Source organism: Lepisosteus platostomus, chromosome 11, assembly GCF_059453375.1.
Source record: "Lepisosteus platostomus isolate fLepPlt1 chromosome 11, fLepPlt1.hap1, whole genome shotgun sequence".
In the NCBI taxonomy this organism is placed as follows: Eukaryota; Metazoa; Chordata; class Actinopteri; order Semionotiformes; family Lepisosteidae; genus Lepisosteus; species Lepisosteus platostomus.
Window position 1 is genome coordinate 26,473,655 of NC_142621.1, and position 120,668 is coordinate 26,594,322.

At 39.3% G+C, this 120,668-nt stretch overlaps 3 protein-coding genes and 6 long non-coding RNA genes across 11 annotated transcripts; 4 read left to right on the forward strand and 5 right to left on the reverse strand.

The window, feature by feature from the left end:
* Positions 1–3,714: 3,714 nt before the first annotated feature.
* LOC148652291 (uncharacterized) lies at positions 3,715–5,186 on the forward strand. The gene is made up of 2 exons (XR_015925273.1): positions 3,715–3,791; positions 4,235–5,186. It is a non-coding gene; the product is annotated as an uncharacterized LOC148652291 (long non-coding RNA).
* Positions 5,187–18,994: 13,808 nt separating this feature from the next.
* On the forward strand, positions 18,995–23,329 carry LOC148652292 (fibrous sheath-interacting protein 2-like). Its single transcript, XM_088598942.1, has 6 exons — positions 18,995–19,108; positions 19,704–19,865; positions 20,223–20,312; positions 21,759–21,898; positions 22,236–22,323; positions 23,201–23,329. The coding sequence occupies exons 1-6, from the start codon at positions 18,995–18,997 to the stop codon at positions 23,321–23,323; spliced, it is 717 nt and encodes a 238-aa protein (XP_088455068.1). The 3' UTR covers positions 23,324–23,329.
* Positions 23,330–27,520: 4,191 nt separating this feature from the next.
* On the forward strand, positions 27,521–103,881 carry LOC148652293 (uncharacterized). Of its 3 annotated transcripts, none has more exons than XR_015925280.1 (4): positions 27,521–28,781; positions 31,772–31,937; positions 32,026–32,191; positions 102,929–103,881. It is a non-coding gene; the product is annotated as an uncharacterized LOC148652293 (long non-coding RNA). The 3 variants fall into 3 exon arrangements; XR_015925281.1 differs by lacking the exon at positions 102,929–103,881 and adding an exon at positions 32,812–33,971; XR_015925279.1 differs by lacking the exon at positions 102,929–103,881 and having other exon boundaries at positions 27,527–28,781; positions 32,026–32,655.
* On the reverse strand, positions 43,279–44,878 carry LOC148652294 (uncharacterized). Its single transcript, XR_015925284.1, has 2 exons — positions 44,780–44,878; positions 43,279–43,512 (listed from the first exon to the last, which is right to left on the reverse strand). It is a non-coding gene; the product is annotated as an uncharacterized LOC148652294 (long non-coding RNA).
* LOC148652295 (uncharacterized) lies at positions 58,026–59,894 on the reverse strand. The gene is made up of 3 exons (XR_015925283.1): positions 59,467–59,894; positions 59,104–59,170; positions 58,026–58,111 (listed from the first exon to the last, which is right to left on the reverse strand). It is a non-coding gene; the product is annotated as an uncharacterized LOC148652295 (long non-coding RNA).
* Positions 75,461–85,072, reverse strand: LOC148652296 (fibrous sheath-interacting protein 2-like). The gene is made up of 6 exons (XM_088597593.1): positions 84,959–85,072; positions 84,202–84,363; positions 83,755–83,844; positions 76,888–77,027; positions 76,463–76,550; positions 75,461–75,583 (listed from the first exon to the last, which is right to left on the reverse strand). The coding sequence occupies exons 1-6, from the start codon at positions 85,070–85,072 to the stop codon at positions 75,461–75,463; spliced, it is 717 nt and encodes a 238-aa protein (XP_088453719.1).
* LOC148652297 (uncharacterized) lies at positions 92,237–94,827 on the forward strand. The gene is made up of 4 exons (XR_015925278.1): positions 92,237–92,435; positions 92,682–92,777; positions 93,533–93,705; positions 94,432–94,827. It is a non-coding gene; the product is annotated as an uncharacterized LOC148652297 (long non-coding RNA).
* Positions 97,495–100,056, reverse strand: LOC148652298 (uncharacterized). The gene is made up of 2 exons (XR_015925285.1): positions 99,975–100,056; positions 97,495–99,632 (listed from the first exon to the last, which is right to left on the reverse strand). It is a non-coding gene; the product is annotated as an uncharacterized LOC148652298 (long non-coding RNA).
* Positions 103,882–111,016: 7,135 nt separating the features above from the next.
* Positions 111,017–116,141, reverse strand: LOC148652299 (uncharacterized). The gene is made up of 4 exons (XM_088598945.1): positions 113,619–116,141; positions 112,577–113,008; positions 112,209–112,275; positions 111,017–111,229 (listed from the first exon to the last, which is right to left on the reverse strand). The coding sequence occupies exons 1-4, from the start codon at positions 116,022–116,024 to the stop codon at positions 111,138–111,140; spliced, it is 2,997 nt and encodes a 998-aa protein (XP_088455071.1). The 5' UTR covers positions 116,025–116,141; the 3' UTR covers positions 111,017–111,137.
* Between the last annotated feature and the right edge of the window lie 4,527 nt (positions 116,142–120,668).

Below are 120,668 nucleotides of genomic sequence, written 5' to 3' on the forward strand. Positions count from 1 at the left end.
ATATAGGGATCTATCCTCTTTCTCTATCACAAGTGTGTGTGCAGCCTGGGCATTTTTGTTCCTTTCCATTCCCTAGTCCTTGTTGATGCAGATCCTTAATTCTTTAAGCAGTGAGTTAAAGAGTTAATCACTGGTCAGCTAAGTAAATCAAACAGGATGCAGTTGTTCATCCTTGCTATAGGAAGGAGGGGCACAATAGCTGCAAACCACAGTGATGCTGATAAGTCTTTAACACCTAGTCTTATTGTTAATGAGACCAAAATACCTGTAAATGTAACAAGAACCCACAAAAGAATGCATTAAACAGAAAGGTCTCCAGTTAAAAATGATTTTGCATCAGGTGGTTTCACCCTCAAATGACAGCTTGGAATCACTGGGCTTTGGAGGATCCCTTGGTGGTCTGTGATTAAAACAAAACACAACCACCCAAAACAACAGTCACAAGTGTGCTCTTTACATACCAAACTGCCCCCTGCATGGGCTGATGGGATTTCATGGCTCATCAGCCCTCCTGTCAGAGAGAGATCCTTTGTGGTGAAGCTCCCTCCCACCCTCTGGGAACCCCTGACCACCTGCAAACACAGCCCACTCCCCTGACACCAGGCTGCCTCCTGACTCCCTTTGCCACTGAACGCAATTAACACTCTCCTAATCTCCTGCCTGCTGTATGATTGTGCCTGTCGAACACAATTAGCATCTACAGGTCTTTGTCCTGACCAGAGCTATAAGGCTGGGGGCTTGCTGACAGAGTGTTGTGCTGTCAGGTCGCAGGGACGGTACACATTTCCTCCCCAGCAGATCAGAACCTGGCCGTTTTTCTTCTTGACCTGTTAACAGATTGACGTTATCTGTAGAGGCCCAAACAGAGGAAAAGGTGTAAATGCATTGTGCAGGTTCAGTAATTCACCTGTTAAATCTCAACGAAGTTCACCTTGGCGGATTTATTGTGGTTTTTGCACTTGCACTTTGGTTTTAAATCGTTTTGCTTCTGTTTCCTGTGGTTCTGACAAGGTTTCACAGTGCTTTATTATATTGGTCCATGGTATTACTACAGAGCACATTCCTTAAAAAAGTATACTGTAGCATGGTATTCCCATAGTTCTGTGTAGGAAAGCACCATTCCGCATATTAAAACTACTCCAAAACTATAGTGAAGCCATTATTCTATTACAGCCTCTCTCATTTAATGCTAACCCTCCACATTATGTCTGAACAATATTTCTTAAAATCAAAGTTTTAGTGAGAACTAATTAACCTTGTTTAATGGCTGCTTTTCTCAGCACTAGGCTCACACAGAAGTCAGGAATATTCCTGACAGGAATACACTATTAGGCATAAAATGTATATTGATGGAGTTGTGTTGACGTTGACAGAGCTATGAAAATTAGTGTCCACATGTTGCATCACATATTGTTTAATCCACTATGCAGTATAGATATAAAAACATGAATGGAAACAGATACCATTGTGAAATAACTTATGTTTATGTAACATTGTTTATTATACTTTATAAATTAGAGAATAACATTGCTGGAGGTGGAAGGGAACGATGATAATGTGAATGACGGTGACCGGGTGTCTATCTTTCTCTGGCATATAGATGACAGTTGCTAGGGGAAAATTGTATTTGTTTAAAAGTTAGCTGTGTTAAGCCTAGGACACAACCTGTTATTTTCTGTACCGTCGTGCTGGCACAAAAAAATGGATGCAGTCTCTTTCTCTGTCTGAGGATGCATACTCGAAGTTATTTATCAAGAAGTCCCAATAACGATGTCTCTGAAGTGCTGACTTGTAGAGTAGAAGCAGGGTAGTTCAGATTTTGATCCAGAGGAAGATGAGGGAACATCAGTAAGCCGTGAAGTTAAAACCTTTTCTGGATTCTCCCTTTGCTTGAGGGGTAACCCCCACATTTGTAAATGGTAATATATGAATCTGTGGTGCCCAAAATGTGGGTCGGTCCTTGGTTTAAAGTCTCATCCAAAATACGGCTTCTTCTGCAGCGTTGTACCTTGTAAATCTGTGAAGAAAAGGGTTTGGAATTTCTGAACCAGAAGAGTGCATCACACCATCAGCAGTGGTGGATCGATCCCAGTATTGTCTAGTTGGATCCTTGCTTGCTTTAAGAGATCTGAGGATATCTGGCTCTATAACAGAATAAGCTGATGACTACTGTAGTTGTGTGTGATGTCTCCAGGTACACGCATGGTAGAAACATGCCACTGAAACCCCCTCTGTGTGCGATTATGAAGGTTTTGAGGAAGTGCTTTGAGTCTCCTTCTTTCAGTTGTGTTGAGCAACTGCCTTGTTGTCATGCATGCTTGGGCTTGCTTTCATTTAGAGCTTTGCTTTGAAATCATTTATCCGGTAAATAATTCACCATTATTATAACAGCTTCTCACCTGAGACTGGCGATACAGTAACAGCTGACAATTATACAGTTACAGGAAAGGAGCAGAGGCTCAGAAAATAAAGAATGACGCTTTGCTTCTCGTTTTCCATTCCAGCCGCCAGAGTGGGTGCTTTTGTGAACAGTGGGCCACAGACACAATAGACTGAATTTCACTGCCATTGTGCTTGTGTTGTGTTTCTTTGGTGTTATTGAGGTGTAAAGTTGTAAATGGGTATTTTTGGAATGCCACATGAGGGATATGGAAATAGGGTCTGAAAACAAAGATCTAATTTCAGATCGCTGACTGCTATAGCAATGGATTTGTTTGGATTTTTGCCCCAGAAAAGTAGAGGGGAATTTTCCCCTAGAAAGATACAGTTCCAGGCTCAACTTTATAAGATCACAGTGTCCTTACCACCACATCATGTCGTCCATTTTTGTCTTTTAACAGTTTTTCAGTTATGCCTTTGTGCTATGTTCAGTGAACTGAATTTGAGATAATGATGTCAATATAAATATACTCAACATAATGAATGCATAATGTTATTTTAATTTGTTAATTTAAAAAAAGGTGTATTGAAACACCTCTTATTCATATTCATTAATGAAACCCTATACTGACTTTAGAAGACCTTGCCACTCATTTCAGGATATTGTTAAGAAATGCATTTATTTGCATCCCAGCCTGAAGTGGTGAATGGACATTGATGTAAAGCATTTAGACATAATGCCAAAAACAATTGAAGACTTAAGTACTGTATCTAAGTCCTACTGTCATCTGAACTGTGCCATGCTTCTAAGCCTGCAAAACTTTTCATGGGTATGGTAGTTCAGGCTTTGACTCTGTCTGCATTACCTTTGGAATACATCATTCCTGTGAATTTCAATTTCTATGCTGCCCAAGAATGCATTGATCTAATTTGGTGCATTATATTATGCATTATATGCACCAAATAATGATACATGTTCTTCCAACAGTCCTGTTTGTTGTGGTAATTTACAGGCAATGATTGGCAATCCACCCTGAAGCTTTTTCTATGTATTATTTCGCTTATATATTAGATATAAGCAGTTAGTCCGTTACAGTCAGTGCTAATTAGTGCTTATTTTCACAGATAGAAGCATAAACATCTGAAGTTGTAAACTAGGGCTCAGATTAAGTGAAAGCATTATGTTTGAGACTTGGTGGTCCTAAATTTGTTGTAATCTGCACTCAGTGGTGCACAAAATCACTAGACGTAGTTTTAACTAACATTTAAAATTGACATCCCTTAATGTGACCTTTACCGTTGCTGGCGCAACGTTTTATTTCCACTTCTACCAACAGGTGGCAGTAGCCATAACAGACAGGAGTGAGATCTGCAGATACCAACTGCAAGGATTCATTGTACCAAGGCAACAGGTATTTCTTTTTTCTGTGTTGTTGTTGTTGTGTGTTCCTTGTGGATACCTATATTTTTGCTCCTTTATCTACATTTATAGTGATGCTATCCTTTTTGTAATTGTGAGTAGCTATCGGAGTAATTCTGCAATTATGACGAGCTGACTTTTTTGTCCGTAGTTGCATTGTTTACACGTTTAGGAGTCCCAAAAAAGGAATTATTAGTCTTTGGGCATAATGTAAACGTTCTTCCCTTGTGCTGACCTCAAACTGCGCCTCTTCAGACGTTTTATCTGTACAGCTGATGATTTCCTGCGGTCTCTGTACCGTCCATCTCTATTTTTGGAATACGTGTGTGTGGTATTAGTTGAAATGTACAGCTCCAGCATTCAGGTCTAAGCACTAGTGTTAAAAGTCCCTAGAAATAGGGTTTCATTCTTCCTTTTCTTTTCTCCTTTCTTCAGCCTGGACAACGGCTTCCACGTTTTCTCGCAGAGCTGCACACTATGGAACATCCTGTGGTCTACATCGTCGTTGGGAAACACAATTCCGGGATGTTTTAGGACGTTTATGCACTGGTCACACCTGCACTTTACATGAAATCTGTGTTTTTATTTATGTTTTGCATGTATTGCTGCTCGATTTCGTTACGTTTTCTGTGACAATGGAATCTATTTGCACACTTCTGTGTTAATTGTTCTTTCACAAATGACGGACTGATGACTTTGCAAGCTTTTCATTTTGCTTGCCTTTTGGAAGTTTCTATCTGTGATACATCGAGAAAGACCTTTATTTTTTAACATAAACCAGGAATCTTGTATGCCTACTAAATTCTGTCTCTAATAATTTCTTCCAACGACAGATTCGTTTACAGTGGTTTTCAGGTTTACTGTGTGCAGATAGGTAATGCTCTCCGCCTTCTTTCAGCGTTTATTAAACTTGTCATGTTCATGTACTGTAACATTGTGTTTTACTCACAAGGCGTTGAAAGGCCTTTAATTCATTGTCATACCTTTGTTTTATTTTTCTTCAGACAATATGAGTTTATGCAGGATACAGGAGCATTACCCTTCGTGATGTGAATAATGTTGGTGTGCGTGGAACCTGTTAACCATGCCTGTTGCAATTCTAAATCCTCTAAAGCTCAGAAAAATTAAGACTGCCCAAAAAGATATGCTCCTTTTCATTTGTTTTGTATGTTATGACAGTTTATTAATGCCACTAACCTGCAGGTTTGCAGGAATCCTTTATTTTGTATTTAGTTTCAGTATAATTTAGTTTCAGGCTTTATCCTTTGTGGTGTGTTTAATTTTCTCCTCTGGCTCCTCTTCTTCTTGCCATATTTTACCTATGTAATTTTACTGACCTTGCCTCTGCTAATTAAATGGCAACCATCTTCAGCATTCTCTCATACAACTGTTGGTCAGGCTTGTATTTTAGAGGTGCTGACATTCAAATTCAAAGTAACAGGGAAATGTTAATTCCATCAAGAAAGGTAAAGAAAAGAAACACAAGGTTTCAGCTGTGGAGCCTTCTTAAGATGTGAGGGAGAGAGGGAAAGTAGCAGATAAATGAGGCGCAGGAGAAAACAAGACAGAGTAGGCACAAAGGGGTAGACAGCTGAGGGAAAATGAGCACAAAGCAGGTGAAAAACAGTGTCCAAACTCAGGTATAACAAGAGGAGATGTGTGGAAAGCCAAAATCTGCAAATTAATAATTTTGGTTTTGGGTATCTTTCTGCAATAGAAGTTCTAAAACATAAAACTGAAAGATTGTGTCTTTGCTACTCACAGCTCTGACATGTTCCTTAAATGTATTAAAATTCAGACTCTTATTGAAATAACCTATGGATTACAGTATTGCCAAAGCATTAATATTTAACTAAACATCGACAAATCTAGTACAATAAATCTACTAAACTAAACTATTTGGAGGTTTATTCCCCAGTAGGATTGATAGCTGTTCTGATTTTGGGGAAGTACTGTAAGTTTCTCTCCATCTCTGCTTCTCTCTGCCAGCAGTGGGAGCACTAAACATCTTCTTGCACTACGGCTACAATTAACCATTTTATTGCATCTCAATACACAATACAAGAAAAGTCAACCATGCAGGACTCAGACAGGGTGCATGGCTCCATTTAGCATGTTGTGGAAGGAATATTACTGAATGAAAATCCATTGTTTTGCCTCATAATTCATTCATAATATAGACAAAAGCAGGCTATTTCTGGTTAACCTTACCAGATTTTACAGTACAATAAGGGTTTTTCCTTTGTAAATGCATAATTATCTCATCTGATTGGTACTGTACACGTGTACAAATTATTTATTTTATTAGCCTATTTAAAGTAAAAAAAAAGTTATGAAACTATTTTTTACAGAGAATGATGACAATGTTATGTAATGTATTTTTATTTAATCTTTTATATCAAGCCACAAAAATGTCGTTTGTTTTAAGGCAATAAATGCCTTAGAAAGACAGTTATATGTTTTTAAATGTTTTTTTTCCTGTTAACTGATTACAAATTCTTTGCACAGTATGTAAAATAAACTTTCAGATGATACTTCAAAGTTGTTCTTTTCTATTTCTCTGTGCATATCCTGCTTCTATATGTGATTATATCTAATTTCTTTGTAGCCTGAGGGATGTTACATTTACCAAAAGGATTTTTGACACTTAATAAAAATGTAAACATATTATATACACCATATTGATCTAAATTTTTGAAAACCTACACCTATATTGAGCAGTAGTGCTTCATAAAATATTGAGTTCCAACATTTTAACATTGGACTCCTTTAAGCGATACACGTAAAAATGAAATATTCCAAAAAGCTGAAAGGTTTAACTACTAAAATAGAATTGTCCAATATGCACATCATAGTATTAATATTCAAATATTTTTTCCACGCTGAAAACATCCAGCATCTACACTCATTTTTTGTATCAAGACTGATTTTGCTGGACATTGCAGTTAAATACAAGCAAAGTTAATATTGTGTGAAATCTAAGGTATAGTAACATAATGTTACTTTTTACTCCACTGTGTAATTTGAGCTTTAGAATTCTGAATCCTGCAGTTTTTAGATATTCTAAGTATTGCAGTATGGTTTTAGCTTCACGTGAATTTAATAGTACTGTACTATTTATTATGAATAGTTATGCATTAAGCCTAATTAATACAGCTTCTAAACAGCTTAAACAGCTTCCTTATTGGGTATTAATAGTTGAAAGCAAATTTAAAAATATGACACAAAAAAAATAGAATTCAGCAGAACTCAGCTAACCTGTGATTAAGACCTTGGGTTCTTCCAGGACAAGGGAAGACAACCACTCTATTTAGTCAGCTATTGCTGTGCTTTTATATTTGCTGAATATCAGTAGAAGGAAAGAACTCTTGTACTATTTGGATTATGTTCTGGGAAAAGCAGCAGTTTGAGACTCTAGGAAAACCAATCCAACGCTGTGAAAAGCCACAACCTTTTTAATCAAACACAGTACCAGTGTAATTAAAAGCAGCACCAAATTGCCTCTTTCAAACTGCTTAATCCATCTAATTAAAATCTGCTTTGAATTTCTCTTGCTTTTAGTCTGCCATGTCTTATATTTTGTATACCTGTAATTACTGTTTTCATTATAGTAGGGATTAACACTCTCCATAAAGAGGCAGCAGGTTGCAGTTGTTGATGTGGACTAAAGGAGTGCCGGTCAGATTGAGAGAACCTTCCTCGCTCACAGACATCACTCTTCATCTGTTCATCAAGGCAGTGTTCTTGCACAGACCTGAAGCTATGCGGGGTGGTGCCACTACTCCACTGAGCCCATCACAGTATCCATTCTGGTAGTGATGAGCCCAACTAAGCTTGTGAGAGTCCTGTAGCTACTATATATTCGGCCCAATTACAGAAATATGAACACTTTTAAAAGGTTGAGGTGCACAACTCTAGTCATTAGGAACCACAATGCAACACATTTTCCAGGCATTCTTAAATCAACAGCTGGAGACCTTGCTGGAGCAGTTATTATCCGAATGTTGAATCCTGCATCATATTTTGAGATGTCTAAAGTCAGAGCATGTTTTGAAGTTGAGAAGGGAAGGGAGTTACACAGTACTAAGATGAAATAATACATCTTGCATACATTAAAATAATCCACTTTATTGAACTTTACCTCTTTTAGAACTGTGTCCATGACAGTATCTTCTTGAAGGTTAAAAGAAAAACAAGGCAGTGAAACAGTGTAATAACCACAGTACGTAACGGAAAGGAAAATAAAAACATTTGAGCTTACGATATTTTACACGCTAGTAATATCTTTCAAGGAATCATTCAAATATATTGAGCACACAAAAATATACCATTTCAAAGAATTTCACATCTGATGTTCTATTATTTGGTACATTAGCATGTTCTTGCGAATATCCTTACTGAAAAAGGCCACTTAGAAAAATGCACGTCTTTCAAGTTGAGGCCACAAAACTCATTTCATATTCTGAGGCCCTCTAATAAATATAACAGTTCAAAAAAGGCATATTCACACCAGGTCATTATCTTGTCACTACTATGCCCTAGTTTGAACAGCATATTTTTTGGTCCTGTGCACTTTGTCTTGAGCTTCACAGTTGCATGATGCTGCACAACGCCTAGCTCTATGTTCAGATAAAGGTTCTTGAGACACAAACTACATGAGCCCCCAGCAATCCCCACCCTCTTGGTGGGCAGAAGCTTACTTGCAACTGAAACTGTGAAAATGGGAAGGTAGTCAGAAACTGAGACAGCACTGCATGCTGCAACTGCTTGATATGAACAGAAAAATGAAGATGTGTAGAACAAGCGAAGTTCCAAGTCCTTTTCACTTTTCAATGATAACAAAGCCGCAAAAGAATGAACTGTTCTTGACCCACTGCATGTTGCTTTTGCACCCAAGAGCATCTATTAAGGCCTTGTCATGTACAAGCTTAAGAGGCCACACCACTTTTTCTGTACATCATTCTGACTTTTAATAAAGTCTGTCTTGGGTCAAAAGAGGAAAAGAGGTAAAGCTCTTAATGGGCTGAGTGTTCTCTAGTGAACCGATTGCACTTCAACCCATATTATCACACCTCTTCAAAGCAGGATGACTGACAAACACACTGTGTTCAGTAACATTCCAGTTCTACAAGGCACAAGTCCCTGGGTAAGCCATGCCGATGTAGAATTTATGACAAAAATGTATAAAAAATCCTCTCTAACTATATTGAATTCAATAAATAGAGCTATTGCAATAGTGCCTTTGGACAATTTTTAAATATATTACAAAATGGTACTCTTAACACTCGTGTTGAATTTCCATTACCTGGCATCTCCATAAATAAATAAAAAATGGCAGAATGATGTATCTAGAAACCGCCTGAGAAGCAACAGCGGTCATACGTTGCTGTCTTGTAAGAGTGGCTCCTTGGCCTCCCCAGGTGCCTGGGGGCTGTGGGGGTGGCTGTGGGCTGACAGATGCTTCTTCCAGGTGCTGCTCCGCGGGGCCATGTTAGTGTGCTCAGGGATGAACAGCGCCACCAGCAGGGCGAGCAGCACAGCACATGCCCCAAACAGGAACGGAGGACCAGGGATTATTGAACTCTGCGTGGACAGAAATAAATCACAAAGGGACGGTAATTAAAAAGTGCAGAATGAAGCCCGCCAAACCCAGGATTTTTAGGGGTATTATATATCTTAATCTTGAGACATTCAATGTGCTATGTGAAATGAAATATCCCCTGAAGACGTCTCAGCAGCTGAAATGTTGGATTTACCCCTATTTTTCAGGCTGGGATTAACCAATACATGTCTCCTTGCAGCTAACACATACCAACGCAGCTACTCACTTGACCACAGTTTAGGTAAGACTGCACAGGGGGACCATGAGAGTGTGACCTGTACCCATACACTCCACAGACATCACATTTATAACTCCTGATACCAGCTATTAGTTGGCCAACATCAACTGCAAAAAAATGTTAGTGCCTCACTAAAAGTATCTGAAGATCAACAGCAAAATCTGCATCCAAGTGTGTTAACCTAACCATTCTTACAATGTACTGCAAGTCATGAAAGACTCCTCTGGGATATTGGCATGACAGGTAACATGTCCTGCGAAGAATGATATTCCCTTTTATAAGATAGAGACAAGTTCTATGGTTACATAGAAACTGAACATCAAAATCCTACCTGTCTGGTTTCATATTTGTTTCACCATCTCATACCATTTTGACTACATTTCACATTCCAGAGCATAATTCTGAGAGACTGACACCCAAACCTAAAGATGACGAGTTTCAATGACAATTCCATGAAGCTGGACACTGTACGTTACCTGATGATTGTGTTGAGAGTGATGTGATGATTCAGACTCAGCTCCCAGGCCACTGTTACTCACTGGGAGTTCATTAAGCTCCACATGGAATATGTAGAAAATTAACCCGTACAGCGCCGGTCCCAGGCCATTACACAGCCCTCGAATCCCAGTGATCATCCCCTGAACCACACCTATAAGAGAACGAGACCGTCAGCCTTCCACACACCATTCACAAGAAGACTTAGGTAAGCAGAAATCTAGCAGGATCACATGAAGATACGTACAGGACAAACATGTAGGGTACATTTTAGTTTATTTTAAAAAGTCTTAACCCCCAATGCTGGCATTTAGCACAGGACAAGACATGGAACAGCCCCCTGACTAAAACTGCACCCAACCTCACTGACTGACTGCAAACATGTTGTGCTTCTCTTCACTGTCTCACCAGTTCTAATGAGCAGGGAGAGCTAAGAACGCACAAGCACAGCACAAACATTAGATTAGCTAGTGCAACGATCAAGACAAGATCTTCTGCTCCAGCTCTCAAGGCCAAAAAGATTTCTGGGTTTTAGATCCCTAAAACTCCTAGTTACTGTACTTAACAACTAATTACTAGCTTAAACTAATTTAATTAGTTTCACAGGCCAATCTTATGACAATCAAGAACCATACTGGATGCCCTCTAATCTAGCCATTACACTTAAGACTACTGAGCTCTCTCTTAGTGGATGGAGCATTGGATATTTATGAGCTTTTCAAACAGAACTGTCAAACCAAATGGGTGAAAGAATAGATCTGTCTGACTTCACGACACAGCTTTGTGGCATAACAGAGAAGTTGCAAGATTACAAGTACAAGAAATACATAGTGCTTTCATTTTCAGATGGATGACAGAAACCAACAGCTGAGTTTCTGTACAAAGCGACTTTTTTCTTGCCCTGGGTACCTTGCTGGTCTGCTTCAGCTGTCCTGGATACAAGAGCACTGACTGCTGGGAAGGTATAGCTGCATAGCTGCAACTGCACCAGCAGCCCACATCATCCTGGGGAGAAACCAAGAAGGAAAACTAGTATCAAACTAGAAATATGCATAAAACAGCGACTGTATTTCAGGTTTATAAGATTAAATGTTTGGCTTAATAGTGACAGTACCTGCTTAATAATTTTAAATAACTCAGAATAGGACTGATATTAAAGGTTCACAAATTATGCTTGATGATCTGTGACCTACAGTGTCTGTTAGGAAAAGCTCCTGGGTTTTCTACTCCTACAGAATACAAGGCACATACCAGGGTTCTGATCCAAAGCTGTACCAAGCAAGTTGCAGAATCTGGAAGCCCAGGCCAAGTAAAATAGTGTTCTTGTTCCCAATGGACCGCATCAGTAAACTCAAGACTACAGTCTGTGAAGATAAAGAGGCAAGAAATCAATACTTTTTTACCTTGTTGAGCCACATGTTTGCAGAGAAAACCTCATGTTTTACCTGTGTTTCAGTGTTACTGCTCTGTGAGGAATGCTAAACTGAAGCCATGATTTCATTAAAGGGAACCTCTTATTGCATCCACCCCTGAGAGGGGGGAGAAATACACATTCACTTGTTCTCAGTTTCAGTTTGACGTTTTGGTAGCTACTGTAGTGCACTTACTGTTTTTGGTTGGGTAGAAAGTGTGCCTGGGACAGATTCTAACATAGAACCTGTGACACTGTTCCATTTCAGATCTCTACTCAGGTTTGCTGGTTAACTATTTAGGAGACGACTTCTTTGCCAAAAGCTGGGGGAAGCTTCATCAGCCTCTGCCGTCAAATTGCTCTGTGGCGCACAAGGTGTACAACGTGAAGACTATGCAGCTGCCAGAAGCCAGGCCTTTCAGCATCATGGTGGAGCACTCCAAGTGGTGTGTGACGAAGGGTGGGGGTCAGCACTGGACCTGCATCGCGGACACGAACCGAGAGATCGGTCAAACGAGAAGAGGAGGCGGGGCTGTGTGCACAAGCAGGCCTGGAGTGTGGAAGGCCTTCCTCACAGTAGTTGACACATTTGAGGACTGCCAGTAACACGTGGCTGGCACAAATAGACAAAGGGCTGTTTTTCAAAAGATACTGCATAGTTTTTCCAAGTCAAAGCAAATGGTGGTAAGTAATATGTAAGAAAACTCTGCAGTAGCTCAAGTAGGTAGTGCGTCAACACGCATAGGCTGCAAAGGAACAAGTAAAGGTTTATTCCATGCTGAAAAGAGAAGAAAAGAAACTCAATGTTTCAGCTGTAGAGTCTTCTTCAGGTGTCAGTTCTTGTTTCTTTTCTTCTCTTTTCAGCATGGAATAAACCTTTACTTGTTCTTAAACTATTCAGTACTGACCTTAATAGCAAAAGTGAAATGTATTTAGAAAGGATATTTATCATGAGAAAGTCATGCATCTAAAAAAACATTTTTTAAATGAAGTACTGAATATATGACCCTCACTGTTGCTTAAGATCCAAAAGTCAGGAAACAACTTTGAACCTATACAGTCAAAGCCTAAAGTGGAGGGGGGGAAAAAAGTCAAATTATTTTTGCTGAGGCGATATACAATTATTTCAAATCATAAAAGTACATTCTGTTTGTGTTTCTTTAAAGGCTTGTTTGTAATAAAAGTGCTGGATCTGACCTGCCTTCAATTATTCCTGTGGCCCCATTAGGCAGTTCGTATCAAGCACATTATATTGATACTAGTATTCCTGTTCGGCACATATCTGCGACTTCTGTTTCTGTGGATGCGGCTAAAGGGTTTGTTTATCAGGAGTACTGACATCGCGCAGTTTAATAATGGAATGGTTATGCTGTATTTTGATTTTATGACTCAAATCCGACTCCTTGGAGTTAACAGTATACACCCATGGATAGGTATATCCAACTACACGTGTGTATTAGCTTTCAACGCTACACTTTTCTCAAAATATGGCAAATCCAAGTGATCTCCAGTGTCTTTTAAACATAATCATTCAGTTTGTTTTCACAGCAGTTTTGTAATAAATTAATAGTGTAATGCTGACAGCACTTTACACAGAAACCACACAATGGATGAATATTAAATATATATTTTTACTAGCTAAATCAATAACACCACAGACTACGTATTCCAAAACACAAGACAACCTATGCTTTTCAGAACAGGTGGTTAAGGTTAAATAAAAACAATCACCACATCTTCATATACAGTACAGTTACTACATTATTGATCAACTTGAAGCATTGGATTTTATGACTGTTTACTCTGTGGAGCTGTCCACTTTGACTGGCTTTGTAATAGGCCTGTACAGTTTAAAAGAGAGAGTTTATGGTCACATTTCTATAAAGAATAAGGTTACAGTGCCATGCTGGTGTTTCGATCTGGTAAGAATATCTTAATTCTATTAAACCTTCCAGCATTCCTTAACGATTTACTGATTTTTAAGTCAAAGGCCATACGCCTAGCTGAAGTTAAAAAATATCTGAGGAACTTAAACCATTATCAAGATGGCACTTGAAAAAATAGGAATGTCTCTAATGTTGGGTAGTATTGAGTTTCCCCTTGAAGTCTTGATTTTCTGACCTGCTCAATGCCTATGACCTCACAGTGATGTCACTCACAGTCGTGTTCTTCTCCAGTGGGTTATCTCTCTTTTATAAGCTCAAAGCATGTCAAGAGGGGAAAGACTCTCTCTCATGAGCATGTCAGAGGAGTTTGTGCACATTTCCTCACCCTGTTTCAATTGTGTCATTTTAACCTTTGCTAATCCGATAGGTAAATATTAACGCACATATAAGCCGTGCCCGGGAATGTAGACAGTGGAAACTGAAAAATGAACTTTTCATGGCACAATTTACCAATTTAGACTATTTTAGACAATAGTCTAGTTTTTATATAAATAAAGGTAAATGTAAAGGTGCTTTTTTTTCCTGCACGAAACTGTCTTTCATAATGTAATATTATGCTGTGGATTAAAAACAAAAGATTCTTTAAGTATAAGTTGTTATAATTAAATGCCATTGTATGCTATATTCGTTTATAGCAGTGCAGATGGGTAGCTGTGTCAGCATGCGTAGTCTGTAAAGGAACAATAGGTTTATCCCATGCTGAAAAGAGAACCGAGAAAACACAAAGTTTCGGCTGTGAAGCCTTCTTCAGGTGTGTCTCACAGACCTTAAGAAGGCTTCACAGTCGAAACATCATATTAGTTTATAGCTGTATATTTAATTTGTAAAAAGACGTTTTTGAGCAAAAAATATGTATTTCTAATATCACACTTAAAGAGGGAGTAGAAACTCCATTGAAACAGATGCCCACAGCCACAATTTAACGGCAGCTGATTGTCAGAGCCACCTGAGAAGTGACTTAGAAAAGCCTAATTTCGCAGGGAAATGGTTGTTCTCTTTGAAAGATTCAATTGAATATATGGAATTAATATTCTGTTTGAATGTATCTCATGAATGCTGTTAAATGATAGTACCTACACAGTACTAACTACATGCTTCAAGACTAACATTGAGCAAATTAAATTCTAGAGGCTAAATACTGTATGCAGTACAGTGGGAAATATTGAATTGTTTTGGGAAATAAAAGACAAATTATATTTACAGTGACTACTGTTCAGGGGATAAAGTGAGCTCCTGAAGTGATTATCCAGAAATAACTAATTTATATACCATAAATATAGTGTTGCCAAAGCAGGACAGTTTAGTCCAAAAACCTACTGTTCCCCCTAGTGGAAATATAATGTTTGTACCGCTTCCCTTGTGCTACAAGAATATTTGCCAGTATTAAATGATCATAATGTATCTCTTCCAGGCTAAAATAAGGTCACTAGTCACTAGTCAGCTAGTAATAATAATAATTAATAATTGCTTACACTTATATAGTGCTTTTCTGGACACTCCACTCAAAGCACTTTAAAGGTAATAGGGACTCCCTTTCACCACCACCAATGTGCAGTATACACCTGGATGATGCGACAGCAGCCATAGTGCGCCAAAACGCTCACCACACATCAGCGGGGAGGAGAGCAGAGTAATGAAGCCATTTCATAGATGGGGATTATTAGGAGGCCATGATTGGTAAGGGCCAATGGGAACTTTGGCCAGGACGCCAGGGTTACACCCCTACTCTTTTCGAGAAACGCCCTGGGATTTTTAATGACCAGAGAGAGTCAGGACCTCGGTTTTATGTCTCATCCGAAGGACGGCGCCTGTTTACAGTATAGTGTCCCTGCTTAGCTTCAGTGGGTTGCCAGTTGTGAGTTGCAGAGTGATAAAATGGATTGTATGCTCTTTATTTACTAGGGATGTGAATTTGAAGGACTGTATCCACATCTTATTGCACCCAGCCTGACCGTGTGGCTCTGCAGATCAATCAGTGAACACACATTTAGTTAGCAAATTTGATCCCTCTGTCATCCACTGAGTCTTTTTCAGACGTTCCAATCTTTGGCATTTGTATGATGTAATCTTGGTCACAAATCCGAATGCAGATTATGTCCAAAAGAAAGGATAATCCTCTTGCAACTAAACAGATAAGCAGTATAATTGTTGATGACTGTAATTTTCTTTGCTCTCACACTGCAACAGAAATGAAGAAACTGACCTCTGGTAATTGCAGAGCCCTTCTCCACAGCATTGAATTGGATCAAGTGATTAGACAATGGATGGATAATATTCCATGTGGCATGCTGCTGTGACTGAGAATATTGAGGACAACACCTGTATAACTATAAATGGCTACAATACCATAATTTACCATGATTAAAATTGCATTTCTACACTTCTTTTCCATCCCAAAGGATCCCAAAGTCTGTCACGCATTGTTCACCATTATACCAGCAGATCCTCGGAGCTACAGATGAAAAGTGGTTGAAAAGTGAGAAATTTCTTTACCAATTATTTTAAGGAAAAATTTAAGGTAGGCCAGATTAAGAATTCCTGAGTGAAATCTAGCCAGAATATAGAGGGGTTAACACACCTATTCATATAAACGAGGATCTTAAATAACCAAGTATGAAATTTAAAGCACGGCATTGCTACCGTACAAATACCTTCAGCCAAACCGAAAACAACCAGAACACATCTCGAGACTGAGGAATTAAGAACCTCGTGAAATGGCCGTTCCGCTGTGACGTCATCCTACCGTCGCACCCAAAATGATGTCTGTACGTTTTCAATCCCTTTCGGCAGCTACCCAGCTACAGATACCATCTTTCCAATTTAACAGCTTCTTCCTGCATATTAGGTGTCGTTTTAGACATATCTAGAAAAGACACATACAGACACATCAACCGCCAAAAAGCAAGACTGGGCAGAGAGAGGGTGTTTTCATCCTTATTTCACCGGTGAAGCCCAACTGAAAGGAACTAGGAGACAGCAGAGTGCAAGAGTAGCATTATAAAACGCTTTAAAAAAAGGGTTTATAAGACTATAAAACCTACTGTATATACAATATACTTCTATAGGAAATTAAGTCTGAAGGTGAACCGGACCCCTCGTCACATTACGAACACTACAAAAAGTAGTTATTTTTAGGATATTTTCTTCAGCAGCTCCACTTGCTTTCTATAACAAAGTTAGGAAATGGAAGGGCACATCGCAGTAGTCACTGAAAACTAGGTCTTGATATACAGAAAAAATATATAGTTTTTAAATATAGTACAGTTGGAGATTTCCGTATGTACTGTGGCCACTGTCTTGTTATGTTGCTCTGTACAAATGACTAATCAGTCCGCGCTTTTAAAACAAGTGTTTATTACTTTGTATTATTATTATTATTATTATTATTATTATTATTGTTATTATTATTATTATAGGTGTAAATTATTAAAAGGCAAACCGTGTGTTATATTTTGGGGTCTCTAGGCTCCACTGGCAGAGCCAGACTGTTTGGGACGTGTGACCACACAGGTTTGATACCGTGAAGGCTTTGAGTTAGAATGGCGACATTCAAATTAAACATTAAATCGGACATCGCCTTTTTGTCTGGATTTTCTAATTAAAACCTAATTATAAATATATATAAAAAAACAAGTCCGTCCTGGGACGAATACTGTAGCTTCCCTGCTGCAGCTTTTAATGACGTCTTTACTTAACTTGTACACGCTGGATACGTCAGATAAGGCAACTGCTTTGCAGATCTGACGTTATAATAGACAACATTTTGGTTATACAGTGGTTTATGCTCAAGTCCGAATAATACAAAATAAAGTCTAAACGCTCACGAACACGACGGAATTGTTTTCTCAAAATAGATTAATTGATTAATGGATAAATGGAACGAGATCAGGGTTAAAATGGAGAGAAAGAAACCGGGATCTGGAGCTGTGAGTGTATTATCCATACTTTTAAATATTTGAACTTTTAGGTAGTGAATCGTAAAAAAATCAGCATTAGTTTAGCTTTAAAATGTAAGGTTTAGTAAAACAGTTAAAACATACACCTCGTAGTAATATTTCTAATACTGTTTTAAATGCTCTAGAAGGTAAAATAAATGGAATGTGATTTTAAAAATTCCAGCTATGTGTTCTGTATTTTATGGGAATATACGTACTGTACTTTTCTTTTGTTGTCTTAAAATGTCTCGGGTGAGAATATGCCTTCCCAATCTAAAACTCTAAACAGACTTAGAGAATCAACTCGTTTGTGCAGAAGAAAAAAAAAAGAATGTTATGAACTGATTTAGCCCTCTGAACACCCTAGGGTAACTCTTCTTACCTATCTATAAAAAGATATGTCAGGAACCGTGGCCCTTAAATGCAGGGACTGCTTTTAAAAGTTAGTTTTGTAGCTGATTATGCCACCTAGCAATTCTAAAGACCTTTTCCCCCAGCAACAAGTTCTTTTTATCTTCCAGAACCACTAGTGCATCCACAGACCAGAGAACACAGTCATCCTACATCATTTCCATTTTTATTACAGTACTTTGCAATTCCAGTATCTATTATAGCCTAATCCACAGAACACAGATTACAACTTATCCACTAGAGGTACTTACATACTCACAGAACACATTGCAGACCAGCTCAAGAGCCCCATTTGACCCCAGTTACCAAAACCAGAGTTCCAAAGGAAAAGTCCAGCTGCAAATATTCTCCCAAACCCAGCCCCAGTTGGAGACCTGGTGTGCCTGCTTCTGTCATAGCAAAGAAACTCTGTGTAGTCTTAGGGATCCTCCTCAGTCCTGGCTGAGTCTGTTTTTTAATATGCCCCCCCCATTTGTCTCTGAGTCAATTTTTTGAGTAGAGAGGGGGGGAAGACAATGCTAAAGCCTTCCTCCCTTGCTCACTGTAGAGAGTCCCTGGTGTCCAAACCCTCTCCTGGGTGCTGTGGTACAAATTGGTTATTCCTTTTTCTTCTGTTTCTGTGTGCTCTGGCTCTGTCACTGGGGTTATTAAAGCCCCCCTACCTTTCTTTGGGGGGGGGGTTGATAGTTTTGGGTGTAAGCAGAGCTAACTTCTTGGGGCTCATTGATCAAATGGCTATATACAGATGGCCAGGTGTAAGATTGCTCTAGAACATTCTAGATTTTCTAGAATTGTTATGTTCTAGATCCACCTCCTCAGTCTGAGGCTCGGCTAGGCCAGTTTTGACATGCCATGTGTCTTCTCTGAACTGTGTGGTAATTAACAATGTTTGCAATAGCATCTTTATCAGTAGGAAGCCCCAGAACAAAGAAAGACACATATTACCACCCTCATTGAAGTCACTGGTCATTCTATACAAACTTCTATGCAAAGTCAACATTGTCCTTGATACCTGCTGTTGCCCCCACACCCATTTTATTTCACTCTGTGACAGATGAAATCATTTCTGCCATCAGCTCTGCTTGTTTTTTCTGGCGTTTTGGCTGTGGTTCTGTGAGGTACGATAGCTATGTTCTGTGTTTCAGGGCTGCTATACCATGCTGTATGCACTGCAGGGAGAGCAGCAGCTGTTGGAGAGACCCATCGGCACTAAACTGCCGTTAATCCCAGGGTCTAAACCTCAATTTTGCAGGACTGCTCTTTCGGAGAAAGTAAGTGTAACCTAAAATGAAAAGCATGAATACATTTATTCTTATTTAAATCCAAACATTTAAATTGTAAAAAATGACATGTTTATTCATGGTTTTCTTTCTTTTTAAGGGTAAACCAACATGTAAAATTGTATAATATGAAATGATACCTGGGACACATTAACACATTTCTGTGTGTGTTAGTATAATGTGGTTGCTGTAATGATAAAACTGTAAGCAAACTGTCTTCCCTTGACATCTTTGTGCATATAACATCAGGAGTAAGGTTATATATTTTTCTAGACGCAGTATATTGATCACATTATTGAAATTCAGCTGTACTGTATGCCTTAAAGCTTATTGTGCTTACTGTCTTTTTGCAATGTAGTCATTTTTAGTTGGCTACAATGACTGAGAAATTGGAATTTGATTTTCAAGAACATAGAAAAAAATGATAACAGCGATTCTGGAGTAGTCTTCCAAGAAACTGGCGACAGCCTTCGGAGGGGGGAGAAAAAAAACATTCTCATTTTTATGTTCAGAAACATAGGGGGATACATATCTGTGTTTACCTGTACATATCATGTTTTAATAAAATACTTACCTTCTATTTCAGCTGCACCAGCCATCTCCTGACTTCACTCTGACTGATCCCCACGGTTTCCTTTTGGATTCGAAGTACAACAGCCTCCATGACCCCCACCTGCGCACCTATTACCATCGCAAGGGCATGCAGGAGTCTCTGCAGAACAGAGGCTTAATCAATGAGCAGGAGAAAGTAAGGCTGTTTGGAGTTTGTGCAAAGAATGAGGCTTTTTTGGTATGGTGAAGGAGTGAGGTGTTGTAAAAAAAAATAGACCAGGTTCTAGCTCATTTAGCTGTAATAGTTTCCAGTAGCGTGATTTAACTCATGTCTGCACTCCAGCATAGATGTATTCGGTGGGCAGGCCTTTGGTTGTAATCAAAGCATGTAATAGTAGATGTAATCAAAGCAGGCCTATGGTTTGTGCTAAAGTCCTTATGCTCAATAAATATTCAAACACAGAGTACTTGACTGTGCTCTAGATTTGTAAAATAAAAATAAAAACATTTAACCTCCTAGACAGTACTTGAAACATGTTTTGTCTGTTTTCAGGTCCTCTGCTCTTTGAAAGAATACAATCAATATCATAACTACCTTAGCAATGTGAAGTTGCAGTATGACAAAAATTATGTGACTAAACAGGTAAGTGTGATGTTTTTAAACAACCGTCCATCTGATTCTGACTCTTCATCATAGACTTCTGCCTTTATCCAGCCCGCAATCAGTAACGTTTCTAGATGAAGGCTTCCATAAGATCTCTCCATTATGCACTTTTGAATATACTGCTGTCATCATGTCATCTTCAAGGAAGTCTCTACCTTGACTGTGTTTGTATTCTAAGGATCAATTTCAATGTTTTCTTTCAGTTTCTTCTCTAATTGCTATGAAGCTCATTTCTGTTTTAGTGTTTTGACGCTGATGATGTTGTTGCTTATGTTTGTCACTGCTCTAGCCTATTTTAGCTTCTTCTTGTTAGTTCAGCCATACTGTACATCTTTTCATGATACTTTGTGTTGTTTATAGCCCATATAGTCCTTTCAGCATGCAGGATATGGGTTTCATATCATAAGAAAAGTTACGAATGAGAGGAAGCTCTTAAGCCTGTTTGGTAATTACTTGTTAATTGGTCTGTGAGTCTCATCCAGCTGTTTCTTGAAAGAAGTCAGCGTTCAACAAGCAGACTTGACTGTGAGGATTTTGAATATTTGAAACAGGTCGCCTTGTAGTCTTCTCTGTTCACGATAACAGAGTTAAAAAAAGATAGTTTTTTTTATTCATTGAGGCTGGGCAATATATCTGGATGTTTTTCTTTGTGGTAAACCACTAATTGTACCACCCGAATCGGAGCATTCACTGCTTATCTGTACTGCGCTGTAGACTTTAATCCATTTTCAGTGCAAACAAATGTATTTTTCCAAACACATGTTAATACAGGCAGCTTTTGTGTGTAGTCCAAAACAGAATTTATAAGTCTTCTTTGCCAGACAAGGCTGAAAAACGACTTGAACTTCCATCCATCCCTTTCCATCCACGTCATCTAATCTAACCGCATAATCTAAGGGCTGCAGGGAGCAGGGGCCTATCCCAGAAAGCAACGGGCTTAAGGCGATATACACCCTTGACCAGAATTAAGTCCATTGCAAGACACACACAGACACAAATTCACTCTAGAACCAATTAGACACCTTTTTTTCTACCAGTATAGTATGGCTTTGGACTGTGGGAGCAAACCAGAGCAAACCGTGAAAAACCCATGTGAATATGGGGAGACCATACAAACTCCACACAGACAAATCACCTCAGGCTCAGAATAGAGCCCCTGGCCCCAGTGTTGCGAGATAACAAGGTTAACCACTGTATCCAAGATATACATCTTAAATTGAAATGTTTAGATCAACAAACTACAGTAGCTCAGCCTTCACTCTTATACATTTGCAAACACATTCTATCGGTGTGAGTTCAAATTAAAAATCTAATGGAAAAAGTCAGTGTTGGTTTTGAAGTGCACACTCGGCTATAATAGTGCTTAGGAGAACCTTGCAATGAAGGGAGTGTGGCACTCTAGTAAAAGGCTGTGCTGGCTTTCAGAAAACAATAGTGAAGAAGTTCTTGGAGCTCCAGGAGCAGAACGAGATTCCCAGGGATATCAGCTTCACCGATGTGAGGGAATGGCTCCTTGAGGAAGGATCCAAGAATATTTCAGACCAGTTTATGGCTAACAGAGACAGGTAATAACATATGGAAGCTCCTCACTCTTTAACAGCAAGTTCCTGCCTTTTGGATTCCTGATTTGTTGTATTTGTATCACATTTTTTTTTTGTTTCGCTGTAAATATGTGTAAATATTTTACTGTTATGCTTAAACATTAGATGTCAAGAATACAACTGTAAGTAAAGGTTTGCCTTAAGTTAATTAATTGTGCAAGCAAGTGGAAGTCTTGACTGAGTCAAAGTTTTCCAAAAGATGAACATTTGCTCTACGGAAATACCACATTCACAAATTCCTCTGCTGCTGTCTGACATTGCCTTGTGGATTAAGCTTTCTTTTCTGTTGTTGTTTATGAAGGCACCAGGCAGGAGCTCCGAAAACAGAGGAGATATGCAGTGGTGAAATACAGCATATGAGAGGTCTGCAGTACAGCAGACAGGATGAGGTATGAGAATACAGTTTGATTTATTTTGACCCAGGGCTGCTCCCGGTCATCACCTGGATGACAGATCTTTAATAGCTGGTTTCCTTCTGCATCTTAAACTGATTAGAGACATTTATATCAACTCTGGCAAGTGACCTTGTGACACCTCTGTAAATACAGCATGATTGGGGAGCAAGCAAAAGATAACAGGATCTCTAGCATAACTGTTTTAAAAGATGTTCTCTTTCTGACAAGTAATTAAGCATTTTATGTTGCAAAATGCGAATTAAAAAAATTCTCTCACCTTATACTTTATACGCCTCTTCCAGCCGAACAGATTTCTGCAGAGTGGATACCCTTAGTGAATCATGTTACTGTATCGTCACACTTAGACTTCAGACACTTTTTATATGCTTTTATGAATCTTACATTCCACACTGTAGCTTAACTCACTTTTAAAACACATAGTTTATTCACCCCTTTCATTGATTTATCAGCTTTCAAATCACCAGCATTATCAATATATAGTATTTAGCCTCATCGGTTTTCTACATCAGTTTAATCATGTTTCTTGTTTTTTTTCACATTTTCACTGTACATTGCTGTATGGTATGTTATTTTCCCAGTTATTTTGTCTTTGGGCTTCCCAGACCACATTCAGCTGCTGAATGCTCCTAATATGCTGAAAAATGCCCAAAGGCCTCAATTGCTAGATTGTAAAAAGGGGAGAGATTCAGCTCCACATGATCTAACAGAATCCTCAATAATTAATGTACCACCTATAAGCAGGTGACATATATAAATATAAATGTCTAGTAGCGTAGCTGTTTTGTGCTCAACACAATCTAGCTTTCTGCTGTTTCTCATCTGCTTTGCCTTTTCACTGACGGCTCTACAGATGTGGAAAATCAGAGAAAGGGCTTTACAGATGAGGATAGAGGAAGATGCCCGGAGGGAGGTGCGACAGGCCCAGCTGAAGAAACAGACCAGAGCTAGAAGGCACAAAAAGGTACTGGAGTAATGGATGTTTGGATTCATCCTCTTAAGGTGAACTTTTCTTCATGCAAATTCCGGACTTGACACTGACCTTGCAGGTATATTTTGTTGTATTTCCAAGATGACCACCTATAGGTTTAAATTAATAACCTAAACGAATACTTTTTGGATCCTCAGTGACCACAATGAGCATGGTATGTTGGCACCTCATTCAATTCATGGTTATAGCACTGCATCTCCAAAGCCCATGGTTTATCTCCAGCCTTGGGCACCTGCCTGTGGGGCATTTATTCTGCGTGTTGTGGATTTTAATTCCATGTAACATCCCAGAGACATGCTGCTTTGCATAATTGGCTGTTCTAAAGTATCCCTCAGGGGTATCTCCCCAAGAGGATCCAAGAGGGTGGTTGATGATCTCTCCTCTTCATTACCTAAGCATTAGAGGAGAGACATTGCTGCTTCAATCTCTTATACCCAGCCTGCAAGGTTCTGAACTACACACAGAGTCTTTCATCCAAGTAATGTTGGACCCAGCCTTTCTTCTTCTGAGCTCTGACCAGACCCAGCTTCCCAGCTTCAAGGTGCTGTAGATTGAGATGAGATTGGAGTCTCCTGTAGTTTTTACTTGAGCTGGAATTTCAGTGGTGCCCAACAGCTTCTGTCTGATACTAAATTAAAATGTGACCTTATGGACGGGAAGTTTTCTACTAGCAACATGTTGGGTTGCAAGCTAGTTCATTTGTCATTAAATACTAGAGTAATGGAAAAACATGTGCTTTTTAATACAAGATGTTCAACAATGAGATGGACCTTTTCATCTTTTGTTGAGAGGCTTTCCTTTTTCTTTAAAGAATAGCCACTTGTGAAAGGTTTTCTGTCATTCTCAGGCATTTGAATTATATGAAAGGAAGGTTGCTCTCCTGCAGCAAAAGCTAAATGAGAGTTTACAGGAAAGGAAGGATTTTGAGAGAGAAATGCAAGACAGTATTAAAAGGCAATATTTTAAAGAAGTACTTCAGTCTGGAAAATAGGGTAAGCTTCTAGATCCAATATTTTGCAGTGGTACAACTGAGATTTAGTTCACAATTTAATGTGTTTTAGTTTGTTGGCCAGAGGGAATGATGCAGGTTGACAACATATTGATCTAAACTATCTGAAAGGACTATTCAACTAAAAGGATGTTTTCTCTGTGGCACAGCTTCTACTGAGATCGTTAGCACGGAGAAAAGAGATGTTACCGTTGCTAATGAGAAGAGTTCTAAAATCACCAAAGGTCAGTATTTTAATTTGTTTCTAGAAAAAATAAAGGTTTTGAAAAACGTTATGTTTTGACAAATTTTCCAATGCAGCTGCAGAGAAATTAAGTGGGTGCTGATATTGGGTGAAAGATATTGTGAAAGACAATGGAACATATAATCCAAAAAATCAGTTTAATTAAATTCAGTTTTATTTGTATAGCTTACTCAGATAAAAACATGTCAATTGTTTTGTGTCATTTAATCAATATTAAATGATTAATGCACAAGTGTTGGGTTTTGAAAGCTTGGTAACATCTACTGTTAAGGTTGAGGAAGGTTCCAATTAAGTCTGGGGATCTCTGGGCAGCCATTGTGCCACAGTCTGGTGCAGTAAAATTGTTGTGAGCTAAGGTGTGAAAATTAGTTAAATTATATGGGTAAACAGATAAATAAATCCTAATCAGCATCCTAATTTTATCTATGAATAAATACATGTTTTCTGCCTTTTTTGGATGTTAATTGGATTGATCACTTTTTTATGCATGCCATGAGAATTCTAATGCGGCAATAATTCTTTTCTCTTGGGTCAGTTCATATTTCACCTGACTCCACTGAAGAGGTGACTACTGATTCCAACTGGTTTCATGAAGTCCCTCTGATCAGTCAGCTGTCTGATGGGTAAGTCCTACATGCTGCAGTTGTGGTATGTTAAGCATCAGTGCGTACAGAAAGTTTTTATTTTAATCATTTTAGTATGGTGATGTTTAAATGTTTAAAGAGGAACTGTTTTCTATTTTTAACTCACTTCCCCAGCTGCGTTCGTTAAATTGCTTTTTCTCTCTTTGCAAATGCATGAATCAGTCTGTTAACAGTACAGTACATGTGCACATTTTCGTGTTAGCTCATGTGCATTTTTCCAAATCCTAGATATAGTTTACCATAGACTGGCTTTGTTGTAATGACTAGAACATTGACTTTGAATATTGATATTGACAATGACTAGAGCAGCAGTCAAAATACACTAACTGAACCTTCGCAAAAATAAACTGTTGTATTGTACTTATGTATAACTCTGATCATACTGCATTACAACAATAATATATTAGTCATATTAAAACACATTTCTATCATAATAACTAACAATATGTTGTGGCACCAGTATAAAATGTGAAATTTAGCTGAAGTATTGACAGTGGGAGAAATGTCTGGTCGTGTTTGAATGGATGTTATGTTTCAATCAACAACCACCAGAGGGCAGTAACAACTAAGTAACACTTAGTCATCAAATGTGTTGAAAACGCATTTTGGGCTTTGTCCTGAATGATGCAGCAGCAACATACAGTTGTATGCAAAAGTTTGGGCACCTCTGGTCAAAGTGCATGTTTCACAGAATCTTTAAATTCTCTAAGGTCTAATTTCTATGAAGTTAACAGGGTACAAACATAAACATGACATATTTCTGCACATTTCAATGAAGAATTACTATTTATTTTCTGAATTTAACTGTATTTGTTATGTGTCAATTATGCAGTACCCAGTATGAAACTGGTTAGATACATTGCGCCTGACCAAGTAGTTGTTGTTGAAAACACAATGATGTAAAATACCAGTGATCTTGCTTCACATAGGAACACAATTGTACCATACTCGCTAAAGTGTTATGGAACAGTTGCAGATTGAAGTTTAAGATTTATAATTTCCAATGTGCTATTTTGTTGCGGTGATTTTTATTTTATAAGCCTCTCATATTAAAGTTAAAAACCTAAGCAAGTTTTAGACATTCAGTAGGTAAATTGAAAAAGTACGAACACAATCGTGGTTAGGAGGCCATCTTTTTTACACAGGAATATGCTTTAAAATAGATTAATTGTTCTGCCACTAGAAAAGATGCCTATATATTTTTAATTAGTCACCATTTTTTAATATTGCAAAATAAAGTTAGTATTTTGTCCATGTAGTAGCAATGTCACACTAATTATTTTTTATCATAATGTTTTTTAATTAAAAATTTACAATAACAATAACAATAACAATTTATATGGACAGGTAAGGTACACTGCTTGTAATGTCTGAATGTAATGGATGCATTTTATTTTTCCAGATAGCTTCTTGAGGTTAAAATGCACAGTGTCATAACTAAAGAACAAATGTAAAGAAATATGTTAATTTGTTCCTTCAGTACAGTAAATCCTGAATTTTAGTCCTAGCTGTTGCTTAGTGGTTCCTTCCCTGACATGTTCAGATCAGCTCCCACTAGGTTTTGATTGAGAGAATATTAAGCTGTCCAGGTTCCAAGGGGGTGACTTCACTTTCTACCATAGACTCGATGCCAAAAGAACCCTTTGACACTGCCTCCTCTGGAATGAAACAGGGGTCTGCACACATAATTATTTATAAATTAAGGGATCCACTTAAAATATGCAATACTGACCATTCTATTTCTTTGGTTAGACTGGTATTCTGTTGTTCTTGCTTCATTTATATATTAGAAATACTGTACTGTATATATTTTTCTATACATACAACCTATATCTATAATAGATTTTTACTATACTGTATAGACAACAGTATATTTGTATTAGTTGCATCTGTGCTGGCATTCAAAATTTGGTTGCAAATTTCTAAATGTTAACATGGGAAACAACGAACCCTGACAAGTAAGTAAAAATAGGTCTTATATTGATAGGTGATAAATGTTTTGTTTGCACTGAATTGTATTGAAACAAATAAATATCTGCAAGAATCCAATAAAAATGTTGCTGCTGCTCCTCAAACTTCTAGAGGCAGCACAGAAACAGGATCCATTGATCGTACTTTTGACTTGAGTTCAGTTGCAAAAGGCATTGTAAGGACTTTATTTGGAAAGCTCAAATCTTTACTCACCCAGACTGAAGAAGATGTATCTTGTTCCAGTTCTCCTGCTCAAAGCAATGCAAAGAGCTCAAGTGTCAGCTCTTCACCAACAAATTCAGTGTTTTCTGATTCTGTGTCAGATATTTCAGATTTGTGCACCTATACAGTAGAAACTGCTGGAGCCATTTGTGAAGCAATGAAAAAAGAGTTAGACCAGGAGGTTTATTGCACAACAGTGGCAAAGAAGGCTTCAGATGAAAGCCTTCTGGCTAGAGAGGTTGTTACTTCAGTTTTGGAGTACCTTGAAGAGCAATATATTTTAGACACCATTATAAGCCCTTCACCATATCCTGAAGACTGGGAGAGATAGCTTTCACTGCATCTGTTCGACCAATAACAGGTGAAGGTTCTAACTGGTCCATTTTGGTGCACATGAGCTGCTCGGTGCTCCGGGTTTCCATATCATTGTCAGCTTGAGGAGCATCTGAAGACTCAATATCTGAATGTTGGAACTTCATAATTTCTCTCCCAAGAGAATTAACTATCTTTTTGGCCAGGTTCTCACTCTTGGCTGCTACTGCTTGCTGTAAGTTGTCTTTGGAACCAGCACTCTGCAGCAGTTCTCTGTAAATACAGCTGGCCACTTGTTTGACAGAAACCAGCTCACATTGGATATTGCTTCCCATTGTTGGATTACATTCTGAGGTATCTGGGGCTGTAAATAGTTTCTTCAGCACATTGTCAATAATGCCCACAGCAAATTCACTAAGCTCCCAACAAGATAAACTTTCCATAATCTGTTCTTGTTTCTCCTCCCCCCTTTGGAGAAATAGGATGAATTCTTAAGAGCAGCTTAGTTAAAATTTGTTTCACAATATCTGAATATGGTAGCTGAGTATAGTGAGTAGACATCGCGAGACAACGGAACGGGAGAGTAGAAGGCGGGAATATATGGTGTAAGGGAGTGATCTGTGTAGTTAATAAAATAGTTAAAATAATATAAGAACGACTCTTTATTAAGATACACAACATTTATTGCGACGAGAGATGAGTGCTTGGCGAACTCAAAGCGAGCAGAACACTGCAGATTTTAGTTCTCGTGCTGGTTGAAACGAACTTTTGAATTTTCGGACTGTTCGTTAAGCTTGCGCCATGGAAGATACGGCCGCCGCGCCGAGAAGTTTTGCTTATGCCCAGCTTTCTCCACCGCTTCCACTGAACCTCGGAGCTCCGGATTTGTATACGGAATACAAGACATGGATGAAGTCGTACAGATGTTTTGAAATAGCCAGTGGATCTACAGAAGCTCCGGATGCCTGAGACGGGCTGCATTACTGCACTGCATCGGGGCGCCCCTGCAGCGGATTTTCGCCAACCTCGCTGGAGAAAAAGGTACATATGAACAGACTAGCTGCCTTAGACGCTTACTTTACACCGCGGAGAAATGTGGTTTTGGTACGGCATAAATGTAGGAATTCGTCTCAGGACGAATCTGTTGATGCTTTTGTGAATTCACTAAGAGAACTGGCTAAATCGTGTGACTTGGGAGTATTGGAAGCTGACATGTTAAGAGATCAACTTGTGGGAAAATGTGCACATAAGAGACTGCGTGATAAATTGTTGTAGGAGGGCTGACTTTAGAAAGAGCTCTTACAGTCGCTTACAATTCATGAAGCTGCTCAAGCAGAATCAAGAAATGCTTTCTGACCACAGTGACAAAGCCAGAGAGAGTCATGTTTACTTCACAAGAAACAGTGAACGGGGCGCTCGTTCAAACTTTACAAACAAAAGCCGAGCAGCCGGACGCAGTCAAGCTAGAGATATAGAAGAACAGGGGACGGCTGACATATAATCATATAATCTCCAGGCTTCTCTCGGGTCCCAGAAGCTAACAAGGTGTCACACCAACAGCTGATGAGCAGGGCTTATCCATAGTGTCTTCTGGCTGGAAACTGTTTTCAAAACCACTTGGGAGTGTTGGAGAAAAGCCTTTTGGAGACTTTGTCATAGAAGACTGTCGTTTTTTTACTTCTGACTGTTCGACCAATAACAGGTGAAGGTTCTAACTGGTTCATGTTGGTGCACATGAGCTGCTCAGTGCTCCGGGTTTCCATATCAATGGCAGCTTGAGGAGTACTGGGCTCAGGGCTGGAACAGTTTAGCTGGATGTTCTTTAGCAGATTATCTGTGACTCCATGTACTATTTCAGAAGAAACAAGAGAAACTTCAGAAGACAGAGCACTGGGTGTTGCCTCTTTGCTGTGCTCACTAGTTATTTTAATATCACCCATCACCTCATCAATGATCTCACTTGCTTCTCTGCTAATACTGGTCTCTGGTGAAAGGGATGAACATCGGGAAGCTGAATGTGTCAGCTTGGAAATGTTGGTCACCATAGAACTGATTATGGTTTTGACCACTGTCTCATTTCTGGTGGCTACAACTTTCTGTAGAACCTGTTGGGATCCAGTTTGACACAGCAATTCATTGTGAACAGAGCTGGCAACCTGCTGAATCTTGTGTGGTTCATGAAACACATCATTATCCTGTTTCACAACTGTTATCTCCTGGTTTTCGGACGAGTCCTGCAACACACTGTCAAAGAGGTCCACAGCTATCTGACTCAACAAAGACACTCCTCCTCTTTTATCAAAGTCGGGTATATCTGCAGTAGCAGGGTTTGGTTTTGCATAAGGGGCTATGCTAATTGGAGGAATTTGAGAGAGTTTTTGGGTTGTATTACAAATACTTCGTACAAGATATTGAGATTTGTTGTTTTGTTGAGATTTAACTCCACAAGTCTGAGTTCTTGTGTCCGTCCTATCCGAGCCCGAAAGTATTACAATATGTATCTTTATAGCAGGTGGTGTACAGCTTTTTAGTATAGATTACACTTTTCTAAAAAGTATTTAAAAAATAAATGCGATTACAATCTAATCTTTCCACGTTTGATCCCAAGAAAAATAAATCTAAACGGGGAGAAAGCTATGCTGAAAGTTTATTAAGATACTTAGTTGACAAAGATATCAATTTATGTTGCATTTGTCTGATTGTGAATAAAAAAAACACATATATTTAAACCCGCGTTTGCGATTTAAATCAATATAAATGTTTATATTGTAACGCATAGGTGACTATTCATTGTTATTAAAATTACTTAAATTCGATCAGAGTGGGAGTCAGGAACCTAACCCACAGCGCCACCGGCAAGGTCATATGCAGAGTGCTGAAAAAGCACTACAGAAACATTATCAACAGACAATGTACAGCGTGTACTATTCTTGTGTTGCGGTACATGAATATAATGATATCGTTATTAATTTCTTTAGATACGCAATTCCATATTATATTCCCTTTTAATCAAATTCTAAAAGTATGCTTGTTGACTCCGGTATCACGTTAGTTAAAGACTTCGAAGCTTAAAATGTTTAGGGAGAAATAAAATACTGGTGTGTATTTTTTAGTACCGAGACCAGCCATATACTGTATGTTTATGTTCCAAAATTAATATCATTTATGGCCTTCACACATGTTACAGTATGCTTCTATTCTTTTTATGCTCAGCTACTAAGATTTCCCTTCAGTGGTAAAATTCCATATAAATATTCAATACTTAAACGGGCACAGTAAAGACATTTAAATCTTTCTACGACCGATCAACGCACCACGATTGCCCCTGTCGGTCAACCAATCACGCACCGCGGTATTTTGCATCATCTCGCGTCACGATGCGTGATGACGTAGCCAATTACCCCCGGTACGTGCCTGTGCCGCGCACTTTGAATGGCTGCATCTGTAAATCCAGGGTACAGTGTCTATGATTTTTTTTTGTCATAAAGAAATTACTATTGGATTTAAAAGTTTTTTTTCCTTTCAATAGTTCGTTTTGAAACGATTCACCAGAATGTATTCTTGAGGAGAGTAATGTTTGTGAGATGCTTGCCTTGCCTCGCTTCTTTTAGTCAACTGTTGACTTTTTGTCAACTGCTGCAGTTCAGTTCTACAGAGCTCTGCTGGTTTAAAATGCAGAAAATGAGCTCTAATCGCATAAGATTATTCCAGTTTTGCCACAATGCTCATGTCAAACATGGGCGACCCCTAAAAACAAGAGCTATTTTTGCTTTGTAGGCCACTACATCACCTAGAAATGATCAAGGCTGCTTGACCCTTCTTCTCTTGCCACAGGTTCTGTTCATCTCCCAGAAGCACCAGTGCACCCACAGACTGGCAACAGACACTAGTATTGTTTAAGTGCCCTTTTTATTTTCTAGTGATCTCAACAGTTAACACTGTCCAACACCCAGGACACATTGTACAGTGTCACAGTTCTAGAGCAGTATACAGGATGTGATACTCTTTTATGTGTTTTTGGAATCATACAGGTTTATTCTGTATAAGCTGCCAGACCACGATGAAGGAAGAGGTCTGCGATACCTCTACATGGATGACCATACCAATGGCTGGGTATATGGGAAGAAATTGGTGAATGACTCCAAGAGTGCAGTGGGGCAGACTTTGCAGCCTTTTTTGTCCTACATTCATTAAAAGGTAAGAAACCTTTATTTATTATTTGTGTCATCTCCCAGAAAGTGAGGTCAGGATATACATTGTCTTTTCGATTTGTTTATTTTCACAGGTTTCTCTTATAATTCAAAAGCCTTTTGTGCAATACAAATACAAACTTTGTTTTGGGATTTTTTATATTCCTTCCTAAAAGACTGTGGACATTGGGTATCTTCTATACAACGATCAACCTCCAAAGTCATTTAAACCTGCTCCTTCATCTTTTGGACACAGCAAAGGTAAGTAACATTTTATAATGTACAAGACAGAAGGACACAGAAAATGGGGGGGAAAAAAACATCATAGACAACACAACAAACAATAGAATTGTATCTGCAAAGGAACAAGTAATAGGTTTATTCCATGCTGAAAAAAAGAAGAAAGAGAACACAACGTTTCGGCCGTGGAGCCTTCTTCAGGTGTGACACGGATGCTAAAACGGGCACAGTAAAGACATTTACTGTAAATCTTTCTACGACCGACCAATGGACCACGAGTGCCCCTTTCGGTCAACCATTCAAGTACCGATGATGTTTTTTTGCGTCATCGATGCGCGACACCGTAGCCAATTACCTCCGGTACGTGTCTGTGCCGCGCACTTTGAATGGCTGCATCTGTATGGCTACTGAATATATGGCTTTATTCACTCATTCTCTCATTCATAGTCATGGCCTACACTATCTTGGTCTACATACATCAAAAACTTTTTAAAGATACAACAGATAGAAAATCAAGGTACTGTATATTTATATACAGTCACTACATTTTTTAACTTGTACTTCATAGCAACTAAAATGTTTATAGACTATTAAATGATTTGATTTGATTTCCTTCATAACTTGATTTTCACTGTCTTCAGGCTTCGTTGATAAATCACACGCAGCAGACAAAACATCCATGACAGACTTTACAAGCAAGCTGGAAAGCTGATTAATTGCATCATGGTACATCTGTGAACTGGGCACTGATGGTTCAGTACTTTTCTGTGGTCTGTGATCCTTGGCAGTCAGAGACATTTTCTCTGAAATCTTTTGGGAGACTTCAATTCCGTATTTGTATCACAGTCTTGAAAAAGTGAAACATCCTTCTCATTTGTGTCAAACATTGGAGAATCGGGAAAACTGAGGCACTGCTTCAACAGCCTTTTCACTGATTTCTCAGTAAATGAATACAACAACTGCATAGAAAGCTCTGAGGACTTTGGATGGGATAAATCCTGAACTACTAGACAGCTCTTTAAAGTTGGATCTGAATTAGATTTGTGAGCTGTGCCCAATTGTACTGTAATTCCTGATTTCAAAATTAAATGGAAAACATTTTTGACAAGTTCTTCTGAAAATACACGCAGAGATCCACTCGAGACAAGTTGTTCCACTTTCCTTTCAATAGGACTCATTGTAGAACTTTCTGTGGAGGTCATGACTTGGTCCTTAGGCTCTTCTGAAACCCTTGTCTGCAGTGGGGAGAGATTATGCTTTGCTGTGGCTCCTTGTACTTGAGATGCACAGGGCGCCTCTTCAGCTGAAAGGTTTTCAATGTTCAAATTAACATTATTGGAATGGGTTTGAAATGCTATATTCTCATTGACGAGACCAGCAGCACACCAAACATGGGACCGGGGAACTTAATTGCTTTTACATGTCAATTGATTTTCTTGTTCTGCTGTAGTGTAGGTTGATCCTGAAGCTTTGATGAAGCATCAGTCAGGACTCTATAGGGAGCGTCCCGACTCATGACTTCTGTGTCATCTGTATAAGAATCAATCAACATCCCAGGCACATTTGAACAGAATATTCTTTACGGTTACTTTTAGTGTACTCTTTATGGACAGTGTCTTCTCCACTAGACATCCTGTCTTTCCCATATTGTTCACCAGAGAGGTGCATTGTTTCATAATCTGGCGAGTTTGTTACTGACATGCTTTTCTTAGTCAAGTGTGGTTCACTAAAGCTCAGGTGTGAAACCTGGACTGAAGGAGGAAACATCTCAAGTGAATCTGCTGATCTCTGCTCTTTAGCAGATAAAACTTTCCTTGCTTTGAGCAAAGACAGGCTCTTCTGATTCCAAAAGTGTTTCAGTTTGTTCTTCACAGTTTTGAAGAGTTCCTCAGTCATTGTCCTAAGGTGCTCAGCTGTTCTAGTATCAGTTTTAATTTCTGATGTTCCTGGTAACAGGGCTGTATCACAACTTTCTCATTTAACTTTGTAGTCTGTTGAGAAAGAAATCTTCAAAATGCATGTAGCGTAATGTAGTCTTTCTTAAACATCAACAACAATATCTGAAGCCAGTTCAGTGGTTTGCACATGAGAAGAAGAGTCTGAGGACATTGCTTCTTGATCATGTTTTGTTGCATCCGGTGTTTTACATACATCATCAGCTGTACTGTTTGGTTGCTCTGGGAGATGGGCAAGTCCAGAAGATATACATTTTGCAGCTGCTTTTTCAATCATTTCACTTATTATCCTTGTTGCTGTACTATGGAATACAGAGCTGGAGGTCCTCAGCATCTTCTCTGACCCTTCACTTTCTGCATCTGATATGATGCTCTGTCCAGAAGAGGAAACACTTAAATTGTCCTCAACCAAGTTCATGTCCATTTTCCCAATTTGCTGTTTTGAAGAAATGTTTTCAGATAACACCACCTTTGGAGGATATCTACAAATCTCCATTGTAATTTGATTAGGGACTTGTCCTGTTGCCTTATCAATATCAGATAATATGATTTCTTCAACAGGAGATATCTGGGATTTTGATTGATCTGGAATATTCTCCTCTCTTATAAATGTAGAAGCATCTCTCTCCCAGTCTTTAGGATATGGTGAAGGGCTTTTAATGGTGTCTAAAATATATTGCTCTTCAAGGTACTCCAAAACTGAAGTAACAACCTCTCTAGCCAGAAGGCTTTCATCTGAAGCCTTCTTTGCCACTGTTGTGCAATAAATCTCCTGGTCTAACTCTTTTTTCATTGCTTCACAAATGGCCCCAGCAGTTTCTACTGTATAGGTGCACAAATCTGAAATATCTGACACAGAATCAGAAAACACTGAATTTGTTGGTGAAGAGCTGACACTTGAGCTCTTTGCATTGCTTTGAGCAGGAGAACTGGAACTAGATACATCTTCTTTAGTCTGGGTGAGTAAAGATTTGAGCTTTCCAAATATAGTCCTTACGATGCCTTTTGCAACTGAACTAAAGTCAAAGGTATGATCAATGGATCCTGTTTCTGTGCTGCCTCTAGAAGTTTGAGGAGCAGCAGCAACATTTTTTTTTATTATTTTATTTTTAGAGAACAAAACCAAACCATTTTATATATGAACATCCATTATTCAGCCTTACATTGCAGGCACAAATTCCTGTTTGTTCCCCTAATTTTTACAGTTACATAACTTTTTAACAAAACTATATACATTCAAAAGAAGGAAGATGTATACATTTATGAATATGAAAAGGAAGTAGACTATATAAATGTATCTTATTACATTTCAGTTATTCTGTATCTCAACAAAATCTGACCTTAAAGGTTTAATGTGCTGAACCCATCTAAACCAATATTTGACCATTTTTTTCATTTGTAATTTTAGAGAAAATGTTATTTTTTCCATTAGATATATTTCTTTTATTAATTCAATCCAATCATTCATTGTTGGTAGAGCTGTGAGAAGCCACTTTCTTGTTATAGCTTTCTTCCCTGCTGATATAAGGACTCCAAACAAATATTCATCTGTTCCCCTCCAATCAAAATCCAGTTTACCAAAATATAAAGCCTCAAATGTAAAGGGTACATTCCTTTCAAATATAGTTTCCAGGGCCTCATGTAATTCATTCCAGAAAAGCCTTATTTTAGGGCAGTTCCAGAATATATGCCAATGATTACCTTGGTTTCCGCACTGTCTCCAACACTTAGCGTTTTCCTCAGTATGGTGCGCCTTCTGACCCGGAGTAATGAAAAATTGAACAATGTTTTCCCAGCAAAACTCTCTCCATAAATGCGAGTTAGTACATCTCCATTGAAATTCACAAATTTTAAGCCACTCTTCATTCGAAATTCTAACTTCACTTTCTTTCACCCATTTATCTTTTATATTCTCTGTAGAATATGATTTCTTTTCCATAAAACTTTTATATAATCTAGATTTAATACCTTTGCCTAATTCTGATTTGTAGGCTTCTATAACTATTTTCACTACTCCATCATTAACAATATCTAAATCTCCCCTTATAATCTCCTTATTAAAATAATGGCTACAAACTGAAAACTTTGTAGCTGATTCTTATCCATTATATTACAAAATGCAGTTATTCCTTTTGTAATCCATAATTTAAATCTATTATCCAATTTATTTGGTTTAAACTCTGTATCATAGGCGCACCATCTGAGTATCTTTATTGCCTCACCTAAATTATACTCTTTTGTGATCATATTCCATGTCCTTAATTGAAACTTTATCCATGGATTGAATATTTTTTCAGTAATTTTGTCTAAATTTCTATTACCTAATAGTGTCTGAATTGGGGGGCTATTTACAAGGGACAATTCAATATCTTTCCATCTGTCTTGATATTCTGGATTACAGGAATTAATGAGAGGTTTAACCTGAGATGCATAATAATAATCTTTTAAATTTGGTAAAGCCATACCCCCTTTATCTTTTGAAAGTTGCAATGTTTTGAAACTAATTCTAGATTTTCTCCCCTCCCAAATAAACCTAGAAATCATCTTATCCCATTCCGAAAATTGTTTTGTAGAGAGTTTTACAGGGAGAGCTTGAAATAGAAAGAGTAACCGAGGCAGCAGATTCATTTTTACAGATTCAATTATAATACCGAAATATCTTTTGGTAAATAGACTCCTAAATATCTCATTGAACTTTGGGTCCCACTTAAGGTGGTATTTGCCTTTTAAAAAATCAGGAGGGTTGTAATTAAAAGTTAGAATTTGTGTTTTTTGAACATTTAACTTATAGCCTGCCAGCAAGCCAAAGCTATCTAAGAGTTTCATTACTTCTAGAAATGAACTAGTGGGATCTTCCAGATATAATAAAACGTCATCTGCCTACGGTGCTATCTTTTGCTCATTACCTTGTATAGAAATACCTTTTATTTTGTTATTTTGTCGTATCCACTGGGCTTGTGGCTCTATATATAGAGCAAAAAGGAATGGAGATAAAGGGCAGCCTTGTTTAGTCCCTCTTTCTAAAGTTATTCTATCGGATAAATAACCATTTATTTTAATTTGTGCTGTTGGCTATCATATAAAGTTTGAATACCTTTAATAATATTTTCACAAAACCCAAACCTACCTAAAACCCTATAAAGGTATTTCCAACTAACAGAGTCAAAAGCTTTCTCAGCATCTAGGCTCATCAAAGAAGCTTCTAAATTATGTTGCTGAATATGGTTCATGATATGCAATGTGCGTCGAATGTTATCATGGGTTTGTCTATTTTGAATATACCCTGTTTGATCATAGTGTATCAAATGAGGGAGAGTCTTTTCAATTCTTTTAGCCAGTATTGCTGTATACATTTTATAATCCACATTAAGGACTGAGATTGGTCTGAACGATCCACAATCCAATCTATCTTTCCCCTCCTTAGGGATAACTGAGATGATAGCCTCTCTCCATGATGGGGGCATTTTCCCATCAATTAATACCGAATTACAAGCAGAAAGAAGATTTGATATCAATTCAGCTCTGAAGGTTTTATACCATTCTGAATTAAAACCATGAGTTCCAGGTGATTTATTAGCTCTGAGGCTCGTAATCACTGAATTCAGTTCTTCTCGTGTTATAGTCGTTTTTAATATATTATTTGGATCTTCCGTAAGAGTTGGTAAACTGAGAGATTCCAGAAAAGTATCCATCTTTTCTTCACTTTCTGAATGGGGTTGTGTATATAATTTTCTGTAAAAATGTGTTAAAGTGTTTTGAATTTCTTCCCATTTATATAATACACCATTACAGTTCTGGTCCCTTATTTTATATATTGTATTATCGGTCTGTTGTTTTTTTAATTTTTTTTCCAACAGCTTTAGGGATTTTGACCCTGATTCATAACATTTTTGTCTAGTAAATATATATTTTTTTCAATTTCCTGTGTATGTAAGACATCTATTTTGTTTCTAAGCTTCTTTATTTCTTTCATGATTTGTGAATCCTGTTTTTCTTGATGTTTTTTCTCCAACTCTTTTAACTTTATAGTCAGATGATATAATTGTAGTTGCTTTACCTTCTTCTTATGACTGCTCAGAGCAATAATTTTCCCCCTTATAACTGCCTTTAATGTATCCCATATCATCTCTGGTCTCACTTCCCCATTATCATTCTCCTCCAAAAATCGTTTTATTTCTTGTTTTATCTGTTCTTTACATTGTGGATTGTTCAACAGACTTGAGTTCATCCTCCATGTTGTATTTTCCCAATTATTACTTAATCGTATGGACAATGACATAGGAGCATGGTCTGAAAAATTACTTCTACCAATATCACAATCTTGGATCCTATGTCTATCTCTCTTGTGTATAAAAAAATAATCAATCCTTGAATATTCCAAATGAGGGAAGGAATAGTGAGTGTAATCCCACCCACTTGGATAGAAATCTCTCCAAAGATGTATTATTCCCATTTCCCCCATCAGTACATTAATCTTTTTATACAGTGACTAATCTCTCTGAGAAGATATATTTGTAGAATCAAGCCTGGGGTTAAGACGCACATTCCAATCACCCCCACAAATCAGTATTCCTTGTGCATTAACCATCAAATCGACCATTTTTTAATAAAAATTAAAATCACTACCAGGTGGAGCATATACATTAAGTAATGTTAGTAATTCCCCTTCAATTTTTCCCAATACTAATACATATCTCCCCTCCTTATCTTTAACGTCTGTAAGCAACTCAAATTGAACCTTTTGAGATATCAGTATAGCCACTCCTCTCCTATGGCCAGATTTATATGAGGAGAAATAGATTTTTGAGAAACCCATTCTCCTTAATTTCTCATGTTCCAATACACTCAAATGTGTTTCTTGTAAAAAAGCAATATGAGCCCCTTCTTTCTTCATTTTAGACAAAATTTTACTCCTCTTAAGAGGGTTAAGTACTCCATTAACATTAAATGTAACTATTATAAGGTCTTGCTTGGACATATTTTATGTAAATGGTAAAACTTTCGAAATCTCTCCCATACAACATATGTTTCATATTGTTAAACATCCTCTTCCTATCATTTTTTTCTAATAATGCACCACAATCAAAAAACACAATAGACAAAGACATTAACCAAACAATCTTAAACAAAACTGTATCCATCTCCATCTCTTTCAGAGTACTTTCTTCCAACTGTGCGGTTCTTTTCAAACGAACCCTATGTGGGCTTCTCTCCTTTTTTTTCTTAAAAAAAAAAGGGGGAAGTCGATTAGGGAAATCCTCCTTCTCCTCTGGAGGAGGGCCTTTAAGTAGGGGGCAGTGGCAAATCCGAACTTATATTATAAAGAGAAAAAAAAAGGTGTGTAACCAGAAAAATAAAAAGTCACTCTGGTCGTAATCACCAAGTATCTGTCCCGACATGTACAAATTCTCTTAAAACATCGCAGGAAACTTATTTAAAAAATAAAAACCATTAACTATTAAATCACGACCAACTCACTGTATCAAATTTCATCAATCTTGCGAGGGGGGTCTTCTCCTGAAATTCTGTAATTTCTCCTGATATTGCTGTTTTGAGGATTGGTCTTTCCCAGGACTAATCCGTCTTCCAGCCTTCTGCCAAGTAAACAGTCGCTTGATGCTGCTGAATGGTATAGGCAGGTGCCGTCTTCGTAAAACACCCTCAACCTCGCTGGAAATGGAGTCTGAAATTTTATTTTCGGCGATTTCAGCTCCTTTTTTACTTCAGAATATTCCATACGTTTTTTTAGTACTGTTGGGGGGTAATCATTATTACCATAAAAGCGTTTGTTATTGTGGAATAGTTCTTTCTTTTGCCAAGCTTTACGCAACACTTCCTCTTTTATCTTGTAGCTTAAAAACGTGGCGACAATGGAGCGCGGTTTGGCGTCAGGGCCTTTAGGTCTCGGCGCTAACTGTCTATGCGGCCTTTCAATTCCCAGTTCCACGTCCTTCGGTAAATCAAGTTCCCCCCTTAGCAGATTTTCAAAGAAGGTGACAATGCAGCGACCCTCCGATTCTTCGGGGATTCCGTAAATCCGAATGTTTTCTCTGCGCGATCTTCCTTGCTGGTCTGTTAATTTAGTTTCTAAAGTAATTTGTCGTTGCAAGAGTTTCTTTATCGCAGTTTCTGTTGTTAAGACCCTTGTTTCCACTTCTTCGATCCGTCCCTCTGCTTTATCCAGTCTCTTATTAACCTTGCTCAGCTCCTGTTTAATATCCATAAGCTGCTCTTTATTATCCCATCTGAAGTCTCTAAGTTCGTATAATATTTTCTGAAGACTGGCGTCTGCGCCATCTTGTTCAGAGTCCGTTGAGCTACTTCGATTATGGTCCGAAATTGCAATTTCGACATTTTCCACGGTCGTTAGTTTTCTCCTGCTTCTCCTGACAGCCCCTTCAGCCATAGTTATTATTTTTTCAAACGTAACGTAGAAAAAACCCTTTTTCAAAAAACACTTTTTCAGGGCTTTTTTACAATGTTGCCGGGCGATCCGTATTTATGCTGCCTTTCCCGTCCGCATTCTAACCGGAAGTCAGCAGCAACATTTTTATTGGATTCTTGCAGATATTTATTTGTTTCAATACAATTCAGTGCAAACAAAACATTTTCAAAAACAGAATTTACAATGTCCTTGGCAATAACAGTGACCCTATTGTTGGGAATCTGAGATTTTGGACTTCTTTTTTCCAAAATGGAGATTTCTGCAGCTTCTGGGAGCAATAATGACTCTTTTGAGTTACTCTCATGTAAATTGTTACCCACAGGGGTGAAATCCCACTTTGTTTTTTCAATGATCTGAGATACTATCTGCTCAGCAATTTCAATGATTTTGGCTTTAGAGATCCCAAAAGCAATATCACTGTTTGCTCTTTCCATTCCCACACTTGATTCCGAGGAGTGAGACTTTAATTTGAAAGATGGGGGGCTACTGCCATTTGTTCTTTTCTTAGTCACTTTTGCCTCATCTCTCTCATTCTGCAGGGCATCAGGACTCTGAAGAAGGTAGTTCTCCTCCACAGATAAGCTGGAGGAGGGTGAAATCGTTTCTAAATTTTTCAGAATTGCTGACACAAAGTCACTCATTGACTGGTTATCCCCTGAAGGTGTTTCCTTCATGTCACTCATCTTATTTTCAGTATTTGCTTTGCAGAATTCACTCTTGACTTCTTGTAAGACAGTACTGATTATTTCTGTTGCCGTGACAGCTAACTCCGCCTCATCATATTGTTCTGAGTGGAGTCTCTGGGATTGTCCTATTACATGTAGGCCACCACCATGGCCACCCAGGAGTCTACAGGTTGACCCTGACTCAACAGCGCTTGTGAAAAAAGGCTGGAGTCTTCCAGAGACAACTTGTATAATCTCACTGGCAACCTCTGAGGCTACAGAGTCTGTCTGTGCTTCTAGATTAACACGCACAGTCTTTGGGGTGGGAATTCTTTGCTTATTTTCTGACAAAGCAGAGTTGACACGTTCAAGAACACCATCCACAAGTTCAGTGGCAAGGTTATTCGATCTGCAGCGGTAATCAAGACACCTAACGCAGAACACTGGGGTTCCATCAGCTGAGCAGGAAGCTGTGCTTCAATGAGGGCTCTGCTAAAGACATCTTGTACTATACGTTCTGCTTTTGTAATTATACTTGACTTAGCGATTCCAAAAAGGTCCTTCAAAGGTTCTGAGAGGGGCTTTCCAGCATCTTCTCCTCCATCAGCAACCACAATCTCCTTCGAGGGTGTTCTGGATTTTAATCTGCAGGGTGTATTTTTCCCTGTTTCTTCTCCTGAACTACCCGAGGACGAGAGGGGTGAAGGGAAAGGAGTGGAGATCCAGCATCTCGTTGACTTGAAGCTACTGCTCCTACTCTGGGACTGCCATGTGGACCCTGACTCAGTACCAAGCAGAGAATGAGAACTCAGGGTGGCCTGTAGTGTCTCCTCACTACTGCTGAAGTAAACCGGGGACTCAAAGGAGCAGTGAGACACGCTCCTGCTCCTCTCTTCATTGTAAAGGGAGATGGCTGGAAGCAGCACTCTGATAATGGACGCTGCCACCCACACCACTATATTCTCCGCCGTGTCATTAAGCTCTTCCGTTGTTATCTGTTTTAAAGCAATAGTACAAAAGTAACCACAGAGCACTAAAATAGTTCAATATACAGTACACCTATCAATATAAGACCTACTTTTACTTACTTGTCAGGGTTCATTGTTTCCCATGTTAACATTTAGAAATTTGCAACCAAATTTTGAATGCCAGCACAGACGCAACTAATACAAATATACTGTTGTCCATACAGTATAGTAAAAATCTATTATGGATATACTGTTGTTATGTATAGAAAAATATATACAGTACAGTATTTCTGATATATAAATGAAGCAAGAACAACAAGATACCAGTCTAACCAAAGAAATAGAATGGTCAGTATTGCATATTTTGCAAATGGATCCCTTAATTTATAAATAATTAAATGTGCAGACCCCTGTTTCATTCCAGAGGAGGCAGTGTCAAAGGGTTCTTTTGGCATCGAGTCTATGGTAGAAAGTGAAGTCACCCCCTTGGAACCTGGACAGCTTAATATTCTCTGGCAAAGAGGCACAGACCTTTGGCATAGTGGAATATCTCTGCTCTGAGGAGTGGCTATGTGGCTCTGACGACAGGGCAGCCACAATCAAATCCTAGTGGGAGCTGAGCTGAACATGTCAGGGAAGGAACCACTAAGCAACAGCTAGGTGGACTACATTTCAGGATTTACTGTACTGAAGGAACAAATTAACATATTTCTTTACATTTGTTCTTTAGTTATGACACTGTGCATTTTAACCTCAAGGAGCTATCTGGAAAAATAAATGCATCCATTACATTCAGACAAGCAGTGTACCTTACCTGTCCATATAAACTCTTCTCAATCACCTTTCTTTCACTAAAAAACATTATGATAAAAATTAGTGTGACATTGTTACTACATGGCCAAAATACTAACTAGATTTTGCAATATTAAACAATGGTGACTAATTAACAATATATAGGCAACTTTTCTAGTGGCAGAACAATTAATCTATTTTAAAGCACATTCCTGTGTAAAAAAGATGGCCTCCTAACCATGATGTTGTGGGAAATCCTTCAACCAAGGAGCAGGACACAGTCTTTGTGGATTCAGTTGTTTTATTGAGCTCAGTAATGACATGAATGCGCGTTGGGTCTGCCCCGCAGGACAGACGAACCGCAAGGGTTTCCCAGCTCTTATATACAGTATGATCTCAGGAAGTTTTGTTTCATAGCTTCATGTGTATTCGTCTTGCCCTTTGATATGTAGCATGAGTTGACCGGTTGGTCCTGTCTGAAGTCCTGTCCTTTGATGTGTAGCTGTAATTGTTGGAGCTGCTTAAGAAATGTTAAAACAGCCGACATATTACACAATGTGCCTGAACCAACACTGTAGTGTTGAATACAGATAAATTATATATATTTTCCATCTATGATATATATATAAGTGTTTTTCTACTTCAATGATTATGTTCGTACTTTTTCAATTTACCTACTGGATGTCTAAAACTTGCTTAGGTTTTTAACTTTAATATGAGAGGCTTATAAAATAAAAATCACCACAACAAAATAGCACATTGGAAATGATAAATCTTAAACTTCAAACTGCAACTGTTCCATAACACTTTAGCGAGTATGGTACAATCGTGTTCCTATGTGAAGCAAGATCACTGGTAATTTACATCATTGTGTTTTCAACAACAACTACTTAAACATGCGCAATGTATCTAACCAGTTTCATACTGGGTACCTCATAATTGACACATGACAAATACAGTTCAATTCAGAAAATAAATAGTAATTCTGCATTGAAATGTGCAGAAATATGTCATGTTTATGTTTGTACCCTGTTAACTTCACAGAGATTAGACCTTAGAGAATTTAAAGATTCTGTGAAACATGCAGTTTGACCAGAGATGCCCAAACCTTTGCATACAACTGTATGTTGCTGCTGCATCATTCAGGACAAAGCCCAAAATGCGTTTCCAATACATTTGATGACTTAGTGTTACTTAGTTGTTACTGCCCTCTGGTGGTTGTTGATTGAAACATAACATCCATTCAAACACGACCAGACATTTCTCCCATTGTCAATACTTCAGCAAAACTTCACATTTTATACCGGTGCCACAACATATTGTTAGTTATTATGATAGAAATTTGTTTTAATATGACTAAAATATTATTGTTGTAATGCAGTATAATCAGGGTTATACATAAGTTCAATACAACAGTTTATTTTTGCGAAGGTTCAGTTAGTGTATTTTGACTGCTGCTCTAGTCATCGTCAATATCAATATTCAATGTCAATGTTCTAGGCATTACAACAAAGCCAGTTTATGGTAAACTATATCTAGGATTTGGAAAAATGCACATGAGCTAACACAAAAATGTGCACATGTACTGTACTGTTAACAGACTGATTCATGCATTCGCAAAGAGAGAAAAAGCAATTTCATGAACTCAGCTGGTGAAGTGAGCTCAAAATAGAAAACAGTTCCTCTTTAAACATTTACATATCACCATACTAAAACGATTAAAATAAAAACTTTATGTTCGCACTGATGCTTAACATACCACAACTGCAGCATGTTGGATTTACCCATCAGACAGCTGACTGATCAGAGGGACTTCATGAAACCAGTTGGAATCAGTAGTCACCTCTTCAGTGGAGTCAGGTGAAATATGAACTGACCCAAGAGAAAAGAATTATTGCAGCATTAGAATTCTTATGGCATGCATAAAAAAGTGATCAATCCAATTAACATCCAAAATAGACAGAAAACATGTATTTATTCATAGATAAAATTAGGATGTTACTTGGAATTAAATCCCACAACACGCAGAATAAATGCCACACAGGTAGGTGCCCAAGGCTGGAGATAAACCATGGGCTTTGGAGATGCAGTGCTATAACCATGAATTGGAGGCACAAAACGCTAACAGAATCTGGTGCTTTGGCACCTCTATAGCATATCTTGGCATAGCCACCCTAGAGTAGACACACAATATAAGAGGTGCCAACATACCTTGCTCATTGTGGTCACTGAGGATCCAAAAAGTATTAGTTTAGGTTATTAATTTAAACCTATAGGTGGTCATCTTGGAAATACAACAAAATATAGCTGCAAGGTCAGTGTCGGGTCCGGAATTTGCATGAAGAAAAGTTCACCTTAAGAGGATGAATCCAAACATCCATTACTCCAGTACCTTTTTGTGCCTTCTAGCTCTGATCTCTTTCTTCAGCTGGGCCTGTCGCACCTCCCTCTGGGCATCTTCCTCTATCCTCATCTGTAAAGCTCTCTCTCTGATTTTCCACATCTGTAGAGCCGTCAGTGAAAAGGCAAAGCAGATGACAAACAGCAGAAAGCTAGATTGTGTTGAGTACAAAACAGCTACGCTACAAGACATTTATATTTATATATGTCACCTGCTTATAGGTGGTACATTAAATATTAAGGATTCTGTTAGATCATGTGGAGCTGAATCTCTCCCCTTTTTACAATCTAGCAATTGAGGCCTTTGGGCATTTTTCAGCATATTACAGTAGGAGCATTCAGCAGCTGAATGTGGTCTGGGAAGCCCAAAGACAAAATAACTGGGAAAATAACATACCATACAGCAATGTACAGTGAGAATGCAAGAAAAAAAAAAACAAGAAACATGATTAAGCTGATGTAGAAAACGATGAGGCTAAATACTATATATTGATAATGCTGTTGATTTGAAAGCTGATAAATTAATGAAAGGGGTGAATAAACTATGTGTTTTAAAAGTGAGTTAAGCTACAGTGTGGAATGTGAAATGGAAATCTAATAAGTAAATTGATTCTTAAAATGTAGAGAGCCTTGCAAAAAATATATGTTGGTGCTTTTAGAAAATATATTTCAAGGATGTGACCGCTACGGGCAGAATTTTAGAAAAAAGTGCATCAACAAAGTGCACCCTGTTTAGGTTACTTTAGAAGACAATGTACCAAAACAATATATGCTGTCTGGGTCATTAGATTAGCCGAAAGTAACTGATAAGCTTTGAAAAAGGGCGGAGCGGTGGCTCTGTGGCTAAGGATCTGCGCCTGTGGCTGGAAGGTTGCCCGCAGCCGGCAGAGGAATCCTACTCCGTTGGGCTCCTGAGCAAGGCCCTTAACCCCAACTGCTCTAGGGGCGCTGTACTATGGCAGACCCTGTGCTCTGACCCCATGCTCTCTCCCTGTCTGTGTGTCTGTGTGTCTCATGGAGAGCAAGCTGGGGTATGCGAAAAGATAATTCCTAATGCAAGAAATTGTAAAGGGTTAATAAAGTAATGTTATATATATATATAATAAAACAAATCTAGTGGTGCTTCTTCTTTTGTTTAAGATGTAATCTGTTTTGTCTTAGGGAAAGGGGAAGTGTTGAAGGGACAAAGTGCTGAGCTTTCTCTTACAGCGCAACATCTTATTAAAACCCTGTACTGCTTGTAACAAATTGAGTCTCTGATGCACTTTGCAGAGTGGCAACAGGGCTCCCAATATTGCAATATTGAAATAAAGACCTTACTCAGGTGAGAACTCTCTCTTGTGGCTTCCTTGAAAATTAATATTTCCATGACAATTTGGGGGCTTGTCCAGGATCACAAACCTGAGTGCGGACGGCTGCTGAAACTCCATCTGGACCCGGACAATTTTAGCAATTTGGACGAACCCAGGGGGATAAACTGTTTATCCTTCCAGAGATGCGTCTGGAGAATTGGCAGCTGTCTGACGTCAGTAAGTGATCCTTAAAAAGTTAATAGTTTGAAAAGCGAGCCACAGGGGTGTTCTCTTCGATAAGTCAGGGACTTACAGTATAACGGGTCTGGGACCCGGCGAGTCTGGGACTCGTGAAATGAACATATCTTAACACAGACGTGTGGTTTTTGCTCTGCGGAGTAGTTAATGTGATAAGGTTCTAAGTAAGGCACCGATCGGTAAAAATGGGGAATGAAAATTCAAAGACGAAAATGGGACCGAGCAGTCCAGCAAAAGTACATGTACGACAAATTCAGAGACGCAGGAATAGGTGTAAACGATTATAGCCCGGGTTAGAGTCCCGGCAGAAGGAAAAATGTGTATCTTCATGAACTGTAAAGCTAGGGTAATAGGTGTAAGGGAACTTGCACATAAATTATATATGATAATTAGGGGCACATAACTATGAAGGATCTTTGTAAGTGAATCAGAATGGACAGAGGAAAGTGGAATTAGGAAAAAGAAGTTTCCTGAAGAACAGGAAAATTAGAAGAGAAGTAGAAGAAAGGAAAGAAAGTGAATTGGAAATCTCCACCGAAATTAGAAAGCGGTCCGGAGCCAAAGCCTTTTCACTTGTTCGTGAAATGCCAATGTGCACTTTTCCAGGTCCAGAAGGAACTCCAGCATATGTACATTGACCTTGGTCTCCTAGTGAATTATTTGCATTAGTCAAGTCTTTTCCTAAATTGCCTGATGATCATAAAGAATTTAAAAGAAAGGCAAGCCTTGTTCTTGATTGTCTTAAGCCTAATTACAGTGACATAACCTTGTTGGTAGATCACATTGTTCCTAAAGGTTTACAATGTCCTCTAACAAGGAGGAGGCAGATTGGCGGATACATGACCCAAATGATGAAGAAGTATCCATCTAAATTAAACCACACGGAAATGGAGAGGAAAAGTTAGGCGGCTGCTTCTGAAAAGAGGTAAGGACTCCTCTTTTCTAAAAAGTCCCTTGTCCTCTCCATGTTGCTGTGGTGGGTTCAGGGTTTTTCTGAAGCTGAAGCGAGTACAACAGAAAAGTGAGTTTATGGTGTATGTGTTTGTAGATGCCTGTTTTGTGAAGGTGGGGTAGAAAAAGAGGGATGGCTGAAGGAATAGCGTCTCGCCCTGCCTGTGCGAAAAAATCCAGGTGCTGCATCCTGGTACATGACTGCAGTATGGCTGAAGGTAGTAACTAGAACTGTACTCGCAGAAGAACATGGTTGTGTGTTTAAAGCCAGGATTTGGAACCTGGTCCGTGTTCCCGAATTGTGAGAGTTCGTCAGTTTGTCTCGACTGGGGGATTCCTCGGGGCGCGTGGGAGACGTGAAAATGGTTTGGTGTGAAGAAAAAAAATTAGATTAATGCAAAGTGAAACTTAAAAAGAAATATGGACTATCAGACGGAATTTAGCGCTGCAAATGGGAGGTAAAAAGACTCCCAAGGAGGAGAAAAAGGAGCCGCCAGTTTGTCGCAATTATTGTGCGACTTTAATATTATACCAAGATATAAGACCCCTTCAAGAAAATAACGTGGACTGGGATAAATCCCCTGATTGGGTATATCCAGATGGGGGGTGAGTTAACTAGCCCTGGGGCAAAGGGGGGCAAGACCCCAAAGACAAAACTACGAACAAGCTGGTGTGGTGAGGCTTGATTTCACAATTAAAGAACATGTCAGAAGCTGAAACGAGAGCCATGCGTGAACTAACAGATTTAATCTAGTAAACCCCTTTGTAGCCTTCCTAAATTTATCTCTGGGTTTAAATAAAAGTGAAATAATCTTACAGTGTGCGGGAACTGGGGGAGACAGGAGCACAGCTGTCCTGTTTTTAGACTAAAACAGCATAAAGATGTGATATAAAGTTTTCTAACGGGTAGCAGGAGGCTACAGGAGAAGGGGGGGCAAGGGTTGTGTTTAAAGCAGATACAAGCTGTCACAGTTTGCCTGGCAAAAGATGTACAGTTTCAACTACTGATGTGGGTGGGGGACACCCCAGACCTATTGGGCTGGGATGTCCTGCAGCATTTATAAGGAATTCCTGTATGAAATAGCATTTATGTAAACTAACTCAATAGAGTTATGTGATATTGTGATTGTTTTACCTAATGAGGGAATCCATAAGGCCGGGCTACTCCAAGTATTAGATCTTCAGACGAAAAAAAGGAGTATAAAACCAACTACATGATAAAGCCAGGGTGAATGCCCTCTCAGAACGAGCTCGTCTGGTGACGCATTGGCTTTAGGGGGTTAGTGCAGTGTAAAGACAAAATTGCCTTGACCCCTGTAGCAGAAACCGTTTTTAATGTTTTGAAACAAGCTCTTGCAGGCACTGGCCCTGGACTGGATTCCCTCAGACGGATCATCTGTATGTAATCTGTATGTAAGTGAAAGAAATGGGTTGTGAGCTGTTGTGCTGGTACAGGAGCATGGAGATAGGCATCGTCTGGTGGGTTATTATTATTCAGGACCCCTTGATGCAGTGGCCAAGGGGCCGTGTTTATGTGTTGTGCAGGCTACCTGCCTGGCTGTATAAACTGAATAATCTGGTGTAAAACTAGCAGACCGAATGAAAAGATTTAATTGAAACTTGTAAATATGCGAAATGGAAAATTGTAGCGATTTATATAGACTCTATTTTTCTATTGTTCCACACTGCTGACCCTTGATTGTTCTCCCTTCCCCATTGGCCCACCATCACTCCACTGTTTCAGTATGATGTCATCATTAATTAGCTCTCAGCCAATCAGAACACATCTTGTTCACTATTTAACATGGAGGCTTTCAGGAAGAGGGGGCCTTTTGTTTGACTTTGGTCCTGTTTCGCTTCGCTTCGCTTCAGGTTATTGCTTCGGCTTCGTTTGTTGGTTTGTTTTTCTTTGTATGTGTGTGTATTTTCGTATAGCTTCGGCTTTGTTGTTTTGTTGGTTTTTTGTTAGTTTCTTTGTACTTTCGTTTGTGTGTTCATCCTTGTTTTGTCATTTCCTTGCCCCAGTGTTACATGTTCAACTTTTGTGTTCTTTTGTACCCTGCTCCTGTTTATTACTCTTGTTCTCCCTTATTTGTCTTCCTGGTTCACTTGTGTTTTTGTGTGAACTTTTGTATATAATGTTAGTTTAGGTTGTTGGGTACACTTTACACACTTAGTTGATTTTGTATTATTACACTAGGTTAGTACGGGTGAGTGCCATTTGTCTGGTATGGTTTTGGGTAGTCAGTGCAGGTTAGCTAGGGTGTTGAAGACGCCGAAGACCGTGTGTTTCGGGTTTTCTTTTGTAGTCAGATTAGCTTTCCCTCACTGTCCTAGCCAGCTCCATTTTGTTTGTTATTTTCTTTCCTTTGGCACCACTCTAGTTTCTTACCCTTGTTATCACGCTTCCTAGTCCCTCACCAGAATCCCCCTGCTTCCAAAAGAATTATCCTAAATGTTACACCCCTTTACCCCTAGACACTTGGGGTTGTAACAATATACATTTGGTGTATGCCACAATATTGGATGGCGGTGAAGGAATAGGGATTTCCTCTACACGGCAGGGACTCCAGTTAAGAATGCTGGGTTTGTCTCTGAACTGTTAGAAGCTTTGCAGCTACTGACTGAAGTAGCTGTGGTAAAGTGTAAATCACATAATAAAGAAATGTTTCCAGTAACTCGAGGGAACAACTTTGCAGATGCAGCTGTCAGGTGAGCAGTACTTGTAGAACAGGAGTCTGAGACCCCTGTGAAACCTCTGTTAGTGAAAAGGGGACAGCTACATAAAAATATTCAGGCTCTGAAGCAGAGAAAAGGACATGGTTAGAAAAGAATGTGGTGCTCCCAGCACACTGGACGCCCTGCATGCCCTCACAGCCTAATGCCTTTTGTAGCTCGACAAATGCACTCTGTCGGGCACCTGGGTGTGAGAAATGGTGTGCCGGTTACCCAAAACTGGGTGAGAACCGGGTTTGAAGCAGTAGCCACTTATGTGGTATCTCAAAGTGACGCTTATCAAAGGAACTCAACTCAACAGTTCAGGTGCGGGTGCTACATCTCAAAAGACCTGCTCCTGAGGAACCTTTCATGCACTGGCAAATTGACAATTGTAAAGGGAAACCTTGGCTCTTATAATCTGTTCGGTGTGAGATGGACTGAGATCACCCTCAGTCTGCTGGAACAGTGGAATGAAGGAACAAAACTCTGAAAGATCGACTAGACATCAGACTGAAGGAACGCCATGGGATGCGGGCTGGATCAAACAGAACTGTGTAACAGAGCCTGTTTGATATCATCACGGGCCAATCAACGAAACTTCCTGGAGGGACGAATTTGGCTAATGGGATGTTGAATTTGCTGATTCTCTATTGTAGTATTGTAGGTTGTTAATTGAAGTGGTGGACAGGTGCTGGACGCTTGGAGACCTCCAGTAGAGGGAAGATATGACCTGATACCTGGCGAGTGGGTGTGGGTGAGGATGATATACCCTGCCAGATGTTGCAACCCCGCTGGGGAGGGACCATATCAAGTGCAACTGACTACCGACTCTGCCATCTGAGTGACAGGATGAGATCGCTGGATCTACGCGTTGCACTGACACCGAACCACTGCACCAGAGACTGAGTGAACATTAATTATTATATTGTTACTGTTTCTGTGTTTGTCGAGCTTCCTGAGGGGGGGCGACAGTGTGGGTATTAAGTAAAAGGAGTTTTACTTTGATATATGGGGATATGGAATCAATACTTTATCAGTAAAACACAAATAATAATCAGAGCTCATGTTGGGTTTGTATTGCTATAAAAGATGCTCATGGAAGTAATCCCCTTTGATAGAGGTGATTATTTATGTTTATTGGCATGGGTAACTCAAATGTATTAGAATGGAACGAACTGTATGCTCCTCGCTATAATCACAGTTCTAGGCCATTCTCTATTAGGGTGATTTAGGTGAGCAAAGACTAAACGGTAATATTTGTACTAATTGTATTCTAGACAATTATGAGCAAATTAATGACTTAGCAAAGCACATCTATGATGAAGAAAAAATATAAATCATAATTATAATCCAGATGATTGGGGCATTGGTGCATGGGTACAGTCTGTGCTAGGAACATGGAGAGGGTCTCTGGTTCAATACGTATTTGTGGGTCTGGTATTATTCGTTATGATCATATTGCTAATGTCCTGCTTGAAAAACATCTGGACTTAAGCTGCTGCTTCTGTGCTAATTGTATGCCCTGAAGGGATCATGAAGGTCAAAAAATGATTTCATGGGAAAGGTTCTCTTATCTAGTGGCAGAACCTGATGGGTAGAACAATATAGTTTTAAGGGGGGTTACCCTTGGGTGTGATTCCCTCAGATGCAAATGATTATTGTGGTTTGTTTGTTCATAATAAGATGTTTTGCAGGAACGGAACAAAGAGAAATTTTACAACTTCAGCTAGAATTGTTCTGCAAAACGGCACAGCTGAGGCAGGGGAACAATGTGTAGATTTTTCTAAGAGTTATTACCCAGTTGTTGACCAATCTTGTAAAAAATCCTAAGATTATGCTGGGCTCCAGCCCACAAGGATTTACCTGTGCTGTAAGAACTAATGAGTGAATAAGGAGACTGGATTCTGGTGAAAGACTTCAGGAAAAAGAAACCGTACCAGGTGCTGCTGACCACTGCCACTGCTGTGAAGGTCATGGAAAGGATGCCCTGGATTCATGCTTCCCACTGTAAAAAGGTCACAAACGAACTGAGCAAAGCGCAGGAGTGATGTCTCCACAAGGACAGATGGGGATCACCTGCTTGGGACTGATGTGCACAGCCTTTTTCCTTTTTATGTGGAAGCCTGTCACCACCCCAAAAGAGGAAGAATCTAAATGCAAAGCCTCTTTGTATACAAACTGGCTGAATGAAACTGATAATGAGGGGGATATGAGTAATTTGTGGTATAAATTTATAAATCATACTGTAAAGTTAAAGAAATGTAATGCATCTTGTTATGTATGTGCTTTAATGCCTCATTCTACAGCCTCACCCATGTGACTTTTTCCCCCGACCAGTTGGTAGTCACATTTCTGAATGTATAAGTCTAGTGGCAGGATTTCCAAAGCCAGACCCTAGATCTTTTCCCACCTTTACCATAACATATTTAACCTACTCAAAGGGGAGTTAGATTAATGGCACTCCAGAACAGGTTCATGCTGGACCTTCAAAATGCAGCATCTGGAGGAGTCTGTGCTTTAGTAGGAGACTCCTGCTGTACATATATTCCAGCTAATGACGATGATTACGGAAATATTACGCTCGCTATTCAGCATTTGAAAGAACTAAAAGACTAGGTGAATAAAGAGAGAGGCATTAAAGATACACCGGCTTTTCTCTCCTGGTTAGAATCACTGTTTGGGCCAGGGGGATTGTTTTTCTTTAAGTTACTAACACCGATTATACGGGCTGTGATACTTGTCTTCCTGTTTTAATGTTGCTGTATGACATGTATTATTCCAATCCTTCGAAATATGGTAATGAATATGTTTACGCATCAGTATATTCTGATAAGAACGCAAGAATCCGACGTATGGGAGCCTCCTGGGAATCCGTATGAAGAATCTAACTTGTAAACATTTTAAGAATAAAAAGGAGGGAATTGAAATGGAAATCTAATAAGTAAATTGATTCTTAAAATGTAGAGAGCTTTGCAAAAAATATATATTGGTGCTGTTAGAAAATACATTTCAAGGATGTGACCGCTACGGGCAGAATTTTAGAAAACAGTGCATCAACAAAGTACGCCTTGTTTAGGTTACTTTAGAAGACAGTGTACCAAAACAATATATGCTGTCTGGGTCATTAGATTAGCTGAAAGTAACTGATAAATTTTGAAAAACAAATCTAGTGGTGCTTCTTCTTTCGTTTTATGATGTAATCTGTTTTGCCTTAGGGAAAGGGGAAGTGTTAGAAGGGACAAAGTGCTGAGCTTTCTCTTACAGCACAACATCTTATTAAAACCCTGTACTGCTTGTAACAAATTGAGTCTCTGATGCACTTTGCAGAGTGGCAACAGGGCTCCCAATATTGCAATTACTTGTCAGAAAGACATCTTTTAAAATAGTTATGCTAGAGATCCTGTTATCTTTTGCTTGCTCCCCAATCATGCTGTATTTACAGAGGTGTCACAAAGTCACTTGCCAGAGTGGATATAAATGTCTCTAATCAGTTTAAGATGCAGAAGGAAACCAGCTATTAAAGATCTGTCATCCAGGTGATGACCAGGAGCAGCCCTGGGTCAAAATAAATCAAACTGTATTCTCATACCTCATCCTGTCTGCTGTACTGCAGACCTTTCATACGCTGTATTTCACCACTGCATATCCCCTCTGTTTTCTGAGCTCCTGCCTGGTGCCTTCATAAACAACAACAGCAAAGAAAGCTTAATCCACAAGGCAAGGTCAAAATGTCAGACAGCAGCAGAGGAATTTGTGAATGTGGTTTTTCCGTAGAGCAAATGTTTATCTTTTGGAAAACTTTGACTCAGTCAAGACTTTCACTTGCTTGCACAATTAATTAACTTAAGGCAAACCTTTACTTACAGTTGTATTCTTGACATCCAATGTTTTAACATAACAGTAATATTTACAGCGAAACGAAAAAAAAAAAACAAATCAGGGAATCTAAAAAGCAGGAACTTGCTGTTAAAGAGTGAGGAGCTTCCGTATGTCATTACCTGTCTCTGTTAGCCATAAACTGGTCTGAAATATTCTTGGATCCTTCCTCCAGGAGCCATTCCCTCACATCGGTGAAGCTGATATCCCTGGGAATCTCGTTCTGCTCCTGGAGCTCCAAGAACTTCTTCACTATTGTTTTCTGAAAGCCAGCACAGCCTTTTACTAGAGTGTCACACTCCCTTCATTGCAAAGTTCTCCTAAGCACTATTATAGCTGAGTGTGCACTTCAAAACCAACACTGACTTTTTCCATTAGATTTTTAATTTGAGCTCACAACGATAGAATGTGTTTGTACAGTATATGTATAAGAGTGAAGGCTGAGCTACTGTAGTTTGTTGATCTAAACATTTCAATTTAAGAAGTGCATCTTGGATACTAATTTGAATGTCGCCATTCTAACTCAAAGCCTTCACGGTATCAAACCTGTGTGGTCACACGTCCCAAACAGTCTGGGTCTGCCAGTGGAGCCTGGAGACCCCAAAAATATAACACACGGTTTGCCTTTTAATAATTTACACCTCTAATAATAATAATAATAATAATAATAATACAAAGTAATAAACACCTTGTTTGAAAAGCGCGGACTGATTAGTAATTTGTACAGAGCAACATAACAAAACAGTGGCCACAGTACATACGGAAATTTCCAACTATACTATTTTTAAAAACTATGTCTTTTTTCTGTATATCAAGACCTAGTTTCCAGTGACTACCGCGATGCGCCCTTCCATTTCCTAACTGTGTTATAGAAAGCAAGTGGCGCTGCTAAAGAAAATATCCTAAAAATAACTACTTTTTGTAGTGTCCGTAATGTGACTAGGGGTCCGGTTCACCTTCAGACTTAATTTCTTATAGAAGTATATTGTATATACAGTAGGTTTTATAGTCTTATAAAACCCTTTTTTTAAGCGTTTTATAATGCTACTCTTGCACTCTGCTGTCTCCTAGTTCCTTTCAGTTGGGCTTCACCGGTGAAATAAGGATGAAAACGTCCTCTCTGCCCAGTCTTGCTTTTTGGCGGTTGATGTGTCTGTATGTGTCTTTTCTAGATATGTCTAAAACGACACCTAATATGCAGGAAGAAGCTGTTAAATTGGTAAGCTGGTATCTGTAGCTGGGTAGCTGCAGAAAAGGATTAAAAACGTACAGACAGAAACTTTTTAAAAACAAATCTGGGTGCGGCGGTAGGATGAGGTCACAACGGAACAGCCATTTCACGAGGTTCCTAATTCCTCAGCCTCGAGATGCGTTCTGGTTGTTTGCGGTTTGGCTGAAGGTATTTGTACGGTAGCAATGCCGTGCTTTAAATTTCATACTTGGTTATTTAAGATCCCTGTTTATATGAATAGGTGTGTTAACCCCTCTGTATTCTGGCTAGATTTCACTCTGGAATTCTTAATCTGGCCTTCCTAAAGTTTTTCCTTAAAACAATTGGTGAAGACATTTCTCACTTTTTAACCACTTTTCATCTGTAGCTCCGAGGAACTGCTGGTATAGTGGTGGACAATGCGTGCTGGATTTTGGGATCCTTTGGGATGGAAAAGAAGTGTAGAAATGCAATTTTAATTATGGTCAATTCTGGTATTGTATCCATTTATAGTTATACAGGTGTTGTCCTCAATATTCTCAGTCACAGCAGCATGACACATGGAATATTATCCATCCATTGTCTAATCACTTGATCCAATTCAATGCTGTGGAGAAGGGCTCTGCAATTACCAGAGGTCAGTTTCTTCATTTCGGTTGCAGTGTGAGATCAAAGAAAATTACAGTCATCAACAATTATACTGCTTATCTGTTTAGTTGCAAGATATTATCCTTTCTTTTGGAAAGAATCTGTATTCGGATTTGTGACCAAGATTACATAATACAAATGCCAAAGCTTGGAACGTCTGAAAAAGACTCAGCGGATGACAGAGGGATCAAATTTACTAACTAAATGTGTGTTCACTGATTGATCTGCAGAGCCACACGGTCAGGCTGGGTGCAATAAGATGTGGATACAGTCCTTCAAATTCACATCCCTAGTAAAAAAAGAGAATACAATCCATATAGACATTCCAGTGAACTGAACAAGCATGTGTTGAAGATGGAAGATGGAGGGAATCACCCAAAGAAAGATTATGTGAAAGCAGGGAGAACACGCAAACCCCCTACATAAGGTGCACATGTCTGGAATCAAATTAAATGACCCCCAAACACGTTCACCAATTTTATTTCTAAAAAGATAACTTTCTGCATTATGATAAATGATGAACGCACCTTCGTTTTTATTAAAATATAATTCAAAATGATTTTAGAAAATTGTGTTATTTTTATGTAAGAACTGTTTCAATCAAACGCACTTAAAAAACCCCCCAATATTTTAGGAAATGTTGGAAAAGGAAAAGATGGTTGAAAAGTATGGAAGCCCGTTTCCGCCAGGGAGTAAAAAAAAAAATGCGCTATGGTATCTCAGAATTCCGATTTAGTATCTCAGAATTGCGACTTAGTAACTCAGAATTCCGACTTAGTATCTCACATTTGCGACTTCGAAATAGCCCATATTTCATTGTCTGTCCTTTTGATTTGTAACGGATTTGGGTTCTAGGGCTTGTGCCCTCGCCGCTGTCGCAAATGTGAGATATAAAGTTGCAATTCTGAGTTGCTAAGTTGCAATTCTGAGATACTAAGTCGCAATTCTGAGTTACTAAGTCGCAATTCTGAGATACTAAGTCGCAAATCTGAGATACCATAGCGAGTTTTTTTTTCTATAGAAAAGCCTGGAATGCAAGTGTAATCCTCACTTAAGGGGAGCCGGGTTTTAGAACTGGCTATAGTTGCTCACGGACATAGCGTTGGCTTTGTGAACTACAACTCCCATAACGCACTACTCAAGTCCCTATTCTGCCTGGCTGTGGTGACCTCTAGTGGGTCCCTCTCAGTTCTGGCAGCTTTACCATTGATCTTGTGCACTCACCGGCGTGCGCAAGAGGAACTCGCACACAGACTTTTGGAACTCGGATCGGAACAGTTCGTGCTGCACTACTAAATCTTATGAAGTGCACTACTGTGGGTCAGTAGCTTTGAGGATTTTGAATACTTAGAGTAAATCAGGTCTTGCTATAACTATGAATAGAATTATGAAGGCTAAGACTGTTTTTTTTTTAATGGTGTAGTACACCAATAAGACATTTACAGACAACATTAAAACTAACAAACCATTTTGTGATTTAGTTGAGTGTCTGGTCATGGATGTGGTAGTGTGCTCACCTATTTGAATAACACAACTTTATACAAAAACATGAATGCAATTATTTTTATTTCAGAAACAGTAGTTCCCATCATTAAAACTCCTTTTTTGATTTTGCATTGCAAGGAGTTTCCCCTCCATGTGAAACATGTTTGATGGTGGCAGATGGAATTATTACAGGAAGGCTCTGGATAAAGCAGTCGACATCTTCGACAGCAAAGATGTTTTTTTAGGCATCTTCCTGGAGTTTGGAATTACAGGGATCCCTGGAAACACAGAGTGGTTTGACATGTCACTGTTCCAGTTTCTTTATTCCATGGCAGCAGGTCAGATAGACTTTGGATACAGTTCTACCCAGAGGCATCTTAATGTCAGGTTTATTCAATAAGAAGCTATTTGATTAAAGGTGTGTGATAATTTGGCTATTAGACAACTGTTTTTCAGTCATTTCAATCACATTCATAACTATTATTCCTGTCATCTTCTATTGGACTATTCACCCCTGATCTGTACTATTACCTGTCCCTTAACCAGTTCAATACATGAATTTCCCTAAATGCCTATTGCCTTTAATTTAAGAAGAACATTATCAAAAGCATCTTTAAAATCTAATCATATCATTTTGTACGTTCTGTGTGTGTTTACTGCTGTGACTTGTTTGAAGAATTTTAACAAGATGGTAAAGGAAGAATGACCTTTTCTAAAACCATATTGACTACTGCTAGGGTCTTATTTTCATATGAGCGATTCTGTTGTTTAGTTCTAAAGTGGTTTTCATAACTTTACTTGTAAAAGAAGGAAGACGTATTAGCTTATATCTTATATCTATCATATAAGTCACATTTAGTCATATTTACTATACCGAGAGATACTATAGAAGGGAATGAGGGAGGGCACTGAAAATGGAGAAAATAGAGTACTGTTGAAGAGGACTTCCAAAGATTGATGCACTGGACAATGGACTATTTAGAAGAAGAGAGATCAGGGAAGAGTAGAGGTGCACAGTTGACCACTTGATCAGAGTGGAGTTTAGAGTTCTGCCTCACCATTCCTATGGAGGTAGCAGAGTCAATAAAACTTGACGTTTGCAGAACACTAAGGCCAATTTGTATACAAATCAGTTTGTTTTTTAAAGGATTCTAAATTTAGGATGAATTCCCCCATTCTACATAAATTCCATCCAATGTCTAATTCTGAACCACACTTGTCACTAATGTGCTACACAAAATAAAATCACAGTCACAAACTAAATACTCACCATCTGGAGTGTTCTGAGGCTTGTTCCTACTGAATCTGTCCAAACTAAAAACTTCTTTTTTGAAGAACTATGAGCACACAAAGAAAACAATTTAGGAATATTTCTTCCACAGGTATTAAACTTGAACTGTTACGTACTGTATTGATCTTGATAAATTTGTAGTCATTATTCATACAGAACATTCAGCATTGGCCACCATAGCAGTTGCTATTCTTGTTGTTTGCAATTAATAGGAATGTCTTCTAGAATGTTATTTGATGTACAAATGAGCATTCTATTCAAATTATTTCTGTAGTGCTAATATTAAAAATACAATAATGCCCAAATTAATTAATAATTAAAGTTTGGGTATCTAATCAATACCTTGTGTTTTTGAGGCTCGTTGTACTCATCAGGCACTTTAAATGGTCCAAAGCTTTCACAGCTCCCGCGTCCACTGGATGTTCCCTGGGCTCTTAAGTTTTCCAAAGATGGATTTGTTTCATTCTGAATTCTGACGTCTTTTGACCTATTACCCATGATCTTATGCTTTATCATGGAGCCAAACTTTTTCAAAGGATGTTTCTTGACTTTCTGGCTCACATTCACATCTCCATCCGGCGTATTAACTGCAAAGGGGATGTTGCTGTGCGAGAGAAGCCCTTCGCTCTCAGATGTTTTGGTCAGTTGCATTGGGGTCATGTAATGTTTTGCTATGTCAATGCGCAGACCACTCTTGCTTTGGGCTGGACTGAGATTTTTGTCCTTATTAAGGCTGGGAGTGTACACATACCAAGATGAGTGTCCGGGCAACTCCTGTCACAAAAAAACAAAAAGTTACAGTTCAGTGACTGTTGTTTCATTTTTAAAAGTAAATCAAAACAAGTAACACTTCTCTTACGGAGAAGAAGATAAGGATTATGGGGTGTGTATATGTTTAGCACTGACGTTAACACTAGAATAAAGGCAGACAATGGAATATAAAATAAGAAATCAATGTGAATGTTTACAATTGCATGTATAGAAAATAATGCATCTCAGTTTTTTTATGATGCAGATATCAGTTTGGAAATGTAGACGATACTGTGAGCAAGTCTCTCTATAGTAGCATTAACTCACCTGATTGCTCTTGTACTAATTGAGTGATAAAGCTGACATCCACAGACAGGTGAGTTTAGTACGTATGCTATGAACTGACAATAGGGATATTTCTGAGATGTTATACAGTATTAGGGAAAACAAATCTGGATTTGTAGTTTTATTGTAAAGGAAAATGCACATCACAACTATCATCATATTTACAAAATAAGAGTTCCATTTTCCAGTACTTTCTACACAAATGTCTGTTAATTACAGTAGGTACAGAACAGGTCCATCCTAATTTGATAAGAGACATTTTTACAGGTTTGGAACTGTTGGTCAATAACAATAACAATTTATATGGACAGGTAAGGTACACTGCTTGTAATGTCTGAATGTAATGGATGCATTTTATTTTTCCAGATAGCTTCTTGAGGTTAAAATGCACAGTGTCATAACTAAAGAACAAATGTAAAGAAATATGTTAATTTGTTCCTTCAGTACAGTAAATCCTGAATTTTAGTCCACCTAGCTGTTGCTTAGTGGTTCCTTCCCTGACATGTTCAGATCAGCTCCCACTAGGTTTTGATTGAGAGAATATTAAGCTGTCCAGGTTCCAAGGGGGTGACTTCACTTTCTACCATAGACTCGATGCCAAAAGAACCCTTTGATACTGCCTCCTCTGGAATGAAACAGGGGTCTGCACACTTAATTATTTATAAATTAAGGGATCCACTTAAAATATGCAATACTGACCATTCTATTTCTTTGGTTAGACTGGTATTCTGTTGTTCTTGCTTCATTTATATATTAGAAATACTGTACTGTATATATTTTTCTATACATACAACCCATATCTATAATAGATTTTTACTATACTGTATAGACAACAGTATATTTGTATTAGTTGCATCTGTGCTGGCATTCAAAATTTGGTTGCAAATTTCTAAATGTTAACATGGGAAACAACGAACCCTGACAAGTAAGTAAAAATAGGTCTTATATTGATAGGTGATAAATGTTTTGTTTGCACTGAATTGTATTGAAACAAATAAATATCTGCAAGAATCCAATAAAAATGTTGCTGCTGCTCCTCAAACTTCTAGAGGCAGCACAGAAACAGGATCCATTGATCGTACTTTTGACTTGAGTTCAGTTGCAAAAGGCATTGTAAGGACTTTATTTGGAAAGCTCAAATCTTTACTCACCCAGACTGAAGAAGATGTATCTAGTTCCAGTTCTCCTGCTCAAAGCAATGCAAAGAGCTCAAGTGTCAGCTCTTCACCAACAAATTCAGTGTTTTCTGATTCTGTGTCAGATATTTCAGATTTGTGCACCTATACAGTAGAAACTGCTGGAACCATTTGTGAAGCAATGAAAAAAGAGTTAGACCAGGAGGTTTATTGCACAACAGTGGCAAAGAAGGCTTCAGATGAAAGCCTTCTGGCTAGAGAGGTTGTTACTTCAGTTTTGGAGTACCTTGAAGAGCAATATATTTTAGACACCATTAAAAGCCCTTCACCATATCCTAAAGACTGGGAGAGATATCTTTCACTGCATCTGTTCGACCAATAACAGGTGAAGGTTCTAACTGGTCCATTTTGGTGCACATGAGCTGCTCGGTGCTCCGGGTTTCCATATCATTGTCAGCTTGAGGAGCGTCTGAAGACTCGATATCTGAATGTTGGAACTTCATAATTTCTCTCACAAGAGAATCAACTATCTTTTGGGCCAGGGCCTCACTCTTGGCTGCTACTGCTTGTTGTAAGTTGTCTTTGGAACCAGCACTCTGCAGCAGTTCTCTGTAAATACAGCTGGCCACTTGTTTGACAGAAACCAGCTCACATTGGATATTGCTTCCCATTGTTGGATTACATTCTGAGGTATCTGGGGCTGTAAATAGTGTAGCGGCGAGGCTTAATAATAAGGCAGAATTAAGTGTTTCTGAGCTTCCCAAATGAGGCCCCATTTCTCTGTTCATCTCTGTGGTGCAGTCACAGAGAAACTATTCATGCAAGATGTTTTCTTCTGATAAGGACAGCTCCCACAGGGGGATGCACTTAGCTAAGCCTGGCTATCATGATCAATGGTCATCCATTGGCGCCTATCTGTTTAGGGAGTGCCAGTTGGACATCTGGACTGCATTACTAAGTGTCAGGAGTAAGTGACTCATATCTCGCCTTGATCAACCAATCAGGGACTGGTAGGGCCGAGTAACCCACGTGGGACTCTGATGCCCATGGAACTTTCAGCCAATCAGTGAGCTGAAGTTCCTCCAGGTAAAAACAGGCAACACAGAGAGCCTGTGAGATTCAGATTCAACAAGATCCAGATTCAGATTCAGATTCAACAATTCTAAAGGGAATTCAAAGGAGAATCCCAAGGGCAGGACATTCTCGCAGCGCGCCTCCTGACCATCCTGAGACTCAGCCCGGACAACCACGGAACGGCCAGTGTGTCCGAGTGCCAGAACTTTCCTTTGTTCTAAGAGTCTAGAGTGGAGGTTGCCAGAGAGTAACCAGCAGCAGGCCTCGTGAACAGGTCGGAACTGTTGACAGCTGAATCACTATTCAGAACTAGCTCTTCATCAGGAACGAACCGGTCCTCTTCCTGACTTGCTGGGACCCACAGTCATCTTTTCTCCTGTGCACAAACTTTGCTAGTTAAAGCCAACAATGAGCATCAGCAGCGCACCGTCGCAAGCCGCACAGCACAGCCTGGCACCGAGCCAGAGAGCGCTGATTGGACAGCAACAGCCTGCAACTGTTTCTTTGTGCCCGCAGGAGATCTGAATCCCCAAAGATTGGATGAGTATTCAACTTCAATGCATTACAGCTCGAGAATTCAATTGTTATCCCAACCAGTTGATATCAATTTAATTCCTAAGAGTTATGTACTTGTTTGAGTATCTAATGTAGAAGTTGTAACCAAGTTCACTTTACGAAACGGTCTTAATGAATGATATACTGAATGTATGTCCTCTTGATATGTGTAACACTTTGTAACTGATTGAATATATATCTTTTGTATTCTGATAACCCTCACGATAAGATTGGTTAGATTTACATGCATATTCTATGTATTAATAAATGTATCCTCGTGTATTAGTACCTGTGTGTGCGCGTTGTTTGAGTTATGTCGCATGGTTGGATTCTAAAGCCATCAAAAGAATCAACTTTGTGATTTACTGCTACAATTAATAATTGTCTCAGTAAATGCCCAAACCCTACAGAACTGGTGCCTTCAGAGAGCCACTATGATTACATATTTGGCGTCCCTGAACCGGCTTAATCTACAATAGTTTCTTCAACACATTTTCAATAATGCCCACAGCAAATTCACTGAGCTCCCAACAAGATAAACTATCCATAATCTGTTCTTGTTTCTTCTCCCTCTTTGGAGAAATAGGATGAATTCTTAAGAGCAGCTTAGTTACAATTTTTTTCACAATATCTGAATATGGTAGGGGAATATCAGAAAGTGGTTGAATATCAGAAGGGGGCTCTGGAGGTGACATTCCCTTTTCTTGGCAACCAAGATTAAAGGTGTCATTTTCACTGCTGTTCACATCATTAGTGGCTTCGTTCGTAATGAAGGAAGGAGAAGGATCTAAGGCTGAAGACTCAGCTGTTGAAAAGTAGAGCTTTGAGAGCTCTTTAACCAAAGATACAATAATGGCATTGGACACTTCCTGATTTTTGGACATTATTGCATCGTATAATGCAATAAGGGAGCCACTTTCTTGCAGCAAGTCATTGTACACTTTTTCAATCATTTGGTCTGCATCCAAAGGCTGAATAAAGATGCATCTGTCATGGTCAGGTGTGCCTATAGTAATTCCTGGAACAGCTGATAACTGCATGATCACAGATTCAGTAATACTTATAACCATTTCACTCAGGGTTTGCAGAGGTCTCTTCAGATCTTCAGCACTGGACTCAGGGCTGGAACAGTTTAGCTGAATTTTCTTTAGCAGATTATCTGTGACTCCATGTACTATTTCAGAAAATACAAGAGAAATTTGAGAAGACTGTGCACTGGTTGTTGCCTCTTTGTTGTGCTCACTAGTGATTCTAATATCACTCATCACCTCATCAACCTTCACATCATGCAAAGAGGACTCCAGAGGTTTTGTTTTCATACAGTCTGGGATTGAGGAGCTCTTCTTAGTCTTCTTAACTGTCTTCCCTGAAGATTTACACTGCTGTACACCTTCTAGACCCTGGACTCTTTGAACCAGATAATCTCCAGGCTTCTCTGGGGTCTCAGAAGCTAAGCAATCTTTTTTCTTATTAGAACAAGGTGTCACACCATCAGCTTCTCCTAGGGAACTTGATGAGCAGGGCTTATCCATAGTGTCTTCTGGCTGGAAACTGTTTTCAAACCCACTTGGAACTGTTGGAGAAAAGCCTTTTGGAGACTTTGTCATAGGAGACTGCAGTTTTTTACTTCTGACTGTTCGACCAATAACAGGTGAAGGTTCTAACTGGTCCATTTTGGCGCACTGGAGCTGTTCAGTCCTCCGGGTTTCCATATCAATGGCAGCTTGAGGAGTACTGGACTCAGGGCTGGAACAGTTTAGCTGAATTTTCTTTAGCAGACTATCTGTGACTCCATGTACTATTTCAGAAGAAACAAGGGAAACTTCAGAAGACTGAGCACTGGGTGTTGCCTCTTTGTTGTGCTCACTAGCGATTCTAATATCACTCATCAGCTCATCAACCTTCACATCATGTGAAGAGGACTCCATAGGTTGTGTTTTCATACAGTCTGGGCTTGAGGAGCTCTTCTTAGTCTTCTTAACTGTCTTCCCTGAAGCCTTACACTGCTGTACTCCTTCTAGACCCTGGACTATTTGAACCAGATAATCTCCAGGCTTCTCTGGGGTCTCAGAAGCTAAGCAATCTTTTTTCTTATTAGAACAAGGTGTCACACCAACAGCTTCTCCTAGGGAACGTGATGAGCAGGGCTTATCCATAGTGTCTTCTGGCTGGAAACTGATTTTAAAACCACTTGGGACTGTTGGAGAAAAGTCTTTTGGAGACTTTGTCATAGAAGACTGCAGTTTCTTTCTTCTGACTGTTCGACCAATAACAGGTGAAGGTTCTAACTGGTCCATTTTGGTGCACATGAGCTGCCCAGTGCTCCGGGTTTCCATGTCAATGGTAGCTTGAGGAGTACTGGACTCAGGGCTGGAACAGTTTAGCTGAATTTTCTTTAGCAGATTATCTGTGACTCCATGTACTATTTCAGAAGAAACAAGAGAAACTTCAGAAGACTGAGCACTGGGTGTTGCCTCTTTGTTGTGCTCACTAGTTATTTTAATATCACCCATCACCTCATCAACGATCTCACTTGCTTCTCTGCTAATACTGGTCTCTGGTGAAACGGATGAATATCGGGCAGCTAAATGTGTCAGCTTGGAAATGTTGGTCACCATAGAACTGATTATGGTTTTGACCACTGTCTCATTTCTGGTGGCTACAGCTTTCTGTAGAACCTGTTGGGATCCAGTTTGACATAGCAATTCATTGTGAACAGAGCTGGCAACCTGCTGAATCTTGTGTGATTCATGAAACACATCATTATCCTGTTTCACAACTGTTATCTCCTGGTTTTTGGACATGTCCTGCAACACACTGTCAAAGAGGTCCACAGCTATCTGACTCAGCAAAGACACAGACATCTTCCCTGGGATTTCTGTAGACGTTTCCTCTTTTATCAAAGTAGGGTATATCTGCAATAGCAGCTGTGTTATGATGTTTTCCACAGTCTCAGTACACACTAAAGTCATATTAAGTGATTCTGTTGATTTAGCCATAGAAATTTCCTGGAGCCCAACTGAGGAAACCGGTTCAATATTCAACATTTCTACAGGGACACTGAGTGGTTTGATTTCAGAACTGTTTTCAAGGTGGGAGTCTCTTTTCAGTTCCTCAGAAGAACTCTTCTCAATTTCTGATGTCACCCTGGCTGCTGGTATATTACCTATGTTAACAAAGAGCTTTTCATTTAATGATAGTAAAGCAAAATATCAGAAAGCATGAAACAAAAACTAAATTATATTGAGAAGTAACGAATGACAGGCATCACAAAATATTTGAGTATAAAGCTTCATGTTCCTGTAAAACTATTACATCTTGGAGCTCAGGTAACTACAAACAAAGAAGCAGCCATATTCACAGATACGTTATATATGGCTACTGAATATATGGCTATATTCACTCATTCTCTCATTCATAGTCATGGCCTACACTATATTGGTCTAAATACATCAAAAACTTTTAAAGATACAACAGATAGAAAATCAAGGTACTGTATATTTACATACAGTCACTACATGTTTTAACTTGTACTTCATAGCAACTAAAATGTTAATACACTTTTAAATGATTTGATTTGATTTCCTTCTTACCTTGATTTTCACTCTCTTCAGGTTCCATTGATAAATCACATGCAGCAGACAAAACATCCATGACAGACTTTACAAGCAAGCTGGAAAGCTGATTAATTGCATCATGGTACATCTGTGAACTAGGCACTGATGGTTCAGAACTTTTCTGTAGTCTGTGATCCTTGACAGTCAGAGACACTTTCTCTGAAATCCTTTGGGAAGACTTCAATTCCGTATTTGTATCACAGTCTTGAAAAAGTGAAACATCCTTCTCATTTGTGTCAAACGTTGGAGAATCGGGAAAACTGAGGCACTGCTTCAACAGTCTTTTCACTGATTTCTCAGTAAATGAATACAACAACTGCATAGAAAGCTCTGAGGACTTTGAATGGGATAAATCCTGAACTACTAGGGGGCTCTTTAAAATTGGATCTGCATTAGATTTGTGAGCTGTGCCCAATTGTACTGCAATTCCTGATTTCAAAATTAAATGGAAAACATTTTTGACAAGTTCTTCTGAAAATACACGCAGAGATCCACTCGAGACAAGTTGTTCCACTTTCCTTTCAATAGGACTCATTGTAGGACTCTCTGTGGAGGTCCTGACTTGGTCCTTAGGCTCTTCTGAAACCCTTGTCTGCAGTGGGGGGAGATTGTGCTTTGCTGTGGCTCCTGGTACTTGAGATGCCCAGGACGCCTCTTCAGCTGAAAGCTTTTCAATGTTCAAATTAACATTATTGGAGTGGGTTTGAAATGCTATATTCTCAGTGATGAGACCAGCAGCACACTCCGATTTCTTTTGGCTTGCTCTAGACTTGCTTTTTGTATCTGAGGCCACCGTTACATCAAGTTTGCCCATAATAATGTCAACAATACCCATGGCAACAATTTCAATGTCAGACACTGCAGACTCTGCACGGGCTATGTGTTCTGCTGAGAAGTCATGCTTTGGTGAAATGAGAGGGCTTGGCTGGTCTCCTTCCTCAACATTGTCAACTGTTGTTTTCTCTGAGCCTCTCTTTTGTTCTGCAGCTTTTAAGCTGTTTTGAGCTGTAAATGAATCTTCTATCACATTGCTTCTGCAAGGAAGTTCCATGAACTCTTGTTCACCTAGTCCCATGTCATTTGCAGTAAAGGGTTTCTTCCAAACACGGGACCGGGGAACTCGATTGCTTTTACATGTCAATTCATTTTCTTGTTCTGCTGTAGGTGTAGGTTGATCCTGAAGCTTTGGTGAAGCATCAGTCAAGGCTCTATAGGGAGTGTCCCAAGTCATGACTTCTGTGTCATCTGTATAAGAATCAATCACCATCCCAGGCACATTTATGGGTGGGAAACGTTGAACAGAATATTCTCTACGGTTACTTTAAGTGTATTCTTTATGGACAGTGTCTTCTGCACTAGACATCCTGTCTTTCCCATATTGTTCACCAGAGAGGTGCATTGTTTCATAATCTGGCTTTAAGACCACATCTGAAACTTTAAGATTTTCAAATGTAGATAAAACAGAATCCACCAGTTCACTTGCTTGAAGGGTTTCTTCTGAGGGTTTTGCTTTTGCTCCTGAGCAACATCCTTTGTCGTCACCCCGATTTATTTCACTCCTGATTGTTTGCAATATCTGACTGCCAACATCCTTGGCACAGATGATTAAATTTGCCTGATTTTCCTGAGTAGTCCTGCTTTGCCTTGAGAAATCAACGTTCATTAACACACCTAAAGGTTCTGAATCTTCACTAAGATGCTTACGGGGTGCCGAGTTTGTTACTGACATGCTTTTCTTAGTCAAGTGTGGTTTACTAAAGCTCAGGTGTGAAACCTGGACTGAAGGAGGAAACATCTCAAGTGAATCTGCTGATCTCTGCTCTTTAGCAGATAAAACTTTCCTTGCTTTGAACAAAGACAGGCTCTTCTGATTCCAAAAGTGTTTCAGTTTGTTCTTCACAGTTTTGAAGAGTTCCTCAGTCATTGTCCTAATGTGCTCAGCTCTTCTAGTATCAGTTTTAATTTCTGATGTTCCTGGTAACAGGGCTGTATCAGAACTTTCTAATTTATGTTTGTAGTCTGTTGAGAAAGAAATCTTCTCAAAGCATGTAGCGTAATGTAGTTTTTCTAAAACATCAACAACAATATCTGAAGCCAGTTCAGTGGTTTGCACATGAGAAGAAGAGTCTGAGGACATTGCTTCTTGAGCATGTTTTGTTGCATCCGGTGTTTTACATACATCATCAGCTGTACTGTTTGGTTGCTCTGGGAGATGGGCAAGTCCAGAAGATATAAATTTTGCAGCTGCTTTTTCAATAATTTCACTTATTATCCTCGTTGCTGTACGATGGAATACAGAGCTGGAGGTCCTCGGCATCTTCTCTGATCCTTCACTTTCTCCATCTGATATGATGCTCTCTCCAGAAGAGGAAACACTCAAATTGTCCTCAACCAAGATCATGTCCATTTGCCCAATTTGCTGTTTTGAAGAAATGTTCTCAGATGACACCACCTTTGGAGGATATCTACAAATCTCCATTGTAATTTGATTAGGGACTTGTCCTGTTGCCTTATCAATATCAGATAATATGATTTCTTCAACAGGAGATATCTGGGATTTTGATCGATCTTGAATACTCTCCTCTCTTATAAATGTAGAAGCATCTCTCTCCCAGTCTTTAGGATATGGTGAAGGGCTTTTAATGGTGTCTAAAATATATTGCTCTTCAAGGTACTCCAAAACTGAAGTAACAACCTCTCTAGCCAGAAGGCTTTCATCTGAAGCCTTCTTTGCCACTGTTGTGCAATAAATCTCCTGGTCTAACTCTTTTTTCATTGCTTCACAAATGGCTCCAGCAGTTTCTACTGTATAGGTGCACAAATCTGAAATATCTGACACAGAATCAGAAAACACTGAAGTTTTTGGTGAAGAGCTGACACTTGAGCTCTTTGCATTGATTTGAGCAGGAGAACTGGAACTAGATACATCTTCTTTAGTCTGGGTGAGTAAAGATTTGAGCTTTCCAAATATAGTCCTTACGATGCCTTTTGCAACTGAACTAAAGTCAAAAGTATGATCAATGGATCCTCTTTCTGTGCTGCCTCTAGAAGTTTGAGGAGCAGCAGCAACATTTTTATTGGATTCTTGCAGATATTTATTTGTTTCAATACAATTCAGTGCAAACAAAACATTTTCAAAAACAGAATTTACAATGTCCTTGGCAATAACAGTGACCCTATTGTTGGGAATCTGAGATTTTGGACTTATTTTTTCCAAAATGGAGATTTCTGCAGCTTCTGGGAGCAATAATGACTCTTTTGAGTTACTCTCATGTAAATTGTTACCCACAGGGGTGAAATCCCACTTTGTTTTTTCAATGATCTGAGATACTATCTGCTCAGCAATTTCAATGATTTTGGCTTTAGAGATCCCAAAAGCAATATCACTGTTTGCTCTTTTCATTCCCACACTTGATTCCGAGGAGTGAGACTTTAATTTGAAAGATGGGGGGCTACTGCCATTTGTTCTTTTCTTAGTCACTTTTGCCTCATCTCTCTCATTCTGCAGGGCATCAGGTCTCTGAAGAAGGTAGTTCTTCTCCACAGATAAGCTGGAGGAGGGTGAAATCGTTTCTAAATTTTTCAGAATTGCTGACACAAAGTCACTCATTGATTGGTTATCGCCTGAATATGTTTCTTTCACGTCACTCGTCTTATTTTCAGTATTTGCTTTGCAGAATTCACTCTTGACTTCTTGTAAGACAGTACTGATTATTTCTGTTGCCGTGACAGCTAACTCCGCCTCATCATATTGTTCTGAGTGGAGTCTCTGGGATTGTCCTATTACATGTAGGTCACCACCATGGCCACCCAGGAGTCTACAGGTTGACCCTGACTCAACAGCGCTTGTGAAAAAAGGCTGGAGTCTTCCAGAGACAACTTGTATAATCTCACTTGCAACCTCTGTGGCTACAGATTCTGTCTGTGCTTCTAGATTAACACACACAGTCTTAGGGTTGGGAATTCTTTGCTTATTTTCTGACAAGGCAGAGATGACAAGTCCAAGAACACCATCCACAAGTTCAGTGGCAAGGTTATTCGATCTGCAGCGGGTGATCAAGACACCTAACGCACAACACTGGGGTTCCATCAGCTGAGCAGGAAGCTGTGCTTCAGTGAGGGCTCTGCTAAGGACATCCTGTACTATATGTTCTGCTTTTGTAATTATACTTGACTTAGTGATTCCAAAAAGGTCCTTCAAAGGTTCTGAGAGGGGCTTTCCAGCATCTTCTCCTCCATCAGCAACCACAATCTCCTTCGAGGGTGTTCTGGATTTTAAGCCGGGTGTATTTTTCCCTGTTTCTTCTCCTGAACTACCCGAGGACGAGAGGGGTGAAGGGAAGGGAGTGGAGATCCTGCATCTCGTTGACAAGAAGCTACTGCTCCTACTCTGGGACTGCCATGTGGACCCTGACTCAGTACCAAGCAGAGAATGAGAACTCAGGGTGGCCTCCTCACTACTGCTGAAGTAAACCGGGGACTCAAAGGAGCAGTGAGACACGCTCCTGCTCCTCTCTTCACTGTAAAGCGAGACGGCTGGAAGCAGCACTCTGATGATAGACGCTGCCACCCACACCACTATATTCTCCGCCATTTCGTTAAGCTCTTCCGTTGTTATCTGTTTTAAAGCAATAGTACAAAAGTAACCACAGAGCACGAAAAATGTTCAATATACAGTACACCTATCAATATAAGACCTAGTTTTACTTACTTGTCAGGGTTCATTGTTTCCCATGTTAACATTTAGAAATTTGCAACCCAATTTTGAGTGCCAGCACAGACGCAACTAATACAAATATACTGTTGTCTATACAGTATAGTAAAAATCTATTATAGATATACTGTTGTATGTCTAGAAAAATATATACAGTACAGTATTTCTAATATATAAATGAAGCAAGAACAACAGAATACCAGTCTAACCAAAGAAATAGAATGGTCAGTATTGCAGATTTTGCAAATGGATCCCTTAATTTATAAATAATTAAATGTGCAGACCCCTGTTTCATTCCAGAGGAGGCAGTGTCAAAGGGTTCTTTTGGCATCGAGTCTATGGTAGAAAGTGAAGTCACCCCCTTGGAACCTGGACAGCTTAATATTCTCTGGCAAAGAGGCGCAGACCTTTGGCATAGTGAAATATCTCTGCTCTGAGGAGTGGCTATGTGGCTCTGACACCAGGGCAGCCACAATCAAAACATAGTGGGAGCTGAGCTGAACATGTCAGGGAAGGAACCACTAAGCAACAGCTAGGTGGACTAAATTTCAGGATTTACTGTACTGAAGGAACAAATTAACATATTTCTTTACATTTGTTCTTTAGTTATGACACTGTGACACTGTTATAACCTCAAGGAGCTATCTGGAAAAATAAAATGCACCCATTACATTCAGATAAGCAGTGTACCTTACCTGTCCATATAAACTGTTCTCAATCACCTTCCTTTCACTAAAAAACATTATGATAAAAATTAATTAGTGTGACATTGCTACTACATGGACAAAATACGAACTATATTTTGCAATATTAAAAAATGGTGACTAATTAACAATATATAGGCATCTTTTCTAGTGGCAGAACAATTAATCTATTTTAAAGCATATTCTTGTGTAAAAAAGATGGCCTCCTAACCACAATTGTGTTCGTACTTTTTCAATTTACCTACTGGATGTCTAAAACTTGCTTAGGTTTTTAACTTTAATATGAGAGGCTTATAAAATAAAAATCACCACAACAAAATAGTACATTGGAAATGATAAATCTTAAACTTCAAACTGCAACTGTTCCATAACACTTTAGCGAGTATGGTACAATCGTGTTCCTATGTGAAGCAAGATCACTTGTAATTTACATCATTGTGTTTTCAACAACAACTACTTAAACAGGCGCAATGTATCTAACCAGTTTCATACTGGGTACCTCATAATTGACACATGACAAATACAGTTAAATTCAGAAAATAAATAGTAATTCTGCATTGAAATGTGAAGAAATATGTCATGTTTATGTTTGTACCCTGTTAACTTCATAGAGATTAGATCTTAGAGAATTTAAAGATTCTGTGAAACAGGCAGTTTGACCAGAGGTGCCCAGACGTTTGCATACAACTGTATGTTGCTGCTGCATCATTCAGGACAAAGCCCAAAATGCGTTTCCAACGCATTTGATGACTTAGTGTTACTTAGTTGTTACTGCCCTCTGGTGGTTGTTGATTGAAACATAACATCCGTTCAAACACGACCAGACATTTCTCCCACTGTCAATACTTCAGCAAAACTTCACATTTTATACTGGTGCCACAACATATTGTTAGTTATTATGATAGAAATGTGTTTTAATATGACTAATATATTATTGTTGTAATGCAGTATGATCAGAGTTATACATAAGTTCAATACAACAGTTTATTTTTGCGAAGGTTCAGTTAGTGTATTTTGACTGCTGCTCTAGTCATTGTCAATATCAATATTCAAAGTCAATGTTCTAGTCATTACAACAAAGCCAGTCTATGGTAAACTATATCTAGGATTTTGAAAAGTGCACATGAGCTAACACAACAATATGCACATGTTCTGTACTGTTAACAGACTGATTCATGCATTCGCAAAGAGAGAAAAAGCAATTTCACGAACTCAGCTGGGGAAGTGAGCTCAAAATAGAAAACAGTTGCTCTTTAAACATTTACGTATCACCATACTTAAAATGCTTAAAATAAAAACTTTATGTAAGCACTGATGCTTAACATACCACAACTGCAGAATGTAGGACTTACCCATCAGACAGCTGACTGATCAGAGGGACTTCATGAAACCAGTTGGAATCAGTAGTCACCTCTTCAGTGGAGTCAGGTGAAATATGAACTGACCCAAGAGAAAAGAATTATTGTCGCATTAGAATTCTCATGGCATGCATAAAAAAGTGATCAATCCAATTAACATCCAAAAAAGGCAGAAAAGATGTATTTATTCATAGATACAATTAGGATGCTGATTAAGATTTATTTATCGGTTTACCCATATAATTTAAATCATTTTCACACCTTAGCTCACAACACTTTTACTGCACCAGACTGTGGCACAATGGCTGCCCAGAGATCCCCAGACTTATTTGGAACCTTCTTCAGCCTTAACAGTAGATGTTACCAAGCTTTCAAAACCCAACACTTGTGCATTAATCATTGACATGTTTTTATCTGAATAAGCTATACAAATAAAACTGAATTGAACTAAACTGATTTTTTGGATTATATGTTCCATTGTCTTTCACAATATCTTTCAGTATCTCAGCACCCACTGAATTTCTCTGCAGCTGCATTGGAAAATTTGTCAAAACATAACTTTTTTCAAAACCTTTATTTTTTCTAGAAACAAATGAAAATACTGACCTTTGGTGATTTTAGAACTTTTCTCATTAGCAATGGTAACGTCTCTATTCTCCGTGCTAATGATCTCAGTAGAAGCTGTGCCACAAAGAAAACATCATTTTAGTTGAATAGTTATTTCAGATAGTTTAGATCAATAGATACTGTAAATGTGGATTACAGAAATGTTGAATATAATGTATGTACATGTTGTGGCTGGAAATTAAACAATCTGAAGATAATGAAGGATTCCTTCTTAATGTATTATTTTATGATACCTGCAACTTATTGCGTGTTTCCCTTTAAAAAGTTTTGATCTCAGTACATACATATTATTCTTTTCATACAGACATATGATTGAAAAGCTTTGGAATTTTGTAATTGTAGGTGTTTATTAAACAAATTCTACAGTTCTGTAATCAGTAGTAAACCTGAAGATGTTGTCAACCTGCATCTTTCCTTCTAGCCAACAAACTAAAACACATTAAATTGTGAACTAAGTCATAGTTGTACCACTGCAAATTATTGGATCTAGAACCTTACCCTGTTTTCCAGACTGAAGAATCTCATTAAAATATTGCGTTTTTATTCTGTCTTGCATTTCTCTTTCAAAATCCTTCCTTTCCTGTAAACTCTCATTTAGCTTTTGCTGCTGGAGAGCAACCTTCCTTTTATAATATTCAAATGCCTGAGAATGACAGAAAACCTTTCACAAGTGGCTATTCTTTAATGAAAAAGGAAAGCCTCTCAACAAAAGATGAAAAGGTCCATCTCATTGTTGAACATCTTGTTGCTAGTAGAAAACTTCCCGTCCATAAGGTCACTACAGGAGACTCCAATCTCATCTCAATCTACAGCACCCTGAAGCTGGGAAGCTGGGTCTGGTCAGAGCTCAGAAGAAGAAAGGCTGGGTCCGACATTACTTGGATGAAATACTCTGTGTGTAGTTCAGAACCTTGCAGGCTGGGTATAAGAGATTGAAGCAGCAATGTCTCTCCTCTAATGCCTAGGTAATGAAGAGGAGAGATCATCAACCACCCTCTTGGATCCTCTTGGGGAGATACCCCTGAGGGATACTTTAGAACAGCCAATTATGCAAAGCAGCATGTCTCTGGGATGTTACTTGGAATTAAAACCCACAACACGCAGAATAAATGCCACACAGGGAGGTGCCCAAGGCTGGAGATAAACCATGGGCTTTGGAGATGCAGTGCTATAACCATGAATTGGAGGCACCAAACACTACCAGAATATGGTGTTTTGGCACCTCTGTAGCATATCTTGGCATAACCACCCTAGAGTAGATGCACAATATAAGAGGTGCCAACATACCATGCTCATTGTGGTCACCGAGGATCCAAAAGGTATTAGTTTAGGTTATTAATTTAAACCTATAGGTGCTCATCTTGGAAATACAACAAAATATAGCTGCAAGGTCAGTGTCAAGTCCGGATTTTGCATGAAGAAAAGTTCACCTTAAGAGGATGAATCCAAACATTCATTACTCCAGTACCTTTTTGTGCCTTCTAGCTCTGGTCTGTTTCTTCAGCTGGGCCTGTCGCACCTCCCTCCGGGCATCTTCCTCTATTCTCATATGTAAAGCCCTTTCTCTGATTTTCCACATCTGTAGAGCCATCAGTGAAAAGGCAAAGCCGATGAGAAACATCAGAAAGCTAGATTGTGTTGAGCACAGAACAGCTACGCTACTAGACATTTATATTTATATATGTCACCTGCTTATAGGTGGTACAGTAAATATTGAGGAATCTGTTAGATCATGTGGAGCTGAATCTCTCCCCTTTTTACAATCTAGCAAATGAGGCCTTTGGGCATTTTTCAGCATATTAGGAGCATTCAGCAGCTGAATGTGGTCTGGGAAGCCCAAAGACAAAATAACTGGGAAAATAACATACCATACAGCAATGTACAGTGAGAATGTGAAAAAAAAAAACAAGAAACATGATTAAGCTGATGTAGAAAACCGATGAGGCTATATACTGTATATTGATAATGCTGGTGATTTGAAAGCTGATAAATCAATGAGAGGGGTGAATAAACTTTGTGTTTCAAAAGTGAGTTAAGCTACAGTGTGGAATGTAAGATTCATAAAAGCGTATGAAAAGTGTCTGAAGTCTAAGTGTGACGATACAGTAACATGATTCACTAAGGGTATCCACTCTGCAGAAATCTGTTCGGCTGGTAGAGGCATATACAGTATAAGGTGAGATAAATTTTTTAATGAGCATTTTGTAACATTAATGCTTAATTACTTGTCAGAAACACAACATCTTTTAAAACAGTTATGCTAGAGATCCTGTTATCTTTTGGTTGCTCCCCAATCAAGCTGTATTTACAGAGGTGTCACAGGGTCACTTGCCAGAGTGGATATAAATGTCTCTTATCAGTTTAAGATGCAGAAGGAAACCAGCTATTAAAGATCTCCCATCCAGGTGATGACCAGGAGCAGCCTTGGGTCAAAATAAATCAAACTGTATTCTCATACCTCATCCTGTCTGCTGTACTGCAGACCTTTCATACGCTGTATTTCACCACTGCATATCTCCTCTGTTTTCGGAGCTCCTGCCTGGTGCCTTCATAAACAACAACAGCAAAGAAAGCTTAATCCACAAGGCAATGTCAGACAGCAGCAGAGGAATTTGTGAATGTGGTATTTCCGTAGAGCAAATGTTCATCTTTTGGAAAACTTTGACTCAGTCAAAACTTCCACTTGCTTGCACAATTAATTAACTTAAGGCAAACCTTTACTTACAGTTGTATTCTTGACATCTAATGTTTAAACATAACAGTAAAATATTTACACATATTTACAGCGAAACAAAAAAAAAATGTGATACAAATACAACAAATCAGGAATCCAAAAGGCAGGAACTTGCTGTTAAAGAGTGAGGAGCTCCCGTATGTTATTACCTGTCTCTGTTAGCCATAAACTGGTCTGAAATATTCTTGGATCCTTCCTCAAGGAGCCATTCCCTCACATCGGTGAAGCTGATATCCCTGGGAATCTCGTTCTGCTCCTGGAGCTCCAAGAAATTCTTCACTATTGTTTTCTGAAAGCCAGCACAGCCTTTTAATAGAGTGCCACACTCCCTTCATTGCAAGGTTCTCCTAAGCACTATTATAGCCGAGTGTGCACTTCAAAACCAACACTGACTTTTTCCATTAGATTTTTAATTTGAACTCACACCGATAGAATGTGTTTGTATATGTATAAGAGTGAAGGCTGAGCTAGTGTAGTTTGTTGATCTAAACATTTCAATTTAAGATGTACATCTTGGATACAGTGGTTAACCTTGTTATCTCGCAACACTGGTGCCAGGGGCTCTATTCTGAGCCTGAGGTGATTTGTCTGTGTGGAGTTTGTATGGTCTCCCCATATTCACATGGGTTTTTCACGGTTTGCTCTGGTTTGCTCCCACAGTCCAAAGCCATACTATACTGGTAGAAAAAAAGGTTTCTAGGAAAATTGGTTCTAGAGTGAATTTGTGTCTGTGTGTGTCTTGCAATGGACTAAATTCTGGTCAAGGGTGTATATCGCCTTAAGCCCGTTGCTTTCTGGGATAGGCCCCGGCTCCCTGCAGCCCTTAGATGAGGCGGTTAGATTAGATGACGTGGATGGAAAGGGATGGATGGAAGTTCAAGTCATTTTTCAGCCTTGTCTGGCAAAGAAGACTTATAAATTCTGTTTTGGACTACACACAAAAGCTGCCTGTATTAACACGTGTTTGGAAAAATACATTTGTTTGCACTGAAAATGGATTAAAGTCTACAGAGCAGTACAGATAAGCAGTGAATGCTCCGATTCGGGTGGTACAATTAGTGGTTTACCACAAAGAAAAACATCCAGATATATTGCCCAGCCTCAATGAATAAAAAAACTATCTTTTTTTAACTCTGTTATCGTGAACAGAGAAGACTACAAGGCGACCTGTTTCAAATATTCAAAATCCTCACAGTCAAGTCTGCTTGTTGAACACTGACTTCTTTCAAGAAACAGCTGGATGAGACTCACAGACCAATTAACAAGTAATTACCAAACAGGCTTAAGAGCTTCCTCTCATTCGTAACTTTTCTTATGATATGAAACCCATATCCTGCATGCAGAAAGGACTATATGGGCTATAAACAACACAAAGTAGCATGAAAAGATGTACAGTATGGCTGAACTAACAAGAAGAAGCTAAAATAGGCTAGAGCAGTGACAAACATAAGCAACAACATCATCAGCGTCAAAACACTAAAACAGAAATGAGATTCATAGAAATTAGAGAAGAAACTGAAAGAAAACATTGAAATTGATCCTTAGAATACAAACACAGTCAAGGTAGAGACTTCCTTGAAGATGACATGATGACAGCAGTATATTCAAAAGTGCATAATGGAGAGATCTTATGTGTTACGAGTTCGGTAATAGGGACCGAACTAGTGAGTGAACCCACTTGCAGGAGCGAACAAAGCCAAGTCGTAAACCAAAAGCAAACCGTAATCGTAGGAACGAGCCGAGAGTCCAGGGGGAGCAAGATATCCGAAAGGGAACGTGTACCGAAGCCGAAGTGTGATCCGAAGTCGTAGTCCGTAGAGCAATCCGAGAATCCAGAGGTAGCCAGTAATCCAAGACAGAGCGAAAGTACCAATCCAAGTCGAGATCCGAAAAGCCGAAGTCCAAAGGGAAAAACCGTAAGCCGAAATCCAAGACAAACACAGAGTAGAAGAAACGCAACCAGGAAGCTCGATAGGGAAAACCAATACTGAGCAACGAGGTAGGGAAGGACAGGTGTTTAAGTAGGATGAGACGGGAGTGTGGTGGTGAATGGGAAAACTGATAGGTGAACTGATGGATAGGGGCTACACCTACTTCTGCCTCCTCCGTTGCCGAGAGGCAGGGATCGTAACATTACTCCCCCCTCTACGGGCGGCTCCTGACGCCCTAACGGGACGATCCGGAAGTTAAGGTGGAAGTCTTTGATGAGATTGGGGTCCAGAATATCCTTCTCCGAAACCCACGAGCGCTCCTCCGGACCGTAGCCTTCCCAGTCGACGAGATATTGTAGGGCTCCACGAGACCATCGGGAATCCAGGATTTTATTGACCGTGTAAGCAGGGAGTCCATCAATCACTCGAGGCGGTGGGGGTTTTTGTTGTGGTTTAGACAGGGTGGATCTGTGAAAGGGTTTAAGGAGGGAAACATGGAAAGTAGGATGGATCCGAAGGGTAGGAGGCAAGGCCAGTCTGTAAATTACAGGGGTAATCTGGGCGAGGACACGAAAAGGACCAATGTACCTGGGAGCAAGCTTGCCAGAAGGTTGCTTAAGAGGAAGGTTACGAGTGGATAACCAAACAAACTGACCGCGTCGAAGTCTGGGTGGGATCCGACGGCGCCGATCAGTTACCTTCTTCTGCTGAGCTGAGGTGCGAAGAAGGGTGGCTTTGGCCTTCCTCCAGAAGGTCTTCAGGTTAGAGATATAGTCCTGAACCGAAGGGACCTCTGTGTTGGGGTGGGAGTCAGGGATCAGAGGAGGCTGATAACCTAAGGCACACTTAAAGGGAGACATGCCAGTAGAAGTAGTATACAATGAGTTGTGTGCATACTCAGCCCATGGGAGCAAGGACACCCAATTATCATGGGTAGAGGAGATATAAGTTCGTAAATGGGTCAGCAGTTCCTGATTTATGCGTTCTGTCTGACCGTTGGCCTGAGGGTGGTAAGCCGAGGTAAGTGAGACTGAGGCGCCCAGTGACTTACAGAAGGCCCTCCAAAACCGGGAGACAAACTGAGGGCCCCTATCTGAAACAATATCCTTAGGGATGCCATGCAATCGGAAGATATGCTGTACAAACAATTCTGCTAGTTCTCGAGCTGTAGGTAAAGATGGTAGGGGAATAAAATGAGCAGATTTGGAGAAACGGTCTACCACTACCATAATAGTTGTGTGTCCATGGCTGGGTGGAAGGTCAGTAACAAAATCTACTGAGAGGTGGGTCCAAGGACGATCCGGGATGGGTAAGGGTTGAAGTAGACCCGCTGCCTTCATTCGGGAAGACTTCATTTGGGAACAGATAGCGCAGGCCTGGACATACTCCTTGGTATCCTTAGCCATAGTTGGCCACCAGAAGTCTCTGGAGATGAAATCCAAGGTACGGTGGACTCCAGGGTGTCCAGCGAAGCGGGAGTCATGACCCCATTGTAAAACTGCCGATCGGACGGGATGAGAGACAAATAACTTGTCCTGAGGACACTGAGGAGGTACCGTCTGCCCAACCAAGGCTCGTCGGACAATCACCTCAATGTCCCATCTTACCGCAGCCAGGAACTTACCAGATGGAATGATGGGTTCTAGGGTCAATTCGGCCTCAGGGGGGTCATGGATCCGCGAGAGGGCGTCTGCTTTGACGTTCTTAGAACCTGGAGTATAGGTGATCAAAAAATTAAACCTGGAAAAAAAAAGGGACCACCTAGCCTGGCGAGGACAAAAACGTTTGGCCGACTGCAGGTACTCCAGGTTTTTGTGATCTGTGTAAATCAAAAAAGGGTGATGAGCACCCTCTAACCAGTGCCTCCATTCCTCCAATGCCAGCTTAATGGCCAAGAGCTCACGGTTACCCACATCATAGTTCATTTGGGCAGGGGATAACTTCTTGGAGAAGAAGGCGCAGGGGTGAAGAATCTGTTTTTCTCCATGACGCTGAGAGAGAACAGCCCCCACACAATGGCCAGAGGCATCCACTTCGACTACAAAAGGCAAAGTTGGATCAGGGTGTTTTAGGATGGGGGCTGTTGTGAACAGGTGTTTCAGACGCTGAAATGCTTCTTCGGCTTGAGGGGTCCATTTGCCTTGTCTTGGTCCTTTACGGGTCAAGGAGGTTATGGGAGTGACCACCGAGCTGAAGTTTCGAATAAACTTCCTGTAAAAATTAGCAAAGCCGTGAAATCGTTGAATGTGTTTGAGGTTCTTGGGTGTGGGCCAATCAGTAATCTCCGAGACTTTACTCGAATCCATTTCCACACCCTCTGGAGAGATGACATAACCTAAAAAATGAATCCTTGAAGCATGGAAGGTACACTTCTCCAGTTTGACATATAGTTTATTCTTGATGAGCCGGGAGAGTACTTCTCTGACGTGGAGAACATGATCCTGGAAGGAATCAGAAAAAATTAGAATGTCATCTAGATAGACCAAGACAAATCTTTGTAGTAGATCACGAAAGATGTCATTAATAAAAGACTGAAACACCGCTGGGGCATTAACCAAACCAAAGGGCATGACCAAATATTCGTAATGTCCATGGGTAGTCATAAAGGCCGTCTTCCACTCATCCCCTTCCCGAATGCGGATTAGATTATAGGCCTCTCGTAAATCCAGTTTGGTGAAGACTTTGGCTCCATGCACCGACTCAAGTGCTGCTGGAATTAGAGGCAAAGGGTACCGATTCTTGATTGTGATCTCATTGAGACCACGATAGTCGATGCAGGGACGAAGCCCACCATCCTTCTTTTCCACGAAAAAAAAACTGGCACATGCTGGTGAAGTGGATGGACGTATAAGTCCAGCTTTCAGAGAATCCTGTATGTAGACTTTCAGGGCCTGAGACTCAGAACTGGAGAGCGGAAAAATACGACCTTTAGGAGGGATAGTACCTGGCAGAAGGTCAATGGCACAATCATAAGGTCGATGAGGTGGGAGGGTCAAGGCCTCCTGCTCATTAAAGGCTTCCTGTAGATCGGAATATTGAGGGGGTATGGTAGGAACCCCTGAAGGGGATGCCGCCGTGAGTGCAATTCGTACTGGTAGACAACAGCAGTCTTTAATACATCTGGGTCCCCAAGCTAAAATTTCTTTTCGGGACCAAGAAATGTTAGGGTCATGCTGTTGTAGCCAAGGAAAGCCCAACACCAGAGGATGTGTTGGGGTCTCAAGGAGATAAAACCAGATGTCTTCCACATGGGTGGCGCCAATCTGCAAATTTATAATTTCAGTTTGCCATCTAATGAGTCCTGGAGATACGGGGGAGCCGTCGATCGATTGAACATGAAGTGGTGTAGTCACCGGGGTCAAGGGTAATTTCCACGTTTGAGCGATGGAGGCATCAATAAAGTTTCCTGCCGCCCCTGAGTCTATAAAAGCTAGAAGAGGTCTCCTTTCATTACCCCAGAATAGTGTAGAACGAATAAAAAATCCAGAGGAAAACTGAGGGGATTGAGAAATCTCACTCACCTTAGGAACTTGAGAAGGTGGGCTGCGCCTCAAGGACGAGTATGAGGCAGGGCAGGCCGCTTTAAAGTGTCCTAATTTCCCACAGTACATGCAGCGACCCTCTCGTTGGCGCCTCTCTCGTTCTTCAGGGGTTAACTGGGTTCGGGCTACTTCCCTAGGTTGATCTGAGTCGAAAGATCTGATAGAAGAAAGCCGAGGAGCCTTTAATATTGAGGTCCGAGATCTTTCAGCACTCCTTTGACGAATTCTGATATCCAATTCCAATACTCGTGAAATTACTTCTTCCAAGGTACTGCCCAATTGCGGCATATTTACCAGATGATCCTTTATTTCTTCACTGAGTCCTTGACGGAAAAAAAAAAATTAGGACCTCGTTGTTCCAGTGAGTCTCCGCTGCTGCTACTTGAAAATCTATAGGATAGTCTTGTACAGCCCGGCAGCCCTGGCGGATGGAGGAGAGGCGGAAGGCAGAGTCTTGACCAACTACAGGATAACAAAAAACCCCCTTAAATTTTCCTAAAAAGAGATCATAATCCTGAATTTCAGGAGCCTTGTGATCAAGCAGAGCAGTAGCCCATTCCAAAGCGCGGCCGGTTAGCAGTGAAACTATGAAGGCGATCTTGTCCTGAGGAGAAAAAAAGGTTTCCGGATGGAGCCTGAAAACCAGCGCACACTGTGCTAAGAAGCCCCGACATTTCGTAGGGTTGCCGTCAAACCTGTCAGGTGGAGTTAGTGGAAGAGGCCGAGGGGCAGGTGTAGCAGCTGGCGGGGGTGGAGCCGAAGCGGCAGCCCCAGCGTTGCTTCCTAGATTGCCGATGGGCGGCATTGCAGACAGGTGCGCAGAGATCTGTTGGACAGAAGCCTGGAGCTGGAGTAAGGCTTGTCCGTGCTGATCCAAAGCCGTGCGAATCTCCTGTTGCTCCGCTGGGTCCATGTTAAATGGCTCAGTATTCTGTTACGAGTTCGGTAATAGGGACCGAACTAGTGAGTGAACCCACTTGCAGGAGCGAACAAAGCCAAGTCGTAAACCAAAAGCAAACCGTAATCGTAGGAACGAGCCGAGAGTCCAGGGGGAGCAAGATATCCGAAAGGGAACGTGTACCGAAGCCGGAGTGTGATCCGAAGTTGAAGTCCGTAGAGCAATCCGAGAATCCAGAGGTAGCCAGTAATCCAAGACAGAGCAAAAGTACCAATCCAAGTCGAGATCCGAAAAGCCGAAGTCCAAAGGGAAAAACCGTAAGCCGAAATCCAAGACAAACACAGAGTAGAAGAAGCGCAACCAGGAAGCTCGATAGGGAAAACCAATACTGAGCAACGAGGTAGGGAAGGACAGGTGTTTAAGTAGGATGAGACGGGGGTGTGGTGGTGAATGGGAAAACTGATAGGTGAACTGATGGATAGGGGCTACACCTACTTCTGCCTCCTCCGTTGCCGAGAGGCAGGGATCGTAACATTATGGAAGCCTTCATCCAGAAACGTTACTGATTGCGGGCTGGATAAAGGCAGACGTCTATGATGAAGAGTCAGAATCAGATGGACGGTTGTTTAAAAACATCACACTTACCTGTTTAGTCACATAATTTTTGTCATACTGCAACTTCACATTGCTAAGGTAGTTATGATATTGATTGTATTCTTTCAAAGAGCAGAAGACCTGAAAACAGACAAAACATGTTTCAAGTACTGTCTAGGAGGTTAAATGTTTTTATTTTTATTTTACAAATCTAGAGCACAGTCAAGTACTCTGTGTTTGAATATTTATTGAGCATAAGGACTTTAGCACAAACCATAGGCCTGCTTTGATTACATCTACTATTACATGCTTTGATTACAACCAAAGGCCTGCCCACCGAATACATCTATGCTGGAGTGCAGACATGAGTTAAATCACGCTACTGGAAACTATTACAGCTAAATGAGCTAGAACCTGGTCTATTTTTTTTGACAACACCTCACTCCTTCACCGTACCAAAAAAGCCTCATTCTTTGCACAAACTCCAAACAGCCTTACTTTCTTCTGCTCATTGATTAAGCCTCTGTTCAGCAGAGACTCCTGCATGCCCTTGCGATGGTAATAGGTGCGCAGGTGGGGGTCATGGAGGCTGTTGTACTTCGAATCCAAAAGGAAACCACGGGGATCAGTCAGAGTGAAGTCAGGAGATGGCTGGTGCAGCTGAAATAGAAGGTAAGTATTTTATTAAAACATGATATGTATAGGTAAACACAGATATGTATCCCCCTATGTTTCTGAACATAAAAATGAGAATGTTTTTTTTCTCCCCCCTCCGAAGGCTGTCGCCAGTTTCTTGGAAGACTACTCCAGAATCGCTGTTATCATTTTTTTCTACGTTCTTGAAAATCAAATTCCAATTTCTCAGTCATTGTAGCCAACTAAAAATGACTACATTGCAAAAAGACAGTAAGCACAATAAGCTTTAAGGCATACAGTACAGCTGAATTTCAATAATGTGATCAATATACTGCGTCTAGAAAAATATATAACCTTACTCCTGATGTTATATGCACAAAGATGTCAAGGGAAGACAGTTTGCTTACAGTTTAATCATTACAGCAACCACATTATACTAACACACACAGAAATGTGTTAATGTGTCCCAGGTATCATTTCATATTATACAATTTTACATGTTGGTTTACCCCTAAAAAGAAAGAAAACCATGAATAAACATGTCATTTTTTACAATTTAAATGTTTGGATTTAAATAAGAATAAATGTATTCATGCTTTTCATTTTAGGTTGCACTTACTTTCTCCGAAAGAGCAGTCCTGCAAAATTGAGGTTTAGACCCTGGGATTAACGGCAGTTTAGTGCCGAAGGGTCTCTCCAACAGCTGCTGCTCTCCCTGCAGTGCATACAGCATGGTGTAGCAGCCCTGAAACACAGAACATAGCTATCGTACCTCACAGAACCACAGCCAAAACGCCAGAAAAAACAAGCAGAGCTGATGGCAGAAATGATTTCATCTGTCACAGAGTGAAATAAAATGGGTGTGGGGGCAACAGCAGGTATCAAGGACAATGTTGACTTTGCATAGAAGTTTGTATAGAATGACCAGTGACTTCAATGAGGGTGGTAATATGTGTCTTTCTTTGTTCTGGGGCTTCCTACTGATCAAAGATGCTATTGCAAACATTGTTAATTACCACACAGTTCAGAGAAGACACATGGAATGTCAAAACTGGCCTAGCCGAGCCTCAGACTGAGGAGGTGGATCTAGAACATAACAATTCTAGAAAATCTAGAATGTTCTAGAGCAATCTTACACCTGGCCATCTGTATATAGCCATTTGATCAATGAGCCCCAAGAAAGGTAGGGGGGCTTTAATAACCCCAGTGACAGAGCACACAAAAACAGAAGAAACAGGAATAACCAATTTGTACCACAGCACCCAGGAGAGGGTTTGGACACCAGGGACTCTCTACAGTGAGCAAGGGAGGAAGGCTTTAGCATTTTCTTCCTCCCCTCTCTACTCAAAAAATTGACTCAGAGACAAATGGGGGGGGCATATTAAAAAACAGACTCAGCCAGGACTGAGGAGGATCCCTAAGACTACACAGAGTTTCTTTGCTATGACAGAAGCAGGCACACCAGGTCTCCAACTGGGGCTGGGTTTGGGAGAATATTTGCAGCTGGACTTTTCCTTTGGAACTCTGGTTTTGGTAACTGGGGTCAAATGGGGCTCTTGAGCTGCTCTGCAATGTGTTCTGTGAGTATGTAAGTACCTCTAGTGGATAAATTGTAATCTGTGTTCTGTGGATTAGGCTATAATAGATACTGGAATTGCAAAGTACTGTAATAAAAATGGAAATGATGTAGGATGACTGTGTTCTCTGGTCTGTGGATGCACTAGTGGTTCTGGAAGATAAAAAGAACTTGTTGCTGGGGGAAAAGGTCTTTAGAATTGCTAGGTGGCATAATCAGCTACAAAACTAACTTTTAAAAGCAGTCCCTGCATTTAAGGGCCACGGTTCCTGACATATCTTTTTATAGATAGGTAAGAAGAGTTACCCTAGGGTGTTCAGAGGGCTAAAGCAGTTCATAACATTCTTTTTTTTTTCTTCTGCACAAACGAGTTGATTCTAAAGTCTGTTTAGAGTTTTAGATTGGGAAGGCATATTCTCACCCAAGACATTTTAAGACAACAAAAGAAAAGTACAGTACGTATATTCCCATAAAATACAGAACACATAGCTGGAATTTTTAAAATCACGTTCCATTTATTTTACCTTCTAGAGCTTTTAAAACAGTATTAGAAATATTACTACGAGGTGTACGTTTTAACTGTTTTACTAAACCTTACATTTTAAAGCTAAACTAATGCTGATTTTTTTACGATCCACTACCTAAAAGTTCAAATATTTAAAAGTATGGATAATACACTCACAGCTCCAGATCCCGGTTTCTTTCTCTCCATTTTAACCCTGATCTCGTTCCATTAATCCATTAATCAATTAATCTATTTTGAGAAAACAATTCCGTCGTGTTCGTGAGCGTTTAGACTTTATTTTGTATAATTCGGACTTGAGCATAAACCACTGTATAACCAAAATGTTGTCTATGATAACGTCAGATCTGCAAAGCAGTTGCCTTATCTGACGTATCCAGCGTGTACAAGTTAAGTAAAAACGTCATTAAAAGCTGCAGCAGGGAAGCTACAGTATTCGTCCCAGGACGGACTTGTTTTTTTATATATATTTATAATTAGGTTTTAATTAGAAAATCCAGACAAAAAGGCGATGTCCGATTTAAAGTTTAATTTGAATGTCACCATTCTAACTCAAAGCCTTCACGGTATCAAACCTGTGTGGTCACACGTCCCAAACAGTCTGGCTCTGCCAGTGGAGCCTAGAGACCCCAAAAATATAACACACGGTTTGCCTTTTAATAATTTACACCTATAATAATAATAATAATAATAATAATAATAATAATAATAATAATACAAAGTAATAAACACTTGTTTGAAAAGCGCGGACTGATTAGTCATTTGTACAGAGCAACAGTTTTTGTACTGTGTTGTTCTGTACAAATGACAGTGGCCACAGTACATACGGAAATCTCCAACTGTACTATATTTAAAAACTATATCTTTTTTCTGTATATCAAGACCTAGTTTTCAGTGACTACTGCGATGTGCCCTTCCATTTCCTAACTTTGTTATAGAAAGCAAGTGGAGCTGCTGAAGAAAATATCCTAAAAATAACTACTTTTTGTAGTGTTCGTAATGTGACGAGGGGTCCGGTTCACCTTCAGACTTAATTTCCTATAGAAGTATATTGTATATACAGTAGGTTTTATAGTCTCATAAACCCTTTTTTTAAAGCGTTTTATAATGCTACTCTTGCACTCTGCTGTCTCCTAGTTCCTTTCAGTTGGGCTTCACCGGTGAAATAAGGATGAAAACATCCTCTCTCTGCCCAGTCTTGCTTTTTGGCGGTTTATGTGTCTGTATGTGTCTTTTCTAGATATGTCTAAAATGACACCTAATATGCAGGAAGAAGCTGTTAAATTGGTAAGATGGTATCTGTAGCTGGGTAGCTGCAGAAAGGGATTGAAAACGTACAGACATCATTTTGGGTGCGACGGTAGGATGACGTCACAGCGGAACGGCCATTTCACGAGGTTCTTAATTCCTCAGTCTCGAGATGCGTTCTGGTTGTTTTCGGTTTGGCTGAAGGTATTTGTACGGTAGCAATGCCGTGCTTTAAATTTCATACTTGGTTATTTAAGATCCTCGTTTATATGAATACACTATATTTATGGTATATAAATTAGTTATTTCTGGATAATCACTTCAGGAGCTCACTTTATCCCCTGAACAGTAGTCACTGTAAATATAATTTGTCTTTTATTTCCCAAAACAATTCAATATTTCCCACTGTACTGCATACAGTATTTAGCTTTAAGTTTTTCCTTAAAATAATTGGTAAAGAAATTTCTCACTTTTCAACCACTTTTCATCTGTAGCTCCGAGGAACTGCTGGTATAATGGTGAACAATGCGTGACGGACTTTGGGATCCTTTGGGATGGAAAAGAAGTGTAGAAATGCAATTTTAATCATGGTAAATTATGGTATTGTAGCCATTTATAGTTATACAGGTGTTGTCCTCAATATTCTCAGTCACAGCAGCATGACACATGGAATATTATCCATCCATTGTCTAATCACTTGATCCAATTCAATGCTGTGGAGACGGGCTCTGCAATTACCAGAGGTCAGTTTCTTCATTTCTGTTGCAGTGTGAGAGCAAAGAAAATTACAGTCATCAACAATTATACTGCTTATCTGTTTAGTTGCAAGAGGATTATCCTTACTTTTGGACAGAATCTGCATTCGGATTTGTGACCAAAAACCGAGGTCCTGACTCTCTCTGGTCATTAAAAATCCCAGGGCGTTTCTCGAAAAGAGTAGGGGTGTAACCCTGGCGTCCTGGCCAAAGTTCCCATTGGCCCTTACCAGTCATGGCCTCCTAATAAATCCCCATCTATGAAATGGCTTCATTACTCTGCTCTCCTCCCCGCTGATGTGTGGTGAGCGTTTTGGCACACTATGGCTGCTGTCGCATCATCCAGGTGTATACTGCACATTGGTGGTGGTGGAGGGGAGTCCCTATTACCTGTAAAGTGCTTTGAGTGGAGTGTCCAGAAAAGCACTATATAAGTGTAAGCAATTATTAATTATTATTATTACTAGCTGACTAGTGACTAGTGACCTTATTTTAGCCTGGAAGAGATACATTATGATCATTTAATACTGGCAAATATTCTTGTAGCACAAGGGAAGCGGTACAAACATTATATTTCCACTAGGGGGAACAGTAGGTTTTTGGACTAAACTGTCCTGCTTTGGCAACACTATATTTATGGTATATAAATTAGTTATTTCTGGATAATCACTTCAGGAGCTCACTTTATCCCCTGAACAGTAGTCACTGTAAATATAATTTGTCTTTTATTTCCCAAAACAATTCAATATTTCCCACTGTACTGCATACAGTATTTAGCCTCTAGAATTTAATTTGCTCAATGTTAGTCTTGAAGCATGTAGTTAGTACTGTGTAGGTACTATCATTTAACAGCATTCATGAGATACATTCAAACAGAATATTAATTCCATATATTCAATTGAATCTTTCAAAGAGAACAACCATTTCCCTGCGAAATTAGGCTTTTCTCTGTCACTTCTCAGGTGGCTCTGACAATCAGCTGCCGTTAAATTGTGGCTGTGGGCATCTGTTTCAATGGAGTTTCTACTCCCTCTTTAAGTGTGATATTAGAAATACATATTTTTTTGCTCAAAAACGTCTTTTTACAAATTAAATATACAGCTATAAACTAATATGATGTTTTGACTGTGAAACCTTCTTAAGGTCTGTGAGACACACCTGAAGAAGGCTTCACAGCCGAAACTTTGTGTTTTCTCTCTTCTCTTTTCAGCATGGGATAAACCTATTGTTCCTTTACAGACTACGCATGCTGACACAGCTACACATCTGCACTGCTATAAACGAATATAGCATACAATGGCATCTAATTATAACAACTTATACTTAAAGAATCTTTTGTTTTTAATCCACAGCATAATATTACATTATGAAAGACAGTTTCGTGCAGGAAAAAAAGCACCTTTACATTTACCTTTATTTATATAAAAACTAGACTATTGTCTAAAATAGTCTAGAATGGTAAATTGTGCCATGAAAAGTTTCCACTGTCTACATTCCGGGGCACAGTTATATGTGCGTTAATATTTACCTATCGGATTAGCAAAGGTTAAAATGACACAATTGAAACAGGGTGAGGAAATGTGCACACACTCCTCTGGCATACTCATGAGAGAGTCTTTTCCCACTTGACATGCTTTGAGCTTATAAAGAGAGATTACCCACTGGAGAAGAACACGACTGTGAGTGACATCACTGTGAGGTCATAGGCATTGAGCAGGTCAGAAAATCAAGACTTCAAGGGGAAACTCAATACTACCCAACATTAGAGACATTCCTATTTTTTCAAGTGCCATCTTGATAATGGTTTAAGTTCCTCAGATATTTTTTAACTTCAGCTAGGCGTATGGCCTTTGACTTAAAAATCAGTAAATCATTAAGGAATGCTGGAAGGTTTAATAGAATTAAGATATTCTTACCAGATCGAAACACCAGCATGGCACTGTAACCTTATTCTTTATAAAAATGTGACCATAAACTCTCTCTTTTAAACTGTACAGGCCTATTACAAAGCCAGTCAAAGTGGACAGCTCCACAGAGTAAACAGTCATAAAATCCAATGCTCAAGTTGATCAATAATGTAGTAACTGTACTGTATATGAAGATGTGGTGATTGTTTTTATTCAACCTTAACCACCTGTTCTGAAAAGCATAGGTTGTCTTGTGTTTTGGAATACGTAGTCTGTGGTGTTATTGATTTAGCTAGTAAAAATATATATTTAATATTCATCCATTGCGTGGTTTCTGTGTAAAGTGCTGTCAGCATTACACTATTAATTTATTACAAAACTGCTGTGAAAACAAACGAAATGATTATGTTTAAGAGACACTGGAGATCACTTGGATTTGCCATATTTTGAGAAAAGTGTAGCGTTGAAAGCTAATACACACGTGTAGTTGGATATACCTATCCATGGGTGTATACTGTTAACTCCAAGGAGTCAGATTTGAGTCATAAAATCAAAATACAGCATAACCATTCCATTATTAAACTGCGCGATGTCAGTACTCCTGATAAACAAACCCTTTAGCCGCATCCACAGAAACAGAAGTCGCAGATATGTGCCGAACAGGAATACTAGTATCAATATAATGTGCTTGATACGAACTGCCTAATGGGGCCACAGGAATAATTGAAGGCAGGTCAGATCCAGCACTTTTATTACAAACAAGCCTTTAAAGAAACACAAACAGAATGTACTTTTATGATTTGAAATAATTGTATATCGCCTCAGCAAAAATAATTTGACTTTTTTCCCCCCCTCCACTTTAGGCTTTGACTGTATAGGTTCAAAGTTGTTTCCTGACTTTTGGATCTTAAGCAACAGTGAGGGTCATATATTCAGTACTTCATTTAAAAAATGTTTTTTTAGATGCATGACTTTCTCATGATAAATATCCTTTCTAAATACATTTCACTTTTGCTATTAAGGTCAGTACTGAATAGTTTAAGAACAAGTAAAGGTTTATTCCATGCTGAAAAGAGAAGAAAAGAAACAAGAACTGACACCTGAAGAAGACTCTACAGCTGAAACATTGAGTTTCTTTTCTTCTCTTTTCAGCATGGAATAAACCTTTACTTGTTCCTTTGCAGCCTACGCGTGTTGACGCACTACCTACTTGAGCTACTGCAGAGTTTTCTTACATATTACTTACCACCATTTGCTTTGACTTGGAAAAACTATGCAGTATCTTTTGAAAAACAGCCCTTTGTCTATTTGTGCCAGCCACGTGTTACTGGCAGTCCTCAAATGTGTCAACTACTGTGAGGAAGGCCTTCCACACTCCAGGCCTGCTTGTGCACACAGCCCCGCCTCCTCTTCTCGTTTGACCGATCTCTCGGTTCGTGTCCGCGATGCAGGTCCAGTGCTGACCCCCACCCTTCGTCACACACTTGGAGTGGTCCACCATGATGCGGAAAGGCCTGGCCTCTGGCAGCTGCATAGTCTTCACGTTGTACACCTTGTGCGCCACAGAGCAATTTGACGGCAGAGGCCGATGAAGCTTCCCCCAGCTTTTGGCAAAGAAGTCGTCTCCTAAATAGTTAACCAGCAAACCTGAGTAGAGATCTGAAATGGAACAGTGTCACAGGTTCTATGTTAGAATCTGTCCCAGGCACACTTTCTACCCAACCAAAAACAGGAAGTGCACTACAGTAGCTACCAAAACGTCAAACTGAAACTGAGAACAAGTGAATGTGTATTTCTCCCCCCTCTCAGGGGTGGATGCAATAAGAGGTTCCCTTTAATGAAATCATGGCTTCAGTTTAGCATTCCTCACAGAGCAGTAACAGTGAAACACAGGTAAAACATGAGGTTTTCTCTGCAAACATGTGGCTCAACAAGGTAAAAAAGTATTGATTTCTTGCCTCTTTATCTTCACAGACTGTAGTCTTGAGTTTACTGATGCGGTCCATTGGGAACAAGAACACTATTTTACTTGGCCTGGGCTTCCAGATTCTGCAACTTGCTTGGTACGGCTTTGGATCAGAACCCTGGTATGTGCCTTGTATTCTGTAGGAGTAGAAAACCCAGGAGCTTTTCCTAACAGACACTGTAGGTCACAGATCATCAAGCATAATTTGTGAACCTTTAATATCAGTCCTATTATGAGTTATTTAAAATTATTAAGCAGGTACTGTCACTATTAAACCATACATTTAATCTTATATACCTGAAATACAGTCGCTGTTTTATGCATATTTCTAGTTTGATACTAGTTTTCCTTCTTGGTTTCTCCTCAGGATGATGTGGGCTGCTGGTGCAGTTGCAGCTATGCAGCTATACCTTCCCAGCAGTCAGTGCTCTTGTATCCAGGACAGCTGAAGCAGACCAGCAAGGTACCCAGGGCAAGAAAAAAGTCGCTTTGTACAGAAACTCAGCTGTTGGTTTCTGTCATCCATCTGAAAATGAAAGCACTATGTATTTCTTGTACTTGTAATCTTGCAACTTCTCTGTTATGCCACAAAGCTGTGTCGTGAAGTCAGACAGATCTATTCTTTCACCCATTTGGTTTGACAGTTCTGTTTGAAAAGCTCATAAATATCCAATGCTCCATCCACTAAGAGAGAGCTCAGTAGTCTTAAGTGTAATGGCTAGATTAGAGGGCATCCAGTATGGTTCTTGATTGTCAAAAGATTGGCCTGTGAAACTAATTAAATTAGTTTAAGCTAGTAATTAGTTGTTAAGTACAGTAACTAGGAGTTTTAGGGATCTAAAACCCAGAAATCTTTTTGGCCTTGAGAGCTGGAGCAGAAGATCTTGTCTTGATCGTTGCACTAGCTAATCTAATGTTTGTGCTGTGCTTGTGCGTTCTTAGCTCTCCCTGCTCATTAGAACTGGCGAGACAGTGAAGAGAAGCACAACATGTTTGCAGTCAGTCAGTGAGGTTAGGTGCAGTTTTAGTCAGGGGGCTGTTCCATGTCTTGTCCTGTGCTAAATGCCAGCATTGGGGGTTAAGACTTTTTAAAATAAACTAAAATGTACCCTACATGTTTGTCCTGTAAGTATCTTCATGTGATCCTGCTAGATTTCTGCTTACCTAAGTCTTCTTGTGAATGGTGTGTGGAAGGCTGACGGTCTCGTTCTCTTATAGGTGTGGTTCAGGGGATGATCACTGGGATTCGAGGGCTGTGTAATGGCCTGGGACCGGCGCTGTACGGGTTAATTTTCTACATATTCCATGTGGAGCTTAATGAACTCCCAGTGAGTAACAGTGGCCTGGGAGCCGAGTCTGAATCATCACATCACTCTCAACACAATCATCAGGTAACGTACAGTGTCCAGCTTCATGGAATTGTCATTGAAACTCGTCATTGAAATTGTCAGTCTCTCAGAATTATGCTCTGGAATGTGAAATGTAGTCAAAATGGTATGAGATGGTGAAACAAATATGAAACCAGACAGGTAGGATTTTGATGTTCAGTTTCTATGTAACCATAGAACTTGTCTCTATCTTATAAAAGGGAATATCATTCTTCGCAGGACATGTTACCTGTCATGCCAGTATCCCAGAGGAGTCTTTCATGACTTGCAGTACATTGTAAGAATGGTTAGGTTAACACACTTGGATGCAGATTTTGCTGTTGATCTTCAGATACTTTTAGTGAGGCACTAACATTTTTTTGCAGTTGATGTTGGCCAACTAATAGCTGGTATCAGGAGTTATAAATGTGATGTCTGTGGAGTGTATGGGTACAGGTCACACTCTCATGGTCCCCCTGTGCAGTCTTACCTAAACTGTGGTCAAGTGAGTAGCTGCGTTGGTATGTGTTAGCTGCAAGGAGACATGTATTGGTTAATCCCAGCCTGAAAAACAGGGGTAAATCCAACATTTCAGCTGCTTAGACGTCATCAGGGGATATTTCATTTCACATAGCACATTGAATGTCTCAAGATTAAGATATATAATACCCCTAAAAATCCTGGGTTTGGCGGGCTTCATTCTGCACTTTTTAATTACCGTCCCTTTGTGATTTATTTCTGTCCACGCAGAGTTCAATAATCCCTGGTCCTCCGTTCCTGTTTGGGGCATGTGCTGTGCTGCTCGCCCTGCTGGTGGCGCTGTTCATCCCTGAGCACACTAACATGGCCCCGCGGAGCAGCACCTGGAAGAAGCATCTGTCAGCCCACAGCCACCCCCACAGCCCCCAGGCACCTGGGGAGGCCAAGGAGCCACTCTTACAAGACAGCAACGTATGACCGCTGTTGCTTCTCAGGCGGTTTCTAGATACATCATTCTGCCATTTTTTATTTATTTATGGAGATGCCAGGTAATGGAAATTCAACACGAGTGTTAAGAGTACCATTTTGTAATATATTTAAAAATTGTCCAAAGGCACTATTGCAATAGCTCTATTTATTGAATTCAATATAGTTAGAGAGGATTTTTTATACATTAAATATATTTATACATAAATTCTACATCGGCATGGCTTACCCAGGGACTTGTGCCTTGTAGAACTGGAATGTTACTGAAGACAGTGTGTTTGTCAGTCATCCTGCTTTGAAGAGGTGTGATAATATGGGTTGAAGTGCAATCGGTTCACTAGAGAACACTCAGCCCATTAAGAGCTTTACCTCTTTTTCTCTTTTGACCCAAGACAGACTTTATTAAAAGTCAGAATGATGTACAGAAAAAGTGGTGTGGCCTCTTAAGCTTGTACATGACAAGGCCTTAATAGATGCTCTTGGGTGCCAAAGCAACATGCAGTGGGTCAAGAACAGTTCATTCTTTTGCGGCTTTGTTATCATTGAAAAGTGAAAAGGACTTGGAACTTCGCTTGTTCTACACATCTTCATTTTTCTGTTCATATCAAGCAGTTGCAGCATGCAGTGCTGTCTCAGTTTCTGACTACCTTCCCATTTTCACAGTTTCAGTTGCAAGTAAGCTTCTGCCCACCAAGAGGGTGGGGATTGCTGGGGGCTCATGTAGTTTGTGTCTCAAGAACCTTTATCTGAACATAGAGCTAGGCGTTGTGCAGCATCATGCAACTGTGAAGCTCAAGACAAAGTGCACAGGACCAAAAAATATGCTGTTCAAACTAGGGCATAGTAGTGACAAGATAATGACCTGGTGTGAATATGCCTTTTTTGAACTGTTATATTTATTAGAGGGCCTCAGAATATGAAATGAGTTTTGTGGCCTCAACTTGAAAGACGTGCATTTTTCTAAGTGGCCTTTTTCAGTAAGGATATTCGCAAGAACATGCTAATGTACCAAATAATAGAACATCAGATGTGAAATTCTCTGAAATATTTTTGTGTGCTCAATATATTTGAATGATTCCTTGAAAGATATTACTAGCGTGTAAAATATCGTAAGCTCAAATGTTTTTATTTTCCTTTCCGTTACGTACTGTGGTTATTACACTGCTTCACTGGCATGTTTTTCTTTTAACCTTCAAGAAGATACTGTCATGGACACAGTTCTAAGTGTTGTAAATATAAAAGAGGTAAAGTTCAATAAAGTGGATTATTTTAAATTATGCAAGATGTATTATTTCATCTTAGTACTGTGTAACTCCCTTCCCTTCTTAACTTCAAAACATGCTCTGACTTTAGACATCTCAAAATATGATGCAGGATTCAACATTCGGATAATAACTGCTCCAGCAAGGTCTCCAGCTGTTGATTTAAGAATGCCTGGAAAATCTGTTGCATTGTGGTTCCTGATGACTAGAGTTGTGCACCTCAACCTTTTAAAAGTGTTCATATTTCTGTAATTGAGCCGAATATATAGTAGCTACAGGACTCTCACAACCTTAGTTGGGCTCATCACTACCAGAATGGATACTGTGATGGGCTCAGTGGAGTAGTGGCACCACCCCGCATAGCTTCAGGTCTGTGCAAGAACACTGCCTTGATGAACAGATGAAGAGTGATGTCTGTGAGCGAGGAAGGTTCTCTCAATCTGACCGGCACTCCTTTAGTCCACATCAACAACTGCAACCTGCTGCCTCTTTATGGAGAGTGTTAATATCCTACTATAATGAAAACAGTAATTACAGGTATACAAAATATAAGACATGGCAGACTAAAAGCAAGAGAAATTCAAAGCAGATTTTAATTAGATGGATTAAGCAGTTTGAAAGAGGCAATTTGGTGCTGCTTTTAATTACACTGGTACTGTGTATGATTAAAAAGGTTGTGGCTTTTCACAGTGTTGGATTGGTTTTCCTAGAGTCTCAAACTGCTGCTTTTCCCAGAACATAATCCAAATAGTACAAGAGTTCTTTCCTTCTACTGATATTCAGCAAATATAAAAGCACAGCAATAGCTGACTAAATAGAGTGGTTGTCTTCCCTTGTCCTGGAAGAACCCAAGGTCTTAATCACAGGTTAGCTGAGTTCTGCTGAATTCTATTTTTTTGTGTCATATTTGTAAATTTGCTTTCAACTATTAATACCCAATAAGGAAGCTGTTTAAGCTGTTTAGAAGCTGTATTAATTAGTAGTTAGAAGCTGTATTAATAAATAGTACAGTACTATTAAATTCACATGAAGCTAAAACCATACTGCAATACTTAGAATATCTAAAAACTGCAGGATTCAGAATTCTAAAGCTCAAATTACACAGTGGAGTAAAAAGTTACATTATGTTACTATACCTTAGATTTCACACAATATTAACTTTGCTTGTATTTAACTGCAATGTCCAGCAAAATCAGTCTTGATACAAAAAATGAGTGTAGATGCTGGATGTTTTCAGCGTGGAAAAAATATTTGAATATTAATACTATGATGTGCATATTGGACAATTCTATTTTAGTAGTTAAACCTTTCAGCTTTTTGGAATATTTCATTTTTACGTGTATCGCTTAAAGGAGTCCAATGTTTAAATGTTGGAACTCAATATTTTATGAAGCACTACTGCTCAATATAGGTGTAGGTTTTCAAAAATGTAGATCAATATGGTGTATATAATATGTTTCCATTTTTATTAAGTGTCAAAAATCCTTTTGGTAAATGTAAGATCCCTCAGGCTACAAAGAAATTAGATATAATCACATATAGAAGCAGGATATGCACAGAGAAATAGAAAAGAACAACTTTGAAGTATCATCTGAAAGTTTATTTTACATACTGTGCAAAGAATTTGTAATCAGTTAACAGGAAAAAAAAACATTTAAAAACATATAACTGTCTTTCTAAGGCATTTATTGCCTTAAAACAAATGACATTTTTGTGGCTTGATATAAAAGATTAAATAAAAATACATAACATTGTCATCATTCTCTGTAAAAAATAGTTTCATAACTTTTTTTAACTTTAAATAGGCTAATAAAATAAATAATTTGTACACATGTGTACAGTACCAATCAGATGAGATAATTATGCATTTACAAAGTATGATGCAAAAGTTAAGGAAAAACCCTTATTGTACTGTAAAATCTGGTAAGGTTAACCAGAAATAGCCTGCTTTTGTCTATATTATGAATGAATTATGAGGCAAAACAATGGATTTTCATTCAGTAATATTCCTTCCACAACATGCTAAATGGAGCCATGCACCCTGTCTGAGTCCTGCATGGTTGACTTTTCTTGTATTGTGTATTGAGATGCAATAAAATGGTTAATTGTAGCCGTAGTGCAAGAAGATGTTTAGTGCTCCCACTGCTGGCAGAGAGAAGCAGAGATGGAGAGAAACTTGCTGCTACACTGGTAGAGAAACATACAGTACTTCCCCAAAATCAGAACAGCTATCAATCCTACTGGGGAATAAACCTCCAAATAGTTTAGTTTAGTAGATTTATTGTACTAGATTTGTCGATGTTTAGTTAAATATTAATGCTTTGGCAATACTGTAATCCATAGGTTATTTCAATAAGAGTCTGAATTTTAATACATTTAAGGAACATGTCAGAGCTGTGAGTATCAAAGACACAATCTTTCAGTTTTATGTTTTAGAACTTCTATTGCAGAAAGATACCCAAAACCAAAATTATTCATTTGCAGATTTTGGCTTTCCACACATCTCCTCTTGTTATACCTGAGTTTGGACACTGTTTTTCACCTGCTTTGTGCTCATTTTCCCTCAGCTGTCTACCCCTTTGTGCCTACTCTGTCTTGTTTTCTCCTGCGCCTCATTTATCTGCTACTTTCCCTCTCTCCCTCACATTTTAAGAAGGCTCCACAGCTGAAACCTTGTGTTTCTTTTCTTTACCTTTCTTGATGGAATTAACATTTCCCTGTTACTTTGAATTTGAATGTCAGCACCTCTAAAATACAAGCCTGACCAACAGTTGTATGAGAGAATGCTGAAGATGGTTGCCATTTAATTAGCAGAGGCAAGGTCAGCAAAATTACATAGGTAAAATATGGCAAGAAGAAGAGGAGCCAGAGGAGAAAATTAAACACACCACAAAGGATAAAGCCTGAAACTAAATTATACTGAAACTAAATACAAAATAAAGGATTCCTGCAAACCTGCAGGTTAGTGGCATTAATAAACTGTCATAACATACAAAACAAATGAAAAGGAGCATATCTTTTTGGGCAGTCTTAATTTTTCTGAGCTTTAGAGGATTTAGAATTGCAACAGGCATGGTTAACAGGTTCCACGCACACCAACATTATTCACATCACGAAGGGTAATGCTCCTGTATCCTGCATAAACTCATATTGTCTGAAGAAAAATAAAACAAAGGTATGACAATGAATTAAAGGCCTTTCAACGCCTTGTGAGTAAAACACAATGTTACAGTACATGAACATGACAAGTTTAATAAACGCTGAAAGAAGGCGGAGAGCATTACCTATCTGCACACAGTAAACCTGAAAACCACTGTAAACGAATCTGTCGTTGGAAGAAATTATTAGAGACAGAATTTAGTAGGCATACAAGATTCCTGGTTTATGTTAAAAAATAAAGGTCTTTCTCGATGTATCACAGATAGAAACTTCCAAAAGGCAAGCAAAATGAAAAGCTTGCAAAGTCATCAGTCCGTCATTTGTGAAAGAACAATTAACACAGAAGTGTGCAAATAGATTCCATTGTCACAGAAAACGTAACGAAATCGAGCAGCAATACATGCAAAACATAAATAAAAACACAGATTTCATGTAAAGTGCACGTGTGACCAGTGCATAAACGTCCTAAAACATCCCGGAATTGTGTTTCCCAACGACGATGTAGACCACAGGATGTTCCATAGTGTGCAGCTCTGCGAGAAAACGTGGAAGCCGTTGTCCAGGCTGAAGAAAGGAGAAAAGAAAAGGAAGAATGAAACCCTATTTCTAGGGACTTTTAACACTAGTGCTTAGACCTGAATGCTGGAGCTGTACATTTCAACTAATACCACACACACGTATTCCAAAAATAGAGATGGACGGTACAGAGACCGCAGGAAATCATCAGCTGTACAGATAAAACGTCTGAAGAGGCGCAGTTTGAGGTCAGCACACAGGAAAGAACGTTTACACTATGCCCAAAGACTAATAATTCCTTTTTTGGGACTCCTAAACGTGTAAACAATGCAACTACGGACAAAAAAGTCAGCTCGTCAAAAATGCAGAATTACTCCGATAGCTACTCACAATTACAAAAAGGATAGCATCACTATAAATGTAGATAAAGGAGCAAAAATATAGGTATCCACAAGGAACACACAACAACAACACAGAAAAAAGAAATACCAGCAACGGTAAAGGTCACATTAAGGGATGTCAATTTTAAATGTTAGTTAAAACTACGTCTAGTGATTTTGTGCACCACTGAGTGCAGATTACAACAAATTTAGGACCACCAAGTCTCAAACATAATGCTTTCACTTAATCTGAGCCCTAGTTTACAACTTCAGATGTTTATGCTTCTATCTGTGAAAATAAGCACTAATTAGCACTGACTGTAACGGACTAACTGCTTATATCTAATATATAAGCGAAATAATACATAGAAAAAGCTTCAGGGTGGATTGCCAATCATTGCCTGTAAATTACCACAACAAACAGGACTGTTGGAAGAACATGTATCATTATTTGGTGCATATAATGCATAATATAATGCACCAAATTAGATCAATGCATTCTTGGGCAGCATAGAAATTGAAATTCACAGGAATGATGTATTCCAAAGGTAATGCAGACAGAGTCAAAGCCTGAACTACCATACCCATGAAAAGTTTTGCAGGCTTAGAAGCATGGCACAGTTCAGATGACAGTAGGACTTAGATACAGTACTTAAGTCTTCAATTGTTTTTGGCATTATGTCTAAATGCTTTACATCAATGTCCATTCACCACTTCAGGCTGGGATGCAAATAAATGCATTTCTTAACAATATCCTGAAATGAGTGGCAAGGTCTTCTAAAGTCAGTATAGGGTTTCATTAATGAATATGAATAAGAGGTGTTTCAATACACCTTTTTTTAAATTAACAAATTAAAATAACATTATGCATTCATTATGTTGAGTATATTTATATTGACATCATTATCTCAAATTCAGTTCACTGAACATAGCACAAAGGCATAACTGAAAAACTGTTAAAAGACAAAAATGGACGACATGATGTGGTGGTAAGGACACTGTGATCTTATAAAGTTGAGCCTGGAACTGTATCTTTCTAGGGGAAAATTCCCCTCTACTTTTCTGGGGCAAAAATCAAAACAAATCCATTGCTATAGCAGTCAGCGATCTGAAATTAGATCTTTGTTTTCAGACCCTATTTCCATATCCCTCATGTGGCATTCCAAATATACCCATTTACAACTTTACACCTCAATAACACCAAAGAAACACAACACAAGCACAATGGCAGTGAAATTCAGTCTATTGTGTCTGTGGCCCACTGTTCACAAAAGCACCCACTCTGGCGGCTGGAATGGAAAACGAGAAGCAAAGCGTCATTCTTTATTTTCTGAGCCTCTGCTCCTTTCCTGTAACTGTATAATTGTCAGCTGTTACTGTATCGCCAGTCTCAGCTGAGAAGCTGTTATAATAATGGTGAATTATTTACCGGATAAATGATTTCAAAGCAAAGCTCTAAATGAAAGCAAGCCCAAGCATGCATGACAACAAGGCAGTTGCTCAACACAACTGAAAGAAAGAGACTCAAAGCACTTCCTCAAAACCTTCAGAATCGCACACAGAGGGGGTTTCAGTGGCATGTTTCTACCATGCGTGTACCTGGAGACATCACACACAACTACAGTAGTCATCAGCTTATTCTGTTATAGAGCCAGATATCCTCAGATCTCTTAAAGCAAGCAAGGATCCAACTAGACAATACTGGGATCGATCCACCACTGCTGATGGTGTGATGCACTGTGTGATGCACTCTTCTGGTTCAGAAATTCCAAACCCTTTTCTTCACAGATTTACAAGGTACAACGCTGCAGAAGAAGCCGTATTTTGGATGAGACTTTAAACCAAGGATCGACCCACATTTTGGGCACCACAAATTCATATATTACGATTTACAAATGTGGGGGTTAGCCCTCAAGCAAAGGGAGAATCCAGAAAAGGTTTTAACTTCACGGCTTACTGATGTTCCTTCATCTTCCTCTGGATCAAAATCTGAACTACCCTGCTTCTACTCTACAAGTCAGCACTTCAGAGACATCGTTATTGGGACTTCTTGATAAATAACTTCGAGTATGCATCCTCAGACAGAGAAAGAGACTGCATCCATTTTTTTTTACTCTGTGCCAGCACGACGGTACAGAAAATAACAGGTTGTGTCCTAGGCTTAACACAGCTAACTTTTAAACAAATACAATTTTCCCCTAGCAACTGTCATCTATATACCAGAGAAAGATAGACACCCAGTCACCGTCATTCACATTATCATCGTTCCCTTCCACCTCCAGCAATGTTATTCTCTAATTTATAAAGTATAATAAACAATCTTACATTAACATAAGTTATTTCACAATGGTATCTGTTTCCATTCATGTTTTTATATCTATACTGCATAGTGGATTAAACAATATGTGATGCAACATGTGGACACTAATTTTCATAGTTCTGTCAACGTCAACACAACTCCATCAATATACATTTTATGCCTAATAGTGTATTCCTGTCAGGAATATTCCTGACTTCTGTGTGAGCCTAGTGCTGAGAAAAGCAGCCATTAAACAAGGTTAATTAGTTCTCACTAAAACTTTGATTTTAAGAAATATTGTTCAGACATAATGCGGAGGGTTAGCATTAAATGAGAGAGGCTGTAATACAATAATGGCTTCACTATAGTTTTGGAGTAGTTTTAATATGCGGAATGGTGCTTTCCTACACAGAACTATGGGAATACCATGCTACAGTATACTTTTTTAAGGAATGTGCTCTGTAGTAATACCATGGACCAATATAATAAAGCACTGTGAAACCTTGTCAGAACCACAGGAAACAGAAGCAAAATGATTTAAAACCAAAGTGCAAGTGCAAAAACCACAATAAATCCGCCAAGGTGAACTTCGTTGAGATTTAACAGGTGAATTACTGAACCTGCACAATGCATTTACACCTTTTCCTCTGTTTGGGCCTCTACAGATAACGTCAGATAACAGGTCAAGAAGAAAAACGGCCAGGTTCTGATCTGCTGGGGAGGAAATGTGTACCATCCCTGCGACCTGACAGCACAACACTCTGTCAGCAAGCCCCCAGCCTTATAGCTCTGGTCAGGACAAAGACCTGTAGATGCTAATTGTGTTCGACAGGCACAATCATACAGCAGGCAGGAGATTAGGAGAGTGTTAATTGCGTTCAGTGGCAAAGGGAGTCAGGAGGCAGCCTGGTGTCAGGGGAGTGGGCTGTGTTTGCAGGTGGTCAGGGGTTCCCAGAGGGTGGGAGGGAGCTTCACCACAAAGGATCTCTCTCTGACAGGAGGGCTGATGAGCCATGAAATCCCATCAGCCCATGCAGGGGGCAGTTTGGTATGTAAAGAGCACACTTGTGACTGTTGTTTTGGGTGGTTGTGTTTTGTTTTAATCACAGACCACCAAGGGATCCTCCAAAGCCCAGTGATTCCAAGCTGTCATTTGAGGGTGAAACCACCTGATGCAAAATCATTTTTAACTGGAGACCTTTCTGTTTAATGCATTCTTTTGTGGGTTCTTGTTACATTTACAGGTATTTTGGTCTCATTAACAATAAGACTAGGTGTTAAAGACTTATCAGCATCACTGTGGTTTGCAGCTATTGTGCCCCTCCTTCCTATAGCAAGGATGAACAACTGCATCCTGTTTGATTTACTTAGCTGACCATTGATTAACTCTTTAACTCACTGCTTAAAGAATTAAGGATCTGCATCAACAAGGACTAGGGAATGGAAAGGAACAAAAATGCCCAGGCTGCACACACACTTGTGATAGAGAAAGAGGATAGATCCCTATATTCAGGACTATGTAAAACCTACTGTTATTTAAGAACCTTACTATTGTGACAGATCTCTTCTTATAGCAACCCTTTGATTAAAAAAATACATTGTAATACATGTATTGACTCTTGGGCTAAAACGTTTTCTTCAATTCTCTCTTTTAAATGCAGAATGCTTTACTCCAGGCTAATAAGATTTTGAATTGGGCACCTAGGAAATGTTAATGGTTTTCATCAGGTTCTGGACAATGTAAGGAAAGTCACGAATATGAGGAAATCATTTGGCCCACCCAGAGCATTTATTTGCTTAGCAGCCTCATTAATCTGGCAGGGCAGCCTGTTCCAGAGAAAGAGTATTCCCAGCACTCCAGTAACACGTCTCATGTTTTCCTAAATATCTAGTTTTCAATCAGGCTAAAAACTACAGAGGTAAAACATTTGTATTTGAAACTATTAATCCAAATAAGAGGGACCCTTTTTTGTTTTTCAAAATGCTTGTTTTCATTTTCTCCTTATAACACTTAAGTTTCTGTGCCAGGGGAGCACAATTCCAGCCTTGAAGGTTTGAAATGTCTAAAGGCTTTCATTTCCTAACTAGCAAATTGCCATAATTATTTGCCTAAACAAACCAGATTAACCCCTGTGCCCAGGTGTTTCGGTGGTGATTTAAAGAGACCTACTGAAAAAGAACAGGTGGACTGTGGATCTCCAGCTAGTAGTTGTGCACCCTAGCACTACACCTTTACTCACAATATGCCTGGTTGAGCTTCAGTGTAGAGTTATAACATCAAGAGGCACAACTGACTTGATCTTATCAACTTATCAAGAAGGCTGGCTCTGTGTTGGGGATGAGCCTTGACCCCATGGAGGTGGTGGCTGAGAGGAGAATGCTGACCAAGCTCACAGCCATCATGAACGACGCCTCTCATCAGCTTCATGGGACTGTTATTAAAAGCGGAGTACTTTTAGCAACAGGCTGCTCCAGCTACGGTGTTCAAGGGAACGTTTCCGCAGGTCGGCGGCTGTCAGGGTGTATAACGCTGCCCTAGGCTAGGACTGTTAGCCCTTCATTTGCTCGTCTATGGACAGCATGTTTGCTCCATTGTACTTTTTGGACAATCAGTCTGTATAAACCTATGCACATTTTGCACATATTTTATTGTTTTTACAGTGACTATGATCATCACATTTTGCACACACCTATGTATTTATTTTTTATTTATTGATTTTGTTGTCTTTTGTTTTATAACTATTCTGATGTCTGTTTTTGCTTGTCTTGGGCTGGACTGCTGTAACACATCAATTTGCCTTTGGGTTCAATAAAGTCATATCTATCTATCTTCACCACATGTCATCTCCAGGAAAAATGCTGGAAACGACAAACCTCTCTATATGTCTTCATGTCACAGAAACCGTTGACTTCAACACTAAAGCACTGTGAATGAGGCTCCTGAATTACCAAACTTTATCATGACTTTAACATTTAAAATAATTACAGTGAATAAAGCTAAAAAAACTTCAGTTACTCATACCTGAAGAATGAGTAACTTTTTCTAAATTAGCATGTAACAAACACTGACGTCTAATAGGATTTAAAAGGTGGGTATGTCATTGTATAAACACTAAAACCACAAAACATGACAAATATAATGTAATGGTACCTAGTACTTCATTATTGTATTGTATGTGTGACCTGCTTGAAGCACATCAATCAAATCTAGCCCACTACAGTAATGAATCTGACACCACTGGGTTGTTGTCTTTGTAATATTCATTTGTCATGTTCATGGCTTTTGTTGTAGATAACGACTGTATATATTTCTTTGGAATGTACACTTTCATGTTAAAGTTATTGCAAAAATTCTGTATTAAGTAAAATGACAATTTATGGATTTACAAATTATGCTGTTTAATATTTGTAACCAATTGGGTTGATCAACAGGGTGTCTACTGTTAAGCCTCGGGATACAGGAGTGTTGGTGCTGTTGAAAGCAAAATGAGCTGAAGACAATGCTTTGCTCCAGCTCCTGGTGGTGTGTTGTGGGATTTTGTCCCATTCCTCACATAATACCTGGAAAAGCATGTGCCCGTTCATTGATCTCTGTTGCCCTGGATGCTAAAGTCATCCCACAGATGTTCCATGGGGCTCCATGGGTCTGGGGAGAAAGGCATCCACAGAATAACAGTCCAATTCCCAGCACTTGAGAAAACAGACGCTCCCTGAGCAGCACGAGGACATGACATTCCAGCAGGACAACAGATCGCATCAGATTGAGGTCACTGGAGGGGAAGCAAGTGTGATGCCAGGACTTCATCAATGCTGTATCATGTCCATGTAGTCAAGCTGGCATCAGTTCCTACAAGTGGAGTTCTGTAGTGACTAGACACTCCTCTCCAGACCAGCACAGTTGATAGTGATGAGCAACTCTTGGCAAGATGTGTGACTCGTAGTCTGCATGATGGTAGCCTATCACTGTATGGACTTCATTTCACTGTAAGATCTTGCCAGGTTAGATACCTTTTGTTTACTTACAGTTTAAAATGCACTTACTTAATCCATCTCCCAATATACTGCTGACACAAAGGTGCCTCTGTACTTCGGCATTATGCCCAGCTTGTCAATAAATTTCATAAGCTAGACACAGTGGTTCTTTTATATATGTTTTTTTCAGATAGAGACAACTTAATGGTTATGCAGCAGTCACCATGATTCAACTGTGTTCACGGTTACTCATGATCACTGAAGTCGATAATACAAAAGATTTATTCAATATCCAAATTCTATACACTTTTTCTAAAACATGCAATTTATCATATTTGTCTTTTGATGTGCAGTATACAGTATATCACTAAGTGCAATCTGAACTTCATTGCACAATGTGACTAATTTGTATATTTTTTGTCTACATTGGTTCTCATAGAATAGAACTTTTTGCTTTTTTAAAACTGAGCTCCAGAACTTTTTTTTGTTTTTATTGTTCCTTTTTGTAAAACAAAATTAAATAGTGCTCAAAAGGCAATACAATCCTAATGGACTATGGCACATGACAAAAGGTGATTTATATAACTACAGATGCAGCCATTCAAAATGAGCGGGGTACGCTGCGGTACAACGCGGTAGGCATATCGCATCAAATACCGTCATAACACGTCATTTCGCGTCATACCGCCCTTTACTGTATGCAAATTATATTATGTTAATAGTATCCAGAATCACCTTGTAAAACTGGCAGGTGGAGCTAATAAAACTTTCATGTACAGCATTTGAGTTGTCACCAGAAAAAAACTGGTTTCGAATCCTGCTCACTGCTGAAGGACAATCTTTACTCAGTTAAGAATTTAAGTTGTATACTCTTTAGACTTTCAAATATAAACTGTGTATTACAGCATGTTAATCATTAGACATTAAAAAGTTGGTATATTTTATGAAAGCAAGATTGGTCAGTTGGACAAGAGTACGCAGTCTACCACCTTTATAATAAATATTTTAATTATGCAGAAATATTTTATTAATCAAAGTCTTTACCAAGATATTACTAATAGTAATAATGAATGACTTCGGACAAGCTTTAAACTCAAAGTATTACCCTGGTCCACATTCTTTGTAATCGTCTTTGTAAACGAAAAGACTTTATTTTTTCATTGACAAAAAGTAACACCACAGCATTTCGTTGATCCGATCACACATTTGTTTTCAATCATACAAAGTCTTGAGAATCACCGATTCACTATGCCTTTCACGTGCTCATAAAAGATACTAATTTAGGAACATAAACAGATCACTGTATGTAAACTATACTGTATATGGCTGGTCTTGGTATTTTAAAGAACAAATACACACCAGTATTCCATTTCTCCCTAAACATTTTAAGCATCAAAGTCTTACATGTGGTTATTTCAGAAACGGTTTTATGTGCTGCTTCTGACCATATTATTGTAGTTTTATATACTTTGTGAAAATTGATCGTTTTAACCTTTTCTGCGAATAAGCTCGTTATCTGAGTAAACAAAAGCATACTTTTAGAATTTGATCAATAGGGAATAGAATATGGAATCGCATATCTAAATAAATTAATAACGATATAATTATATTAATGTACTGTTGCACAAAAAGTAGTATAAGACTTTCCATTGATATCTGTATTGCTGTTACACTGCATGACCTGTCACTTTCTGTGGTGTGATGGCTTAAGTGACTGACTTATAAGGCTGAGGTTGGAGGTATGATCCCAGCTGTCAACATGAATTTTCTTTTAACAAACAAACATTTCTTTGGAAAACTAAAATAGCAAATATTATTGTCATTATATTGAAATTTTTTATATTTCTAAATATCACAACATGTTCATACTGTACAGTATGTACACAGTGGTACTGCAGGGTGTAGAAACAAACCCACGTAATTTTAAAGACCTCTACTTGTGAAACTTTTCACAGCCTGTACATAAAGCTATATACACAATACTGCTGACAGCAGGAAAATTCCTATTCTTTACTCAGCAGCTTATTAAAAACAGCACCCACGTTGTTCAAGACGATTTTTTTTTACACAGAAGACTGACAGAGGTTCACGTTGTGATCTATTTTTCTAAGAAAACATGTGTCAGTCTGTCCGTGGGGGGAAAGTGGACTGTCTTTCATTGGAAGACTTGCCCTATTCTACCTTGAAAATGAATAAGTTGAAAAAGGCTTGTGAAACCAGTTTGTTAACAAACAATGTAGACACAGAGACTCAGACTGTGGATTGAAATTTGGCACAGCCAGCACAGAAAGACAGACAGAGATAGAGACAGAGACAATATAGTGCCCATAATATTTGATATTTTAGTTTTTCATAAATGTTTATTTGTTAAAAGAAAATTCACAGCAACGGCTGGATTTGAACACTCACCCTCAGGCTTATAAGCCAGTCATTTCAGCCATCACGCAACAGAAACAGACACGTATCACGTACTGAAACAGCCATACACATATCAATAGAAAGTCTTATACTACTGTTTGTGCAACAGTACATGAATATAGTTATATTATTATTAATTTCTTTAGCTAGCTATCCGATTTCATATTATATTCCCTATTAATCAAATTCTAAAAGTATGCTTTTGTTTACTCCGAAACGAGCGTATTCTCAGAAAAGGTTAAAACAATCCATTTTCACAAAGTACATAAACACACAGCAATATGGTCAGAAGGAGGACGTAAAAACATTTCCGAAATAACCACATGTAAGACTTTGATGCTTAAAATGTTTAGGGAGAAATGGAATACTGGTGTGTATTTTTTCTTTAAACTACCAATACCAGCAATATACAGTTTACATAATATGTTTATGTTACTAAATTAATATTGTTTATGACATTCAGATGCGTTATGCTCCTATTCTTTTTATGCTCAGCTACTAAAATTTCCCTTTAGTTGTAAAATTCCATATAAATATTCAATACTAAGCGGATTGAAACGTGCACAGTAAAGAGATTTAATGATTAAATCTTTTCACTACCGACCAATGCACACGAGTGCCCCTGTCATCATTTTGGCCAGCCAATCACGTACCGCGGTACGGCGCGGGGGCTTGTGCATAGTTGCGTGCGGTATGGGGTTTGTACCGCGAACTTTGAATGGCTGCATCTGTATTCAATTAGTTTTTCATTTTGAAATGTAAAATTGTTACTTTGAAATTAAGACACCAGCCAAATGAAGTCAAATCACATCATGGGTCTCAGAGAATCTAAGCAATAGTTCTAAGTCTTTCTGTCATTACTATTGTTAATGTGTTTTGCTGTAGTTAAACATTGTTTTCATGTCTTGTGACTTACTGCCACCTGCTGGCAAAACCTGCGCTGGAAAGGTTGGATCTTCCCCACTCAGCCAGGTTCACTCCTGTTGTGTGATACAGCTCAGGCATTTTTAGAGATCTCTTTAAATCAACTAAAATAAACTAAATTGAACTAAAAATGAATGAAATATTGAAATTGAATTAAACTAGAAATAATTAGTTCAATTAAGCATGTTTCATTTGGCTATTATGATGTATTATTGTATTGTTCAGAAAAAGTCTATGAAAGTAGCTGTCCTGTCATTTGCTAATGTTACTGTTAAAATGGAAGTTAATGCCATTTCAGGGAGCCTTGCTCTTAGGTACAAAAATGAACATTTAATTTCACTGAAAAACAAAAATTCACGGAGGAGACATTCCACATAAAGTGATCATCTTTTTCTTTTCTCATTCACTGGAGGGAAAAAGGCACTATATACATAAACCGTTAAATAAACATGATTTTATTTTCTAAAGAAAGATTTTTGTGCATACAGTAATGTACTGGAAGTAGTTCAGGTGGGTAACTGCGTCAGCATGCGTAGGCTGCAAAGGAACAAGTAATAGGTTTATTCCATGCTGAAAAGAGAAGAAAGAAAACAACATTTTGGCCGTGGAGCCTTCTTCAGGTGCTACCTGCTCACACCTGAAGTCACACCTAAAGAAGGCTTCAAGGTCGAAATGTTGTTTTCTTTCTTCTCTTTTCAGCATGGAATAAACCTATTACTTGTCCCAGTAATGCACTTGTTCATTACGGAAACCAATTTGATTTCTGTCTCTTACTTAATCACAGATGGGAAATTTGCTTTGCAGGCTGGTAAAGACATAACACATAATACATTTATAGACACAACACATTACCCAAGACATTTAAACACTATATATTTAACTGATGTACGGTGAGAAAGAAAACCAATATACAGTGTAGTTCATAAGTATTTGGACAGTGACACACTTTTTGCTGTTTTGGCTCTTTTCCAGCACATTGGATTTGAAATGAAACAATAACTATGAGGTTATAACCCTTTCTTTGAGGACGTCAGGATATCGGCGTCCACATCATAGTTGGGATGTTTGTTCCAGGCCCCAAACCCTTTGAATAAAAATATGCATTTCCCTGTTTGGTAGATTATTTAAACCTCTTATATTTTTTTAAAAATCCAAATAGTTTTCCTAGTTCGTGTTTCACTACTCAATCTTATGAAGTGCACTAGGTCAGTAGCTTTGAGGATTTTGAATGCTTACAGTAAATCAGGTCTTGCTATAACTATGAATAGAATAATGAAGGCTAAGAATGTCTTATTTTTTTAATGGTGTAGTACACCAATAAGATATTTACAGACAACATTAAAACTAACATACCATTTTGTGATTTAGTTGAAAAGTGTCTGGTCATGGATGTGGTAGTGTGCTCACCTATTTGAATAACACAACTTTATACAAAAACATGAATGCAATTATTTTTATTTCAGAAACAGTAGTTCCCATCATTAAAACTCCTTTTTTGATTTTGCATTGCAAGGAGTTTCCCCTCCATGTTAAACATGTTTGATGGTGGCAGATGGATTATTACAGAAAGGCTCTGGATAAAGCAGTCGACATCTTCGACAGCAAAGATGGTTTTTTTGGCATCTTCCTGGAGTTTGGAATTCCAGGGATCCCTGGAAACACAGAGTGGTTTGACATGTCACTGTTCCAGTTTCTTTATTCCATGGCAGCAGGTCAGATAGACTTTGGATACAGTTCTACCCAGAGGCATCTTAACGTCAGGTTTATTCAATAAGAAGCTATTTGATTAAAGGTGTGTGATAATTTGGCTATTAGACAACTGTTTTTCAGTCATTTCAATCACATTCATAACTATTATTCCTGTCATCTTCTATTGGACTATTCACCCCTGATCTGTACTATTACCTGTCCCTTAACCAGTTCAATACATGAATTTCCCTAAATGCCTATTGCCTTTAATTTAAGAAGAACATTACCAAAAGCATCTTTAAAATCTAATCATATCATTTTGTACGTTCTGTGTGTTTAGTGCTGTGACTTGTTTGAAGAATTTTAACAAGTTGGTAAAGGAAGAATGACCTTTTCTAAAACCATATTGACTACTGCTAGGGTCTTATTTTCATATGAGCGATCCTGTTGTTTAGTTCTAAAGTGGTTTTCATAACTTTACTTGTAAAAGAAGATGTATTAGCTTATATCTTGTCATATAAGTCACATTTAGTCATATTTACTAAACCGAGAGATACTGTAGAAGGGAATGAGGGAGGGCACTGAAAATGGAGAAAATAGAGTACCGTTGAAGAGGACTGCCAAAGATTGATGCACTGGACAATGGACTATTTAGAAGAAGAGAGATCAGGGAAGAGTAGAGGTGCACAGTTAACCACTTGATCAGAGTGGAGTTTGGAGTTCTGCCTCACCATTCCTATGGAGGTAGCAGTGTCAATAAAAAGTGACGTTTGCAGAAGTTTAAGGCCAATTTGTATAAAAATCAGTTTGTTTTTTAAAGGATTCTAAATTTAGATGAATTCCCCCATTCTACATAAATTCCATCCAATGTCTAATTCTGAACCACACTTGTCACTAATGTGCTACACAAAATAAAATCACAGTCACAAACTAAATACTCACCATCTGGAGTGTTCTGAGGCTTGTTCCTACTGAATCTGTCCAAACTAAAAACTTCTTTTTTGAAGAACTACAGTATGAGCACACAAAGAAAACAATTTAGGAATATTTCTTCCACAGGTATTATACTTGAACTGTTACGTACTGTATTGATCTTGATAAATTTGTAGTCATTATTCACACAGAACATTCAGCATTGGCCACCATAGCAGTTGCTATTCTTGTTTATTGCAATTAATAGGAATGTCTTCTAGAATGTTATTTGATGTACAAATGAGCATTCTATTCAAATAATTTCTGTAGTGTTAATATTAAAAATACAATAATGCCCAAATTAATTAATAATTTAAGTTTGGGTATCTAATCCATACCTTGTGTTTTTGAGGCTCGGTGTACTCATCAGGCACTTTAAATGGTCCAAAGCTTTCACAGCTCCCGCGTCCACTGGATGTTCCCTGGGCTCTTAAGTTTTCCAAAGATGGATTTGTTTCATTCTGAATTCTGACGTCTTTTGACCTATTACCCATGATCTTATGCTTTAGCATGGAGCCAAACTTTTTCAAAGGATGTTTCTTGACTTTCTGGCTCACATTCACATCTTCATCCGGCGTATTAACTGAAAAGGGGATGTTGCTGTGCGAGAGAAGCCCTTTGCTCTCAGATGTTTTGGTCAGTTGCACTGGGGTCATGTAATGTTTTGCTATGTCAATGCGCAGACCACTCTTGCTTTGGGCTGGACTGAGATTTTTGTCCTTATTAAGGCTGGGATTGTACACATACCAAGATGAGTGTCCGGGCAACTCCTGTCACAAAAAAAAACAAAAAGTTACAGTTCAGTGATTGTTGTTTCATTTTTAAAAGTAAATCAAAACAAGTAACACTTCTCTTACGGAAAAGAAGATAAGGATTATGGGGTGTGTATATGTTTTTAGCACTGACGTTAACACTAGAATAAAGGCAGACAATGAAATATAAAATAAGAAATCAATGTGAATGTTTAAAATTGCATGTATAGAAAATAATGCATCTCAATTTTTTTTTATGATGCAGATATCAGTTTGGAAATGTAGACAATACTGTGAGCAAGTCTCTCCATAGTAGCATTAACTCACCTGATTGCTCTTGTACTAATTGAGTGATAAAGCTGACATCCACAGACAGGTGAGTTTAGTACGTATGCTATGAACTGACAATAGGGATATTTCTGAGATGTTATACAGTATTAGGGAAAACAAATCTGGATTTGTAGTTTTATTGTAAAGGAAAATGCACAACAAAACTATCATCATATTTACAAAATAAGAGTTCCATTTTCCAGTACTTTCTACACAAATGTCTGTTAATTAGGTACAGAACAGGTCCATCCTACTTTGATAAGAGACATTTTTACAGGTTTGGAACTGTTGGTCATACCTCATCAACCACATCATGCGAAGACGACTCCAGAAGTCGTGTTTTCATACAGTCTGGCCTCGAGGAGCTCTTCATAGTTTTCTTAACTGTCTTCCCTGAAGCCTTACACTGCTGTACTCCTTCTACATCCTGGACTCCTTGAGCCAAATAATCTCCAGGCTTCTCTGGGGTCTCAGAAGCAGAACAACCTTTTTTCTTATTAGAACAAGGTGTCACACCAACAGCTTCTCCTATGGAACGTGATGAGCAGGGCTTATCCATAGTGTCTTCTGGCTGGAAACTGTTTTCAAACCCACTTGGAACTGTTGGAGAAAAGCCCTTTGGAGACTTTTTCATAGAAGACTGTAGTTTTTTACTTCTGACTGTAGTTACGTTTGTGTCCACAATTTTGTCCTGTGTGGACTTACTGGTTTTCTGAGAAATGAGAGATTGTGAAGATGGAATTGAACACCCGCTTCGTAAACCATAATTTGCAATAGTTTCTTTAGCCACACAACAGGCCATTTCCTTGATCATTTCTGGATTCTGTGAGGCAATTCCTACTTGTAATACTTTCTTGCTGCCAATGGATTCCATCAGTTTGCTGTAAACAGAGCTAACGGTTTTCTTGATGGCTTGCTGTAATGGAAGATGTTCTTCAGCCTTTGGTTCACTGATGGTTAGAGTGGAAACCTTTGTCAATTCCTTCAGCGCATCTTTGGTGAGTTTCAGTGCCAGGTCCCTGACCTGAGACTCGGACAGCTCTTCCAGTTCCCCAGAATAATTTTCTGGGTTGGGGAATCCAGGGCGAATTTTCAAAAGCAGTTTTGCCATGATATTTTTCACTGCATCTGTTTGACACATAACAGGTGAAGGTTCTAACTGGTCCATTTTGGTGCACATGAGCTGCTCAGTGCTCAGGGTTTCCATATCAATGGCAGCTTGAGGAGCATCTGAAGACTCGATATCTGAATGTTGGAACTTCATAATTTCTCTCACAAGAGAATCAACTATCTTTTGGGCCAGGGCCTCACTCTTGGCTGCTACTGCTTGTTGTAAGTTGTCTTTGGAACCAGCACTCTGCAGCAGTTCTCTGTAAATACAGCTGGCCACTTGTTTGACAGAAACCAGCTCACATTGGATATTGCTTCCCATTGTTGGATTACATTCTGAGGTATCTGGGGCTGTAAATAGTTTCTTCAGCACATTGTCAATAATGCCCACAGCAAATTCACTGAGCTCCCAACAAGATAAACTATCCATAATCTGTTCTTGTTTCTTCTCCCTCTTTGGAGAAATAGGATGAATTCTTAAGAGCAGTTTAGTTACAATTTTTTTCACAATATCTGAATATGGTAGGGGAATATCAGAAAGTGGTTGAATATCAGAAGCGGGCTCTGGAGGTGACATTCCCTTTTCTTGGCAACCAAGGTTAAAGGTGTCATTTTCACTGCTGTTCACATCATTAGTGGCTTCGTTTGTAATGAAGGAAGGAGAAGGATCTAAGGCTGAAGACTCAGCTGTTGAAAAGTAGAGCTTTGAGAGCTCTTTAACCAAAGATACAATAATGGCTTTGGACACTTCCTGATTTTTGGACATTATTGCATCGTATAATGCAATAAGGGAGCCACTTTCTTGCAGCAAGTCATTGTACACTTTTTCAATCATTTGGTCTGCATCCAAAGGCTGAATAAAGATGCATCTGTCATGGTCAGGTGTGCCTATAGTAATTCCTGGAACAGCTGATAACTGCATGATCACAGATTCAGTAATACTTATAACCATTTCACTCAGGGTTTGCAGAGGTCTTTTCAAATCTTCAGCACTGGACTCAGGGCAGGAACAGTTAAGCTGAATTTTCTTTAGCAGATTATCTGTGACTCCATGTACTATTTCAGAAGAAACAAGGGAAACTTCAGAAGACTGTGCTATGGGTGTTGCCTCTTTGTTGTGCTCACTACCGATTCTAATATCACTCATCAGCTCATCAACCTTCACATCATGCGAAGAGGACTCCAGAGGTTGTGTTTTCATACAGTCTGGGCTTGAGGAGCTCTTCTTAGTCTTCTTAACTGTCTTCCCTGATGCCTTACACTGCTGTACTCCTTCTAGACCCTGGACTCTTTGAACCAGATAATCTCCAGGCTTCTCTGGGGTCTCAGAAGCTAAGCAATCTTTTTTCTTATTAGAACAAGGTGTCACACCAACAGCTTCTCCTAGGGAACGTGATGAGCAGGGCTTATCCATAGTGTCTTCTGGCTGGAAACTGTTTTCAAACCCACTTGGAACTGTTGGAGAAAAGCCTTTTGGAGACTTTGTCATAGGAGACTGCAGTTTTTTACTTCTGACTGTTCGACCAATAACAGGTGAAGGTTCTAACTGGTCCATTTTGGTGCACATGAGCTGCTCAGTGCTCCGGGTTTCCATATCAATGGCAGCTTGAGGAGTACTGGACTCAGGGCTGGAACAGTTTAGCTGAATTTTCTTTAGCAGATTATCTGTGACTCCATGTACTATTTCAGAAGAAACAAGAGAAACTTCAGAAGACTGAGCTCTGGGTGTTGCCTTTTTGTTGTGCTCACTAGCGATTCTAATATCACTCATCAGCTCATCAACCTTCACATCATGCGACGAGGACTCCAGAAGTTGTGTTTTCATACAGTCTGGGCTTGAGGAGCTCTTCTTAGTCTTCTTTACTGTCTTCCCTGAAGCCTTACAATGCTGTACTCCTTCTAGACCCTGGACTCTTTGAACCAGATAATCTCCAGGCTTCTCAGGGGTCTCAGAAGCTAAGCAATCTTTTCTCTTATTAGAACAAGGTGTCACACCAACAGCTTCTCCTAGGGAACGTGATGAGCAGGGCTTATCCATAGTGTCTTCTGGCTGGAAACTGTTATCAAACCCACTTGGAACTGTTGGAAAAAATCCTTTTGGAGACTTTGTCATAGAAGACTGCAGTTTTTTACTTCTGACTGTTCGACCAATAACAGGTGAAGATTCTAACTGGTCCATTTTGGTGCACATGAGCTGCTCAGTGCTCCGGGATTCCATATCAATGGCAGCTTGAGGAGTACTGGACTCAGGGCTGGAACAGTTTAGCTGAATTTTCTTTAGCAGACTATCTGTGACTCCATGTACTATTTCAGAAGAAACAAGGGAAACTTCAGAAGACTGAGCTCTGGGTGTTGCCTCTTTGTTGTGCTCACTACCGATTCTAATATAACTCATCAGCTCATCAACCTTCACATCATGCGTAGAGGACTCCAGAGGTTGTGTTTTCATACAGTCTGGGCTTGAGGAGCTCTTCTTAGTCTTCTTAAATGTCTTCCCTGAAGCCTTACAATGCTGTACTCCTTCTAGACCCTGGACTCTTTGAACCAGATAATCTCCAGGCTTCTCTGGGGTCTCAGAAGCTAAGCAATCTTTTTTCTTATTAGAACAAGGTGTCACATCAACAGCTTCTCCTAGGGAACGTGATGAGCAGGGCTTATCCATAGTGTATTCTGGCTGGAAACTGTTTTCAAACCCACTTGGAACTGTTGGAGAAAAGCCTTTTGGAGACTTTGTCATAGGAGACTGCAGTTTTTTACTTCTGACTGTTCGACCAATAACAGGTGAAGGTTCTAACTGGTCCATTTTGGTGCACATGAGCTGCTCAGTGCTCCGGGATTCCATATCAATGGCAGCTTGAGGAGTACTGGACTCAGGGCTGGAACAGTTTAGCTGAATTTTCTTTAGCAGATTATCTGTGACTCCATGTACTATTTCAGAAGAAACAAGGGAAACTTCAGAAGACTGAGCACTGGGTGTTGCCTCTTTGTTGTGCTCTCTAGCAATTCTAATATCACTCATCAGCTCATCAACCTTCACATCATGCGAAGAGGACTTCAGAGGTTGTGTTTTCATACAGTCTGGGCTTGAGGAGCTCTTCTTAGTCTTCTTAACTGTCTTCCCTGAAGCCTTACAATGCTGTACTCCTTCTAGACCCTGGACTCTTTGAACCAGATAATCTCCAGGCTTCTCTGGGGTCTCAGAAGCTAAGCAATCTTTTTTCTTATTAGAACAAGGTGTCACACCAACAGCTTCTCCTAGGGAACGTGATGAGCAGGGCTTATCCATAGTGTCTTCTGGCTGGAAACTGCTTTCAAACCCACTTGGAACTGTTGGAGAAAAGCCTTTTGGAGACTTTGTCATAGGAGACTGCAGTTTTTTATTTCTGACTGTTCGACCAATAACAGGTGAAGGTTCTAACTGGTCCATTTTGGTGCACATGAGCTGCCCAGTGCTCCGGGTTTCCATATCAATGGCAGCTTGAGGAGTACTGGACTCAGTGCTGGAACAGTTTAGCTGAATTTTCTTTAGCAGATTATCTGTGACTCCATGTACTATTTCAGAAGAAACAAGAGAAACTTCAGAAGACTGAGCACTGGGTGTTGCCTCTTTGTTAAGCTCACTAGCAATTCTAATATCACTCATCAGTTCATCAACCTTCACATCATGCGAAGAGGACTCCAGAGGTTGTGTTTTCATACAGTCTGGGCTTGAGGAGCTCTTCTTAGTCTTCTTAACTGTCTTCCCTGAAGCCTTACACTGCTGTACTCCTTCTAGACCCTGGACTCTTTGAACCAGATAATCTCCAGGTTTCTCTGGGGTCTCAGAAGCTAAGCAATCTTTTTTCTTATTAGAACACTGAATTTTCTTTAGCAGATTATCTGTGACTCCATGTACTATTTCAGAAGAAACAAGAGAAATTTCAGAAGACTGAGCACTGGGTGTTGCCTTTTTGTTGTGCTCACTAGTTATTTTAATATCACCCATCACCCTATCAATGATCTCACTTGCTTCTCTGCTAATACTGGTCTCTGGTGAAAGGGATGAACATTGGGAAGCTGAATGTGTCAGCTTGGAAATGTTGGTCACCATAGAACTGATTATGGTTTTGACCACTGTCTCATTTCTGGTGGCTACAGCTTTCTGTAGAACCTGTTGGGATCCAGTTTGGCACAGCAAATCATTGTGAACAGAGCTGGCAACCTGCTGAATCTTGTGTGGTTCATGAAACACATCATTATCCTGTTTCACAACTGTTATCTCCTGGTTTTTGGACAAGTCCTGCAACACACTGTCAAAGAGGTCCACAGCTATCTGACTCAGCAAAGACACAGACATCTTCCCTGGGATTTCTGTAGAAGTTTCCTCTTTTATCAAAGTAGGGTATATCTGCAATAGCAGCTGTGTTATGATGTTTTCCACAGTCTCAGTACACACTAAAGTCATATTAAGTGATTCTGTTGATTTAGCCATAGAAATTTCCTGGAGCCCAACTGAGGAAACCGGTTCAATATTCAACATTTCTACAGGGAGTGGTTTGATTTCAGAATTGTTTTCAAGGTGGGAGTCTCTTTTCAGTTCCTCAGAAGAACTCTTCTCAATTTCTGATGTCACCCTGGCTGCTGGTATATTACCTATGTTAACAAAGAGCTTTTCATTTAATGATAGTGAAGCAAAATATCAGAAAGCATGAAACAAAAACTAAATTATATTGAGAAGTAACGAATGACAGGCATCACAAATTATTTGAGTATAAAGCTTCATGTTCCTGTAAAACTATTTCATCTTGGAGCTCAGATAACTACAAACAAAGAAGCAGCCATATTCACAGATACGTTATATATGGCTTCTGAATATATGGCTATATTCACTCATTCTCTCATTCATAGTCATGGCCTACACTATATTGGTCTAAATACGTCAAAAACTTTTAAAAGATACAACAGATAGAAAATCAAGGTACTGTATATTTATATACAGTCACTACAGTTTTTAACTTGTACTTCATAGCAACTAAAATGTTAATACACTTTTAAATGATTTGATTTGATTTCCTTCTTACCTTGATTTTCACTCTCTTCAGGCTCCATTGATAAATCACATGCAGCAGACAAAACATCCATGACAGACTTTACAAGCAAGCTGGAAAGCTGATTAATTGCATCATGGTACATCTGTGAACTGGGCACTGATGGTTCAGTACTTTTCTGTGGTCTGTGATCCTTGACAGTCAGAGACACTTTCTCTGAAATCCTTTGGGAAGACTTCAATTCCGTATTTGTATCACAGTCTTGAAAAAGTGAAACATCCTTCTCATTTGTGTCAAACGTTGGAGAATCGGGAAAACTGAGGCACTGCTTCAACAGCCTTTTCACTGATTTCTCAGTAAATGAATACAACAACTGCACAGAAAGCTCCGGGGACTTTGGATGGGATAAATCCTGAACTACTAGGGGGCTCTTTAAAATTGGATCTGAATGAGATTTGTGAGCTGTGCCCAATTGTACTGCAATTCCCGATTTCAAAATTAAATGGAAAACATTTTTGACAAGTTCTTCTGAAAATACACGCAGAGATCCACTCGAGACAAGTTGTTCCACTTTCCTTTCAATAGGACTCATTGTAGGACTCTCTGTGGAGGTCCTGACTTGGTCCTTAGGCTCGTCTGAAACCCTTGTCTGCAGTGGGGGGAGATTGTGCTTTGCTGTGGCTCCTGGTACTTGAGATGCCCAGGACGCCTCTTCAGCTGAAAGCTTTTCAATGTTCAAATTAACATTATTGGAGTGGGTTTGAAATGCTATATTCTCAGTGACGAGACCAGCAGCACACTCCGATTTCTTTTGGCTTGCTCTAGACTTGCTTTTTGTATCTGAGGCCACCGTTACATCAAGTTTGCCCATAATAATGTCAACAATACCCATGGCAACAATTTCAATGTCAGACACTGCACACTCTGCACGGGCTATGTGTTCTGCTGAGAAGTCAAGCTTTGGTGAAATGAGAGGGCTTGGCTGGTCTCCTTCCTCAACATTGTCAACTGTTGTTTTCTCTGAGCCTCTCTTTTGTTCTGCAGCATTTAAGCTGTTTTGAGCTGTAAATGAATCATCTATCACATTGCTTCTGCAAGGAAGTTCCATGAACTCTTGTTCACCTAGTCCCATGTCATTTGCAGTAGAGGGTTTCTTCCAAACACGGGACCGGGGAACTCGATTGCTTTTACATGTCAATTCATTTTCTTGT

Excerpts from the sequence above, each read along its gene's own strand:
- LOC148652292 (XM_088598942.1), top strand. The coding sequence starts at position 18,995 with ATGCTGTATGCACTGCAGGGAGAGCAGCAGCTGTTGGAGAGACCCATC. Across the intron at positions 21,899-22,235 it reads TTTATGGCTAACAGAGACAG|GCACCAGGCAGGAGCTCCGA; the intron begins GTAATAACATAT and ends TTGTTTATGAAG. Across the intron at positions 22,324-23,200 it reads AGTACAGCAGACAGGATGAG|ATGTGGAAAATCAGAGAAAG; the intron begins GTATGAGAATAC and ends ACGGCTCTACAG.
- LOC148652296 (XM_088597593.1), bottom strand. The coding sequence starts at position 85,072 with ATGCTGTATGCACTGCAGGGAGAGCAGCAGCTGTTGGAGAGACCCTTC. Across the intron at positions 84,364-84,958 it reads GGACTGCTCTTTCGGAGAAA|CTGCACCAGCCATCTCCTGA; the intron begins GTAAGTGCAACC and ends CTTCTATTTCAG. Across the intron at positions 83,845-84,201 it reads TAATCAATGAGCAGAAGAAA|GTCTTCTGCTCTTTGAAAGA; the intron begins GTAAGGCTGTTT and ends GTCTGTTTTCAG.
- LOC148652299 (XM_088598945.1), bottom strand. The coding sequence starts at position 116,024 with ATGGAAACCCGGAGCACTGAGCAGCTCATGTGCACCAAAATGGACCAG. Across the intron at positions 112,276-112,576 it reads CCGAGCCTCAAAAACACAAG|TTCTTCAAAAAAGAAGTTTT; the intron begins GTATGGATTAGA and ends CTCATACTGTAG. Across the intron at positions 111,230-112,208 it reads GCCTCAGAACACTCCAGATG|GGATCCCTGGAATTCCAAAC; the intron begins GTGAGTATTTAG and ends CTGTGTTTCCAG.